The 130,953-nt window shown below is 44.5% G+C and overlaps 4 protein-coding genes across 8 annotated transcripts; 3 read left to right on the forward strand and 1 right to left on the reverse strand.

Annotated features, from left to right (window-relative positions):
* The first annotated feature begins 8,722 nt into the window (after positions 1–8,722).
* Positions 8,723–45,152, forward strand: LOC131925352 (sodium/potassium-transporting ATPase subunit alpha-4). The gene is made up of 23 exons (XM_059280649.1): positions 8,723–8,851; positions 9,137–9,315; positions 9,498–9,557; positions 12,003–12,206; positions 12,946–13,059; positions 15,340–15,474; positions 15,751–15,868; positions 20,405–20,673; positions 22,230–22,431; positions 22,691–22,800; positions 22,989–23,123; positions 26,427–26,616; positions 26,762–26,934; positions 30,940–31,076; positions 31,464–31,614; positions 31,905–32,073; positions 33,912–34,066; positions 34,191–34,314; positions 35,713–35,858; positions 40,300–40,430; positions 40,535–40,636; positions 44,457–44,548; positions 44,836–45,152. The coding sequence occupies exons 2-23, from the start codon at positions 9,163–9,165 to the stop codon at positions 44,862–44,864; spliced, it is 3,099 nt and encodes a 1,032-aa protein (XP_059136632.1). The 5' UTR covers positions 8,723–8,851; positions 9,137–9,162; the 3' UTR covers positions 44,865–45,152.
* A 1,529-nt stretch (positions 45,153–46,681) lies between these two features.
* On the forward strand, positions 46,682–59,341 carry Casq1 (calsequestrin 1). Its single transcript, XM_059280648.1, has 11 exons — positions 46,682–49,210; positions 50,994–51,078; positions 52,075–52,175; positions 52,837–52,948; positions 53,269–53,342; positions 53,690–53,820; positions 55,401–55,446; positions 55,824–55,878; positions 56,091–56,191; positions 57,173–57,247; positions 58,718–59,341. The coding sequence occupies exons 1-11, from the start codon at positions 48,932–48,934 to the stop codon at positions 58,883–58,885; spliced, it is 1,227 nt and encodes a 408-aa protein (XP_059136631.1). The 5' UTR covers positions 46,682–48,931; the 3' UTR covers positions 58,886–59,341.
* A 3,019-nt stretch (positions 59,342–62,360) lies between these two features.
* On the forward strand, positions 62,361–71,338 carry Pea15 (proliferation and apoptosis adaptor protein 15). Of its 2 annotated transcripts, none has more exons than XM_059280519.1 (4): positions 62,361–62,502; positions 68,333–68,440; positions 69,782–69,937; positions 70,098–71,338. In XM_059280519.1, the coding sequence occupies exons 2-4, from the start codon at positions 68,335–68,337 to the stop codon at positions 70,160–70,162; spliced, it is 327 nt and encodes a 108-aa protein (XP_059136502.1). In that variant the 5' UTR covers positions 62,361–62,502; positions 68,333–68,334; the 3' UTR covers positions 70,163–71,338. The 2 variants fall into 2 exon arrangements, with proteins under 2 accessions (XP_059136502.1, XP_059136501.1); XM_059280518.1 differs by having other exon boundaries at positions 62,364–62,502; positions 68,333–68,506.
* A 2,150-nt stretch (positions 71,339–73,488) lies between these two features.
* Positions 73,489–120,193, reverse strand: Dcaf8 (DDB1 and CUL4 associated factor 8). 4 transcript variants are annotated; one of them, XM_059280102.1, is made up of 14 exons: positions 119,929–120,153; positions 118,936–119,008; positions 104,061–104,137; positions 97,266–97,918; positions 96,177–96,317; positions 93,944–94,038; positions 89,164–89,274; positions 82,563–82,635; positions 82,021–82,078; positions 81,409–81,516; positions 79,987–80,117; positions 75,922–76,041; positions 75,172–75,288; positions 73,489–74,512 (listed from the first exon to the last, which is right to left on the reverse strand). In XM_059280102.1, exons 3-14 carry the CDS (start codon positions 104,107–104,109, stop codon positions 74,396–74,398), a joined length of 1,773 nt encoding a protein of 590 aa, XP_059136085.1. In that variant the 5' UTR covers positions 104,110–104,137; positions 118,936–119,008; positions 119,929–120,153; the 3' UTR covers positions 73,489–74,395. The 4 variants fall into 4 exon arrangements, with proteins under 4 accessions (XP_059136085.1, XP_059136087.1, XP_059136086.1 ...); XM_059280104.1 differs by lacking the exon at positions 118,936–119,008 and having other exon boundaries at positions 120,099–120,193; XM_059280103.1 differs by lacking the exon at positions 118,936–119,008 and having other exon boundaries at positions 119,929–120,154.
* Between the last annotated feature and the right edge of the window lie 10,760 nt (positions 120,194–130,953).

A 130,953-nucleotide genomic window follows, 5' to 3' on the forward strand; every position in this document is an offset into this window, starting at 1 on the left:
GTTACAGGAGGCAAGTTCAGTCAAACGCATCCTTAAATACCAGACACAGAGAACAGAGAGCGAAGGACTTGTTTTTGCAACAGAATCAAAACAAACGTGCTTGAGTCTTAGTGTGTAATTTAAAATCAGGATGACAAAAATAAAAATGTGAATGCATGGAGGACTAATTCTGGCAGCTGCTCAGGAAGACTGTAGGTATAAAGGTAAACAAGTTACTCTACAGGAGTCAATCCAATATCAACAAACGTCTTCACTGTATTTTTAAAAAATGCAACTCACTGTTCATGAAATTCAGCTGTAGTGGTAACCAGGCAAGAATCTGCATTTTTTTTTTTTTTTTTTTTTTTTTTTTTTGGTTTTTCAAGACAGGGTTTCTCTGTGTAGCTTTACGCCTTTCCTGGAACTCACTTGGTAGCCCAGGCTGGCCTCGAACTCACAGAGATCCGCCTGGCTCTGCCTCTCGAGTGCTGGGATTAAAGGCGTGCGCCACCACCGCCCGGCAAGAATCTGCATTTTTAAAGAGTAAATTAATAGGTAAGATTGATGCTTGACCTATTTAACCAAATAGGGTTTGTTGTTGTTGTTTGTTTGTTTTGTTTTGTTTTCTCGAGACAGGGTTTCTCTGTGTGGTTTTGGTTCTTGTCCTGGATCTTGCTCTGCAGACCAGGCTGGCCTTGAACTCACAGAGATCCGCCTGACTCTGCCTCCCAAGTGCTGGGATTAAAGGTGTGCACCACCACTGCCCGGCTAACCAAATAGGTTTTAAACACTTCAGACCTCAGTGACTTCATCAAAATCTTATAAAGATGGAATCTGAAACTCACTCTTCATTTGATTTCGATTAGGGAACCATTTGTGAACCAGCTGCTCTGTGCTGGGCATCACACCAGAGGCCGGATATACAGCCAATGAAGGTTGGTGGGGACTGGACAATTAGCAAGACAACAGATAATGGGCAGGGCAATCTCAGAGGGTAAAAGTGCAGTGAAGTGTTGGAGAGGCCTGGCCAGAGGCACTACTCTTCTCTGGGAAGGTAAGCTTTGGAGCTAAGGTCTGTGGATCAGAATGAGCTTTCCAAAAACAATTTGAATGAATTCTGTCCCCTCAGCTCTGCCTCTGGGAATCTCCCAGGTTCACATCTGAGTGCTTCACAGAGATGCTGCATACAAAGAAACTTTGGGATTTCAACTTCCGTTCCAACCTTGTTCTTTTCTTTCTTACTTTTTAAATTATCTTTGTAAGTGTTTGCCTGCATGTGTGAACATGCACTACCTGCATGCCTGGTGCTGATGCAGGCCAAAAGAGGGCACTGGATCTCCTGGAACCGGAATTACAGATGGCTATGAGCTGTCATGTGGGTGCTGGGAACTGAACTTGGATCCTCTGGAAGAGCAGTCAGCTCTTACCTGCTGAGAGGTCTCCCACCTCCTCTAACCTTAAGATTTTTGTGATCGACATTAAAGACAAGATCTCAATAGGAAAAGGAAATAGAATAGATATTTATGGATGGATGGGGGGCGCGGTTCTGGAATAGGAAGACCAAGTGAGAGGAGAGAGAGAGTTATGGGAGGGAATTTTAGCGAGAGACAGCTAAAATTAAGGGACATCTGCTGTGGGATGTTCTGTATGGCAAATGTGTTGCTAATTAGTCAATAAATAAAACACTGATTGGCCATTGGCTAGGCAGGAAGTGTAGGCAGGACAAAGAGGAGAATAAAGCTGGGAAGTGGAAGGCTGAGTCAGAGAGACACTGCCAGACGCCACCATGACAAGCCGCATGTGAAGATCCTGGTAAGCCACGAGCCATGTGGCAAGGTATAGATTTATGGAAATGAATTAATTTAAGCTGTGAGAACAGTTAGCAAGAAGCCTGCCACGGCCATACAGTTTGTAACCAATATAAGTCTCTGTGCTTACTTGGTTGGGTCTGAGCGGTTGTGGGACTGGCAGGGGAGAGAGATTTGTCCTGTGGGTCAGGCAGGAAAACTCTAGCTACAGACATCTGAGGGATAGCATGGAAACCTAATACAGAAGAAACTTCCTGAAATATATACATATATGAAGGTGATCTGAATGAAATTGCCAAATAATAGGTGAGACCGAGTCCCAGCTGACCATCTCTTGTCATCAAATGAAGCTTCCAGTACCAGGAATGGGTTACATCTAATTGAGTTGTTGGCCAAAGAAGATCTACAGGAACCCCCAGCAACCCAGGCTGTTGCCAAGACTGTAGGCGGTTCCCCATAAACGGCAGCAAAGCCCCACTGCTGAAGATAACACCTACATAACTCACTGAACATGAAGACGTCAGGCTTCACAAGTCTTCACCCTGTGTTCCAGGGTCTTTGGTACAGGCAGGTACTCTGCACGCTGTCAAAAGAGAAACGTAAATACCAAACCAGCCTCGAACCCTAGGTCTACAATGGTGTACTCCCTGCATGATATGCTAGGGCAATGGCGGCACAAAGCTTGTGGGAGTAACCAACCAATTACTGATCTGACTTTAGGCCCAGTCCATGAGATAGAACCCATATCCAACAGGGTAACCAAGAACCTGAGACTAGATAGCCCAGGACCTAGGGTAAAACCAAGTAAGACTGGTCTAAAAAATAAAATACACATGATGATAAAATGATTCCTAATAACATTCTGCTATACTCACAGGTAAATACTTTGTTCAGCCATGGTCAGAGAAGCTTCCTCCTGAAGCAGATGGGAACAGACATGTAGAACCACAGTCAGACATTACACAGAGAACAAGAGACCTTGGAACACTCAGCCCTAAATGGGATGCCTCCATCAGATTCTTCCCCTCAGAGCTCAGGGAATCTTGTGGAAGAGGAGGTAGGAAGAATGTAAGAGACAGGGCATGGAGAACACCAAGAATACAAAGCCCTCTAACTCAACATGATCAACGTCTGCATGAACTCACAGAGACTGAAGAAGCCTGCACAGGGCCTGCACCGGTCTGCACCAGGTCCTCTGTTTACATTTTGGCCTCCAGTTTAGTGTTTTTACGGGATTCCTGAGTGTGCGAACAAGTGGGTCTCTGATTACTCTGCCTTCTCTTGGGCCCTTTTCCCTCTGCTGGTTTGTCTTGTCCAACTTTGATCTGATTGTTTTATTGTTTATACTTTACTGGTTTTTTTTTTTTTTTTTAATGAATGAATAAATGAGCGAAAACCTAGCCACGAGGGTAAAGGTTAACAACTAAAACTATCATTTATACCCCCGGGAGAAGGAAAATCAGTTTTCTCCAGTGGAATGACACTGGGTATATCAACCACTCCAGGGAGAGGTCTAATGTTCAGTAGTAATTGACCAACAAATAATGGACTTCACTGTATTTTTGTGTGCTTTTATTTTGTTACAGTTTTTCGTTTGTTTTGCTTTTCTTTTTGAATATTGATGTGTTTTATATTCTAGGTTTTATTCTTATACTGGGGTTTTTTTTTTGAGAAAGAACTTAAAGTTGGGTGGGTAAGGAGGGGGAGAGGATCTGGAAGGAGTTGGGGGAGAGGAAGAATATGATCAAAATATATTTAAATTTCAAAATTGCTTTATATAATAAAATATAAAAACAAAAACTGAGAAAACATTTGCAGTGTAAATGGCAAAAGAGTCTTGACAACTCAATTAAAAAAAAAGAAAACATTATAGAATTGAGCAAATGATAGTATAATTCACAAAAAGGAAAATGTAATCCAGAAAACCCACCAACATATTGGAGAATCCTCACACAGTAATTCAAAAAAATTAAAACTCTGAGAAGTCAAGGTCACCCTGCGTGGAGGGTGGACTTCGTTACATCTTACTGCCAAGCTCCAGGGCAGTGCCCTTTTAATAGCAGTAGGCAGAATATTTTAAGATTTTAAATGAGCTTACCATATGATTCAGCAATGGAAATCGATTCTACAGAAATAGAGGCTAAAGCTACCTCCAACCAGTTTGCCACCATGGCAATGTTTTTCATGGTTAAGAAAACAGATGGAAAACGGCCTATCAACATCTCAGTTGTGGAAGTTACTGTCCAAGCCATGGTCAATACAGACGATGGAAAGCCCGCAGGAGCTGAAAGACAAGCCTCATGCACCTGCCAAGTTGATAAATGAAAGGGGAACTGGATGGTCATGGGAAGATTAAAAATACATCTCCTCTTGGGTATCTAGCTGAATAAACATAGGAAAAACTGGAAAGATGGGCAGCACGTTAATATCTGTTGTTTCAGACTTGGAAAGTTTGTGAGAAGAGAAAAAGGGACTTCTGGCTTTTATTTAATAAAGTATTTATTTAATATATTTACTATATTATATAAATATATTATATAATAAAATATTTAATTAAAAAAAACTTTGTAACTGTGTGTCACGACACTGGTGTGTGGGTTCATGTGAATCCGTGGAAGGAGACTCAGAGGCATCTTAAGAATGAATCTAACTTTTCATGGCTGCAGGGAGTGTCCAGCCTCGAAGGACTGGAGCACTTTCCCCTTGCCTAGGGCATTTTTATTTACTCTCTGTTTATAGTTTAGCCCGTTAATTTCTGTACCTTCTAAGCAACCTGCTAGGAACTCCCAGAGATAAAACGCCAAGTACAAATTACTTGATTTCTCAGGTACACGGTTTTCCAGTTTCCTGAACCAAGTTTTGCATAGGGCCATAAGAGAAACAAAAGGTAAGAGAAATAAAAGGTGTGGTTAAACAAAGGAAGGATTAGGGCTAGGTTAGGAGCTCAGCAGGAATGCAGCCACAATACTTTTGTTTTTTGTTGTTGGGTTGTTTTTGTTCTTGTTTGTTTTTGTTTTTTGTTTGTTTGTTTGTTTTTTGAGACAGGGTTTATCTGTGCAGTCCTGGCTGTCCTGGAACTCACTCTGTAGACCAGGCTGGTCTTGAACTCAGAGATCTGCCTGCCTCTGCCTCCTAGGATTAAAGGAGTTTGCCGCTACCACCCAGCCTATACTTTTTTAAATACAAGATCTCACTATGTAGCCCAGGCTGGTCTCAAATTCAAGGTTCTCTTGGTTCATCTCCTGAGTGTTGAGATTACTTTATTTTCTATATAGCAGAGGAGATGTATGTGTGTTGGTGTGTACATGGATGTGGAGGCCAGAGGTTGATACATCTGTTGCCCTCCACCATATTTTTTGAGGCAAAGTCTCTCTGAACCAGGAGCTCACTATTTCAGCTAGAGTGGCTAGCCAGCTACCCTCAGGGAATCTCTTGTCTCTGTCTCCCTAGCCCTGTGAGTACAGACACACATCACCACATCCAGCTTTTCACAGGGCGCTGGGGATCTAAACTGAGGTCCCCAGGCTTGCATGGCAAGCTCTTCATGAACTGAGCTGTGTCCACAACCCCATTTACTTTCTCCTTTTTACTAGAGGAGGAAGACAGTCTCTGAAGGAAAGAGACGAACCTCTGTTCAGGCTAGGAAGGGGAACCAGTGGGAAGAACCCCATCGGTATAATAGATGCTTAAGGTTCCACCACAGTCAAAACCACATGCAGTTAAACGAATATCAAAGAACAGAAACGTACATAATCTCATAACTGAAAAAATATAATTGATAGAAATACATAGCTGCTTCAGATCCTTTTGAATAAAGTGTTAATAATAATTAACACAATGCACTAACGATTAGCTGAAAAAAAAAAAGGCCATGAAGGAGAGTGGGAGGGGCATATGGGATGGTTTGAAGGGAGGAAAAGGAAGGGGAAAATGTTGTGATTATATTACAATCTAAAAAATTTAAAAATGATTAAAGCATAATTAGCACATAAAAGTCCAGGCACTTAGTAAGATCCTAGAGAAGGTAAACAGAAAAGACAAACATATAATTTAATTTTGTACATTTATTTTTTTGTGTGCAGTGGCATGACATGAATGTGTAGGTCAGAAGACAACTTGTGAAGTTGGTTCTCTCCTTCCACCATGTGGGTCCCGGGCATCAAACCTGGGTCATCAAGCTTGGCAACAAGTGCCTTTACCTTCTGAGCCATCTCGTTATCCAACGCATTTTAAAGTAAGAGAATACTGTATTTTTATACGGGACAGTTTTGTTTTCACTGAGAACTGCACACTTAGCTGCATGTAAAACCATGAACAGTGAATCCAAATAGTCATTGAACCCTCACAGTACACTGCCAGAAGGTATTCTTTGTATGGCGCAAGAAAGGCATCTTCCAGATGCAGAGATCCACAGCCAGGCACCAGACTGAGCTCTGGGAATCCAGTCAATGAGAGAGAGGAGGGATTCTGCAGGCAGGGAATGTCGAGATCATGATGGGAAGAAGTGCGGAGATGACCGGCCACACCATTGGAGGCCCACGAACTGTAGACTAATGGCTGTGAAGCCCCCACGGGACTGGACTAGGCCCTCTGGATACGGAAGACGGTTGTTTGGCTCGAACTGTTTGAAGAACACCCAGGCAGGGGGATCAGGATTCATCCCCGGTGCATGGGCGGGCTTCTGGAACCCGGTGCCTGTGGTGTGGTGTGGCGACTTGTGCAGCCTTGGTACAGTGGGAAGGGGCTTGGACCTCCCTAGACTCAGTGTGCCGGGCTCTGCTGACTCCCCATGGGAGACCTTGATTTGGGGGATGTGGGGATGTGGGGTGGCTTGGGAGGGAAGGCTGGGAGATGGGAGGAGGGAGGAGGTGGGATCTGTGGGTGGTATGTAGAGTGAGTAGAAAATTTCTTAATAAAGAAAATTTAAAAAAAAAAAGAAAGAAAAAGAAAGGCGTCCTCAAATGTCCCACTTATGACCCCTTTTCTCCCGAGAAATTGTTACACAAATTTGCACACTAATGACATGGATGTGCTCGTTTATTTTTACATAAAAAAGTAAATATTGGCTGAATATTTCCTATTGCCCAACCATATTTTTTTTAGAGTTGATCAATATTTTTATTTTATAATCAATCATCAACGCTGAGGACACCATTTCTCATACATATGTAGTACAAAACAGGAGAAGTCTATTTTCAGAAACTGTTTTCTGTCCTGTTTCTGTAAGAACAGAAATCTTTGTCTGTACAGTAAAGACACTGAGGGTGGAGGTGATGTTTCAGTGGTAAAGGAACTTGCTGCCCATGCCTGAGGGCCTGAGTGCCAGCCCCAGGACCCAAGTTGTCCTCTGACCTCCACACATGCACCGTGTCATGTGCATGCATGCAGCACACACACCATACACAATGTCTAACCGGGACACAGTATTTCCAGCCGCATTTGTTGCGCCCATGCAACAGTGTCAAATGTGCATGTTGTATGTTCAGAACCAAGGCTACGATGAAGTCGCATGACGTTACATGAGCGGCCACTGCCAGAAACACACTTAATTCAAAATTAATCTTTTGTTGTATAATCAGAAACTTTTTACTGTTGCCAATTTTTTTGCACACACACAGCCATTTAGTCACACCACCACATACTGGTATAGAGCGCCTCACTTTCATTCTTTTTTTTTTTTTTTTTTTTTTTTTTTATTTATTTTTATTTCATGTGCATTGGCATTTTGCCTGCATGTATGTCTATGTGAGGGTGTCAGACATTGGAGCTATAGACAGTTGTTAGCTGCCATGTGGGTGCTGGGAATTGAACCCGAGTCCTCTGGAAGAGCAGTACAGTGCTCTTAACCACTGAGCCACTTCTCCAGCCCCTCACTTTCATTCTTACGATTGCTGCTTTACGAGGTAGAAGGTATTTTTCTGAACAGAAAAGTACAGAAAGGGGAATTGATTTGTACAAAGTCACACAGCTGTTAGATGAGGACTCAGTATTCAAACACAGGACAAATTCCAAAGTCCAGAATTTATCTCCCTAGTTAATCTCCAAAACTAAGAAATTAAACTCAATATTGGTCAATGCCGGAGCCTCACTAGGACTGGAAATGGTGTCCCACACCACTGATCCCAACACTCAGGGATGCAGAGAAAGAGAAGGGGCACAAGTTCTAAGCCAGCCTAGTACAGAATAAGTTCTGAACCAGCAAGGGCTCCCTAGCCACTAACACACACACACACACACACACACACACACACACACACACACACACACACACACATGCTGTGGGATGGTCTGTATGTCAAATGTGTTGCTGATTGGTCAATGAATAAATCACTGATTGGCCAGTGGCCAGGCAGGAAGTATAGGTGGGACTAACAGGGAGGAAAATTGAGAGAACAGGAAGGCGGAAGAGAGTCACTGCCAGCTGCCTCCATGACAAGCAGCATGTGAAGATGCCGGTAAGCCACAAGCCACGTGGCAAGGTATAGGTTTATGGAAATGGATTAATTTAAGCTGTAAGAATAGTTAGCAAGAAGCCTGCCACGGCCATACAGTTTGTAAGCAATATAAGTCTCTGTGTTTACTTGGTTGGGTCTGAGCGGCTGTGGGACTGGCAGGAGACAGAGATTTGTCCTGACTGTGGGCAAGGCAGGAAAACTCTAGCTACACACACACATTACTGCCTTTAGTTTTTGAGCCACCTAACTGGAATATTCCTAGCCTCAGAAGTCACAAGACCGTACAAAGACTTTTTTCTAGTGTTTTGTCTAATCTAAATTCTCTCTGTGGCAGAACCCGCTCCAGGCATCCTCACCCAGAGACAGAGGCTTGCGTGCTCTAGAGACAGGGTTTCTCTGTCCGAGTGCTGGGATTAAAGGCGTGCGCCACCACCGCCCGGCTGCGTGCTCTTGATTAGATCTTTCATGAGCCCATTATGATGTCAGGCCCAGGCTGTTGCCATGGCACCCACAGGACTCAGGGCTGGGGGCACCTGGCCTGCCCAGAAGCCCACTCTTACCTCGGCTCCCACCACACTTCCCACCTGCTGAGGCCCCAGTCTTCATCATGTAGGTACCCAGGGACCCTCCACGCCCATCCCCCTCTCTGCAGCTCCACCCTCACCCTCAGAGTCTAGGTTCTCTTGGCCTGGCGCTGAACCATCCCTGCCGCTCAGACCTGCTCCCCGATCACCCTTCCTTTCTCACTTTGCACCGGAGACTCTCCTCTCCATCCTTCCCACCCAGTGACGGGCCTTGACTCTTCCCGCCACACCGGCCTCACCTCCAACGCCTTAGCCCTTCCTCCCACTCACTCCCACACCTTTACAAACCTCTTCGTGTTCTTCCCACCAGTTGAGTCGAGCCAGCCGTATCACACTATGGAGCCCGGAAAGGAAAAAGGGACAGCGGCCCCTTACCAGCAGAATCTAAGCCCAAGATCTAACATGAAGCCTGTAATGATGAATAAAAATCTGCATGTAGGGAGAAAAAAGAAGAAAGATTTAGAAGAGCTGAAGAAGGAAGTGACTATGGTGAGAAAACCCAGAGCAAATTGCCCTTGACACACCACCCCTCAGCCTTCACCCAGGCGGCCTTCCACAGCCAACCAGAGAACAAAGCGCTTAGCCGGGACTCTCCCTTCCCACCTCTCCCCTCCTCCCTGCACGTGACCTGAGGTCACCACCTCACCTTGACTACTCTTCTGTCCCCTCAGGATGATCACAAGCTAACGCTGGATGAGTTGAGTGCCAAGTACTCTGTGGACTTGACCAGGGTGAGTAAGAATGGCCTGAGTGAGGCAGAGGTTCCCACTGACTTGCAAGTGACCCCCCTCCCCCCAAACTTCAAACCCGACTTTTTACCTCTTACCCTCAGCCACGCCAAGTTCCACAAAGCTCTCCTTGGAAAAGATGGCCACAGTAACTACCCCAGAGAGAGGCTATAGGTAGATAGGATAGCTAGTACAGGTAGTTGGGGATATGCCTTTGTTTATTCTCTGGACCTGTTTATAGTCTTAGGATTTATCAAGGACTCCAAAGAGCTTTTGCTTAGGTAGAAATAACATTATCGGTATTTGCCATAGTTAAATTAAAACTGACCAATTATTTCCCAGTTCATTTACAAATAGAGTTGTTGCTGGGAATGTAGCTCAGTGGTAGAACATCTGCGGGGCCCTGAGTTTGATCCCCCAGAATTGTGAAAGAAAGAGAAGGAAAAAAGGAAGAGTTTATTATAAACTAGCAGCAATAATATTTTTGACCAAATAAGTATATTTTTTTTTAAAAAATTAGTAATCTTATAATTTACAAATCTCTTTAATGTCTATCTTCCTAATAGAAAGATCTGAATTCTCATATGTTTTGGTAGTACATCTGCTGGGATATATCACGAAGTCTTTGGAAACTGGAAGCGTTAGCTTTCCATCAGTATGAGAAAATACCTGAGTAGCTGGTGGTTTGAATGAGAAGCCCCATAGTCTCACAGGTTTGAACACTTTGTCCCCAGTTGGCGGAACACTTGGGAAGGACTAGACAGTGTGGCCTTGTTGGAGGAGATGTCTCACTGAGGCTTTGAAGTTTCAAAAGTCCCGCCACTCCCAGTTAACGCTCTGTCTTAGGCCTGTGGGTCAGGATGCAAGCTCTAGGCTACTGCCTGTCTGCTGCCATGCTCCCCACCGTGATGGTCGTGGACTCTGACCCTTTGCAACTGTGAACTCCAGGATACTCTTTCTTGTATAAGTTGCGTTGGTAATGGTGTCTCTTCACAGTAGTGGAAAAATAACAAGACAGAGACCAACAATGTAAAGGAGGAAAGACTCATTCCGACTCACAGCTCTGAGGGTTCAGGTCATGGCCTCTTATTACCACTATTTCTTTTTTATTTTATTTTGGTTTTTCGACACAGGGTTTCTCTGTGTGGCTCTAGCTATCCTGGAACTTGTTTTGTAGACCAGGCTGGCCTCGAACTCACAGAGATCCACCTACCTCTGCCTCTCGAGTGCTGGGATCAAAGGTGTGTGCCACCACCGCTCAGCAGCACCACTATTTCTGAGCCTGTGGGGAGGAAGGAAGGATTTGATGGAACAAAGCTGCCCACCTCAGGGCAGACAGGAAGATAGAGGAAGAATCTCAGCATACCTTTCAAGGGTACCTTCCCGTGGCCTACTGCCTCCACCTAACTTGTCTAATGTTCCTACCATCAGCTGGGAACCAGGTCATTTGGGGAACACTGAAGAGTCCAACCTTAACATCTACCATGCATAATTTTTTGTTGTTGTTGTTTTTGAGACAGTACCTCACTATGTAGAACAGGCTGTCCTGGAACTTGCTGGCCAACCATCCATTCTCAAGAATGAGTGAAGAAGACGATGATTTAGTATTGTTATTAAAAACTTTAGACCTTATGGATCCCTGGAGAGTGTTGGAGTGTTGGGTCTTTTTGAGGAGAGGCTAGGGAACAGCTGATAGGTTTTGGTAGATTCCATTGTCACTTAACATAGAGGAGAAAGCGCAGACGCGTGTGCGTAAGGCTAGAATAAAAATCTACGCACTTGTGTCTTTAGTTTGATTTTCCCTTGTTTCCAAACTGGAAAGCCAAAGTGTGAATGCCCGTATGTTACCACCGTCATGGATCATAGCCCCAGTTAGGCTGGTACACCATAACCATTGCTATACGCTTATCTCCCAACTTGAGCTCCCTGCGCGCATCCTTTAACTTCACTGATTGATGACTGATTGATTGTACCTATGTTGACGTGTGGGGGTGTAAATAGGCCACCGCATGCACACGGAGGTCAGAGGACAACTTGTGGGATTCGGTCCTCTCCGCCCTGTGAGTCTAAGAGTTGGACTCAGGTGGTCAGGCCTTGCTGCATCCACCCTTGCTCTGTAAGCCGTCCCACCAGACCCTTGGAGTGGAGACCACGCTTATTCATAGTGGTAGTCTCAGTTCCTATCACGCTACCAAGCTCCAAGGTAAAGTATTCAAGTTCAAAAGGCCTGCACACCAGTTCATAAACAAACGAACAAATTAAAAAGCTCTATATAAGCGTGCTAAATGACACCCCTTATACGATACAAATTCTGAAATCCTACCTTTTCGAGGAAGAACCTTGAGGAGGATGTTCAGAGGCCTGCCTTCGGGAGTAAGCCTATCCTTTGTTGTAACATCCTCCTTTATTGTAACTTGCTTTCTCTTCATCCCTTTCTTCTCCACACAGGGCCATAGCCTCAAAGATGCCCAGGACATTCTGTTTGTAAATGGACCGAATACACTAACGCCTCCCCCGACTACTCCAGAGTGGATCAAATTCTGTAAACAGCTGTTTGGTGGCTTCTCCCTCCTGCTGTGGACTGGTGCCTTTCTCTGCTTCCTGGCCTATGGCATACACCAACATTACGGCGAAAAAGTCAACAAAGATGACGTGAGTTTGCTCATCTTGTACCATTCAGTCTAGTCTGCGGCTAAGCTCCTGAAACTATTTTTTTTAAAGATTTATTTATTATGTATACAGTCTGCATGTATGCCTGAACGCCAGAAGAAGGCGTCAGATCTCATTACAGATGGTTGTGAGCCACCATGTAGTTGCTGGGAATTGAACTCAGGATCTCTGGAAGAACAGCCAGTGCCCTTAACCGCTGAGCCATCTCTCCAGCCCCAAGCCCCTGAAACCCTTATGTTCAGGAGCCTAAGATTCCCAAAGTCTTCTGGTTCAAATCCCCAATAGTTCAGAACTTTCTAGGGAAGTTCTTGGTCTATCTTGGTCCCCTGCGACCTCTTATCTAGAAAGCTTCTGGTTCAGCTCCCTAAGAGGCATCATCCCACCAGTCTCCCCACCCAGCTGCCCTCACAGCGTTTTGCAGCCCTTTTCTCTGACAAAGAACGTCAACCCTTTCATCTCTCACTTTCCGTGGCTCATTATCCACCACCCCACCCCCCTTTATAGGGAAAGGAAGATACACATTCTCTGCCTGGGATTTTTCTGACCACTCACCACAGTAGCTTAGGTCCCCATGACTAGGAAGGACTGTCCCTGATTCTTCTCAGCCCCTGTGCCCTGCAACTCAGTCCTATGCTTTCCTCCGTCCAGAGGAAGCTGTTCATCCTTAAGGATGAAGAAGGGGAAAGGATGTACTAATGACACTCTCTTCCCCTATCTCCAGCTGTACCTGGGGATTGTGCTCGCTGCCGTGGTCCTCATTACTGGCTGCTTCTCGTATTATCAGGAGGCCAAGAGCTCCAAGATCATGGAATCTTTTAAGAACCTGGTGCCTCAGGTAGGTAGGACTTGTGTAGGAGGACCTAGTGAGGGGAAGTGCAGACTGTGCCCAATTGTATAATCACTCAGTCCCCTGGAGACTGGAACCCACTGTGGGTACGCTGAGTGAGGCTGGTAATGAGGGGGCCTGGAAATTACCAGGAGAAAATGTAAAACTTAGGTGATACCACCAAAGAGTTGTCTAGTCTAAAGTGACAATCTGAAAAATGAAGAAAGACCCTCCACCACTCAAATAAGAACATTCTACTAAAAACAACAGGGAGAGGCCGGTGGATATGCTCACATTAAAGTCAATGAACCTGTGGAAATGTTCCAGTTTAAAAGAAGCTAAAAAAAAAATGGGGGTATGAATATCCTGGGAAAGATGTAGGTCCTGAGCCTGATGCTGTGTTGGGAGACAGTGCCTCAAAAGACATTTTGGGTCAAGTGACAAAAGCTGAAATGTAGAGAGTAGATGTGAGTACTGTTGTATCAATGTGAAAGCTGCTGAAACTAACCACTGAATTGTTGTGTAAGAGGATAATCTAGGGGCCAAGAGATGGCTCAGCAGTTAAGAGCCCTTGCTGCTTCCTTATCCTGGCTAAGTTTATGTCAACCCTGACACAAGCTAGAGTCATTTGGGAAGAGGGAACTCGGTTGAGAAAATGACCCCACCAGATTGGTCTGTGGGCAATCCTGTGGTATGTTTCCTTGATCATTTGATGTGGGAGGCCCCAGCTCACTGTAGACAGGGCCCCCACTGGGCTGATTGTCTTGAGTGCTGTAAGAAAGCAGGCTGAGCAAGCCATGGGGAGCAAGCCAGTAAGCAGCACTCCTCCATGGCCTCCGCATCAGTTCCTGCCTTGAGTTCCCGAGTTCCTTGGATGATGGATTGTGATGTGGAAAGTGTAAGTGCCATAAATCCTTTCCCCTCGAAGTTGCTTTTGACAGTGGTGTTTATCACAGCAATAGAAACCCCAAGACTTTGCTCTCTAGAGGACCTGGGTTCAGTCCCCATACCCTAACGGTGCCCTCAACCACCTGTGACTCCAGTTTCAAAGGACTTTTGTCTTCCTCCTCTTCTGGCCTCGTGGGCACCAGGCATGAATATGGTGCACATACATACATGCACATAAGTAAAATAAATCTTTTTTTTTGAGAGAGAGAGAAGATAAAATAATTCCTAAAAAGTGAACACTAACGTATTTAGGATAAATTGTCATGATGCATGTAACTTAGAGGCAGAAAAGGACAAAGCAAATGAGATGAAAAGTTAGTGGGTGAAGAGAGGTAAAAGGTTTGTTTTTGTTTTGTTTTGTTTTGTTTTTTTTGACAGGGTTTCTCTGTGTAGCTTTGCACCTTTCCTGGAACTCACTCTGTAGACCAGGCTGGCCTCGAACTCACAGAGATCTTCCTGCCTCTGCCTCCCACGTGCTGGGATTAAAGGCATGCTCCACCACCGCCCGGCTTGAAGTAAAAGTTTTATAAGTGTGTTTGTCACTATTTTCATTACTGAAATTTAAAAATTACTTCCAAGTTAAATTTTTGTAAGGTATCTGGAAATAGTTATGACAGCAGTTCGGAGTTCCTAAATACAGGCTTAGATGCTTTTAAAGAAAGTCTCCAAAATCATGCAACAATCTTATCATGTTCTAGCCTTGTAGCCTAAGATTTTCCTCCCCCTTTAACGTCAACATAATTGAAACTTTTCCTCCGGTGAGAGTTTTGACTAGGAACTTGGAGTTTATCAGGTAGCACTGGTTGCCTAATATGCCTCCCCAAACAGGGCTTTTGTCACAGTTCTGTGTCTGGGCTGCTGCTCTGATCTGGGCTGACTTTAGCCTGTGCTAGGTAGAAAAAATATAGGATAACCTTATTCACTCCTCTGGAACTTGAGTTGAAATGATTGGGTTGGTTGGGGATCTGGCTTGTTCATGGGAGCAGAGGGGTTCCCAGGAACCGCAGGGCAAACCTTAACATGAAAGAATTTTTTAAGCCTTTGTTTGTACCATATTTGCTAACATCTTCTGGGTGTGTGGGGGGGATTACATGGCCAATTCCACATTTAGGAACAAAGAAACAGATGCCACCTCTTAATGGAAAGGCCACCGAAGAAGTCACATTGCAAAGGTTCTGCAGACAGGAATGGTAGAAATATGCCATCGGCCAAGACCCTTTCAAGACTATCTTCTGTGGCTAACACAGAAGAAAGGAGATAGAAGTGGAAACGTCCAGGGTTGGAGCAGGTTAGGCAAGGCAGGAAGCTGCACAGCAATCCTACGACGTTATCTCCCTACAGCAAGCTCTGGTGATTCGCGACGGAGAGAAGATGCAAATCAATGTAAAAGAAGTGGTTTTGGGAGACCTAGTAGAAGTGAAAGGTGGAGACCAAGTGCCTGCTGATATCAGGGTTATCTCTGCACAAGGATGTAAGGTGAGGAGATACGGAAAGCTACAGGAGGGAGCCGAAGCCAACATGTGGTTCTAAGGTATGACGAGGACCTGGGCTAAGGTACAGGAAACATGATCTTATTATTCAGAACTTTGAGACTGTGATGAGGATGGCTTGGAAGTGAGACAATAAGGTGCTGGGAGAACATGTGTTCGTCTCTGTATGTTAGTGGCATGACAGTTAGGACAGGTAAGGTGATGCTGTCTTCATAAATGGATCTCTCCTGTGCCTTTTAACCTGTCCTCCCTCCCACCCCAGGTAGACAACTCCTCCTTGACTGGGGAGTCAGAACCCCAGTCGCGCTGCCCTGATTGCACCAATGAGAACCCTCTGGAGACCCGGAACATCATCTTCTTCTCCACCAACTGTGTGGAAGGTAAATAGTGTATCATACATGGTACAGACTCAAGAGCAGAGGTGGAAACAAAAGGCTTTTTTTTTTTTTTTTTTTTTTTTTGGTTTTTCGAGACAGGGTTTCTCTGTGTAGCTTTGCGCCTTTCCTGGAACTCACTCTGTAGACCAGGCTGGCCTCGAACTCACAGAGATCCGTCTGGCTCTGCCTCCCGAGTGCTGGGATTAAAGGCGTGTGTGCCACCACCGCCCGGTCAAAAGGCTTTTAAAGCCTTCTGTTTCTAAAGATTTGGGAGTAGGAAGACTTACCAAGTTGGTTTCTCCATCACTCAGGAGCTTGATGACCTTTGGCAAAAGGTCAACGCCACCATTTCCAATATTGCATGCTGATAATACTAAACATTGTAACCGATAGAGTGTGGACTATGTGACGTAACTATGGAATGCTTAGCTCACGGTCTAATACACTGTAAGTGCCCTACAGCTGTTGACCTTTGTTTTAGCTGGTGGAGGGACTAAATGATATGCTGAAAACAGCACAGAATGGAGGGAAGTTATCCATCCCTGCTAGAGCATTCTCTTAACTTGTTTTTACCTTCTGGAGAAAGATATCAACAAGTGTCCCTCTAACGTTACCATTCAAACGTTGGCTTTGTCCCTAGAATGACAGTAAGGCATCCCTGAACCCGGAGCTGGTTCTGACCAAAGTGGTAACAAAGGACTTAACATCATTACTCTCTCCTTTACCCTTTTCCCTTAAAGAAACCTAAATATGCCCTGGAATCCACTTGCAAACCATTACTAATGCTTAAGAATAAATGTTTTATTGTCTAAAGATAGTTGCTTTTTGCTGAATGCATAACTGCATATAGTTACAGTGTCAACCACTATAAACATTTTTTTTCTGATTCTCACAGTATCACACACAAAAACTCTAAAATTCAAGGAAATTACATGCTCACCATATTTAAGAGTATGACTCAACAGAAAAGAGGAAGATTAGCAATTCTAATGCAAGTCTGTCTCCAAAAGCCCATGTTCTTCCCTCCACTCTACCCAGCACTGAGACTGCTAATGACCTCTCTACATCAAATCATTTAACTTGAAAATACGTTAACAATCACTATAATGTTCAATGGACATTAAGGAAGAATCCAACCAGAAAAAAAATTGTATCACGTGATGTGTACACACTATATAAAATATATAAGTAGTTGAAGAACAGAAAAATGTAAATTAACAAGATTTCTCTAAAAATACTGGATTTCTGCTTTTACATTTTAGGAGGAAATTTGCTGAGATTTATCTTTCTGAAGTAGGTTTTCTTCATCAGCTAAGTATATGCTGCTGACAAGAGGTTTGGGGAAGCCTGGATGAGGGCATTCTAGTTGAGAAACGAGGCTCTTTCCGGCTGAAAGGGATTTAATAGGGGACAAACAGAACCCAATGTAGCCAAGAGGGTAGAACGAGCTAGGTTAAGCTAAGGAATTTTGTGTTTTGAAACGTCAGGCCTCATTATGTAGCTCTGGCTATTCTGGAACTTGCTCTGTAAATCGGGCTTGCCTTGAACTCATAGAGAGCCTCCTGCCTCAGCCTCCTGAGTGCTGAAGTTAAACAAGTGTGCTCCCATGTCCTCCAAACTAAGGGATTTTTGTGCAGCTTGCTCAGTAATTTTCTTTAGACCAGTTTCCCCTTTAACCTTTGCCCTAGACCAATTTACAAATTAGTTACATAAACACAGCTTAGCCTTGCCTCCTAGCTGTCATTGCTGTGGACCTCGATGGGCGATGGCACAAATGCCTCTCTGTGTTCCCATGCTGTTAGGGAGCCTAAGCTCTTTCTCTGATGATACATGGGAGGTGTATGAGAGAACAGTCTGGCCTAGGATTCAGGATACCTGTCAGTATCAGTCTTCCTTTTTCTTGTTTTGTTTTGTTTGGTTGGTTGGTTGGTTTTGGTTTTTCAAGACAGGGTTTCTCTGTATAGTTTTGGTGCCTGTCCTGGAACTCACTCTGTAGATCAGGCTGTTCTCAAACTCACAGAGATCTACTTCACAGAGATCTGCCTCCCGAGTACTGGGATTAAAGGCGTGTGGGCCACCACCTTCTGGCCCAGCTCAGAGCACTTCTGTTAACCAGTTCAAAGGTTTTCTGTAGGGTGCTTTACATTGTGACCTTTTCCAGAGTCTCCTTCCCCATAATACTGTTCTGATCCAGCTGAGAACTGTTCTCCTGGACTTTTTTTTTTAATAATTTATTTTATTTTATGAGCATTGGTGTGAAGGTGTCAGATCCTCTGGAACTTGAGTTATAGACAGTTGTGAGCCGCCATGTGGTTGCTGAGACTTGAACCTGGGTCCTCTGGGAGAACAGCCAGTGCTTTTAACCATTGAGCCAACTCTCCAGCCACCACCACCACCACCTGGACTCTTTTTTTTTTTTTTAATATTTTATTTTATTTTTATTTTTAGTGTGTGTGTGTGTGTGTGTGTGTGTGTGTGTGTGTGTGTGTGTGCCTGACTCTGTGTACATGTCCCAGTGTATTCAGGAGCCCAAGGAGATGAGAAGTGATCTCCTTGCACTGCAGTTATAGATGGTTATGAACCATCATGCAGGTCTGGGAACCAAGTCCAGGTTGTCTGCAAGAGCAGTAAATCTTTTTACGTACTGAGCCATCTCTCCAGCCCCGTGCTCCTAGACGGTTGCTGAAGGTGATCCTAGAACTAGAGACGCCCAGCTGCTCCCTGCCCCTGTGTGTATGGGAGCTGCTCCTATTGCGTCACACTTAATTTTATACTGGTTCTCAGAAAATCTTTTAGTCATCTGAATGGGAGAATAAAGCTGAGTGCCTACTACATACCCAACCTTGTCTTGTTCTAGGCTCTTTTGGACATATTTAATTTCATAGCTTTGTAAGTACTTTGCTCTTCTCTTCTTCTTCTTCTTCTTCTTCTTCTTCTTCTTCTTCTTCTTCTTCTTCCTCCTCCTCCTCCTCCTCCTCCTCCTTCTCCTCCTCCTCCTCCTCCTCCTCCCTCCTCCTCTCGCTTCTTTAGACCAAGTCTCACACTGTAGCCCACACTGGCCTTGAACTCAGGGCAATCCTCTAGCCTCAGCCTTTCAAATGCTGGATTTCTAAGTGTAACCTATAACATCTGAGATGTGCTTCATCCCATTTTGAGCATGAGGAAGCCTGAGTTTCAGAGAGCGTAGTACTTGGTCTCAGGGAAAAGAGATAGCTGTTTAGAGAGTTGACCTTTCTGTTTCTAAAAGAAAAGCTTTTTCTATGAGTGTCTTTCCTTGGTAATTCTGTGGTGGGAATGACAGGCACTGTGGTAAAGCGGGAAGAATGGTTTTAAACAGTCTTGTTCAAGCTTGTGGGTGAATGTCCTGTACCATGTGTGGGTAAAGTCAACCATGATGTCCAAGTTGCCCTTCGAGGTAGAGAGCAGAGCTGGTGGGGAGAATTGGCCCTGGAAAAGGCCAGGGCACAGCTGTTATGGCCTGGGCTACCCAGCAGAGGTCAGACTAGTTCTAGCCAGAAAAGCAGGGAGGGGGCTCCTCAGGCAGTGTCTCAACTACTGACTGACACAGAGGACTAGAGAGCTCTTTGTTGTGAGCGGAGAGGAGGGCTGAACTGTGCACTGTAGGATGCTTCACAAGCTTTGTCTTCCACCCTTACTTTTCCAGTCTGTGCAGAATCCTGTGTCCTACTGTAGGGATTCCCTGTCAGTTCCCCAAAACCCAGTCCAATTTTGACACTAACTGCCTCAAAATAGCATCAGATGAGGGCTCAATCTCATGGGACTCTTCCTATTTCAGACTCTAATCCAAGTAATAATAGGTTGTCATCCATACTTCTGACAGATTGACTGTGAACTGGGATTCCCAGGACTTCTTCCTTGGGGCTCACAGAACTCAGGGAAGTACTCGGCCTGCATTTCCCATCTATGACAGTTGATAGGATACCGGGAACACCCAGATGGGAGACATGCATAGGGAATGGTATGTGGGCTTCTGTATCTTCTCTGTGTGGAACTTTTGCATCCTCTCTGAGGGTGCCATCCTCCACACACCTCCATGTGTTGCCAGTCTGGAAGCTCTCCAAACCTGGTTGTCTTGGCTTCTTAAGAGGTGTTTTATTACACAGACATGAGCGGTTGTATCATTTGCCATTGGTTATCAACTCAGCCTTCAGGCTCGCTCCTCTTCTCAGAAGCTGGCCTGTAGATCTGAAAGTCCACCATGTAACCACATAGTTGGTTTCCCTGGCAACTCCCTCTTCCTGTGGCTAGCCAAGAACTCACCAAGAGTTGCCTCATTAAAACAAGAGGTTCTCTTACCACCTAGGGAATTCTATGGCATTTAGAAGCTCTATGCCAGATATTTCTATCATTCCAGAAATTATAAAGTGTTAGGAACCAACTATGATAAGGAAATAAGATTCTCCTAGCAATCCAATCTAAGGGTTTTAGGAGTTCTATGTCAATAACGGGGAGGGGGGGTTATAATACAGGCATTTTTTGACCACAGTATGGGATCACAGCTTCTTCCTTCCTTCATAGGAACAGCCCGGGGTGTTGTGATTGCTACCGGAGACGCCACAGTAATGGGCCGAATCGCTTCACTGACATCTGGCTTGGCAATGGGCCAGACCCCCATTGCTATCGAAATCGAACACTTCATCCATCTGATCACAGCTGTCGCTGTCTTCCTTGGCGTCACTTTTTTCTCACTCTCACTGATCTTGGGCTATACCTGGCTGGATGCTGTCATTTTCCTTATTGGCATCATCGTGGCCAACGTACCTGAAGGGCTGCTGGCCACTGTCACTGTGAGTAAACAAGGTGGGGGGTGGCCTCTGGGCAGACAAGTAGCCCGAGGGGAATGAAATCGCTAGTATTGAATTTGTGGTTGTTGAACATCTTAAGTGTGGGGTATGGATACAGGCATCAGAAGCAACTTAGTTCCCAACATTACACTGACTTCCTCTACCCGTGCCTCTTTCTCCTCAGTCAAAGGGGAAGCTAGACGCAACAGAGAAAAAGTGCATTCTGGTCTTGGGTGAACTGACTGTTAAACTTGGCCAAATCACTTTCGATCTTCGGGCCTCAAGTGTTCATTAGTTTTTAGAGAAAGATTAATTTGGAGTTACGGAATCCTACTGGAAAGGACTTCAAGGCCATTTCAAGTCAACCTTTGAGCCGTCACTGAATGTCCTCTATAAAAATCCATGAAAGATAATTGTGGGTTGTTTTTTTCTGAGAATGGAGACCATAGCACCTCCTCAGCTCAGCCTATTTTGCTCTTGGATCACTTAGTTAAATTTACTGCATTGAGCAGAAATAGGATTCCCTATGTCATCCTCCTTTTCCCAACCAAAAAAAGTTGATTCTCTGTCTCCTATGTTCTAGCTCCCCTTCCCCCTTTGATGCAGTCATCATGTCCCCTCAGATTCTCCAGGGAATCTTTTCCTTAACCATCCTTCCTATGACAAGATCTCAGCTCTTTGTCTCCCTGACAGCTTGTTTGGGGTACACTCTAGTTTTTCAATAGTCTTCTTAAAATAGAAACGAGAATAACACTTAGGGGTGTGTTTGGACCAGTTTTAAAACATCAGGGCTAGTGATTATAATTCCATAACTGGAATTCTATACTTACATATCCACAGCACAATAATTTGTTAGCTCTTAAAACAACCTTGCGTTCAATTTATGATTAACAAAAACTTTCTGGTTTAAATGATTTCTCAAGGCTTTTCGGTACTGTGACATTCTTTCTCGATGTCATCATTCCCTCCTGCCCAAACCTTTCTGAAATTACTGGCAAAATGCCTGGTCCATACACAGCACTGTATACTATAATAAAACATTACCTATCTATGTGGTCCCTTGAGGGACTGGAGCTGAGAAAGAGGAAGTGGCCCAGGATGGAAAGGAGGCTACTGAATAGAAAATCTAAACACCTCCTGGGGAAGGGGCTTGTGCTGTGACAGTCCTTCTGGTGAAGGAAGACACCAAAATCTTGCCATAAAGCACACATCGAAATAATTTCCTCAGTATTCTTTTTTTTGTTTTGCTTTTGTTTTGTTTTGTTTTTTCAAGACAGGGTTTCTCTGTGTAGCCCTGGCTGTCCTGGAACTCACTCTGTAGACCAGGCTGGCCTTGAAATCACAGAGATCTGCCTGCCTCTGCCTCCAGAGTGCTGGGATTAAAGGCGTGCGCCACCACCGCCCGGCTCCTCGATATTCTTTATGATGGTCACAGGTGGGATTTCTAAAGACTGGGCTAGGATAAAAGGGAAATAAAAAAAACGATCGAATCTCCAAAACAAAATAATGTGAGTAATCCTCCCCCCTTACTCCACTCTTTCCCCTTTTGGTGGCTTCAGGTGTGCCTGACTCTGACAGCCAAGCGCATGGCTCGGAAGAACTGCCTGGTGAAGAACCTGGAGGCGGTGGAGACGCTGGGCTCCACCTCCACCATCTGCTCGGACAAGACGGGCACCCTCACCCAGAACCGCATGACCGTGGCCCACCTGTGGTTTGATAAGACTGTGTATGAGGCTGACACCAGTGAGGATCACACTACCGGTGACTAGTGGCCCTGGTAACCAAGGGTAGAGGGATTTGGGGTGGGATCCTTAGCAGATCTAGGCAAGTAAGAGAGAGCCGGGATGGGGAATGGAAGGAGGAGGCAGTGCTTGTTTCGTGAAAGAGAATATGAACGACCTCCTGCTTCGACGTTTGCCTAGTTGAAGATGACCTTGAACCTCCTGATCCCTGACTCTCTCTCCAAGTGTAATCCCTCATATTTAGTTCTGTTTACAGTTCTCCCCTTCTTCTTCCCTAGGGAAAACATTTCCCAAGTCCTCAGACACCTGGTTTTACCTGGCTCGAATTGCTGGCCTCTGTAACCGGGCTGACTTTAAGCCTCATCAGGAGTCCATTCCCATAGCTAAGGTATCAAGTGGAAGAGGGTACCTCGGTGACTGGTGTATCACTGCCCCTCTCCCAGAAAACCTGCTTCTCCGCCCTCGGTGATTTTACATACCTGACCTCCCCTCCCCGTTCTGCCTCCTTGGGACCACAGGTAAATCCTATGCCCAGATGGTACACCCTTGGGGCTTACGCAAACCCCTTCCTTGCAGCGGGCAACAACGGGGGATGCTTCTGAGTCGGCCCTCCTCAAATTCATTGAACAGTCGTACAACCCTGTGAGTGAAATGAGACAGAAAAACCCCAAGGTGGCAGAGATTCCCTTTAATTCTACCAACAAGTACCAGGTACAGCATTGAGGAGGAGAAGGGCGGCGGGGGGTGTGGCTCGCCTGTGGGGAAGCTAGGCCTCTGCCTCCAGCTGTGCTTCTGAGCAGGGCAATAGCTCAGGACAGCCAGCATGCCGACTAGGAGGAAAGCTCACCGCAAGGGAAGCGATGGTGAAGAGAGAAGAAATAGGTGATAAAGGAATTCCTAGCGGAATTCGCACCCAGGCCACCTGTAATGAAAGCGTATCTTGAGGTGCTCGCTGAGACAGAAGTAGTCATCAAGGCTGGCTGGTGGGAGTCACATGGGAGTCACATAAAACCAGTAGTCTATACCAGTGTCTGCTGTGCCACTCTAGACAAAAGGCTGTGTCTGCAAGCCATTCTGTTTCCTTAGCCATCCAGTATCCCTTTCCCTCCATAAAGTTCTAGTGCACCCACCAGTGAGGCAGTTAGGGGTCACCAGCACATGTCATAGTTTTCATTTTCTAAAAGCAGCAATTTATTATCCAGGGAGGAAGCAGGTAGGAAAAGGAAAGGCTGAGAAATGGTGAGTGGTACAAACTGAGTACCTGTGCATGGGGGCTGATGCAGAAGGATTACCCTGAGTTTCAGGTAAGCTTGACTTATAGTATGAGACCCTGTCTAAAAAGAAGAAGAAGAAAAGTCAAAATAACCCATAGGAATAGCAAGAATCCAAGCCTAATTTGAAGAGAGGATTTCAATGGAACGTAGAGAACAGTAAGTGGCCTCCCGTGGCTGGAGGTTGACCAGGCCAGTTTGCTCAGGCAATGGCTCCTCCAATTCCTTGTATTTCCATGAAGACCAGACAGGTGAGTGTGTGAGCAGGGTTATGAAAAAAGACTCCTAAGTCAGTTTTGCCTTTCTGTCTTCAGACATAACAAAATAACACAGTCTATAGAGATTTTTTTTAAAAACTCAATTGCTTGTCATTTCTGATGGAACACTAAGAGATAGGTAGAGCCACACTTCCTGTCTAAACTTGTCTTACTTAGTCACTTTCATAAAATAGATCTCCCAGATCTGCAAAAAAGCTGCAAACTTTACTCCCACTTTTTTTTTTTCCTTTCCTGACACTTGGTGGCCTGGCTAACCAGACAGGAATTTCATGGCTTGGCAGAGTGTGAGTAAAGCCTTTGGATGAATTAGGTACCTCTCCCTCCATGTGGTTAAAAATAAAAATCAAACATATTCATGACATTGCTGGAATGTCCAACAAGTAACTATGTCCCCCAAAATTACTGTCTGAGTGCCTCAGAGCTACTGAATGTCATTCAAGTGGCAGAACTGGTCTCTGTGGTACACGGTGTGTGACAGACCGAGCCTGCTGGACTCGGCTCCAGCAGGCGCTAGCTCTGGCAGACTTTGAGTGAACTTCTATAATTAGCTTGCTCCAAGGGCAGAGACTCCAGTCTTTGAAAGGAATGTGTCTGACTTAGCCTGTCAGTCGCTTGCAGACCTTGGTCTCTGACCATCTCTGAAGTGGAAATCAAATAGATCTAGTCTGAGCATTTCTGATTTCTCTCTCCGTCTTCTTTATCAGTAATCGTAACCAAAATATATACATATGTTTTTCTTTTGACCAGGTATGGTGGTTATGCCTGTAATTACAGCACTCAGGAGCCGGAGGCATGAGGATCTCTGTGGGTTCAAGGCCAGCCTAGTCTACAGAATGAGACCTGCCAAACAAACAACACATTTCTTTTTGAACCTGTGTCTTTCTACATAGCCTAGAACTCACTCTGTAGCCCAGGCTGGCCCTGAACTCACAGAGATACACCTGTCTCTGCCTCCCGAGTGCTGGGATTAAAAGCATGGGCCACTGCACCCAGGCAAAACACTTGTTTCTTTGCAAGGTCTGTGTGTGTGTGTGTGTGTGTGTGTGTGTGTGTGTGTGTGTGTGTGTGTAATGGATTCCGTGGCCAGAGGACAACAATCTGTGGGATGTGGGAACTGGTCCACTCCTTCCCCTGTCAGTCCAGGGATCAAGTTCAGGTCTTCAGGTTTGGCCTCAAGCATCTTAATTTGTTGAGCCATCTTATGAACCCCTATCAGTAATCCTCTATCAAGGCTTTTATTCCCTGTGACCAAGTTAGTAGGTAAGAAGTGCTTGCGCTCACCTGGGCCTTTTATTCTTTCAACAAAGATTCACTGAGCACAGAGACAATTGAGCTTTGCTAATCTTACAGCTTCCTCCTTTAAACAAGGTTTTCCCTTTTAACCACTTAAGCGTATCTTGAACATGACTGATCATTCTCTAACCAATCAGTTGTAGCCACATTTTACACGCCAGTGGCTCACCCCACTAGACATCCGAGAAGTCCTCTCTGGCCTCCTTGGTGTTCCCACAGTTCCTTTCAATTTGCTGATTCTGTCTCCAACAGGGGCTGTAGCAGGCAGTTCTTATAAGCCAACAGAGGAACTCTACGGGTGCCTTTTCATAGATCAGAGATCCAAGGGAAAGGCTCAACCCAAGCCAGCTGACTGCTTCCTCTGGTTGTGTGGTCTCTGCAGATTTGTGTCATGAACCTTACCCTCCATCATCAGACATCCAGCCAGTAGGCAGTCTTCCTCGGTGGTGGCATCTCCTGCTTGTAGAAGAACAGTCACCGGGCTAAATTATTTCGTGTGTTCCAGTTTCCAAGTTCGGCTGTGTGTGTGTGTGGGGGGGGGGGGGTGTTGGTTGGTTTTTTGTTTGCTTTTGTTTTACAACTATCTCCTTAAAAACAAACAACAACAGAACAATAAAGGAGTCTGGAGGGATGGCTCTGGTTAACTCTGGCTGATCTTCCAGAGGACCCACATGACACCTCACAACTGTAATCCAGCTCCAAGTGATTTGACACCCTCACAACAGACACACACGCAGGCAAAACACCAATGCCCATAAAATAAAGATAAGTCATTAAAAACAAAACCTATAAAGTAGGCAAGGCAAGACATTTTCACCCTCTATGGAAGGAACTAAGGTTTTGCAGACTTGACTGAACTTAGCTGAGCTCACAAAGTAGCTAAGACACGATTCTGGCTCTAGAACACACTGGTCTTCGAGCTCACATGAGCCATCCTATCAGCAAGGAATCAGGGAGAAAGGAGAGTACCTGCTATGGGAGAATTTCTGAGAAGATACTGGATTGTGGTGCAAACTAAGGACTGGCTCTGCTTGAGTCTGGTTGAGGGTGGGAGGTGGGTAGGAAGCAGGCTGCCAGACTCTTAATCTTAAAAACCTTCCCTCCCGATTTTTGCTCCACATCTCCCCTTCCCGCTCCCCCTCGGGCTCTTTCACTACATGGCCTCTCCCTAGATGTCCATCCACCTTCTGGAAGATAACTCCCAAGCCCATGTGCTGCTGATGAAGGGTGCTCCTGAGAGGATCTTGGATTTTTGCACCAGTTTCCTGCTGAATGGGCAGGAGTACCCTATGGACGAGGAAATGAAAGCAGACTTCCAAAACGCCTACTTAGAACTGGGAGGTCTGGGAGAACGCATACTGGGTGAGGAGCTGGGGGGCGGGGGTGGGGCTTTGAGGGAATGCCATCAAAGTGACCACGTGTGGGCTGAAAAAAGCTTACGGTATTAGAGTGTGTGGCAGGAGTCACCGAGTGGGGAATGACTGCTGGGCCCTTCTTCTCTCTCTAGGGTTCTGCTTCTTGAACTTGCCTAGCAACTTCTCTAAGGGATTCCAATTTAATACAGATGAATTAAATTTTCCCATGGAAAATCTGTGCTTCGCGGGCCTCATATCCATGATTGACCCTCCTCGAACTGCTGTGCCTGATGCTGTGGGCAAGTGTCGAAGTGCAGGGATCAAGGTAAATTCCCGCCCTCCCCCAAAGCCCCTCATCTGTCACGAGTTGGAGCAGCCAGCAGAAAGCTCGACCCAGAGTAGGTGCCGAATAATCTTGGCTTCATTGACTTCTGCCAGCTTGAGCTTAGGAGATGTCTAACCGGGAGTTTCTTCCAGAAGCCTGCCTCACACTGATTGTTAGAATCGCCAGGGAAGCTTGAAAATTCTAAGCTAAACCCCAAACCCCAGGATGGCTCTCGGGTATCAATGCTTCAAAAGTTTTGGGAAATTCTAATGAGGATACCAGTTTGAAGCCACTGTCAAGCAGAGCTTCTCAGACCAGTGTGTGAATCTTCAATCTCTCTCTCTCTCTCTCCCTCTCTCCCCACCTCCCCTTCCCTTCCTTCCCCTCCCCTCCCCTCCCCTCCCTTCCTCTTATCTTGATTCAGTAGATCTAGGGCCCCTGGAGGTTGCACCTTTTGAACAAGCTCCTGTACCATGCTACTGCTGCCCTGGCGACTGTAGGAGGAGCTAATGTTGGGATGGGTGGTAACACTGTGAGGCTAAGGGGCCTGGTGGCTGGTGGCTGGAGCAGGTAATAGCGAGCATGAGCCATAGAGAGCTGGGGAGCTCTCTATGGGTCTGACTTGCAGTGAGCCTCTGCAATAACAGATAGAAACCTCTGATCCTCAGAGAGCAACTAGAAACTAAGAGTGAAACTCCACTATAAAGCAATCCCACAGTGCGAAATGTGGGATGAGGTGGAGCTTAGATTTCACAGGAAGGCAGCAATGGAATTTTTCCAATTCTGAGACTCTGTATTCATAGTTCTAGGTCAAAGGCTCATATCATTTTTTAGTGTTGATTGAATGAGTGGTTGTGTATGTATCTGTACATATGTGAGTGTGGGAACACACATGCCATGATGCACACACGTAGATCAGAGAAAAACGTTTGGGAGTCAATTCTTTCTTTCCACCTTGGGGGCTTCAGGATTTGAACTCAGGTTGTCAGGCTTGTACAGCAAGTGCTTGTACCCACTAAGCCATCTCACTGGGCCAAGACTCATATCTTAACAGATTAGATACTGGCACCTGCTGCTCATATCTTGTATTCTGGATCACTTGCATCCTCCAGACTTGGGAAGAGCTGGCTAGAGCAGAGGAGTAGGAGGCACTTTAGGGGATAGGTGCTCTCAGCTGGAGCTGCTCTTACATTAGATCTGTGACTGCTGACAGTTTGTCTATAAGAGTCGTCCTGAACAATGCTTAGTTAAATAATGGTTCACTGGAGTGGAAACTAAAGAAATGCTGTGGGAAATTATAATGCATCAGTTTTTTAATCACCACCTTGTAAAACCTCCAAGGCAGTAAGTTTTTGTGGAGATGGCATTATTACAGAACATCTCCATAGAATAACCAATGTTGATGTTTCCCCAAAGTGCCGTAAGCCAGCATCCCATATCATGGAAGAAGGCATTCATCTGAATTTTCTGAGCTTTGAGGTAGACTGTTAGAATGAGGAACAACAGTATGAATGTAGTCAGCAATTTATCTCACCTGGGGATTTGTGGATCTCTTTGGCAAGAAGAAAGCTACAGGTATGCCAACAGATGGGAGGCCCAACTAGAGAGCAAAGAAGTAACACAGGTCAAGATGTCCAACAGATCAGGATGTCACCACAGCCTGAGGTACAGCCAGCTCATTGTAGTTTGTGAGGACTCACAGCGCTAGCCATGAGCTAGGAGGCCTCAATGCTGTATGGCGAGCCCTTGTTTGGGGCCTGTTTATCGAACTTGCTATAGTCATGTACCTCTTTCTGGACTTTAACCCGGTGGGAAGTTGGCAGACTCAATGAGGAAACGTGAATCATTCTCTCTCCCAGAAGGGAAGTATAAGACAGAAGGATAGCATCATCTTTCAAAATGTATAAAATGTAACAGATATGTAGGAGCTTGTTCTGAAGTAAACCCTTCCAGAGCCACACCTCCCCCCACAAAGTGATGGTGATGCAGAACTGATGACTGCCACAGACTACTGAATAAAAGAAGTCATATAATTGTTGCATGACCCTAAAGCCTTTTACAGGGGAATGACGGAAGGACTAAGCAGGTAGCCGTACGCCCATCACATCTGAAATAAACGTGATTTTAAAAAATTAAAAAATACTTCCATTATATTAATCACTAAGACTTCAGTAGAATGAAGATACCTGGCACATTACAAGCCTGGTTTCCTTTACAAAGAAGTCAGGCTTTGAAAGCTGTCCCAAGGATATAGTTTCCCTACCAACATTTGAAAGTTTCTTTCAGATGGTCTGGTCTGGGGGAAGAGGGTAGACGGGAACACAGGGTAGCTGGTACAAAGGTGTGGGAACATCAGAAGTATAGGCAGCACCAACATGTTGGGAATTAAATTCTTCCAGAACTTGAATTCCAAAAGCAGTTGGATATCCTTTACTTCAAAAGGGAGCTATTCTCTGTGGAACTGCACTTTTATTATATGAGTGTATCTCATACACGGGTGTACGGGTATTTAGTCAAATTGTGTCCAAGGAACTCACTCTTTTTTTTTTTTTTTTTTTTTTTTTTTGGTTTTTTGAGACAGGGTTTCTCTGTGTAGCTTTGTGCCTTTCCTGGAACTCACTTGGTAGCCCAGGCTGGCCTCGAACTCACAGAGATCCGCCTGGCTCTGCCTCCCGAGTGCTGGGATTAAAGGCGTGCGCCACCACCACCACCACCCGGCGGAACTCACTCTTGAAATAGCATTGTATTTTTTATTTCTCTGACTTGGCAGGGAGGTGGTATGGCTGAAGCCTCTAGACAACAGTCCATAAAATGGTCAAACATGGTGGGATACTAGGAATGTATGAGGTTGACAGCCCACCTTGGGAAGCAGGTCCCAGGCGACTGTTGATGAACCACCCGGAAGCTTTCATTGCACTGTCACTAAGAGCTCAGTCTCAGCTATGTGTAGACAGTCCTCTCGTAGTCCCTTTGTAGATCCTCACCACCAGGCCGTGCACAGGCCAAGCTCCCGATGATCCGCTGTCCCATAACTAGGCTGAACAACCAACATCAGGGTTTGGCGAACGGACTCAGTGCAGTCTCACCAAGTCTTGGATAATCACAGCTTAGCTAGCACTTTGCTGTCTTCTTCCATCAAGTCAGGGGTGCTGGTGTTTCAGAATGATGGGGGTTCTTTAAGGAAAACCACTTCTGTGCACATTTCCATGCCTTGAAAGCAACTGGACCTCTGCTCCCAAAAGCAGTGATTTGTTTGTTCGTTCGTTTGTTTATTTTTGCTTTGTCAGGGTTTTACTTATCTCTCCCATCAGAGCTTGAAAAATTATATGGATGCCTAGAGGACAGCTGGGAACCTTGAGAAGGAGCTCCCGGGTAGCCAGCCCTTCAATCCTCATTCCGTAGCTATTAATGGCTTGTTAAGTGCAGGCCGTGGTAGTAGGGCAAAGTGCATAGGCACGTCACCCTCACAAAGCTCTCAGTCCGGTGGGGAAGAGATCACCACAGAGAGAAGCACTCAGTGGTAGCACATGGAAAGAACAGAACGCTGTGATGGCGTAGAACACAGGAACCTCGTCTTCGGGTAGGAATGGAATACCATGAGCTCCCAAGTGGAATGTGTAGGACAAGGCAAGGGTCTGTATGCACCGGGCCTTGGTGAAGTTTTGCTAGGCAACAGATTATTCCAGACATCCCTTCATATTGGGTATGTGTTTCTGTGTGGATGTTTAAAGTTGCAAACAGCTTCTGGAAAAATTGACCGAAATTCTGAATTTTGCCGTATTTCCAAATCACTGACTTCTTCCTGGGCAATACAGAACCTGAAGGATCTGTGCCACATCAGCTGACATCCCTGCCTCCCTCCAAGGATTGACACCACAGTAGCCCAGCTCTTGACCTGTGTGAATTGTGCTTGGAATTGAGCTACTAAATGGGCTATTACTTGAGGGGTAAAGGATCCAGATCTTATCCGAGACATTCTCCTTTTCCTTCCTCCTCCCAATCCAGGTAATCATGGTAACAGGGGATCATCCCATCACCGCCAAAGCTATCGCCAGAAGTGTAGGCATCATTTCAGAAGCCAACGAGACAGTAGAGGACAGGGCTGCTCGGCTTAATATCCCTGTCGATCAAGTCGATCTCAGGTGAGACCCCCCAAATAACTCAGACGTGACATTTCACCCTCCATCCTCAGCTCGTCCCATCAAAAACCACTTCCCCAAATTCCTGGAGTCTCCTTCAGCAAGCAGGATTGTGGGATGTACACTCTACTAAATAAAATATAACAGAGAAGTAACTTAAGTGATTAGGTCACTGAGTTTTCAGAAGAGACAGGAAAAGAAATGGAGCCTAAGGAAGGAGTAGTTGACAAAGGGGGACAAGTGGGAGAAGCCAATTTTAGGGCAGTTCACATGGAGGACCAGAAGACTGGGTGGGAAGGAAGCCAGAACTTACGGGTTTAGCAGAGAACGCTGGAACCTGGGATGAGTCCTCAGCACTCTGATCTAGCCTTTGGAAACTCCTTCCCTTAGGTCTATAAAAGCCATTGTAGTGCACGGCTCAGAACTAAAGGACATGAACTCAGAGCAGCTGAACCACATTCTCAAGTCCTACAAGGAGATAGTATTTGCTCGGACCTCTCCTCAGCAGAAACTCATCATTGTGGAGGGCTGTCAGAGACTGGTAAGGGAACCAAGGCGCCTTGGGCAACCTGGCAGAGGCTGGCCGCAAACCCAGCAGGTGAACAGGTGGGCTGGGTAGGGTCCTGGAGGGAATCCCATCCCACCTCAGTGATGGCCTTTAGTTTAGAGGCTCCCTCAAAGCTTAAAAAGCCCAGGGGAACAGAAGACAGGGCTGAGCATAGACAAATTAAACATGACTGCATTGAGAAATGAGATGCTGGAATCAAACTGATGTTTGGGACTGATCCTGGATCTAACACATACTTTTTTGCTCTTGTCTGGTTTCACCAGGGATCCATTGTGGCAGTTACTGGTGATGGAGTGAATGACTCCCCTGCTCTGAAGAAGGCTGACATCGGCATTGCCATGGGTATCACTGGCTCTGATGTCTCTAAACAGGCAGCTGACATGATCCTTCTGGATGACAACTTCGCCTCCATCGTGACAGGCGTGGAGGAGGGTGAGGAGGCAGGGTACCTAATGGTGGGACTTGATCCTTGGAATGGGGCTTAGTGTACATTATCTTCATTGCCTTTGGTCCCCATCCAACCTCCTAATCCTGTATGTACTGCAAAAAAATATCAAAAATCTTGAAAATTCCATTTAGCTTGGGCTGGGGAAACATGGCTCTATTGGTAGACTGCTTATCTAGCATGCATAAAGCCCAGCACCACATAAAATACCTATTACCCCAGCACAGGAAGGAGGATCATGAGTTGAAGGTCATCCTTGGCTACAGAGCAATTTTGAGGCCTGCCTGTGTGACATGAGAGAAACTATATTAAAAAAAAGATTCAGCCGGGCGGTGGTGGCGCACGCCTTTAATCCCAGCACTCAGGAGGCAGAGCCAGGCGGATCTCTGTGAGTTCGAGGCCAGCCTGGGCTACCAAGTGAGTTCCAGGAAAGGTGCAAAGCTACACAGAGAAACCCTGTCTCAAAAAAAAAAAAAAAAAAAAAAAAAAGAGATTCAGCTAATGCTTAAGGGTGTTCTTTTTAAAAAAGAAGTTGGAAGGCTTTCCAGGGAGACCCAGACTCTAGATAGCACTGTTTCTTCTTTGTGATCTCCCTGGGATTCAAGTGTGTCTACTGCAAGTTTTTCTGAGGTAGCCATACTGAGGGAATGTCAATGCTTCAGTCTGCAGCAGGGACCCATAGGAACTTGTTGCCTGAATTATGGGGACATGTTAAGACCAATTGGAGATTCTCTGCAAATTAACAGCATGAACTCAATTACCCTCTTTCCAGAGAATTCTAAAGAGAATGCCCATTGAAACAGAAGAACTCTATAGGGCTGCATGCTAGGCTCGCTCATTTCTGTCTGAAGCTATCTTACTAAAACACATCAATCTATTGTATTGAAATCTAGTATGACTCTGACAGTTTGCAAAGTTTTTTTTTAAAGGGGAAGACAAAGGATGAAGTTTTTAATTTTATTTATTTATGTATTTTTTTTTAGGTATGAATGCTCTGTCTACATGCATGCCAGAGAGAGCTTCAGATCCCATTGTAGATGATTGCGAGCCACCATGTGGTTGCTGGGAATTGAACTCAGGACCTTTGGAGAAAGAGCAGCCAGTGCTCTTAACCTCTGTTGCTCAGTATTTTAAATCTATTTAATTCAATACATTTTTCTGAGTACCATTTGCAAGACACTACCCCTTTCTGACAAAAGACAGAAATGTTTGCCCACATACAACTTGCTTTGTGTTGGTGAGAAGCAGACAACGAACGAGGCAAATTCCATAGTATGTTAAAGCAATGAGAAAAATAAAGCAGGGAGCTCAGAGGAGGATGACGGCCTTGGAAGGGTAGCCAAGGCGGGACTCGGCAATCTTGCAAAGCAGGAGGAGTAGCAATGAGAGACATAAGGGGAGAGCAAGGTCACAAGTTGAGTAAGGCAGGAAATCAGATTCAAACCCAAGCCTAAGCCAAGCTTGGGTTCTTTCCACTCAGCCGTAATCTTGCAAAGACTTTAATGCTGGCATTCTCAAACACCTCCAGGATTAACTCTGCCCAATGCTGCCTAATTTTCAGAGATCAGGTGACACTAACTAGCCATGCTGAATCCAAGAAAAAAAGAGTACAAAATCAGGCCATGGCTAATAAATCATGGCTTTTACTTGATAGTCACGGAATTTACAGACAAAACACAGACATACCCCTCCCCCGCAAGCTCTAGCAGGACTTGCCAACGTTTTCATGGACCACTCCTTTCTAGCAGTCTCTCTGACCAGGAGCTGGTTTACCGGATGTGTGTCCTCTGGTTACTTCTCACAGAAGTTTGGCCATCCTCTCCAGGTCGCCTCATCTTTGATAACCTGAAGAAGTCCATCGCGTACACCTTGACCAGCAACATCCCTGAGATCACCCCCTTTCTGCTGTTCATCATCTTAAGCATCCCCTTGCCTCTGGGTACCATTACCATTCTCTGCATTGACCTGGGCACTGACATGGTGAGTACCGGCTCTCACTCTGGGAATTCCTCAGATAGGTCAAGTGCAGGGGAAAATCTGTCACATCAGGGGACAGGGCTAGAGTGTCTCTGCGTACTGGTCACTCCCACCCTACATCCTCCAGGTCCCTGCCATCTCCTTGGCTTATGAGACACCCGAAAGTGACATCATGAAGAGACTTCCACGGAACCCCAAAGCTGACAATCTTGTGAACCACCGTCTTATTGGCATGGCCTATGGGCAGATTGGTAAGCCTAGAGACGTGAGGGCTGAAGGGAGGGGGACGGTTGCCTCAGCTGGCTATTTAGACACCTCTGTTTAGAAGTCAGGGAGAGAGTTTCTCAACAACAAACTGTGCTTGGCCCTGGGACCACAAAGAACTGTTGATCTCTGATCTGCCCTTAAAGACCAGTGATAAAGGAAAAACCTACATAAAATGATAGCATTATGCCTTTCCACATGCCAAGCAAGTACTAAAGACATGGCGTGCTACAGGGGCACAAAGCATGCTAGCTCACCAGTTTTGAAGATATAGAGCTTTTAGGGAGGAAACAAACTTAAAATTGAAGACAAGGTTTTGACTAGTAAGCAGGTAGGCAAGTATCCTGAGCCAGCAGAGAAAGGAAATTCACAAAGCATGGTTAGTAACGAGTACATTGTTTTGGTGGTGTTTAGTCTTGATAAGGAAGTAGTGGAAATAAGGCTGTAGACATTAGTATCAACATTGGGACCAACCTTGAAAACCGTCTAAGAACCATCTAAGGTCTCTGTCCTTAACCAGCTCAGTATGATGGAGTGTTTCAGAGAGTAAGGTAGGGATGGAGAGGGAAGAGACTGGAGACAGAAGAAATCATTCAGGGGAGGAAATTTGTCTAAACAGCAGTGACTTGGGAGCCAGACCTGTTTCGAATCTGCTTCACTGCTTACTGCCTCTGTGGCCCCGAAGACAACTGAGTCCTGTGTTTTGATTTTCCCACTTAGGACCCCAGTTCAGAACTGGAAGGAGCTGTGTTCACAAGAACCTACTCCGTGCAAAGCTCTGTAGCTAGTAGGCAAATGCTACTATTGTAGCTATTGCTGATGCTTAGCTATCACACAGTGGAAAGAATGAATTGGTACCAAAGTCCTTTTCAGTTTTAAAATTATTTGATTCAGGGGGCTGGAGAGACGGCTCAGTGGTCAAGGGCATATCTTGTCTTGCAGTGGACCCAAGTCCAATTTGCAGCTCCCATTACCTGTAACTCCAGCTCTGGGGGATCTGAAGCCCTCTTCTGACTTCTGTAAGCACCATGAATATTCCTGCCCCTGACACATACGCACAGTTCAAACTACATGTGATTCAAAGATGATCCTAGCTGGACCAAAGCAAGAGTGAAACCCAGCGGGGCAAACTCCAAACCCTGCAGCTCCGTGTTTGGTGTCAGAGGGGGCTTAAGATGGCTCTGCTCTTCTGACTTAGGGTTTAGAAACAAATGTCATGGTTTGGAACAGAGATGGCAAGGTCAGATCACTGACGACAAGAATCCTCCTCACTATGCAGATACACACTAACCCAGCTAGTAGCAAGGACCAGCCCATCTCCTCTGTGATGTGTTTTTGGGGCCATGCTCTGAACAGACTCTCCTGCCTATGGCTGTCACTCACAGGGATGATACAGGCTCTGGCTGGATTTTTCACCTATTTTGTGATCCTGGCAGAGAATGGTTTTAAGCCTCTTGATCTGCTGGGTATCCGTCTATACTGGGATGATAGAAACCTGAATGACCTAGAAGACAGCTACGGACAGCAGTGGGTAAGTAGGAAGGGCAGGGTCTGGGTAGTAGCTAATTAGACTGAGGAAGTCACCCAAGTGTGGTAGTGTAACCCCAGCACTTGGGAAGCTGAGATAGGAGGATTACCACAAATTGAAGGCCAGCCTAGGAACATAGTAAGTTCAAAGTTGGCCTAGGCTATATGCTATATGAGTCCTTGTCTCAAAAAATGTGAGATCAAATCTTAGTTGTTGAAAAGTTACCTCTTGCACACTTGTGGCTTCTGCCAGTTGAACCCCATGAGGCTATCAGAAGTCTACGGTCCCATGATCCAGTAGCCAGTGATACCCAAAGTTCTTACTATTCACCATACCAACATTGCCCCAACCCTCAACTCAAGCTCTTGTTAGTTTTACATTCTATACCTCTTCTCTGCAGCCAAGATGTGGCATGATACTTATAGACAACAGATTAAAGCTAGTTAAAAATAATTTCACATGACAAGAATTTCTCTTACACACTGAAGACCTGCGAAGGTGGCAAGTGGCAGGCAGCAGCTGAGAGCTCACGTCTCGAACCGCAAGCAGGAGACGGAGAGTGCACAGGGGACAGCAGGAGGCTTCTGAAACTTCACAGCCCACCCCCAGTAACACACCTTCTCCAGCAAGGCCACACCTTCTAATCCTTCCCAAAGAGTTCCATCAACTGAAGACCAAGTATTCAAACATACGGGTCTATGGGGGCCATTATCATTTCAACCACCATATTCCGATTCCTGGGCCGCATAGGTTCCTGGCCATATAATAATGCAAAATGCTTTCAGTCCACCTTCAGACGTCTCCAGTAGCCTTTCACAGTCTCAACACTCTTTTGAAGTCCAAAGTTTCTTCAAGCAATCTAACTATAAACCCCAATAAAAGCAAAAAGCAAATTACATACTCCCAACATAGAGTGGTATAGAATGTGCATTACTATTCCAAAGGGGATGAATGAGAACATAGTGAGGAAATACTGGATCAAAGTAAAACTGAAATCCAACAGGAAAAACTCCAGGTCGTGTAGCTCTGGGTCTGGTGTCAGAGGGCTTGCAGGATTCCCCCCTTCAGCATTGCCGCCTGCAACTCACTTCCCGTTCTTGGACGGCTCCACTCCCTGTCTGCAGCTCTCCTTGGCAGACATCTTAAGCTTTGGCATCTCCAGTGTCTTGGGGTCCAGTGCAATCCAGACTCCACTTTCATAGCTTCGTACCATGGCCTCTCAGGGCTTCATGGATTGCTTTGTGACATGCCTGACCTCAGTCTCATGCCCACAGAAGGATATTCCTTAACCTCTCTGTATCCTTCATGACTTTAAAGTCAGCATCATGAGGATGACAACTTGGGGTAAACCCTGTCCCCCTTGGAATTCATTTGAGTCAGCTTTGATTTGTTACTGCTTTTTAGGAGTAGAGAATTTCTTAGGCTGTTTCTTTTTACAGGTTGGATGCTTACCCAATGCTTACCTTGCACATGGGGTCTTACCTTAGGGCGCCCCTCCCTTTATCCCAACACAAATCAGGTCTCTCCTTAGTCTCCTTATTGCTTTCAGCACATTGGGGGCAACATTAAACTTCCTGATATTCTTTTTCTCCTCAAATACATTTTGTATTTCTTTTTTGCCACACATTGGTTTTTTTTTTTTTTATTGTTGACCTACATAATAGTGATTACTAATAACCATGTGATAGAGTCAATGTTAGGTTATCTTGAAATCTCCTCTGCCAAAGAAACTAGTCTGTTACTTTTAAATTTAGCCTGAGGTAAGTTCTAAGGATGAGGGCAGGAAACAGCCACATTCTTTGCCAAAATATCACAAGAACCATCTCTAGGCCCCTGGCTAACATTCTTCCCCTCTCAAACCTCTTGAGCTAGGTCTCCACAGTCCACATAGATCTTGCCTTACCACGGTCTTCCAAACTCCTACTAGATTGGCTTATTAAGCTCTGCTTACAGCTTTCAACCACTTTTCCAGACCAAAGTACCAAAGTCTTCCATATTCCTCCAAGAAAACCACATGGTCTGCCACAGCAATACCCTACTCCTGGTACCAATTTCTGATTTAGTGACATTTCTTTTCTTTTTCTATTTTTACATTTATTTTATTTTATTTGTATGTGTTGCTTATGTGTCCCATGGAGGTTAGAAGAGGCCACTGGATTCCTTGGAACTGGATTTAAGTGTGGTTGTGAACCATCATATGGGTGCTGGGAACCAAACCTGGTTCCTCTGCAAGAGCAACAACAGCTCTTAACCACTGAGCCATCTCTTTAGCCTCTTAGTTACTTTTCTGTTGCTGTGATAAAACTGTATGACCAAGGAAACTTATAGAAAAAAAAGAGTTTATTCTAGGCTTACGGTTCCAGAGGGTTAGAGTTCCTGATGGCCGAGCTGAAAGCTCTCCACCCAGAAAGCACACTACTTAGAGTTGAAGCAGTAGTTCCTTATCTTCTAAGAAACTTTCATTAATCCTACCTATCACAGCCTATACCAGAAACTGACCTAGGCCCTGGGGATATGATCATAAACTAAAATGATCAAGTCATGAGTCTCTTTCTATGTAGACCAAGATGGCCTCTAACACATCTACCTGCCTCTTGCTTCTGCCTCCCAAGTGATGGGATTAAAGGTATGCACTACAGCCAGCCTATAAGCCATGATTCTTATGGAGCTTACTCTAGTTATGGGAGGAAAAGACGCGTGTGTGTGTGTGTGTGTGTGTGTGTGTGTGTGTGTGTGTACATGCATAAAGCATATCAAGTTAACGGATTTTTTTAAGTAAGTCCAAGGGAGGCCAGGAAATATTGAAATTGATATACTAGAATGAGATGGAAGGATAAACAAGGAAGATAAAGATTCTTAAAATTTAAATTGCAGAAAAACCGTAGGTATTGGAAAGGATTTTTAGGATGTCTAAAGCTTAACTCTAAGAGCAAGCTGCCCACTTACAGTGTGGAAGACAACAGAATTAGAGGGGATAAAAAAACTGGGAAGCCATGGTGATGGAAGATTATTCATAAATATGAATATTTAAATCTCCAAAAACAATGAGGACAAGAGTGAAGTAGAGTAACAGTGAGTCAGATGCTAAACTCTCTAGGCGACAACAGGGTTGTCACAGACGGTGGTGCAGAGCGAGCTGGCACACAAATATGCTGGCTGCTCTGGGCTTATGTTCCATTTTTGGCTCATCAATGTTTTTGTTTGTTTGGATTTTTTTTTTTTGTTTGTTTGAGACAATGTTTCATTATGTAGACCAGGCTGGCTTTGAATATAGAGATCAGCCTGCCTCTACCTCCCAAATGCTGGGATTTAAGCTATGCACCACCACACCCACACAATTTTTTACCTTTGTTTTCAAATCATGTAAGGTTTATTATTTCTATTCAAGTACAACTTTAGGTACACCCCAAATGGTTTTGTGGTTGGTATCTTAATATTGTGCAAACCCGCCTATTATCTATATTTAGAAACATGTTGTTTTGTTTTTAAACATAGGCTCTTTTCTCCAGTTTTTCCCCCCAGTCTAATTTAGATACACCTCTTCTGTGTTCCTACAGTGCTCTTGGCTTCTTTGTTATAACTTAGCTATTGTATTGGCATTGTTAGTATTTTTATGCCTCCTACTAGATTCTATGTCCCTCATGTATGAAATACAAATGAAAGAACCATCTAATGACTATGATAGTGCCTCCTGTCTACCATCCTATGGGGCCTGAGCATGTTATGCAAGCACTCTACAACTGAGTGACAGCCCCAGCTCCTGTCTGCTACTCTTATGGGACATTCCTCCCTGCTCTGAATTCGTATTGCCCTTTGGATCTCTTCCCTTCTGACCTATGACCTCTGGATTCTGCTGACCTAAGTGCACCTTCTTTTAATCATATATTCCTAATTTAGTAAAGTTAGTACTTATATAACATTCAATAGGCAACATATGATGAAGGGACATAACTTTCAGTCATGTAGGAAAAGTACACAAATATTATATGCAGTATGAAAAGTGTTATGAAAACTATGTGCACAGTGCTAGAGCAATCCAGGGAAAGCAAAGCACAAGAAGCTTTTGGGTATATCTAAACTCCTTTCTTGTAGCATGAATCCTAATTGGTCTTAATAATAAAAACCAGAGCTAGATATCAGGATAAATGCTGGAAGATCAGTAAAGGAGCCAGCCACTAGAGAGACTTCTTATCTCTACCAAATCCTCAGCCTGAAAGGGCTGAGCTCCTGTCTCCACCCCACCTTATCACTTCCTCTCTCTGCCCAGCCATATCAGTTGCTGTTTCCTCCTCCCAAGTGCTGGGGATTAAAAGTGTGTGCCACCACTGCCTGGCCTCTAGATCCGCACTCTGACCTCCAGGCAAGCTTTATTTGTGAGAGCCCAAACAAAATACAACCACACTTTCTGACCCAGATGTCACCTTTTTGCTCACTCTACCCTCAGACCTATGAGCAGCGGAAGGTGGTGGAGTTCACATGCCAAACAGCCTTCTTTATCAGCATTGTGATTGTGCAGTGGTCTGACCTCATCATCTGCAAGACACGCCGAAATTCACTCTTCAAGCAGGGCATGAAGTGAGTGCCCACGAATAGCTACCAACCCTCCCCACACTCAAACGTGCCACATTTCCTTGCCTTTTCTTCCTATGTCTATTACACTCGTCAATCTTTCTTCCCAGAAACAAAATTCTATTATTTGGAATCCTTGAGGAGACTCTCCTGGCAGCTTTCCTGTCCTACACTCCAGGCATGGATGTGTCCCTGCGAATGTACCCACTCAAGTGAGTAAAGAAAAGGATGCCAACACAGGGAGATCCTTTGGGAGGAAGTGGGAGGAAATGTGTTTGAGTAGGACAATCACCAGGTATGGGACTGCCCAGACCAATGGAGCTGCTACACTCGGTGACTCAGAGATTCTTTCACACTCCAATCCATGGCCTTGATTTAGAGCAGTATTAGAGACTATGTCAAGTGAACACAAGCCATTGGACCTGCCAACACAGTAGACTTAGCGGTGTTGGATAGAGTGGAATTTTATGACGGCATCTAATGGAGCTGGAGGAGGGTTTACATTTCTTGGTCCTAATATAATCATGGCAATAGTCCAATTTGCCAGGTGGAGTGGCACATACCTGTAGTCCTAGGAGGTAGAATCAGGAACATCATAACCTCAAGGATATCTATGGTTACATAGTAAGTTTGAGGCCAACCTGGGATAGAAATCTTGTCTCAAAACAAAAAGCCAAATTTATGGATAGCTCAACTAATTATTTTGTTTTTATACAAGTCTGTTTTAATGTGAGAATGTTTTAATATATGAGATAATTACTATTAATAATATATTAATCTGTTAATATACAAGAATGATCATACTGAATTTTTTTTTTCAAGGCAGGGTTTCTCTGTGTAGCCCTAGCTGTCCTGAAACTCACTTTGTAGACTAGGCAGGCCTTGAACTCACAGAGACCCGCCTGCCTCTGCTTCCCAAGTGCTGGGATTAAAGGCGTGCTCTACCATGCCCGGCCATACTGAAATTCGTATTGTCTGGTTCCTTCTCTTATTCAGTTCTCAGGTTTTTCTTGTGTTTTGCTTGAACATCAATATCGCTGATGGATTTTCCAGACAGAGTCTCATGCTCATATACCCAGGCTGGCTTTGCACTTGCTTCACAGCAGAGAATGACCTTGAACTCCTGATCATCCCACCTCAGTCTCCCAGCGTTGGGATTATAGGTGTGTGCCACCATGCTTGGTTTTAGTTGGTAATCTTAAAATTTATGGAGAAACTGGGGGTGTAGCTCAGTGACAGTGTGCTTGTCTCGTATGTTCAAGGCCTTGGATTCTATCCCCAGCATTGAAATGATAAGTCTAAAATTTACCAAGAAAAAGGCAGAAGATCCTGCCCCCATGTCACCTGCCCCCATCACCACCACGTCACCTGCACAGGCAGCCTAGAAGAATCATTTAGTGTGCATTCTTACAATTCATTTCCGACGTTTTCTCATGCTTTGCTCTCCTACCTATCCCTTGCAGTGTTATACACACTGGTTCATTACAATATAGGTGCTCAATTAATAGTCAATGGTGGGACTAGCCTTAGACATTGACAATCCTAAGTTTGAAAGTCAACTCTGTCTATTTTGTGACTTTAAAGAAATGTGAAACTATTCTGAGCCTCAGCCATCAGTACACCTCTAGCAGGACTAGGTATGTGGTTTAGTGGCAGAGCACAGCCATAACATGTGAGACCCTAGAATTGTGCCCAGCACTGGGAGGGAAAAGAGACTGGCAGAGTGTTGAGAATTACAGGTAGAGCTTGGTTTTAAGCGCTGAGCATGCTTGGCTCACAGAGGGTGTTTTAACAGTAGCTTTGCTGTTGTTGCTGTTGATGTTGATAACAAATGGAAGTGAACTCTACTGTACTCTATGCACCTTGACCACAGCACTTAGCACCTAATGTTATTTTGTGGGCCCGTTCATCTCTTTTCTCTGACCTCTCTGAACTCCTCGAGCTAAAACACCATCGTGTAATCTTTTTTTTTTTTGTTTTCCCAATACCTTACACAGATTCAGAGTATACATATAAATGTTTTTCAATAAATGGAAAGGTGTTTGTATATTAATGTTTATATTTGTGACGTGTGTAGCAAATGAACCCTGACCTAACTCTGCACTGTCCAATGTGGTAGCCACTGTCCATACGTGACTGCTAAGCTCTTGACTATGACTAATGAGCATGAAAATATGTGTTTGTAATTTTAACTTGCTTAAAGTTACAAATTAAAGCAACATTAAATATGTCTATAAACACAATTTGGGCTGCATAGAGTGGCACTATAATCTACAGTCTCAGCAATGTAGGAGACTGAGGTGGGAGAATCATGAATTTGAGGCTACCCTGGCAACATAAGACCCCCTTTTTTTCTTTGTTTTGTTTTTTCGAGACAGGGTTTCTCTGTGTTGTTTTGGTGCCTGTCCTGGATCTCACTCTATAGACCAGGCTGGCCTCGAACTCACAGAGATTCACCTGGCTCTGCCTCCTGAGTGCTGGGTTTAAAGGCGTGCGCCACCACCACCCAGCCATAAGATCCTTTAAAAAAAATTAAAAAGGAAAGAAAAGAAAAGATAATTTTATTCTTTTGGACTGTATTTCCTTTTAGCCATTGAAAATTACATATCCCAAACCTGGACATGGTGTATGCCTGTGATCCTAGCACTTAAGAGATGGAGCCAGAAGGATTGGGAGTTTAGGGGTATGCTTGGCTACACAGCAAGTTCAAGGCCAGTCTGGGTGATGAGGCCCTGCAGAGAGGGGTAGCAGAGACGATGTAGTAGCTGAGTTAAGATAGGTGAGCAGGTATAGGATACCCACCAGATTTCCAAGACTTAGTATTAAAAGAAAAACGTAAATTCTCATTAGTAATGCTTATATTGATTGGCATGGGGGTGTATGTCTGTCTCTCGGCACTCAAAGGCTGAGGCAGGAGGATCCCAAGTTTGAAGGCTGCTTGAGTCATGTAGAAAGACTATCCCTTAAAACAAAACAGAACAAAATAATGTTTGTATTGATTACACACATGTTGAAATAGTATTTTGGATATATTGGGTTAAATAAAAGTATTAAAATTTCTTGTGTTTCACTTATCTTAATACGGGCACTAGAAAACTTTAAATTTCATAGGTGGTTTGCATTTTCTTTTTCTCTTTCTTTTCTCTGTGTGTGTGTGGCTGTGTGTGCATATGCCGTGTGTTCCTACATGAGTGCAGGCACACATGTGCCACAGTATACACGAGGAGGTCAGAGGACAACTTCCGGGGTCAGTCTTCACCTTCCACCTTGTTAGAGACGAGTCTCTCCGTTGTTCACTGCTGCATGCACTAGGCTAGCTGGTCTACCTGCTTCTGGAGATTCTCCTGCCTCAGCCTCCCATTCCCCACTAGGGGATTACAGAGGCTTGTGTTGCTGCGCCTGGGTTTTGCATGAGTTCTAGGGATCCGAACCCGGGTAACCAGGCTTGTGCAGCAAGCCCTTCGTCCGCTGAACCGTTATCTCCATCCACCACCTCCCCACCTTGCATTATAGCGCTGTTGAACAGTGTTGGTGATTTATGCCTGGTTCTCTGTCACTCAAGGGTATAAAACTCCTTGAGTCCATCTTCCTGGTCCCTAATTATAGAAAGTGCTCAAAAGGGGGAAAAAAAGAGTCTACTTGGCAATATGAGAGTACATATAAACACACATAAATAAGTGTATATACTCCCTTCCATAATTGCAAGAAAAAGCAGCAGGGGGAAAGGAGGGACTCTTCCATCAGCTCATGAAAGTCAGCTGACAATCTCTATAAATGCTGCATTTAACTCTGGACATGACATTTACCATATTGCCATTGGCATTTTAGGTTTGTCTTGTGTCTTTCCTCTCCACCCCCAATCCCTTAGCACTCAGGCTCTGACCTCCTCAAAGGGAGCACCTACTGTGTCTCAGTTCACCTCCTCATCTCCAGCACCCAGCTCAGTCTCTGGAGTTCCCATGCGCCATTGCTGCTTACCCTTCTCTGGCCCCTGTATCTTCAGCCACACTGACCAACGCTTGCTCTCTGCAGGATAAACTGGTGGTTCTGTGCCATTCCCTACAGTATTCTCATCTTCATCTATGACGAATTCAGAAAACTCATCATCCGTCGACGGCCTGGTGGTAAGGCTGCCCTGGATCTCACTCTTAAGTGGTCAATAACACTCTAGAGAGCTGTCCTATCCCATCTGGCTCCTCCAGACCCACTGGCTTTCTTTCCCTCACTGTCTATCCTTTGCTCTTCCTGGACCCTTGTCCTCTACTCCTGACTCCACATGGTCCTCCCAGTGCTCAAGGGCCCTGTTCCATGAGGCAGGCTTTCCACCTGCCCCTTATCTGCCCTTCTGCTGAGCTCTCCTGCACAACCTCTCCTGATGACCCCCTCGGTTCGCTTTGTCTCTTCTCCACAGGATGGCTGGAGAAGGAGACATACTACTAAATGCAGCAGAGGAAGCTCTTCACATGACACTGGTCTCATAAAAGCCGAGACTAAGTGTGACATGACATCTAAGATAAAGCTGAGCGGGGGGCAGAGACACTGGGTTGGATTTACTCTGGATGAGACAGATCAGCATTCCTGGGGCTGGACCAAGAGCATCTGGTAGGAGATGAGGTGGGGTGGGGAAAGCCCAGCCTGCTCTGCCTGGAGCCGGGCGAGGAGGTGCACAGTCTTGTTACATCCAACAGACAGTCTAGAGAGTAAATGTTTGGAACAGCCCTCACCTAACTCAGTGTGTAGAAGTCTGGTTTGGGGGGAACAGAGGGTGCTATAAAGCTCCCTTCCTACACCTACACTGTGACTGGGCAAGGGAGACCTCCAGGGACCTGAGAGGAGGCTGAGAAGGTACTAGAATGAAGCATCTGGGGCTGGATGTGGTGGCACATACCCTTAATACCAGTACTTGGAGGGTAGAGGCAGGTAGATTTCTGTGAATTTGAGGCCAACCTGTCTACATGACGAATTCCAGGCCAGGCAGGGCTACACAGTGAGATCCTGCCTTTAAAAACAGAAGATTAAGCATATTTGTTGCTAAAGAGTATTTCCCATTTTAAGATCAATCTCCGATGTCTTGTCAGTATAAGGGACAAGAGGATACCCCCAAAGTCTAGCTAGAACCAGCTAATGAAAAGGAGACAAGAGAAGACCAGCTGAGCTACATTTTTTTTTGAGCTACATCTTGTAGAGGTATCATAGCACCCATATCTGTACCCACATTGGGACTTATGGGGCCAAATAATCTAGACTCTGACTTGGATTTCCTGAGACCAGACTACAGGCCATACAGTCCTTGCTCTAAAAGAGACCTAACAATATCAGGTCCAGCAAGGTTCAATGACTTGGGAATGGTCACATTGGGGGGGGGGGTCCCTCCTCTAGGGTAGACTGGTGGTCCCTGCCCATTAGTCATCAGAACATCTCTATCCTATCCCATTCTTTAGCCTTTTCTGTCTGGTATAACCTTGAGACAGGCTATACGCATGCTGAGCAAATACTGTATCGCTGAGCTACACCCTGAGCCCTGGACCCGAGCTTTACTGGTATGATCTTAGTGAAAAGGTGCAAGGAGCCTCACTCCTACCCACCCACCCTCCTGCCTAGGTTCCTCCCCACCTTGTCTTCCCCTTCATGCACTCGTTTCTGCTCAGTGAGCACCTCTGCTTTGCAATATGACTCCCAGTTATTCTCAGGTCCCTTTTAGAGCTCCCTGCCCCAATGATACAGAGGAATGCTGAGGAACACTGAAAATCAGCAGCTGTTACCAAAATGCAACACATGTATGTGCAACCTGCACACCTCCTGGCATCTCGACAAGGACGGACCCACCATTAGTTCTCAGAACTCTATTCCCACCACTCCACTCTGTTTCGTAGAAGAACTAGAACCTCATTCAGGAACTTTTACCACTAACCACTTTTCCAACTAGTCTTACAGTGGTCACTGGGACCAAACACGGTTACAAGCAAAACAAAAAGTAAATGGGATAACGGTAGAGGAGTGTGGATCTAGAGCATGAGCTCTATTGCACGCTGGCAGAAAACAAAACGAAACCCTTTCCCATTGGAAGGTGTAGCCAGGCCCCTTTTCTCTGTATCTGGCCCCTTGCTCAGAGGTTTCTTTCCACTCCTTTCCTCTTCCAACACAAGGTCTCCTGGGGACAGAGCTATATCAGTCTGGGGTCCACCCTGGGTGCTGACAGGGCTGAAACAGACCCTGGAAGATGGAAGCAGAGGTGGGGAGGTATGTGAGTGAGATGGGGAGGGGGAGGCGGAGGGACCAGCTCCTCAAGTTTCAGTAGTGAGGAGCTTTGAGTGTCTGGTGGGTTAAAAATACTGACGCCCCAACTCAGGGTCATTTGATACGGCTGGCTGAGGCGTGTTAAATCCAGGGGCCTGCACACAGGGAGCCTGGAAGGAAGGGGGCTGAGTAGACAGTAGAGTGAAGCACAGAGAGAGGAGGCTTAGAGAAGTGACGTAGGAGCTGAAGAGGTGAAGGGTGGAAATGGAACCAGAAAGGGCCACCACCACTGGCGAGTGGTGACCACATAGGAGGAGCTGAAGGGGCCAGGGTCACCACGGAGTCCCGTCTCATTCCAAAAATCCAATTCATAATGGAAGAAATCTAGTTCTCCATTGTCTGCTCAGACATTTACCTCTCCCCAAGAACCCTGCAGAGACAAGACACCAAGGCTGGATCTCCTCATGAACAGGCCTGCCCATCCCTCCTGGGTGGCCTTTGCAGCCAGGGTCCTAAGCTCTGCCTGGCACATCAGGCACTCTCCTGGGAGATCAAGAGACAGGATTTTGGGATCTCCCCAACTCCAGTGCCATGCTTGGGCTGTCTCTGGCGTCTCCTGCTCCAGGGACAGCTGTCCCTCTTGTACCCATTCCTGCTATGTTCTTAAGAATGTTAAGTTAGCTGCATAAGGTCTGCCCCATGGCAACGGAAGAAGTTATTCAGCTAATGAAACTTCATGTTTCTACCTTAGATGCACAATAAACACTATCCTTCTAGAATGAGAAATATCATGCACAGGGGACAAGGAAGGCTGACTTTAATGTGATTTCTCCATGATATCCCTTGAGCCTCAGTTTACCTATATAGTATGAGCCCTAGAAGGCCATAAAAGGGGTCTTGCTGGACATTTAAAGCTAAATTCAACTCTTCACCTCCAAGCTAGGAGCCTGAAATTACAGCTTTCACACCTCCAGCTCTGCTTTGGGTCTCAGATTCACAGACTTAATCTACAGCCTTGGGTAAGGGCACAGGGCCCACCTCTTCCTGTTTACCTCATGTTGATTTTTCCCATGTGTATACCGGATCATCTGTGCCTTATCAAAGACATAGGAATAAATGGTAGCTATTAGCTCTCTTTAGAATCATGCAACCTGGGGAATCCTCTCAGCCCACCATGTCCTAGAAACGGAGTCCCACAGGATCAGGGCAGAGAACATTCAGAGGAAGCAGCCAAGCAGCAGTCCCTTCCTCAAAGTGGTCCTCACACGCAGAGAAAGCCCAGGTCCACATCCCTACAGGATGGAGTATGGGCCAGCCCTGTCCTTCCCCCTGCATTCCTGAGTTAGGACTGTTGAGTGAGGCAAAGGAAACAGACTGGAGCTGAGCCAGGTCTCTGGTCTTGGACTCCACTCCATCTTTTATTCAGAGAGTGATCTCATCCTTGGTCCACGTTCTTTAAAGGGAACTGCAGGGGGTTTCTTTCCTGGAGCCTGGAATGCACTTTTATGCCCCCCCCCCCTCCATAAGATCAAAGAAATAGACTTTACCTATAGACGATCGCCAGATTTTACGAGTCAGAAGAAATACCACGTTTCCCCCCACCCCCATTTCATCTTGTATTTTCAGTTTAGCCTCTGACCCAAACTCCTCTTCACCTACATTTCTTTCTGATTAGCCTTGTCCTACCCTGGGATCCCCGGTTACCCCTACACCTCCCCTCCTCCAGCCCCGGCTTCACTTACCCCTAACTCATCTGATCTTATTTTTAGATCCGGCATCTCTCCCTTTCTCTTTCTTAATATGGCGATGAGCTCTTAGGCCCGCGTGGGGCCAGGGGCTGAGGAGCCCTGGACACTGGGGGAGGGGGAAGGAAGGAGCTGTTGGGAGCCTAGGGAAGAGGTGTAGGAGGCGGGAGGATTCAGGCTCTCATGGAGCTGTCCTGGCCTCAGAAGGTTATCCATCTCTCCTGCCAACCACAGAGACATATTTAGACAGGACCAGGTGGGGACGGAGGGGTGCCAATTTCAAGGGGCAGCTCCGGTTCCCTGCCCGCCCCTGCCCCGTCCCTCCTCCTGACCCTTTTTCACTTGGCCCTATCGGCAGGCAGTTTCTCCGGGACCCAGCAGTGTCCTCTGTCCACTGCTCTGGCCCACTCCCTACCCCACCCCCACCTGGAGCCCCTAACTCAGGATTCTGTATCCAGGGGTACCTCCCTGTCTCAGCTAAACCTCCTCTGAACCAGGAGAGCAGACCCAGATCCCACTACCTTCATGAGAGCTACCGACAGGATGGGGGCCAGGGCAGTGGCCAAGCTGAGGCTGGCACTGCTGTTTGTACTGGTGCTAGGGACACCCAAGTCAGGGGTCCAGGGGGAGGAAGGGCTGGACTTCCCTGAATACGATGGTGTGGACCGTGTGATCAATGTGAATGCAAAGAACTACAAGAATGTGTTCAAGAAGTATGAGGTGCTGGCCCTCCTCTACCATGAGCCCCCTGAGGACGACAAGGCCTCCCAAAGACAGTTTGAGATGGAGGAGCTAATCCTGGAGGTGAGTAGAGCAGAGCAGGCCGGAAGAGCATGCCCAGTCCCCTCTGTGAGCCCCATGTCTGAGGGTGGCGGCTGGGGTAAGAGCATCACAGGGTCTTTGTCCTCACAGAGAGCATGCCTGGAATGTGGCCTTAGCCAAAAGAAAGAGACTCAGGGACCAAGGTCCTAGCCTTTTGGTACAAGAGCTGTAGGGGTCTGCCTGCTCTGTACTGTAGGAGGCAGGGTACTAGGTTTGGCTGGGATGGAGGGAGGAGGGCTGTGTGCAGTACTATGCATTGCGTTCCCATACCACCAGTATATATTCTCCTAGCCAAAATATGCTCCTCTCACACTCTTGGTGCTGTTCTCCAATACCCAAACAGCAGGAATGTAAACATGATTGACATTTTATTTACCTATAACTGACTACATAGTTAAATGACTACATAGTTAGGTGACTATATAGTTGAATATCTTCCAGAGGCCTCCCATGCCCCCCCCCCCCCCCAGTCCCTCTGCCTCCTCCAATTCCTCTTTTGTCCCTACTGGGTCAAACAGAAGTCCTCACTAGAAAATGCCTGTGGTTGAGGAAGGCTTCGGCATGCTTTCCCCATCTTTTCTTTCAGAGAAGAGATTTCTCCCCCCCCCCCCCGCCCCCAATCTGACTTTCCCCACAGTAGAGACGATTAATACAAAAAAACAGGAGGAAGGAAGCTTTGCAATTGGGATGCATGGCCACACACGTCCTTAAGGGGGCTGGGATATGTCTGTGTTTCCCTGTTTGAACTTCCCTGGCCCTGCTCTGGCTCGGTGATACAGAGAGGCCCCACTTTGTATAGAGCTTGGAATATTTCAGTATAAGACACCAGGCCCCAGGCCTGCATTTTTGTGAGCCTTGTCGGGCTCTGGAAACCGCTGTCTGATTAATGAGCCAAGTATTTTTATCCTGAGTGCTCAGTAGCCTCTGCCATCCACCTGCCACCCGCCCTTCCGTTCCCCTAAGAATCAGTGTGCTGCAGTGCTGGGTGGGGTCCTGCTGCAAAGTATGCCCATGGCAGAAAGAATCAGGGTGCAGTGCTGGGTGGGGAGGCTTGTGGGATGGTGACCAGCCTGTGTGACTGGCTAGATGCTACAGGAAGGAGATGGGTGCTGCTGAGTTTCCGCCAGTAGCTCTCCCTCCGGGGGTGATGCACGGTGACCTCTTGACTGTCTGGCCTTTCCCACCCCTCAACAGCATGGCCGGCTCCCCTCGCCCCCATCCTCCACTGTTCTCACTTTGGGAGTTACTTGAGGATCCCAAATTCCCCTATGCTGAGTTTGGCCTTTGATTAGGATGGAAGGCAGGGCCCACCCAGCCTTTCATGGAAGGTGAGACTCCTCAGCTTCCCTCAGGAACATTGCAATGAGCAGTAAACACGCTTGATCTTTTAAAAAGCTGAATCAAAGGGCTGGAGAGATGGCTCCGAGGTTAAGAGCACTGACCACTCTTCCAAAGGCTCCGGGTTCAATTCCCAGTACCCACATGGCAGCTCACAACTGTAACTCCAGATCCAAGGGACTCGACACCCTCACACAGACATACATGCAGGCAAAACACAAATGTTCATTAAAAAAAAAAAAAAAATTGAATCAAAGACAGGCTAAGATTATAGGGTGTCCGGGAATAGTCTGGATCTTAACAAATGATCAAGGTCAATGTTTGAGCTTCCTGTCTCTCAGTTGTCCTGATGATGGGAAAGCATTACATGGGGAAGGGGTTAATCAGAATGCTAGGGGCTAATTTTAATTCTGACTTCTTCTTCCAGTTAGCAGCCCAAGTCCTAGAAGACAAGGGTGTTGGCTTCGGCCTGGTGGACTCTGAGAAGGATGCAGCTGTGGCCAAGAAACTAGGTAAGGGGGGGGGGGGTAAGACCAGAGAGGCCTAGGTGGAGGGCTTGGGGGGACCTGAGGGGCTCAGGAGCTCTTCTACCGTATCTATTCTGAAGTGGGGAGTCTGAGATCAGGGGCTATTCTGTATAGAGACCTATGCATGCTCCAATCCCAGAATGAGATGGAGTGGGGTGGAGAGGTGGCCTTCTTTATGCTTATCTAGAAAATGGCAAAGGATGGGCATGAGGGTGGGCATGGTGGCTCCTTCTTGTCATACTTGGATGAGACAGCAGTATTGTGGGCTTAAAGCCTCCTGGGTTACATAGTGAAACAAAAGAATGCAGGTAGATACTTTGCTTTGTAAAGTAACCTAAATAATTCAAACACACACACACACACACACACACACACACACACACACACACACAACTGAGGGAAGAGAAGGAAACACAGCTAGTGTTGGAAGGAAAGGGGAAATCAAGGAATACAGGTATAGCAGAGAAACCTTCTACAAAGTCCTTTTTCAACTCCGCCCCACTTCCCTCCCCCTTCCCTCCTCCATTCCTCTCTCTCCCCCTCCCCCCTCTTAGCAGAGCCCAGATGTTACATCACCCGCCACCAGGCGGCAGCACAGGCTGGACACCGGATGTGGATGGGGGAAGGGTAGTAGCAACAAGTCATCGGGACGGCAGTAGTTAGAGAGGCTGCTGGCAGGAATATTCGTCCCTGTCTGTCTAGGCAGAGCAAGGAGCCGTGTTGCTAGAATCCGCATCTTTCCTGTTTCCTCCCCTCAAACCCCACCTGCTCCCTCCACCCACCTCCTTGCCCCAGCCTCTTAGCCTACTCAGCTGTGAGGCTAGCGAACGATGCAGGGTTTAAGGGATTGTTGAAGATGGGTGGGGGAGAGAAATGGAGAGGTGGAGGAGGATGAGTCCACTGGGTTATCAAGTGGGTTGTAACCAGAAGTTAGACTCAGGGAAGGCTGGGGTCATAGCTCACCTCCCATGCGTTCCTTAGGACTAACTGAAGAGGACAGTGTTTACGTGTTTAAAGGAGATGAAGTCATCGAGTATGATGGCGAATTTTCTGCGGACACTCTGGTGGAATTTCTGCTTGATGTAAGGGTTCCCTGAGCCTGAGAGCCTTGACATTTCCAAAGCCCCTTAGTCCCTATTAATCTACCCTACACCCTACACACACACTCCATAGACACTGCAAACCCGACACACATATACTGCATAGGCTGCACACATACCACATGCAACATACAATAGATATCACATACATATCACATAGATCAGACACAGTGCACACAAAAAAATACACATACCATACATAAGTGCTCAAACAACATATAACACACATCATCTATATGTACCACATATACCAAACACACAACATACATCCAATGCACTCATAGGTAGCACACAAGACATACAACACACATATATCACACATAACATGCAACATAGACAATTTATATCAGACATATACCATGCACATCAGACCCATAAATAAACCACACATATACATACAACAACATATCACGAACATATATCCCATGCCAAACAGAAGATACAGAATATACACATCACACACATTGCACAACACCTAGACCACACACACATATACCGTTAGCAGTGTACAACACACGGGCCACATACCCACCCTCTACCAACATCTGGCTCCTCTTCTAGTCTCCTATCTTTCCCCTCCATGCCTCTTTGGATCCTATCAGTGAGAACAGAAATGGTCTCCTCAATGGTCTTGTTCTTCCAGGTCTTGGAAGACCCTGTGGAATTGATTGAAGGTGAACGGGAGCTGCAGGCATTTGAGAATATCGAGGATGAGATCAAACTCATTGGCTACTTCAAGAGCAAAGACTCAGAGCGTGGGTAACAGCTCCACCGCTCCCCTCTCTGACCCTGCATGCCCTCCTGCCTTCTTTGGCTCTGAACTTCCTGTCCCTCTCTTCCCTTCTGATGGTCCGCTCCCTCATCTGTCCTATCTCCCTGTCCTCTGAGGCATTCTCAGACACCCCCCACCCCGCATTCCACCACTTCCTCTACAATTCTATTATTCTCAGAGAACTGGAGGTTAGAGGGGATGGGTCTCATTCTGTGACCCACATGTCAAGAAAGATCTGCAGAGAAGCCAAGGGGATGATTCTCTGGCAGATCCTGAGAATGACTATCCCTTCTTCCCCTTCAGATTACAAAGCCTACGAGGATGCAGCTGAAGAGTTTCATCCCTACATCCCTTTCTTCGCTACCTTCGACAGCAAGGTTCTCTTCCCTGTAGTCATATTGGGTCCCCCTACATTCTTAAGTTGCACCCCGGTTTCTCTCCCAAAATTGATGGGGTCTTGGTCCCATTCTACATGCTGGTACTCTCCACCCCAAACTCATCCCTTCCTTCTCCTATAGACTTGAAGGGAAGAGGGGCACTGGATTGTCTAACCCACCTTTGTCATGGTAAATTAACCCAGAGAAGACACTCCCCCAGAGCCACTGTGGTAGTGACACAGACCCACACTTTCTGACTCCTTTTCTGCAGCTTGCTCCTCCTTTATGCTGGTTCTTACCCTGACCCTGCATCTCCTACTCCACAACTCTTGTCTGCTTCCTCAAAGGTGGCAAAGAAGCTGACCCTGAAGATGAATGAGATTGATTTCTATGAGGCTTTCATGGACGAGCCTGTGACCATCCCAGACAAACCCAACAGTGAAGAGGAGATTGTCAACTTCGTGGAGGAGCACAGGAGGTGAGGACTGAGCAACCCTCTTAGTGAGGTGTCGCCTCCGCCTCGACCAGCAAGGACGACGCGACGCCAGGCTCTTCTCTAAGCAGTTTATTCAGGAACCTTGAACAATCTTCTGACCCCGGGGAAAGTCTTTTCTTCTTCTCTCTCTCTCTCTCTCACTCTCACTCTCTCCCTCTCTCCCTCTCTCCCTCTCTCTCTCTCTCTCTCACACACACACCCCTAAAGCCAGCCCACGCCCTTTTATAGCCACTGGGCAATCAACCCCGTGGTGCCACGTGGACAATGCCGCTAGGGTCAGACATACACAAGCAAGCCAGATTAGGTCCAGGTGTGCAGAAGCAAGCCAGATCCTAGCCTTAGCCAAATAAGGAGCATCTGCCATCGGGAAGGCAGAAGCCAGACGCTGCGCCATCTTTGAGGCACGGCCGTGCACGGCTCTCTACAGTGAGGCAGGTTCCTCCTGGGGCTAGAACACCAACCAGTCTGTGAGGTGGGCTGGGAAACTTAAGCCCACCTGGAAGACAGCCTCCACTGGAGATGAATACACTTCTGGGCATTGGTGCTCACTGATATACTAGTAGTTCTGCATTATATTTTGTACCCCAGAACTTAGCTCTGAGCCCTATACAGAGAAAGTCCTCTGGAAATGTGTATTGGACTGTGGGGCTGATTATGATTTAAGTAATTTGTCAACAAAGGAGTAGTGAGTGCCTGTGTTCTGACCAGGGGCTTATAAAGCACCTTCTCTCCATTGTTAAATTTAATTCTTTTACCATCCTCAGTGAAAGAGGCGTCAAGGGGAAGAAGAGTCAGAACTGGGATTTAAGCCTTAACTCAGTCCTATACCTTTGCTTATTTGCGACACTAGCAACTGTCAACAGAGGTAGAGGGGCAAGAATTTTGCCTCCCAGTGGCTGTTAGGCAATGTTTCCAGGACATTTTTGGCTGTGAGGAGTGTTGCTGGTATTCGGTAATTAGAAGTCAGAGATCCTACTAAGCGTCCTACAGCGGTGCTGAGCAATCCTGCCGTACACTCACACATCATTCTCTCCCTTCATGTGACTCCACAGCTAGAAGTACCCACTCATCAGTCTAAATACCACTTACTCTCTCCCACTAGATTCTGGCCTCTTTCACTGGGGCAAGATGTGTTTGCATAGTTTAACTCTAGCCAATACCTAACTCAGTACTTACAGAATATCTCAGCCCCTCCCCGCTCCCGGTACCAGGAAGTGAACCCAGGGGCTGGCACACATTAGGCATGTAATTCTATTGAGTCCAGGCTGACAATTTTATTGAATGAGTGAAAGAAAAAATAAAGGACTACCCTGATAGCCAGTTCTTACCTTTCCCCCACAAAGTCTCTCTTCCAGCCATTCCCTTCCCACTAACCATTGTTTAGCAGCCATGAAATGACCCAGGCCTGATGCCCAGAGCTTAGATTTGCTAGCTGGCTTTGTTCTGGGATACAAGCTGACTATGCCCTAGGCCTGACCCAGAGGTGGCTTCAGCTGTAGGGACATTTTGGAGGGAGATGTTCTTCTCACCCACTGAGTAGGGACCCTCTGTCTCTCTTCCAGATCGACTCTGAGGAAACTGAAGCCTGAGAGTATGTATGAGACCTGGGTGAGTACCTCTCCCAGGACCTGGTGCTTAGAAAGAACCAGGACCTTAGAAATGGCTCTCCCTGCTCTTCCTGTGCCTTCAGCTAGGGAAAAAGAAAAAGAAAAAAAAAAGAGAAAAGAGCAGTATCTCAGTCAAGGTTTTTGTACTGAAGAACGCATCTCAGATGACAGGCATAAGTGAATGAATATGACAAGGCTTTCAAACTCTGAGGGTAAAGGGATTCCCAGAGTTGAAAGGGTATCACTCAGAAAAGAGTCACCCCCATGAAAATACAAGCTGGCATTCCGTGATTTGGACTCAAGCACCAAGCGGCTGGCCAGGAGTAGAGTAAGGTCTGCCCCAGCTCTAACCCTGCTCCTCTCCTCATCCTCCAACAGGAGGATGATCTGGATGGAATCCACATTGTGGCCTTTGCAGAGGAAGCTGATCCTGGTGAGGAAGGAGCCCTGAGGTGGCCTGGGGGAAGCCAGGGGTGGGTGGTATGTTTCTTGCATCACAAGCCCCCAGGGAAGGCATTCCCGGGAGTTTGCAAGCAGCCTGAGGCTTGAAATGTGTTAGTGTAGGAAGAGAGGAAACAGGCCTGGATTCCTGTCTCCCTTTCCTCTCTGCTCCACCTCACTTTTCTTGCTTCTGCTCCTTCCAAGATGGTTACGAGTTCTTAGAGACTCTCAAGGCTGTGGCTCAAGACAACACCGAGAACCCTGACCTTAGTATCATCTGGATTGACCCTGATGACTTCCCACTGGTAAGAGGCCCTCCTCAAGCACTGAGATCCTAATGTGGGGACTTGGCCTGGGACGACTTTTTTGTTTCAGAATTCCTATCCCTACATCCTAGTTGGGGACCCAGAAAGTTATGCCTGCTGCATGATCATGAGTGATGTAGACACAGAGGGCATCCTGAGCAAGGGGAACAGGGATGAGAAGTGAATTGCATGGGACATAATATGTGATTCCCAGATGAGACGGGGACAGGTAATTAGGTACCAGAGCTGAAAAGCAGTACTCTGGTGAGCAGCTGGATATAGCACAACATGTGGGAACCCCCCAACATCTAACATTTATTGTTAAATGAGCAAGCAGGAATGTGACAGAATACTGATGATTGCCAGGAAAAAGTGCTTATGTTAAGACATGTAGGAACTGGGCTGGAGAGATGGCTCAGAGGTTAGAGCATGTGCTGCTCATCCAGAGGACCTGAGTTCAGTTCTCAGCACCCATGTATGGTGATTGTTCAGTTATAAGGGATCCATACCTCTTCTGAAGGTATGTACACACAAGGTAAACACTCACACAAACACGTATAAGTAAAAATAAGAAAAATAAATCTTAACAAAAGAGAGATGTAGGAACTAAGGGCTCTGCAGAGATAAGTGAGTTGCCCGAAGGTACACAGCCAATCATAAGCAGACCCAGGAACAAAGCAGCCAATCATAAGCAGACCCAGGAACAAAGCAGCCAATCATAAGCAGACCCAGGAACAAAGCAGGGTTTCTGTTCTACTTCTCCTCCCAAGGGAGAAACTGCCTTCCTCATCTTTCTGCTTGGAGGTTTCTACTCTTTCACTGATTAGCTTTCCCTACAAGCTTGTGGGTCCATGGTTAGGCTGCCCTTCATTCATTGCCAGTTCATCCTGCCTCCTTTTATCCCTGGCCCAACTCTCATCCTCGGATGGACTTGTGTACTCCTACCTTTTGTTAAGTTGATGTATTTGGTTCTCTCCACAGCTGGTTCCGTACTGGGAGAAGACGTTTGACATTGACTTGTCAGCTCCACAAATAGGAGTTGTCAATGTCACAGATGTGAGTTTCCTTTCCTCATCCCTGGCTATGCACCAGATCATCTTCCACCCAAGTACTGACCAGGCTCAACCTTGCTTCCATGATCAGATGAGACGGGGTGTGGTTAGGGTGGTATGGCCTTCCACAGAGCACCAGCGTCTCAGTATAGCTAGTTCTCTTCCACACTGCTGCTAACTAGGAAGCAAACACTGTCCAAGAGCGGGAGACATTCTGATCTAATGGCTGGACCTGTGGGGGTGGGAACACATGACCTGAGCATTTGAATCATCCACTTGCTGGAATCACGTGGTCATTCTTCCAAGTCCAGTTCAACTTCTTTGTCCTCTGTTAAGTTTCTCTCAGGAATTACTCCTTCTATGGCACCCTTGGAGCTCACTGGCATCGAGAACTTGCCTTTTAGCAGCCTATCTTTTCTAGCAGATACGTATTTGTTGAGCTGAATTGAGTAGGGCAGCCTCTGTTTTCATGGTATCCTCAGTCTGATGGAATGCGTATATTATCCCATTCATCGTGAGGCTAGCTCTGGAAAATTTTATAATACAAATAAAATGCTAGCAAGGCTGTGACTTCTGCTTGAGAGACCCAGAGTTGAGTTGAAGAGAAAGTAGCATTACAATGGAGATCGTGTAGTGTACAAGATTTCAATGAGGGGCCAATGCGAATCTCCAAACTGAGAGTAGAGAGTGCTCCCAGGACAAAAGCAAAGTCAGGCATGGTGGTACATGCCTGTAATCTAAGCACTGCAGAGGCAAAGGCTGGAGTCCTTACTTCAGTGAGTTCAAAGCCAGCCTGGGTCACACAGCAGACTATGGGGCCGGCCAGCTAAGGCTATACAGCAAGTATACTTTTTTTTTGGGGGGGGGGGGCATTTGAGACAGGGTTTTTTGTTTGTTTGTTTGTCTTTAATATATAGCCCTGGCTGTCCTGGCCAGGTCTGTCTTAAACTCAGAGATCGACCTGCCTCTGCCTCCCGAGTGCTGGGATTAAAGGTGTGCGCCATCAAGAGCATATCGTTATCATAAAAAAAAAAAGTAAAAAAATAACACCACTACCAACAAAAAGACAGCAAAAAGAGTGAATAACAGGTTTGAGTTTTAGAGTTTAAGATCACTGAAGCTATTACTAGACAATTCATTTTATGAAAATCCCAGAGTGTTGGCATCTGACTTGATTCCATTGGCCGTGAGCAGCCATCACGCTTTCACATCACAGACATGATAGAGATGTATGCCCGCAGCAGCTCAGGACGGCAACTGTAAAGGAGACAGACTGAAGGGAGGCCTTTAGCCCAACTCACCTTTCCTTTCCACTCCTACCCATCACTATTCTAACTCTGATCTTCACCAGGAGAGTTTCTCTGGCCACTGAAAGAGGCAAGGAAGGGATGTAGGGCGGATTACAGTGAGCGGGAGGGCAGGTCCAGAGCTGTACTAAATTGAGCTTCCATTCCATACCTGTGCCACCACCTAGGCGGACAGCATATGGATGGAGATGGACAATGAGGAGGACCTGCCTTCTGCTGAGGAGCTGGAGGACTGGCTGGAAGATGTGCTGGAGGGTGAAATCAACACAGAGGATGATGATGATGACGACGATGACGATGATGATGATGACGATGACGACGATGACGATGATTAGTTGCTGTGGCAACCACCTACCAGCCCCACTTGCTCTTTACATGTACCTTCCTACCATCCACGCACTTCCCTGAGCTCCTTGAGACACTAGGTCATTCTCTACTATAGGGCCAACTGTGGTCTATATACAGGGTGCTTGAGGTCCTGGTGTCCCTCGCTGACGAGAAAAGGAGCAGCTTTTCCTGAGATACCAGCTTTCATCTTTCTCACTTCTTATCCTATACCTTCTCTGATCTGTTTCTCTATTACTCCCCATACTTTCTGATTCTCTTGCCCTCTCTTCTCTGTCCCTCCTATCAACACAGTCTCCCACTTTTCAAATCTTAAACCTTTCTGACTGTCCTGACCCTGGCCAGGAGGAAGGAGGTACTGTGTTCAGGGATATATCTCACCTATCTTTTGTTAATGTATTTGGGTCAAACACAAGGCCTTAATAAAGAGATCTGGGGCAGAATGAGCAAGCGTCTGTTGTTGGAGTCTCACCCTCATGGCAGGAGGGAGGTGACCATTGGATGGGAGATTTAACTGTGAGTTCCTTGTTAGGAGTGAGCTGGGGGGCTGATCAGCAGGGGTGGGGGCTCTCTCCGGGCAGTTATTCCAGGGAAGGCTGGATATTTATCTGCCTCCAGTCAACGAGCCTTTTCTGAACACATGGTGTTTGTCCAGTGCTGTTGTTGGGCTCTGGAGGAACAGACAGTGCCAGGCCTGTCCCTGCTCTTGAGCTGACTGGCCTTGCTGAAAAGTCAAGACAAGCACCCTAAACAACTAAAGAATAACACAGCAATATGTAATTCATTATGTTGCTGCTGGACAGTGCCCTCCCAGAAGCTCTTTATTTGAACATCAACTGAGTCCATTGTCTTCCTCAGTAAGGTCTCTCCAGACCTTTGGTGGTCCAGCCATCTCCTTCCATGGTCCCTGTTGCCCTTTCTGTGTACACCTCCATTCTTGTACCTAATACCTTTGGTTACTGTTCTTCAGTTACACAACCACTAAGTTGAGTCTTGAAGGCAGGAACCCAGACTTCCTCTTCATTTCTATAGGGCCTTGTGCATAAAGAATTGTCCCCATGTTTTTTTTAGAGAAAGAATGAAAAAGCAAGGTAGGAGAGGGGGATAAAAGTGGACTCGGTGACTCCCACAAGAGAAGCAAACCTTTTCAAGACCTTCAACTGAAGAGTGGGGTTTGACTGGAGGCGAAGGAGTTGGGATAGGGACATTCCGGTCGATGGGAAAAAAAAAACGAAAGCATTAGCAGGGTGTGTTTGTCATTTTGGCAGCACCGGAGGTCAGAAAAGTGAGGAGGAACTCAAGTTGTGGCCATGGGATTGGGTTAGCATAATGGGTTTGGTTTGTACAAGTGTTTGAACTAAATCCTATGAACTTGGGTAGAAGGGCAAAATTTCAACTAGTAGCAAGAACCAGGATCGACTTGGGGAGGGGAGATGATGCAAAGGCAGAAGCAAGGAGCCCCACCCCTAATCAGACTGTATAATCAGTGAGTTGGGGAGAATCTGGACCCATGTGGTGGTCATGGTAATGAAGAGGCTTTGACTTTTGAACAAAGAGCATCCATCAGATTTAGACCTGTTGGAGTTTTGTGAAAAAGCCCCCCCGCCCCAGGATACGTTCAGTTGGGAGTAAGCACAGACAAGTTGGGAGCATGAAGAACCAAAATGCTGAATAAGCTTCTAAATAGACATTGTGGTGGTTTTTAGACAGGGTATCACTATGTAGCCCAAAATGGGAGCCCTCCTGCCTCAACACTCTGAATCTTGACATGATAGGTGTGTACCACCCTATTATGCATTGCACTAGTTTTTGTGAAGCCAATGGAATGTTAGTAGATGTCTATGTATGGAAAAATGAGCCCTGAGATTAGAGTTTTCACTCTCCACAGACAAATGCAGCCAGTGCTCGTAGAGAAAACGGCAGAAGTATACAGAACAGAAAGCAAACATTCATCAATCTGTCCACACCTAATGGATAACTAATAAGTAATGGGGTGTTAGGTTACATCATAAAAATATTATGGGGTTTGTTTAGTATAGGTCAGTGAAAGGTACCAGACCAAACAACTTTTTAAGCACCTATCTGGTACCAGTCCCTAAAGACTTAATATTTCTGATTCTCAGAAGAACCCTTTAGTGGCACTAACATCCTCATCTGGCTGGTGAGGACACTGAACTTTATGGACTTAATGTCTAAGGAAACAGTAAGCATGACGTCCACATTCTCTGTCTCATTGCCTGACTGATTTCGCTTCATTTAAATATGACATGTTGTACAGTTCCTCTGAGTCTCAAAGATGGGTCAACAAGATAGATTTTGGCCCTACAACACAGGGAGAATTAGAAACAAAGACAAATTCTGAGGGTATGTTATCTTCAGAGGAGCAACGGCCAGTCCCACTGGGGGAGAAGGGCCAAGAGAAGCATTGTGGAGACTTAAGGGGCAGGAACGTGACCTGCTTCTCCCAGAAGCGTGGCCCCCAAGAAGGGAAGGACTCATTGAGGCTTCTGGAAGGGGCCTAGATGGGGCATAGAGGCATGCAAACACTGGGAGATGTTCATACTTTGCAAGGCCAGACACTTCCAGAGTTGAGCTGAAATCCCTTATGCTTCAAATGGGGTGAAAATCAGATGCTTCTCCAATTCCTCCTTCCCTCTTTCAGTCTGGCTGAGAATCTGGGGGAGGAAAGTCCCCCGAGGTGGAGGGGAAGTGAGAATTATCACACTGGGCCTTGGCAGAGGGACAGAGCCAGGAGACAGCAAAGTGTGGCTTTGTTAGTTGTCTATATTTGCATGCTGAGCTCATGGCTTTTTTTCCCCAGAAAATAAAATTACATCATAGTGTGTGTGTGTGTGTGTGTGTGTGTGTGTGTGTGTGTGTGTGTCTGCGTAGGAAGTGTGTGTGGGGGGGTATATTTGGGAAAGGCAGCAGGAGCACAGAGGTCCAGCTGCTATTATCCAGAAGAGATCATGGCTCCAGGCCAAGTAAAAGAGATTATTACCCTGTTGCTCCTTGCCCCCCATCCTCATTCTATTCCTAGCGTGGATAAATTTGATCATTTTCTACTGATCCTCTGACCTATAAGGCTAGGAGGGAGGTTTTCCCACACACCAAAGCAAAGTAGCCAAGGGAACCCAGAGGCCACAGACTTTCCAAATCCCCCAATTCAAACTGCTTCCGCCTTCCAGGGGTCCTGGCCACCGTGATCATCCAAAGGCCAGGGGGCAGAAGAGCGACCCGCTGGGAAAACATAATCTGAGGATTGTTCCACAGTTTAAGTGAAAGAGGCAGAGTTCACACTCTAGCCCAGTACTGCCTGCATCCTCGGAGTCTTCCAGAACGGCGGTCCACAGTCCCTGTCCCCTCCTGCCTCCCCTCCCCCTTCTCTCGCCGCTCCCCGCCCCCCGCCCCTCCCCGGCTCTGACATCACCGGCCAGTCGGGTGGGGTGAGGCGGTGCTGGGCTCAGGCTCTGCTCCACGGGCGGAAGAGGCGGCGGCGGCAGGAGCGGCGGCAGCGGCGGCAGGAGCCAAGGAGCAGGCTCCAGACGCTGCTTAGGAACCGGGGACCCAGGAGTGCCCGCACCCTGAGCTCTCAGCTCCGGAGGCGGTGAGAGGGGACACCGGGGAGATGTGTCGTGGGGAGGGGGTAGATTGGGGGGTCTAGGTTTGGAGAGGTCACGATCCTGAACCCGGGGGACAAATAGGGGAGCTTGAGGATCCAGACAGGTCCACGGTGTCAGGCCTCGTGGGGTTCATGTCAGTGCATCCAGAGTCTGGATTGTGCTGCAGGCTGAGTGGCTTCGTCCGCCCATTCTGTGCTGAACAGCAGTTTGGGAGTCCGATGGGGCCTGGGGATTAGGATGTAGCCTGCTTCCCGCCCAGCCGGCCGGGCCAGGCCAGCTCCCGCCCCTCCCTCCTCGCTCTAGCTTCGGACTCGCCTCTGCAGGCGGTCTTCGGGCTCGGCTCAGCCCTGCCTCAGTTCCTCGGGCAGCTGGTACGTGTGCTCTCACACCCAGCCTACTGCGTCTGGGGAGAGTGGGATTGGTGGAGGCTTGCCCGGAGGAAAGGAGGAAGGAGCTGGGGGTGCAGAGGAATGATGTAGCCTACGTAAAGACCCTAATTAATTAAAAAAAAAAAAAATCCATGTCAAAACCGACAGGGACACAAACACGTTTAAGAAAAAAGCTAACCACACAGTGACACACACCCATGTGACTTACACACACATCCTCGCATACAAACCAAATCACAACATCCCTGCACTACGCATCCACCCACCCACCCACCCACCACAACCCACTGCCTCCCATGTGGAGTCTCCTTGACCGGCGGCTCTAAGACATCATCCTCAACAGGAATGTTGAGTAGTGGATGGAAGGGCCACTGACCACAAACACACCCAGATTTTTATGGACAGCTTTAGTAGACAATACCTCAAGGACTGGCGAGCCTATGTTCTTACCTGGGTGAGGGGCTTCTTGTGACCTTTCTTGCTGACTGCACGTTTAGAGCATGCGGTACCTGGGAGTGGCTAGATTCTAGGCATCAATGTGGCCAAAGGATGGAGGAGGGAGTAGAAGCAAGAGAGGGTGAAAAAAAATGAGTCAGCCCAGGATGGAACCCAAGTTGGGGGGGGGGGGGGATGTGTGAGAAGACAGACATGGAGAAAGGACAGAGATCCATAGAGGGAACCACGGAGAGAAAGGAGTGGCCAGAGGAACCAGAAGAATGCTGGGGTGTAGGTTAAAGAGGATCAGAACTTCGGGAGGGTGAAAAAGGCAGGGGTTTAGAAGGAACATGTGAACATGTGTGTCCTGTTTCTCTAGGTTATGTGTCTGGCCCCCAGGCTCTATGAGCGATTAGTGTTAATTGCTCTTCCCTTTGTGGTTAGATACTCCAGTGGGGAAGCTGCCAGCATGCCTTAGGCTGCCAGCTTCTCTGGTTGCCTACTATGTATGACACCTGTGCTCAGCAGATGTCATATACTTCACACGTCAGGTCACAGACTCACACTATACCTCGCACACAGATCTTCATGTACAATGTCAAGATAGCCGTCTTCACCAGCTAGTCAGTAGCCAACCAGTATATATTCCTTCCCGTCAAACTTTTTCTTAACTCTGGAGGGAAGCTCATCCCTTCCTTATGGTAGCTCTGGGTATTTAGGTGGGGACACCTGAGTCTCACAAAGTTCAAGTGTATCCATGGCTACCAGCAAATGCGATGAGTGACTAGGAAGAGATGGAAGGTATGAATGCCCACTGGAAAAGTAAAGGGGGTTGGGAATTTAGCCTAGCAAGCTCAAGGTGGGGTTAAAGGAGGGAGCTGGAAGAGGTAGAAAAAGAAACTGAAAATGACTAAGGAGGAAGGAGATGGATGAGGAAGGACAGCTAGTCTAGGGAGAGGCCCAGGGCCCATTCCCTGCTCACAGTCCTGCTCAATCCAGTGCCAGCTATCTGTGGCTTCCTCCATCTTGAGCATGGCCCTTTCCAGTCCCAGAGGCAACCTGTTTTTCTTCTTAGATGGACATTTTGGAGTCCTCCTCCCAGGCTGACCTTGGAACTGTAAAACCCTCTTTGTTACAGGATGAAAGAAGAGTGTGTGGTGAGATCTCCAAAGCTGGACCAAAAGGTTAGGGAAGAAGTCAGTTAAGATACTGAAAGAAAGGAACTGCTGTTCGGCTTGGATGTGGGGCCCCGACGTCACTTCAATCACAATAGTTACAACCCTCGGCCCTCCTTACCACCTGTTTCCGCTGATTACTTCCTCCAGCTCCCAGCTTCAGACAGGACTGACTTGAGTGCCTAGGAATCCCTCCTGCCCATTAGAGGGACCTTCAAGTCCTTGCATCTGTATAGGATGGCCCCTTCCCTCGGCCTCCAACAGCTGTAACAGATGTGGAGGGAGGGGTAAAATCTAATCCACAAGCTTCCTTTCTGGGTTTCCTATGTGGAACCCAATGCTGGGGACAGGAGATAATCTACCACAAATGTGTGTCCAAAGACTCCCATTGTTTTGGTGCTGCCACCTCCACCACAGGTGCTTATCCTGTGCCAGGCTTCTCCAGGCAGCCTCATGGCTTGCTTCTTGTCCAGTGCCGTCTCCCCAGTCCTTACCTAAAAGGCTCCTTCTTCCCCAGCATCCTCAGTGGTCAAGACTATGCCTAGAGCCAGCTTAGGAGAGGTAGGGAGGAAGGAAGGAAGGTGTGAGGAAGCAGTGAGCAGAATACAGAATGAGATGGCAGGGAAGGGAACTGACTTCCTGGCAGCCTCCGCTCCAGTTCCTGCCCTGGTATCCTGTCCCAGGAATGGCCTCCACCCGGTGGTGTTCCTGAGCTCTCTGTGCTGCTGCAGAGATGAGAACTTTTCAGAGCCAGGAAGGCAGACTTCTCGAGAGGCCCTTAGAAATTCTAAATCTTTGGTGAGGATGAACGAGGCAAGCTCTGCCAAGCCCCGCCATAACCAGACCGACTAGCCAGGGATAATAGCTGATTAGTGAAACCTGAAAGTCACGTAGCGGAGATCCCGCCTAGCTCTGCCCTAAAAAATGTCCCCTAACCACTCTGCCCTTGCTTCTGCCCCACCTGGCAAATGGTAACTTCAGCTTCTCCTTCACTCTTCCTCAAGAGCCCCTATTCCTATCTTTTCTGTCCCTCTCCATGCTCTTCCCATCGGTGCTGTCATTGTCCTGATGACTGGGGGGGGGGGGGGGGGGGGGGTGTGGTTTTGCCCTGAATTGAGGTTGCCATGGTAACAGCTGAGTGGAGGCTTCAGCCTTGTGGACTCCGTGCTTACCCCCCCCCCCCCCCCAGCCATACACACTGCATTCCTCATGTGCAGCCTTTCCTAAGGCTAGCTCTCTTCGGTCACATTGTGGGTTCCCCTCACCCCTCTGGATGTGAGTCTGTACTTACATTTTCCTGCATACTCTCAACTGGTTCAAACACAAACATACATCTCACGTAAGCTCACAGCTGGTGCTGAACATAGCTCCATTACCAGAACATCTAAACACACCTACTGTATCTTCCACATACCTGTTCTCACCCAGGAAAGCTCAGTGTGTGCATACACACATGTACATGCTCTCTCTCCCTAGCCACTTTATATATTACTACCCATATTCCTCTTAAGGGCCTCCTTGTAAGTTTTACTCTTGGAAAGCTCCTACCCACTGCCCCCAACCTTTGTGGGTGTGTGTTATACACATTAATCCCTTCCCGCCTACCTCCCCAGTAGATCTGTGTTTTAGATCAGAGCCCTAAATCTTAACTCCTCCTGAGATTTACACACAGCGCTACACACTTTCCTCCCACAACAGCTCTCATATTTACAAACTCTTCTTCCCTGTGAAATCAAGGCAGTCTGACCCCTTTTCCAGTGAGGCTTTGGTCCTAGTGCCTCATTTGGGGCAGGGTCTGTCTCCATCCTATGCTACTCTTCCAGCCCCCTCCAGCCCCTCCCCCACACCCCCTTTTCTGCCCTAGGATTATCAGTGGAGGCGGGGCTGGGCTCCAGCTTGCTGCTGTGTGACCTAGATTTCAAGGCAGAGATGGTTCCTGGTGCTGACAGTCAGAGAGCATTGTCCCTGGCCCTGCCTGGTAGGACCACCGCTGGGCCCTTCTGTCTGGTGGCACCTGGGTGTGCAAGTAAAAATGTTTCTGACCAGTCCTTCCCGGGGTCGTGCTGGTCCTGCTGTCTGGCTTTTGTGTCACAGTGCCTGTCACCGAGGGAGATTTGTTTCTTCTGGTCAGAGAAGGGGGCTGGGAATAGGGACTTCTGGGTCCACACTTACGCAACGCTCACAGCTCTGCCTCAGTTCCCCTACAGGAGAGATTAGAAACGAGGAAAACAGGTTTGTCAACCTGCCCCTTTGATCTGCCAGCTCCAGCTCAGTATTGGATGATGCATGGGCAGCTTTGGTCAGGTCCAAGGCCATTCAGTTTCTTGCCCACCTTTTGGTCTAACCACAGAATGTTTATGATGTAGTTCCTTTTTTAATGCTTGAATTTCCCGAATATAAAAAATACTCATTGCAGAAAACAGTTCCTTATTTGAAACAAGGTTTTGCTATCTAGTCCAGGCTAACCTTAAACTTGGAATTCTCCTGCCTTAGACTCCTGAATGTTGGAATTACAGGCATAGGTCACTATGCTCAGTTAGGTCACTGATTTTAGCTTACCACTGGAGTTTTACATTTTATCAAATCCACAAAGTTCATTCTAAGGTCTGCCTTTTTTTTTTTTTTTTAAATGTGCATTGGTGTTTTGCTTGCATCTATGTCTGTGTGAGGGTGTTGGATCCCCTGAAACAGGAGTTACAGTTAAGAGTTGCCATGTGGGTGCTGGGAATTGAACCTAGGTCCTCTAGAAGAGCAGCCAGTGTCCTTAACCACTAAGCCATCTCCCCAGCCTCAGGTCTGACCTTTCTATTTTAGCTATATTACCTATTTTAGTAAAGAGTGTCCTTGAATTCTCTTCCTGACCTGAGGATCATGAGAGGCATGGTATGAAGGCCTACGTAAAGTCTAGCCTTGCCTGTGGAAAGCCAGGTTGCAAGTAGTATCAGAGGATGTTGATAAAAGGTTAGCAGCCCCCTTCCTGCCAGATTTCTGAAAGCTCCATCCAGACTCCCCTCCCCCTATCACCCAGCCTGCCTGGGAACTGGGCAGGGGGCCAGAGCCAGCCGCTTGGTATTCTTGGGCGCGGGGGCTGCAGGCACAGCACAAAGGCTAGGAGAGAGGGCTGAGTTGGGGCCTAGTAAACTATCAAGGGAAAAAATGGGCTCCACAAAGCAGGGGGTGGCCCACTGCTTCTGCCACCCTAAGACCTAACACTCTAATGCAGGGGTAAGCATGGGGGGACAGGGATCCATCAGGCCAAGTAACTAGGCATCCATCCAAAATGAGTCATCAGTGGGGTGGTGGGAAGATGAAATGAGGGACCCCTCTGCTTCTGGGGAAGAATGGAAGATAGAATGCAAGGGCTTCAACCAGCCCCATTTAGCCTCTCACTTCTACGCAAGCCTGTGACAGGGGGAGGGGTTGTAGGTAGGTGGGGCAATTGGGGAGGGGGGGCTTGGAGACTGCAAGAAAGTCTGGAGAATGTTGCCATGGTAACCGCCTCCTCAGTCAGGGGAGCTGTTGCCAGGGTTACTGTTAAGGGAGGGAAAAAGAAGAAAAAGACTGTATGTGTATGGGGGGGGGGGGGTATGACTTGTCACTCTAGGCTCCTAGCTTTCCTAAGTTACTTCTTGCGTGTCAGAGGTTTTCCTTTTCTCCTTCCAGACTTACTCTCTCTACTAAACCTCCACATTTTAGGTACATACACCCTGGCAGGACAAAGTGTGCACTCATGTGTGCGTGTTGGGGGTGGGGGTAAGGCGCAGATCCCATACACTAAGCTCAGCTTCCTCTCCCTTTATTACCCTGACCTCCAGTCATGGCAGAGTACGGGACTCTCCTTCAGGACCTGACCAACAACATCACCCTCGAAGATCTGGAACAGCTCAAGTCAGCCTGCAAGGAGGACATCCCCAGCGAGAAGAGTGAGGAGATCACTACAGGCAGTGCCTGGTTTAGCTTCCTGGAAAGCCACAACAAGCTGGACAAAGGTTGTGGAGGGGGCTCTCTGTTCATTCAGCAAATAGAAACGAACACAAGCCTCTTACACAAAGTGACCCCCTGTGATGGGGCAGGGTAAATGATATGCGCTAAGAGACTACAGGGTTCTAGGGCAGTAATTGTTAGACATGCTTCATTTATGGCCCTTATTAGTACAAAATGTTTTTCAATACTTCCATGCTATCACTACATATATAACAGCACATGAAAACAATTTAAAGTGGTAAAACTTAAAACCATGTTTTCTTACCTACTTTTAGACTACTGCTTTTTAAAACTGGGGGGAGACACTGGCTTAGCGCAGTCACACGCAGCTGGGGCTTGCAGGGTGAAATGGTGTCTAGGACAGTCCCAGGGGCTGGCAGAAAAGCACGTAAAAGCACTTGCTATGCATGCCCACTGAGGGCCCAGGGCTCACAGTGAAAGAGGGGAACCAACTCCTCAAAGCTGTCCGCTGACCTCCACACGCATACCCACACTCACACACGATGATGATCATAGACTGCCCCCAAAAGAAAGTGGAATTCCTAAGGTAGAATCCAGAGAACCTGTTAAAGAAAGGAACGCAGTGCAGCTTGGCTGGATTAAAAAGACTGGGTCTGATTAGAGGTAGCTGAGAATGTAAATCTCGAGTTACACGTGTTTCAGAGTGAAGTGACCTCCGAGTCCCTTGTCTGGACTATTCTGGCTGTGGTACTTAGGTAGCAGGGAGGAAAACTGAAGGAGGACCTATCACAATGCAGACTATTGCCACAGTCGGGGCAGGAGGCCGATGACGGATGGTTATAGCCTTCTCAAACCACCCTGTCAGTCAGTCAGTGCTTACCCTCTCAAGTCACTTCTCTTACTGCGCTCAGAGCCTCTGACTGGCTCTAAATCTCACCCTCCTGTTCCACACGTGGTGTCTGGGAATTCTCCCTGACACTCATTTGGAAGGCAAGTAGAAAAAGGACAGGACAGGTATGATGAGGTCATTTGAAAGCAGCTTTTCTATTGTCCCTTCCCCTAAGGATGGACTTAATATCTAGCCCAGTCTTTTTATTTCCACTTATGCCCTAGAAAAATTTCGCTGGCCCCTGTCCTTCCTAGTCCTTGGAACTGTTTGGCTGCCTCAGACTTTCTTTTACTGGCTTGGCAGCCCCTTCTTTCACTGTAACCAACCAGTAACCAGCGTAAGCAACTCAGTGTTGGTTCAGGAATACCAGTTTGACAGGGTAGAAGTTGACCTCTATAGCCTAGCTCTGACTCAAGCTGCCTTCCTCCAGACAACCTATCCTACATTGAGCACATCTTTGAGATATCCCGCCGTCCTGATCTACTCACTATGGTGGTTGACTACAGAACCCGTGTGCTGAAGATCTCGGAGGAGGATGAGCTGGATACCAAGCTAACCCGAATCCCCAGTGCCAAGAAGTACAAAGGTAACAGACCATGCCTCTGGCATAGCTACTCTTCTACTTTTCCCTCTGACTATATTCTTAGAGTGGAGAATCATCCTGAATTTGGGGAGTGGAGATTGATGCTCAATGGGCCTGCCTGGCAACTTCCATCCCTGGACACACCCCGTCTTTGCTTTTCCAGACATTATCCGGCAGCCCTCTGAGGAAGAAATCATCAAATTGGCTCCCCCACCAAAGAAGGCCTGAGCAAAGGGGAGGAAGAGGAGGAAGGTTGGATCTTCATCAGACCACTCCCTTCCCCGTCCTCAATGGGAGGGGCTAGGGCAACCCCCCTGCCCCGTACCCACTTACTAACTTGGTCCTAACCCCCTTACTATGCGCGTGTGTGTGCGTGTTCACACGCTCTGGCTGTCTGTCTGTCTAGCTCATCTAGTTCCTCCTCCTCATGAGGGGACTGGAGTCAGGGGAGGGGGAGCTTAATTTCCCCACTATAGGGGAGGTGGAAGCTATTTCTATGTAAATAGAAATTGGCACATTCCTCCTCCTCCCCTTTCCTCCACTCTTCCCCCACATCTTTAAAGTATGGAAGCAGAAGGACCTGCATTTTCCTACACTGAGGAGCTAAGGTGAAGATGAGGTATGGGAGAGATGGTTAGAGCTACAGAAAACCAATGGGGAAGGAAGATAAGAGCTACTCAACCTCTACCTGGAAGGGGAAAGAAGAGCCAGAATTCAGTGTTTGTAAATCTGTGCTGGACTGGCTAGAACCCAGTTTCCGGCCATTCCTTAGGCTGAAGTTCTGAGTGCCAGCAGGCCCTCTTTTATGCCCTTGTCACAGGCCTGGGATAGATATGAGCCAGAAATCTTAATGAGAAGACCACTAGATCCTTTCCTGGCCCCAAAAATCAAACCCCATGGAGAAGCCAGCATTTGATGTCCTCAACTTCTACTCTGGAGAGACTATGCTGGGACCCATGCACTACTGAGCCTGAGATAGGGATGCAGACAGAGACAGGCCCACTTTCTATTTCATTCCTGAACACAGACTGTTGAATATACTGACCCTGAGCCTAGGGAGGTTGGGGAATGAGATCTGTAGGTTTTAACCTCAACCTGCCCAAACCTACAGGGTCCCGATAAGGCAACCTTCACACTCTCCAGTTTCGAATTCCCCAAGCAAGAAAGTTAATTACAGTGGTTTCCTCTGCACTGACACTGATTACCACCCCAATTCAATCCAGGAAGGGACTTGGTAACCTTTCTCATTTGGGTTTGTGGATGCCTCCAAGCCAAGTCACTAGAGTACAGTGAGTGAACCCAGCCTCCTACCTGTCCCAAGATGCCCTTCCCCATCTTGACCGTGCTAACTGTGTGTACATATATATTCTACATATATGTATATTAAACCCGCACTGCCATGTCTGCCCTTTTTGTGGTTTTGAGCATTAACTTATTGTCGAGGCTAGAGCAGGAGTGGGAGGGATGCCACAGTGAAGGGAGTGGCAGAGTCACACTGTTACATAGTCCAAACAGAAAAGAAAGCATTCAACCAACCACAGCCAACATTAACTTTACATGCAAGCTCAGAGACTATGTAGAGGAAGTTGAAGGTAGGAGCTTCTAGGATGTGGGAGCAAAGCTTCCCAGGGAGGGGAGGCCAGGCTGTCAGAAGAGGGAAGAAGCCAGACTGGCTAGAGCACCCTCAACTCCTAGCCCAGCCCAGTCTGCCCATCCCCTCTGGCCACTGCTGCAGACACCTGCCTTAATACACACACCTCGAAGACTCCAGTTTTGCCTTAAAGGTCCTTCCTAAGTCTCCCTAGTCCTGTCTGGCTTCTCCTTCAAGAAAAGAGATACTTGTACTACCGGGAGAAAGGAAATAAGCAAAACCCATCCTTCCATCTGGGGTGGTCTATGAGAGCAAAAGTGTGATGGAGTTTTCCTTATGGAAGAAACAGAAAGAGGGGGTGCTTTTCAGCAGTTTCTCTGTAAGGCAAAAAAACAAAACAAAAACAAAAAACGAAAACCAAACTTTAAATAGACTAACCTGCCCTAATAGACTGATACCCTGGCTCCCCCCCGCACCCCTCCCTTGCTGCCGTGAGGTTGCCCCTAGCCTGTGCTCTCTGTCTGCAGCGTGCACGGCCTTGTTCTAACCCTGGAATAAAGGTGACTGACTGTACTGTACCTGACTGATTCTAGAATTTCTGTGGGTCATTAAGAGTTGGAACCGGGCGGTGGTGGCACATGCCTTTAATCCCAGCACTCGGGAGGCAGAGCCAGGCGGATCTCTTGAGTTCGAGGCCAGCCTGATCTACAAAGCGAGTTCCAGGAAAGGCACAAAGCTACACAGAGAAACCCTGTCTCAAAAAACCAAACCAAACAAAACAAAAAACAAAACAAAACAAGAGTTGGGGAACCTCTGACTGGGAGGGGGGTGCATAACCATGTTTTCCCTATTATCATTCACTTTAGTATGAAACAAGGGCCTGGAAAACATCCCCAAATAGCACGCCCCACCCCCCACCCCATCTCTAAGTACCACTAACATAAACAGGCCAATCCCACTTACAACATTCTATAGCTCAAGCACTAGAAACAGGGATACCCCAGACTGAACTTTGGCAGAATCAAGCATTTATACTGGAAGGAACAAAAAAGTACACTGTAACAAATAAATAGACCACATACCACACAAAGCAACAGTCGGGGGGGAAAAGCTTTACTGAGAAAAAAATACAACAAATTCCAGAGTGCATGGTTTAAGCCCACCTCATAAACCTGCTAGCAGTGAGGACATAAGACTCCTTGCTTACTACAGTCCCTGCCTCAGGAAGGAAGTACGGTAGCTGGCATCTGGTCTGAGCTGCTAGGAAGGGGTCAGGAAGAAGGAGTGTGTAGGAATACCACCCTCTGCTCTTTCCCCCTTCTTCCTGGCCCAGTGTGGTCAAATCGAAACATCCCAGGATGCAGGATTCCTGATTGAGTCTTGTGAAAACTAGGGGCAAAAGAATAGCAGCAAAAGCATTTAGGGCAAGAATTCAACAGGGACTTTCGTATTCAGTGACCAATGTTTAAGACAGGTGTCTAAGCCCCAGTCACCAGAATAAATCTTCCAATTACTGGCTTGTCCCTCAATTCCCAGGAAGTTTTCCCCTTCATCCTTCCATTAGGAAGGGAGCTGGTGTGGAGTCGGATGGCTTAAAGAGTCAAGCAGCTAAAGGCCAGGGGTCAAGTGTGCTTTCTGTCATACACAGAACCAGAGTAAGTAAGGTCTGTAGCAGTGGTGCCCTTCTTCAAGTCACACTTCAGTCATGTTTTAAAGACAGGCCAGCCTCCAATGAGAGGAGCAATCCTGGCATGAGACTTAAGGGAATTACGAGACCTGAGGCAAAGTGGAGAGGAATTTCTTGTTTTTCCAAACCTTTGCACCAAGGCAGAGAAGGGCACAGCTAAATATCCTTCCATTTTTGAGCCTTGTAAAACCTAAAGGTCAGCCACAGGCTCTGAGTCCTATATAAACGGCAAGCTGACCCCACATGTCACCTCTACATCATCACTCTCGCTCAATCTTCCTTTAAGTCCCTTTATTGCATTGTATTCATAGAGAATATATAGGTATTTAAACTTTTGACAATAATTTTAACTTGATACGCCCAAGTTTAACTTGCTTTTTAATATATTTATAGATATAAAATTAGGCCTCTAACAGTGATAGGGACAGGGAAATTGCTGCCACCCAACAATTAAAAACAAAACAAAGAGGTAACTTCTTTCTGTTCTTCCATCTCTTGGCCCACCCCCACTTCTCCATGACCACCATCACAGACCCCCATTAGGAGGGGGATGGGATGAAGAGGAAAAAGTGGAAGATACATAATCAAGTGCAAAACACTGTGGTAAATACAGAGTAAGTGCAGTGGAAAGGGAAGAGAAAACTACTGGGATGGTTAGGGACTCGGAAGGAATTCCCAGAAAAAAACGGGGTCTTGGGATGTGGTTGCTCAGGGGCAAAAAACAATGGAACTGTCAGACTTCTTAAAAAACAAAGGGTGGGGGGGAAAGGTGAAAAACCTAAACCAAAGAGAGTGGCATTCCTACCCTCCTCTCTGGCCCCTCGGTACTGAACAGCCAGTCCTTCCCCACCCCCACAAAAGAAACAAGGGAGGTTAAAGAAAAATAAGCCCCACTTCCTATCCAAGCCAGTTAACAAAAGGCTTTGTTCCTCTCCCCAACAATGGGAGAGGCCCACTTCGGCTGAGTCCTTTACACCTTTCCATGGAAGCTCATACAGGCTGTCTCTCACTCCTAGGGGCTCTCTGCTGGTTCAATCTCCTGTGGTCTGTCCTTCTCGGATATCTTTATTTAAACAAAAAGTCCAAAGTGCATTTCTGATGAATGTAAGGGCCTGGATCCGAAAGAGTTGCCCAGGCAGGATCGGGTTGGCAGCCCCAGCCCATCCCTCCTAAGTTTGGGGCCTCAGGATGGCATGCACTGCACCCGGTCAGGGCCCTCCTCCTCGTCGGATGTGTCTGAGGAGCTGGGAGACTCATCAGAGTCCGCATCTGTAGCCCCAACCCCAGGTTCTCGCCAACGCTGTAGGATGGGAAATCCTTGTTAGTAACGTCCCTGGATCAAGGACAAGACGTTAGATCTATATTGGGTCAGGGATCAGCAGAACCCCCCCCCCCATTTTTTTTCTTTTAAATTAAATAACCCAGGGTGACCTGTTACTCCCCAGTAGCTAGCATTATAGGTGCCTACTACTGTGCCTGGCTCAGAATTTTTCTTAAAAGGCCAGACTGTAAATATTTGTGGGCATATGGTCTCTGTTAGAACTGTTTAACTCTGCCTCTGTACCATGAAAGCAGCTACAGATAAGACAGGGAACGAGTGTGGCTGCATTTTCAATAAAATTTGTTTGCTGACCCCGGCTCTCAATCCCTTTTAAAAAGCATGAAAGTTAACACAGGTCACCCAGAGCAATCATTATTTCTTTTCTACTCCTCCCCACCCCCTCCTGCCACTGAAACTGTAAAGATAACCCACTGTATATATAGTGACAGAGAACAAAATCATACAGGGCCTCTTTTATACTAGTTGCTCTAATAGGGATAAATAAAGGCCAGTGGATAAGACACCCAACCAAGACCACTCCATTCCTCTTTAAAGTAGTAAGGAAGTGTGCCGTGAAACTTTCTAGCCTTCTTTAAAGGCACATAGTCCTTAGGAACTCACTTCCAACTGAAGCTTACCCGATGATGGCGTCTCTGTCTCAGGTGATGCATAAGGAACCAAAGCATGTGACTATCAAACAGGTCAGTGTGATGCAAGCTATCTTCATCCCGTTCTCGCTTGTTCTTCTTAATCACCTGGAACCCAAAAGAGTTAGAAGTGATAGTAATCAACAGGAACCCTGGGCTTCATCAACAGGACTGGTGTTGCTGTCTGCATATGACTGTAACCCAGCACTGGAAGGTGGAGACAGGAGGATCACAAATTCAGGGCTAGCCTGAGCTACTTGTTAAAAGCTTATCTTTGAAAACCAAGAGCTAGCTAGATCGTAGCTTGGTAGTAGGCCATGTGCAAGGTCCTTGGCACAATCCCCAACACTGTGTGTTTGGGGGGGGGGGCGGGCAGGGGAGATAAGCAGACTGTGTCTTTCATCCCAATAAAACATTCCTTCAGAAACCATTAAGCTAATGATGTAGAGCTGGATTAGATTAGGAAAGGATGCTCAAGGTCAGTCAGTGAGAAGGTTGGATATTTTAACATAAAACAGCTTTTTCCTAAAGATGCTTCCTAACTACGAAATAGAAGCACTTCAGAGCTGCTCTGTGGCTCCAGACTGTCCCCACAGAGGCAGCAAGGGGAAAGTAGAGGAGGTGTCAGATCAATGCCTTTAAAGAACTGAGCAACAAGTTATTCCTTCTTATGACACTGAAGAATGGTAACAGTTACACGCATTGGTTTCTACAAATAAAGGCCTACAGCCAGTCACTTACATCCTTTAACCCCGTCAGCTCAGTGGAAGCTTCAGCTGTGGGTGCCCAGATCTTCACATCATGGTCCAGGCCACTGGTTGCCAAAACAGGTAGGTGAGGATGGGGCTCGAGACAATTTACCTGGTTTGGGAGGAATGAAAGCAGAGGCTCAGGAGTATATGGGAGTGGAGTTTAAAAACTATGGCTGCCTTGAGCCAACAGTTGCTCTTGATCTGGGCTGAAGCAGGACTACCTACCTGAGCCTAGACCAAATAGCTCTGGCAGTAGAGGAGATACAAAGTGGAAATAAAATCAGCCTACCTATCATTTCCAATATAAAGATGAGGGTAGGCTGCATCCCTAGACATAGCCCCAGGAGGTGAATGATAGGCCATGTGTATTGCAGCTTCATAAGATAATGACCTCATTCACTCCAGATTCTAAAGCTCCAATTTTTCCGAGGCTGGGAAAAAAGTCTTTCAGTGGCTTTCATCAGTGACAATTAAAAAAAAAAAAATTAGGAAAGCAGCAGCTGCCCCTGTACTTTCAGAGAAAATGGAGAACAATTATATCCACTTGGTGCTGCTTACTAACTGGAGGATGGGGAGGCTGAGAAGAGGATGAACTAAAGGGGTGGGGGGAAGGGAGGTTTGTGTCTTTGTGTTTAAGAACCCTTAGCACAGACAGCAACATCCTGCTATCTTCCCTAGGGGCATAGTAAACTCGGCTACAGGGAAGCACTAAGTAGTCATGCAGTTTCTCCACGGAATCAGTTTCAGTCACCCTCATTCACTCAATAGGAGAAAACCAGGGGCTGGCAGACATCTGGTCTCAGACAGTTTCCTTTTGTCTAAAAGCACCCATGCCCTCTGCTGTCTAACTCAAAAACATGAGCTTCCTTAACGGGGCAGGGCAGTTCCCATCCCCACCGGAAGAGCCAGTCCCAGATCTAGCTGCTAAAGCATTTTTAGACTTTTAGTCAGATGAGGAACAGAGGAAAAGCACCCCGCCTTGCTTCTGCTCTATAGTCCAAGAAAATAAATCCCTGGCAAAAAGCCTCTTCTAGTTCTCTCTGGACGAAGCTTGGCTGCTGGGCCTGCACACTCAGACCACAGCTAAGGAAGAGGAAAGGGAGGCCCAGAGACTAGAGACTTCATTTTCTTTAACTTTGAGTTTACAAAGAAGACAGGCTCAGAAGGCCAGCTCTAAGTCTGAGCCTAAGAGTGAAAGAGAAAGCCTGGTTCTCTTCTGTGCTGATCTCCCATAGCAGCTCACTGCAGTTTTTTAGGCTGTGTACTTGGGAGCCTGAGGAAGCACTAGAGAACAAACTCTAGTACAGATGTTACCAACAGATACCTGACAATGCACACACCTCATTCATCCATTTCCTCATGAAATCTTGCTAAAGACCTGTACTCTTGAGCTTCCAACAAGAGGATAAAATAAAATAAAAAAGCATAAAGGAACAATTCCTTGGAACTTAAGCCTAAGGACAAAGCCAATGGCAAGAGGACAAGAGAATAAATGACATATAATACCTGAGTTGGAACCTGCAGGGGAAGCCAACAGAGAGCTTCTGGGCCAGGGGACCTGGTCATCTCACCAGACCTGTCAATAATGCTTGAGCACAGAAAAGAACTCAGGCCTTAGAAGACTGGGCTGGGGGATGCAGGGAATGGGATAAAGCACCAAGTTGTTCCTTGACATCATCTCCCACTCTTGTCCCTGTAAAACCGAATGGGTCAGGAGACCTAGGCAAGGTGGGCAATAAACTCTAAGATCCCTCGGATGTTAACATTCTACTTTATTTCTTTTAATTTTTATTTATTTATTTTTTAAAGATTTATTTATTATGTATACAATGTTCTGTTTTCATGTATCCCTGCAGGCCAGAAGAGGGAGCCAGCTCTCATTACAGATGGTAGTGAGCCACCATTGGGAATTGAACTCAGGACCTCTGCAAGAACAGTTAGTGTTCTTAACCTCTGGGCCATCTCTCCAGCCCAACTAACATTCTACTTTATGATACAGAATGCTTTATCATCTATACCAAGCCTGGTGACCTCCACTGCTGAAAGGTTATAACAAAAAACAAAACTATCTTTTTTTTTTTTAAAGATTTATTTATTTATTATGTATGCGGAAGAGGGCGCCAGATCTCATTACGGATGGTTGTCAGCCACCATGTGGGTGCTGGGAATTGAACTCAGGACCTCTGGAAGAACACTCGGTGCTCTTAACCTCTGAGCCATCTCTCCAGCCCCAAAACTATCTTAGAAGGAATCAGGTAAGAACCACATGGATAATATATTCGGCTGACATAAAGGCAAGAACAAGTAAAGAAACTCTTCAGGGAGCAGCCACTCCATCTCTTAGAACCATGAAAACTCTGGCCTGGGACCCACCCATCCCAAGAAGATACTCTTTCCCCCTGAGCACTGGATTAATCAACAAACCCTGGTACTGGCTGAGCTGAAAGCAAACTGGCCAGCAGAATGCTTTTGGAGAAGAGACAAGTGTTGGTTGGAGAGAGGGCATTTTATCCCTGCATCTTTCTAGAACAGAATGCAAGATAATAGTTTATGACCAAGAAAGGACTTATGTGCCTATTGCAGAATTTTCATTAAGATTCCAACATTTGAACCTGTTAACTACAGGTGACAGGAGGGACCTTTGAAGGAAAGGAAATACAATCAGAGAAGAGGAAGACACACCTTGAACTTACAGATTCCTCTCCTCTTATATTCAGGCTACAGAAGCTTTATATGTATGTCCTAGGTTCAAAAGATTTATAAGAAACAAGAATAAAATACAAAATATCCTCATAAGTAGACCAAGAAAACTGCAAGAAGGAATGGGATCCTGATGCCATTTTACACTCTAAAATCGCTCTCTGGTAAGCCTTATCAAGTCATAGCGGAGCTTAGAAGAATGAAAAGGACGAGAACTTGGGTAATTAGTAAAGTGTAATCTTTCAAAATGTCTCTCCTTTCTTCAGTGGCTCAAAAACCTTCTTATAGAAAGCTATTTAGAGCCAGGTGATGGTGGCACACGCCTTTAATACCAGCACTCGGGAGGCAGAGCCAGGCAGATCTCTGAGAGTTCGAGGCCAGCCTGGTCTACAGAGTGAGATCCAGGATAGGGACCAAAACCGTACACAGAGAAACCCTGTCTTGAAACTCTTTCCTAATGCTGGATCTTAAAAAAGGAAAAAAATATATATATATATAAAATATATATATAAATATATATATATATATGATAAGCTAGATACATCATAAGAGCTGACCATTCTTTACTCTTTAACTCGATTTTTATGACTCTTTCTTGAGCCATTAACACAGAGGATGCTTGCAAAACTCAAAAGGACAGGCAGACAATGATATGACCACATTATCTAGTAGGCTGTTCAGCTGTTCTTTTCAAGAAAAATATGTATTTTATTACATTTGCTTTCCTTTCTACATATATACAGGTACATTATGTGTATTTATATCCATGACAATAGGCATGGCACTTTCTCCCTAAATACAGCATGCATCTGTTAAGTACAAGGATATTCTCCTAAACAGTACATCAAATAAATTAAATATTGAATACCATTTTGTAAGTTACAAACCATACTTACTTCTCTGAATGTGCAAAAAATGTTTCTTCTAAAAATAAATACAAGAAAAATAAATGTGCTTCTCTAGCTTTTCTCTGTTGATCCCGGAGTCAGCCAGGGTCGCTGCCTGGCTTACTTAGAGCCAAGGCAGGAGACATCTTGTTTTGACATTGTATAGGAGGGTTTGTCCTGAACTAATGTCTTCTTTTTTGGAAAAAGCCCATGTGTTTGTTCAGGCTATAAATTCTTCCTAAAACCCTTTCTTCTTCTCAATAAACTATGCCTTGTAAGGGCAGAAGGAAGGAATAGAAGAAAGTATTCCATCAAAAAGCTCTGCACCCACAAGGTGTAATACCTTTAATTTAGCTGTATGGAACTCTAAAACATGGTACCATGTAGTGAAAATCCAGTGGTCCACATAAGACCTACCTTTTTGACCTAAGAAACTAGGGCCAGCCAGTCCAGCACACCATACTTACCACACCTCCTTTGTCTCCCTCCATGAACTGAATGATCTGGCAAGAGGACTTCTCCCAGAGGAAGATGTGCCCGCAGTCACTACCGCTCACCACAAACTCACTCTTGGGGCCATAGAAATTGACGCCTTTTACTGAAAGGATAAATGGAGGAAGAGACCACATAAGGGTTGGCACTGGGCCTGTATTTACTTACTTCACTGAGAACTTAGTAATTTACAAACTGAGTCAGCTGAATGCCAAATAACTCTTTTCATTTCTACAAAATAAATCAAGAGAGTATGTGTGTGATAGATAATTATAGTAAGAATCACAATGTCCCAGAGACTATCTTCCAAAGAGATCTATCAGGAGTCTTCTGTCCCTGGGCAACAGTCTGCTTCAATGATACTTTATCAGGTATAGGCCTCAAACTAATGCCCTATCTGTCCCAACCTGATTCATTTCAGCTCTTCCCACTCTTAGGCCCTAGGATTATTCTTGGTATACCCAGTCAGTGTTTCTTAGGTCATCAGCTGATCTGAGATTAATGAAGGTACATGGCACAGTCACCTATAAGAAGCACCTGATTATGCTCACTATCAGACTTCAGTAAAAGGGCCCAAATCTTTAGAATTTGTAAAAGACAGGAGTCCAACTATTAGAACCAGCTCCACATACCCGCCACAATACTGACACTTTTCCTTTTGCTTGCCCGCATAATGAAATCCTAATACAGAACTCTGCCCCCTTTTCCTTCTTACCAGTCAAGAGAAAGTCAGAGTTACTCCTGTCTCCACATCAAATGCTGACAGACAGCTGGGAGGAGTGGTACCAACCAAGTGCAGTAACTGCCTACCTTCTCTACAGTAGAACCCGTCAGTACACTCAAAACTACAACGCTCCAGCTGAGCCCAGCACCAATTGAATCAAATGTGATGGGAGGGCGAGACAGGCATCAGTGCTCTCTTATTAAGAGACTGAGGGGAGTCCAGTGAGCCCAGTTTTTGGGAACCACAGACGAGAACTACAAAGCCACACTTCACTGGAAACTTAGGCTAGATACCACCACTGTTCCTCTCTACTTTGCTTTATTTAAAAGAATCATTCCCTTCTCTCCCTCTAAAGATACCATCTTACACAGTCTATGTAATTCAGCACTACAGCTTTCCCTGACTTTCTAAAAGGACCTCTGTGCCTACTCTATAGTAGGTGAAATCACAGAAAGTAAAGTCTAGCTTCATGCTTAACCAACTGGAGGCAACATCACTGCCCCGAATCACACTGGAAAAAAGAAAATTCCAGCCCAACTAGGCATAACCTCACACTGCCCAAGTTGACTCAGGCAGCCTACTCCTTAGGTAGTTCCCATCTACACAATGGGAATAAGATAACGTAGGTTTTCAATGTGACTTGAGTCATAGAAACAGAAAAAAGCAGACTCACCTGTAGCATTATTTCTATGACCTTTGTATCTCTTAATATACTGGGCCCCATCACTGTGAGAAGAGTTGAAAAGGTAAATGTCTTCATCATTGTAACTGGCCAGGAGCTCTGCCAAGAACAAGAACACAGCAGTGAAGGCAAAGGCTGAAAAATGCAGAGACCAGGAGATTTGCAGGGGAAAGGGGGGTTGTCTGAAATGGGGCTTCTTGCTGGTAGTGGGTCCTCTTAGCACCCATCTTACTTAGTTTGGAACGGCAGGCAGGTAAGGTTACATACATAGGGTCTACGATGAACGCATTACCAGCCCAGGGGTACCAGTAGAACACTCAGGAGATCACACCCTCTAACTTACTAAGGAATCAAAGGCATTAGAACCTGCTTAGGCTAGTAGCCTAGGCTTCAGGACAAGCCCGTGAAATGTCATCTGAAGCATTTCCAAGGGTCGTCTGCTGTATCCTCCCACTACATGCTCACCATCAGGAACTAGTCTCAGCGGTTCCACTTGGAGCTACAGCACAGTGATGAACACTGCAGAGCACATGCTTCACTAACTCAGCAGCTCCCTCGACAGAGGAGGCTTGCCAGCCTAGGAGCTGGGCCCTGCTCACGTACCTGTGCCGTCGTGGCTGTACACAAGACAGGTGATGTTTGCTTTGGACTCACTGTTCACCTGCAATAAGGAGCAGATACTGACTGATGCCCCCACCCCCACCCCATTGGTTTTATCAACCTCAGAAACAGGTTTTTCTAGAAACTCCCCTGTATTTTTTCCCAGAGATAGACAAACAGGAGATAAATAGAAAGAAGGAAGTGAGGGGTAAGAGAGAGTAAGAGTGAGGTACATAACTGAGGAAACATGTCCACCTCAAGGAGTCTTAGTGAGGCCCTGTCTTGGCTCTCTTCTGTGTGCTAGCCATTTCAGATGCATTATCTCATTAGGCCACCATGATAGTGCCAATCTCCATTTTGCTGTTAAGAACACTGAGGCTAAAATAGGTCAACTGGCTGCCTAAGATCAGAAAACTTGTAAGAAAACCAGAATTACAATCTGTTTGACTTCAAACTCCAAACTCTTCACATTATGCCAATAAGTTTGGGGGCAGCTCAGGATGAAGTCTAGGAAGCCAGGAGCCACTGGTCTTCATGGATCTTACCAAGTGATGAGGGCAGAATTTCTTTAGCACTCCATTATTCTCATTCTCATCAATTTTCCTCTGGTCATAAATCCTTTAATGAAAGAAGCAATGAAAGTGTCAAAACTTACACAGTCATCCCTGCGGAGCTGTAAGACAGAGGCTCTTTCCTAATCAAGCTTGCGTTTTCTTCTCTTCAGGAAATGTGTTCCCCTCTCTAATCCATTTCCAAACTTTGCCTTATCCAAGTATTTTTCAAAAAGCAGTAATCCTCAATTATATCCATTTGGAGTAGCTTGTCAAGTTTTACGTCATTAACTGTTTATTTTAGTGGCGGTATGTTTCATGTATGTGAAAGCCAGAGGACAACCTTGTGTGTCATCCTTTGGAACACCATCCACATCCTTTACAAAAGGGTTTCTCATTGTCCTGGAGCTCATCAATGATGCTAGACTGGCTGGTAAGCAAGCCCCAAGGATCCTCCTGGCTCTGCCTCTCCAGCACTGGGATTGCAAGTAAGCACCATCACATCCCACATTTTATAGACGAACTATCCATCACTCAAGCCCCATTTATGGTTTAATTTCACTGAAGCAATTAATAATCACACTTTTTATATGTATGTTACTTATTTCAAAGCATTTATTATTCATGAGCAAAGGCCATATTTTATGTAAGTGGGTCTTAAGTCCTTCGAAGTTTTTTTTATTTATGTGTATGAGTGTTTTGCCTGCATGTATGTATATGCATCACATGTATGAGTGCAGTGCTACAGAGGCCAGAATCGAGTGCCAGGCTCCAGAGAACTGGAGTTACAGATGGTTGTGAACTGCCATGGGGGTGGGAGAAACTGAACCCAGATCCTCTGAAAGAACAGCAAGTGTTCCTAACTGCTGAGCCATCTCTCCATCCCTCCTTCCTTGAACTTTTATTTGGCTAGTTCTCCCTCTCATAGGCCACAAAAACTACCCCCAAACCACCTGAATCTCCTGAAGTTACCTGTAGTCAACTAGTCAAAATGTTGAATGAAAAAGTCCAGAAAAAACAAACCAACTCATTAGTTTTAATAACTTCCACTACAGTATTTCTACAACATTCTACTTTACTATTAGTCATTGCTGCTAATCAATCACTATGCCTAATTTATAAACTATCACAGGTATAGATGAGAAACAAATCAAAACAAAAACTAGTACCTTTTGGGTTTATTACTATCCAGGGGTTCAAAGCTAACACCAGGGAATACATCCTTTATAGATATGGGGAAATTACTTCTGATGAGGAAATTCTATTAACATGCTTTAACTACCGCTAGCTCCCTACATCTGGAAACCTATTTTAAAGCCATGCCTCTTACTCTGAGTTCCAGACTTAACATCTATAACATCTACTTAACAACCACATATTATACTAAGTTGCCCAAGCAAACTCGTTTTCCTTCCAAAATTAAACTCTCTCTAAACCTATCCCTAACCCCTCAATCTGTTAATGACACTATCCTTAACACAAATGACCACATCAGATACCAGGTCTCTGTCTCGGTCTCATTTAAAACTTATTTTTATGTATTTGATGTGTTTTGTTTTTTATCGTATTCATCCCCTACTTCCCCAGGTCTTTTCTCTCTTGTATAAATAGTTTTCTTGTCAGTTCCTCCCCCCTGGGTATACTGTTTTGGTTCTATCTGCTTTTCCCACTTACTTCCATCTTATTTTGCTTACACTACTGTTGATATTCCTTTTGATTTTCCTGCTCATGTTGCCAACATAATTTTAAACAAAATGCAAAACTTTATGTAAGTTCCCTGTTTAAATCTCCTCAGTAATTTCTGAACACTTTACTGGAAACAAAAGCTCAAACATCTTAGAATGGTTACCTATAGCTTCCTCAAGACCCTACACATGACATCCAAACCTAACTATGACTTTCTCAAGATCCTATACATCACTCCCAAACAAACCAAAGGCAACAACAAACCTATGGTCAAGCTGGAGTGGTAGCCCACACTTGCTATCCTAGCATGTGGGAAACAAAGGCAGGAGTAAGAGTTTAAGGCCAGCCACAGCTACACAGAGTACAAGGCTAGCCTGGGAGATATATATATATATATATGTGTGTGTGTGTGTGTGTGTGTGTGTGTATATATATGTATATACATATATATATGAATGACACTGTCTCAAAAAAAGAAAGAAGGAAAGCCTTTTCCACGTTTCTTGCAATTACACTGACACAACTTATTATTACCATAGCTCTACCTATATTGTTCTTTTTACCTAAAATACTAATTACCCAATTGTCTTTAATTCTTTCTGTAGTTAGACTTGAGTTAAATATTACCTACTATTTACTCACTCAAATAATACTGGGTAAGTTACATGTACTTTACATATTTTCCTATACAATACATGCTAATAAATGAATCAATGTATCCCTGGCAATATCTAAACACTTGGCATAAAGAGAATACCCAGGAAATGTTTACTAAATGAAGCCACAAACACCAACACAGAAAAGTGGTTATATTACTCCTAAATAAATTTATCAACTGTCAATTTTTTTCTTTCAACTAAGTTTAAATCAAAACTCTTAAAAAAAAAAAAAAGTAAATTAACAGAGCTCAAATATCACTAACCCATTAAAAAATTCAGTAAATAGCCCGCCATGATTGCACATACTTTAATCCTAGTACTCAGGAGGCAAAGGCAGGCAGACAAATTACTCCAGCCAAGGCTACAGTGAGACCCTGTCTCAAACACACACACACCAAATTTAGTAAGTCAGCAAATTAGTAAAAAGTACTAAATACTCAAGGTCCATGGGATGCTGTATGGTAAATGGACTACTTTGGGTTCCTCAGCACCCAATATTCTTTGTCTTTTAAGAGATACTATATTTTTCTTTTCCTCCAATCATAAATAGGATGCCAGACCAGGAATTGGCAAAACCCCCCCCGCCCCCAGGGTTTCTCTGTGTAGTTTTGGTGCCTAACCAGGCTGGTCTCAAACTCACAGGGATCTACCTGCCTCTACCTCCCAAGTGTTGTGATTAAAGGCATTCACCACCACTGCCCCGTTTGGCAAACTCTTAAAGAGCAAGACAGAAAACCCTGGCAGGCTACCAAGTCTATCATAACTGAACTCTGCTACCTGAGCACTACCATGCTGATGGGCAATACAAAAATAAATAGTCATGGCTGTGTTCCAGTAAAACTTCTTAAAAAAAGATTTATCTTTAATTATGTGTATGTGTGTATGGCTAGAGTGGGTATGTGCATATAAATTCAGGTGTCTACAGACACAAGGGCACTGGATCTCCTAGAGCTAGAGTTACAGGCAGTTGTGAGCCACCCAGCATGGATGCTGGGACCTGAACTGTAGTCCTCTTGAAAAAATGGCATTTCACTCTTAACCACTAAGTGGTAAAACTTTACTTCAACAACAACCACCACCACCACCACCACCACCACCATGAATAAGAAGGCCAGCACAATTTACCAGGCCCTGTACAAGATAGTAGTATAAAAAATATGAGTACAAAGTTTTCTACTATTTTCTGGACCTGGGCTTGCCAATTCAGTTGGAATGAACAGATAGCAAGCGCCAGGTATCTGTCTGTCTCTCCTCTCCAGTGCTGGGATTACAGGTGTGCACCACAACATCCAGCTATTTTATGAATGCTGAGGATCTAAACTCAAGATCTAAACTTGCTTGTGTGGCAAGTACCTTAGCAACTAACTATCCCCCGGCACCCTTCTCAAAGCCTATACTGCACTCTCTCTGTAAGCTTCCTGGCAACCACTAACCTGCTACCCTAGACCTCTCTCCCCTATTAGACCTTAATCTGATGTTCTTCTAATGCGTTATTCTCAACCTAAGGACATGAGAACTATATATTAATTGTGCCTTATGAACCAGAGCCTAGCTCAAAATCTTAGAACAATAAGTTTACAAATCAACCAAGTAAACTATCAAATTTACCTCCAAACTCCCATACACTTTTCTTTACTAGGTAAGTACATTTTTTCTTTCTAATGCTGGGGATCCAATCCAGAGAATCAAATATGATAGACAAGTGCTCTGTCACTGCACTCCTCTAAACTCTTAAATCAATCTAAGTAGAATTTAATAGTAGGGACTCACACTCATATTGACTCCATTTGATAATTTCTTTTTTTACATTTGTTAACTTTTCTTCTTTGTTTTTGTTTCCTTTGGCTTTAGATCAAAAAGTATGTCTCCCTAAACCTTCCTTTAAATGTGTTTTCATAACCCTAAAATAAAATAATAATTATGTGAAGCCTTGAGGCTGAGTAGGCTATCTCTCTGTATTCTTTGCTTCTTTCTTGAAAGAAAATTGCAGTAGTAAAAGCAATGGTGTCATTACATATAGTATTTGGTACAAATCTTTTCAAACTTGTATCCGAAAATAAGTGATCTCAACATTCAGCTAGCCAAACTGAAAAAGTACCAGAGAAGTTGAGCTGAGTATAATATCAAAGAAGACCTAGGTGCTGACAGGACTCTCTACTCATGTAGAAATCAGTGTGGCTCAAAATCTGTATGTACTCCTGACAAGGAAGTAGGCTACCATCTGCTAAGAAACTGGAGCACACAAAGAGACTGAAAACACGGAAGCTGATAAAAGGAAAGATGAGTATTTTATTCCTCTGCTGAAATACTATAACAATTCTCAGCCCGGAGCTGGAGAGATGACTCAGTGGTTAAGAGCACTAACTGCTCTTTCAGAGGACCCAGGTTCAATTCCCAGCACCCACATGGTAGCTCAGAACTATCTGTCACTTCAGTTCCAGGGCACCGATAACCCTCACACAGAGGTGCATGCATGCAGGCAAAACACCAATCCACATAAAATAAAAACAATTCTCAGCCCAACTTTTGCCTTGGGAAATTATAAGCTGTGGAATAGGGCACTGGAACTTTACTAAGATCTTCGGAATAAGTCAATACATCCAACTCATCAATTTCTCTTTAAACCTCTTGGTCCTCGTGATTAAATTCTCCATAACAGAGACTTTTCAAGCAATCTATTTCTCCAAGAAAAAAGAACCCCAACTAGAAGTTAAACTTGGAGTTTAACCCAGAAAGCTCTGACAACAGCCTTTTTGATCAAAAGCATCTTATATAAAAATAATAGGGGGCTAGAGAGATGGGCCAGCAGCTAAGAGCACTAGCTGCTCTTGCAGAGGATACAGGTTTGATTCCCAGCACCCATATGGTGGCTCACAACCACCTACAACTCCACTTCTAAGGGACCCAAAGCCCTCTTCTAGCCTCTCCGGGCACCAGGCACACCATGATGTACACACAAAATAAATACACAAAATATTGCTATATATTTAAAGACTACTGACTGAAAGAAATAAATTTTGAAAGAGTAACAAATTATCCAGAACTCTTGAACAAAGTAGGTCATATATTTTCTGAAAACTTATCTCATCATTCTAATTAATACAAGCAACTTCAAAATAGTTTAAAAAAGTGTGCTTTCATTCCAAAAGAAGATGTCACTTTTCAACTACCAGCAGAACAGAAAAACAAAACATAATTTTTCTAATTATGCCGTCCCTCCTTTTTCAAACTGGCAATCCCAAAGAAATGTAGTTAAAATACAGCAGCTGGCTAGCTAGGGAATAAGGTCAGAAGGAAAACAACTGGTACAATGGGGATTGAAAGAATGATGTCTGTTTTCCCTTAGGATGTGTCTCAATAGACAGTATGAAAAACAGATGTTCACAGTAACAAAGATATTACTACAGATAAAGAAAAGTGGTTCAGGACAACAGAAACAAAAACCCTCAGTTACAGAGTGTTCCCAAGCCAATTTTTTACTAAATCTAACCAGTGCTCCAATTGCTAGTGAAGAGCTGTCAAGATGATTAACTGGGTAAACACACTTGCTGCTCAATGATGCAAGCCTCACAACCTGAGTTTGATTCCCCAACAAGTGTAAAGGACAAAGTGACTCCCAAGTTGTCCTGTGACTTCTACACGCATGCTGATGTGCACTATAGCACACACCCCTCATATATACATCATACTCACACAGATAATACTAAAATTAAATTTAAATTATTTGAAAAGACTGCTAGTACAATGTTAATTTATATAGGAAAATCGTGGAAAACACATATGGGTTTGTCTTAGTCACTATGTGGGACAAATTTATCAATCTTCTTTAAAATGTGATAATCCCAGGGCTGAAAAGAGGCATAGCAGTTAAAAGGACCAGGTTCAATTCTCAGCACCCAAACAGTGCCCAACAACCATCTCTAACTCCAATCCCAGAAGATCCAACACTTTCTTCTGGCTTCCTCGGGCACCATTCATGAACATGGTGCCCAGTTATATACAAGCAGACAAAATACAAATAAAATATACTAATTTTAAAAAACAATAATCCCCATAATATAAAATTCCTCAGGCTGTTGTCATAGGGATCAAAATGTCTCAGAAGGTGCTTAAGCATTTCCAAAAGGGTAAAAAGATCAACGTGGTAGTTAATGAATTCCTACAATTTGCCAACTTAGCACTGGGGAGTATCTGGCAATATACACCATGCCTGAGTCTCCAACTCCCAGACACAAACGAATGACACTCACCGTACAAACTGGTCTCGCCCGCCGACTGCGAACTGGTGGGTATTGGCAGGGTTCACATAGATTGTATACAGCCCCACCTTCTTCTCCTTCTCCTTCGTCACCACCAGTTTCCTTCAAAGAGTAAAAAAGGCATACAGTCAGACCCAGATGGAGCTCAGCACGGTAGCTCAGATCTATAATCCCAGCACTCAAGAGGCTGACTGCCTGAAGTCAATCAGCATGAGCTACAGTGACTTCCAGACCAATCAGGGTTAGTGAAAAATGCCCCTTTCCCCCAGCAAACCAACCCCCAAAACCTAAAAGACCCAAGATGGTCATGAAAAACGAAAAATCAGCAGAGCAAATGCAGACATGACTAATAAGAAATCAAATTCTAATCTGTACCAAAAAAAGTAGGTGGTGTTTTTTGTTTTGTTCTGAATAACAAAATAAAATGCACTATGCTATTTTGAAGACTGGGGGAAAACATAAAGTAATTTTCTAGTGTCGTCTGAGGAGAGCAAGCAGGATATCATCACGGTAAGTAATTAAACCAGTCATAAAGACAGACTGCATGCTTTTCTCCATGATGAAATAAGAGAAAAAGAAAACACAACAAGAACGAGAAAAGGCTGCCATCACGGCATGTCTGTAATCCCAGCACTTAGAAGGTAGAGGCAGAAAAATTTTGATTTCTCAGCCAATGCACAGCCATGACTTCAACCCTCAGCACCACATAATCTGGGTAGGTGGCACATGCCTGTAAATACCAGCACTCAGAAGATAGAGGTAAGATCAGGAGCTGAAGTTATCCTGGGCCATCTAAAGAATGAAAGGCGAGCCTAGGTCCCATGAGACCTTGTCTTTAAAAAAGGAAGAAATATGAGGAAGACTATGAGGGAAAGGAAGATGCTTTGGGGGTAAGAGAAGAATCTAGAGGTGACTTTGATTGAAGCACATTGTATGTACTTGATGTAATAATGTAATAATGAATCCATCATTTTGTATAATGTATATGAAATAATAAAAAATACAAGCTGGGGCAGAAGAGATGGCTCAGTGGTTAAGAGCACTGTCTGCCCTTCCAGAGGACCTGAGTTTGATTATCAACACCCACATAGTGGCCTACTACTGTCTGTAACTCCAGTTTTAGGGGATCCAATGTCCTTTCTGGCCTCTCCAGGCACTGCACATATGTAATAAACAGACATAGATGTAGGCAAAATACTCAAAGACATAAAATACTAAGTAAATTTTAAAAATTAAGTGTAAGCTAAAAGCATGTGAATGAGTGTGCTATGCCTTAGAGAACATGATACCAGGTACCTGGAGACACAAGGAGTGCTGGAAGAACCACAGCAACAGTGAGATCAACAGTCCTGGAGATCAAAGGCTAGCTCCCAATTTTTAGGGGGGAAAAAAAAAAAAAAAAAAAAGGGTCACCAAAAGCCTGGCTTTGGGTTTGGAGAGATGGATTCATTTGTGAAATGTCTGCCATACTGAGTTTGAGCCAGAGCTCCCACAAAGAAGGCAGATGTGAAGATGTGCACCTCTAACCCTAGTGCCGGGGAGGCAGACAAAGAGTGATCACCACCAAAGCTTGCTGGCCAGTTAGTCTTGCCAAACTGGTGAGCTCCAAATTCAGTGAGACCATATCAGAAAGATAAGATGGAAAGCTGGCAAATGGCTCAGCGGATAAGTGGGCTCACTGCCATGCTTGACAAACTGAGTTTGAGCCTCAGGTTCCACATGGAGGAAGGAGAAGAAACTCTCTCAAGATGTCCTCTGACTTTCATATGCACACCTTGGCACAAATGTGTATACACATAAATAAGTACGCAAACAAAGATAATTTAAAAAAAAAATACGCAAACAAAGATAATTTAAAAAAAAAAAAATGGGTGCCAGCAAGATGGCTCAGTGGGTAAGAGCATTTGCCACCAAGCCTGACAACCTGAGTCCGATCCTCAGGACCCATGTGGTGGAAGAAAAGAACCAACTCCCTCAAACTGATGTCTGACCTGTACATGTGCATTACGCATGCGTACACACAAATAAATGCAATTTCAAAATTAAACCAACACATACACATTTAAAAACTGAGCTATCGATTTCTAGAACATAAGTAATCCTAAAGAAAACAGCATCCTTTCCTCTTATCTGAAGCAAATTAGCAGAGAATGGATTTATGAAGATAAATATGTATAAACTAAAAAAGCACTTCAAAATTCCTCTGGTTGCAACTTAGAAGATCCTTCTGATAATCCTCATGTCACCGGGCCCTAAGAGAACCCCTTGGTTACAAGAATTTAGCTAACCAGCCATAAAATTTATCTCACATTAAGAGTAGTTCTTACAGAACTTTTCCTAGATCTAATTGTCAATTTACCAAATATGATATCATGCAGATTAATAAACTTACAGGAAAGACATCAAGAAACTATTAAGAGGAACCTGGATTGGAGAGATGGCTCAGAGGTTAAGAGCACTGGCTGCTCTTTCAAGGAACCTGGGTTTAGTTCCCAGCACCCACATGGCAGCTCACACCTGTCTGCAACTCGTTTCAGGGGATCTTGACACTGTCACAAAGACATGCAGGCAAAACACCAACGCACATAAAATAAAAATAAATAAATCATTAAAAAAAAAGGAACCCAACTTAGCTTTTTTTTTTTTTATTTTAAGCTTTTATTCATTTTGGAATAATGGAAATGGAAACAAGAAAAAGACAGCCGCCATAACAAATTTCTTTGTAAAGAAATAATTTTAGCATTCTCTCTGCCTGGTCAAAGTCACTCCGGCCTAGAACTGTTCTGGACAACGAGATTTTGATTTTAAAATCTATACAGCTTTCCATTAAAAGAATACAAATGCCAGGCATGGTGGTATACATCAGGTAAGATCATCAGGAATTCAAAGTCATCCTTGAATAAACTGTGAGTTCTAGGCCAGCCTGGGCTACAGGAGACTTTATCTTTACAAATAAATAAATAAATAAATAAATAAATAAATAAATAAATAAATAAATAAATAAATAAATAAATAAATGTATGTATAGAGATCATGGAAAAGCAGCTACTAGGAGGAAAAAGTCACACATACTCACACATAACCATATTCAAAACTGACTGGAAAGTATTCAAAATTACTAACAATGGTTATCATTAGCTAGAAAAAAATGGGAAAAGATACATAGGGAACATTTCTATTTTGTCTATGTATTTTTATTTTGGGTTTAAGATGTAATTATTGTAAAACCAACAAAAATGAAAACATAGACAACATATGTATCTATGTATGTATGTATGTATGATGCAATGTATGTATGTATCACAGGATTTCTAGAAAGGGGAGATATAACCAAAGACACTGAAATTCAGAAGATTACATAAAGTTATTTAACTAGTAATGACTAGATTGAGATTTGACTTGGTGTTTGTTTTTCAACCAGAGTGATGGCTCAGTGGGTAAAGGCACTTGATGTGTACGCCTGGTGACCCGAGTTCAATCCCTGGAATCCACAGAAAGGGAGAAAAAGGGAACCAACTCTACAAAGTTGTCCTCTGACCTCCATATACCATGGACATGCGTGCACGCGCGCACACACACACATACACACACACACACACACACACAGACACACACACACAGACACACACACACACACACATAAAATAATAGTAAAATAAAAATTACCAAAAAAAGTTGCTTTGTTTTTCTATGGCATTACACAGTTAAAAGGAAAAAAGGATTTCCATGTACAAATTGTCTATAGTATAACAAAACTCTATTACAGCATCGATCTTATTTTCAAGACTTACCCTTTATTTTTCTGTATGTAATTTAACTGAACATTTACAAGACTATACCTCTAAGCTAGACTGTGGAGTAATGTGCTTCTTCTGGTAAGCTAAATGGAGGTACTAAGTGAGTGGAGAACACAAGACTACCAAATTATTAAAATCTACCTAAAAAAGGGAGCTTTCTCTGAAAATTAAGGTAGGGTAGGCATTTCATGCTAAGGAACAGACACGGGGCTGGAGAGATGGGTCAGAGGTTAAGAGTACTAGCTGCTCTTCCCGAGATCTTGAGCTCAATTCCCAGCACAACTATCTATAATGAGATCTGGTGCCCTCTTCTGGCATGCAGGCATACATGCAGGCAGAACACTGTATACATAATAAATAAATCTTAAAAAAAGAAAGAAACACACAGAAGTAAGGACCTCTCCAAAACCTGAACCTATCTCCCATCAAACATAGGCTTAAAGGTACTATATTTTGGTAAACCTAAGAGTTCAACATTACTATGACATGTGGAACATTTTTAAGGCCAAGAAATAAGCATTCTGCAAAGAAAATGTGACTACCAGCTAGAAAGATGGCTCAGAGCTTAAGAGTACATACTGCTTTTGCAGAGGACCAGAGTTTGGCTCCCAGCATCCATGCTGGGTGGGTCATAACCACCTGCAACTCTAGCTTCTAGGGTATTGTCTAGAAGCCTCTGGCCTCTGTAAAAATCTGTACTCATATGTACATACCCCCACAGATACACCCATGTACAAAATGGGAAATAAAATAAATCATCACTTCTAGGCCTTTTGGCTAAGATCAAGTATAAAAATAAAACAAATCTGTGTAGCCCTGGCTGTCCTGGAACTTGATCTGTAAACCAGGCAGGCCTCGAACTCAGAGATCCACCTGTCCCTGCCTCCCGAGTGCTGAGATTAAAGGTGTGCCCTACTACCACCTGGTTAAAACTAAAACAAATCTTCAAAAACAGGTATTATGGCTAAACTTACGAAGCTGGCCGGTCTTGTCTCAGGTCAATGGTGAAGACAACAGCATCTTCACCAGCTGACAGGAACGTACAGGGAGAGTCTGGTTCTAGGGCCAACTGAAGGAGAAAAAGGGAAAGGGTGTGGTTTCTAAACATTAGAGGGAATCTAGTTCACTGACTTACCTTTCAGAAGGGAAGCAATTAAAATGTCTTAGCAGGCCAGGCATGATAAGTACACACCTTTAATCCCAATTTGGAAGGTTGAAGAAGGAAGATCTTTGTGAGCTCAAGGGCAGCCTGGTCTATATAGTGAAACCATGTCTCAAAAATAAAAAGTCCTAGCCAGGCAGTGGTGGTGCACACCTTTCATCCCAGCACTCAGGAGGCAGAGCCAGGTGGATCTCTGTGAGTTCGAGGCCAGCCTGGTCTATAGAGTGAGATCTAGGACAGACACCAAAGCTACACAGAGAAACCCTGTCTCAAAAAACCAAAAGAACAAAAGTCTTAGCAAGTGAAATGTGTACTTTTTTGTTTGTTTGTTTGTTTTTTATAAAAATCCTAAGATGGGAAGAAGGGGGCTGGAGAGAAGACTCAGCAGTTAAGAGCACTGGCTGCCCTTCCAGAGGTCCTGAGTTCAATTCCCAGCAAGCACATGGTGGCTCATAACCATCTATAACAAGATCTGGTGCCCTCTTCTGGTGTGCAGACACACACTCAGGTAGAACACTATACGTAATAAACCTTTAAAAAATCCTAAGGGAATTCAGGCTTCACTCACTCTTACTGTGTGAATTAATAGTACATTTATTCTATACAGGACATAGGACAGGTAATCTGTTATTTTAACCAAATCCCAAAAGCAAAGGAAAACAACTATTAAGAGAGATGGAGAGATGACTCAGCTGTTAAGAATACTAGCTGCTCTTCCAGAGAACCTGAGTTTGATTCCCACCCATCTATAGTGGGATCTGATACCCTCTTCTGGAATAAAGGTGTACATGCAGATAGAGCACTCGTGTACATAAAATAAATCAAATCTTAAAAAAAAAAAAAAGTTTAGTCTAAGCGAGGCATGGTAGCGCACACCTTTAATCCCAACACTCCCGACATAAGCAGGTGGATCTCTTTGAGTTCAAGGCCAGCCTGGTCAACATAGTAAGCTCCAGGACAGCCAGGGCTATACAGAGAACCCGTCTCAAAAAGCCAAAAAGGATTTCATTCTAAAATAAACTCTGCCAGGCGGCGGTGGTGGCACACGCCTTTAATCCCAGCACTCGGGAGGCAGAGGCAGGTGGATCTCTGTGAGTTTGAGGCCAGCCTGGTCTCCAAAGCGAGTTCCAGGAAAGGCGCAAAGCTACACAGAGAAACCCTGTCTCGAAAAACCAAAAAAAATAAAATTAAATAAAATAAATAAAATAAAATAAACTCCATTACATTCAGGCATGCAGACAAATAATATAGAAATGTCTTTCTTTTTTTCAGTCCCTGTATCTTAACTCTAAAAATTAGTTACCTAGTGGGTGGGAACTAGACTTAAAAATCAAAGAAGTGGGTATTTTTCTTGAGCCTTCTGGTCTCCTCCAGATTTTCTTGGATTTTTTTAAGAGTATCATCCTTTGCAAGGAAAAACATAAATCTATCCTGAGGCTAGGAAGCTCTTAGCCTCCCTGGCTACCACCATGACTATCCATTCTGTACTCACAGCTCTACATAAAGCTTCCTATAACATGGCTATTTATAGGCTACTACTGAGCAGAAAAATCAGAAATCTTCTTATCAGAGGAACCAACCACCAGCTCCTGGGAACCACTAAAATGATCTACAAACAATCAGAGTGAACTTCAGAGGTTTAAGAATGACACATGAACTCCAGGATCTCTGAATTAACCATTCTCAGCTTGGGGCTAGGTTTGTTTATTTTGGGGTTTTCAAGACAGTCTCACTCTGTAGCCTAGGCTAGCCCTGACTCACAGCAATGCTGCCTCAGCTTTCCAAATACTAGGGTTACAGCTGTAAGCCACCACACCCAGCCAGGGGCTAGGGATAATCAACCAAATTTTGTAAGCATATGAGCTGAAGGTCTTTGAAACACTTGTTTTTCAGGAACTCTAGGACAGTTGTTTTTGTTCCCCTCTTAACAAACCTAGGGGCTGCACGAAGTAAGGCGGTGAAGACAACAGAGGGGACACAAGAGAAAACCTGGCTGAGACCCAGAGGCTCTGGACCCACCATCCTGGGAACAAGGGCTTTCTTACCTTGTGGGATGCTCCCTTGTGCTGGGCCACACGCTTTGTGTTCTTGCAGCACTGTGTAGCAGATAGTTCCGCCACACGGACCTGCCCATCCCGGGCACACATAGCCAGGGTGGAATCACCACTGTTAGGAAGGAACTTGGCCTGAAGTATTAAGAATGAAAAAGGGACACAAAAGAAGTTAAAGAGGTAAACTTAAGAGAAAATGTGTTGATGACCCCTTGTCACTCTTTCCTCGTACAGCTGGATGTACCTTTCCTACTCTGTACAGACAGCTAAGCCCAAATCCTTCCAGAAGTAAAAGGAAGAGAAAGGAAGCCACTTCTGACATAAAAGTGCATTCTGGATGGCTCTAGAACGATGAACACTATGTGATTAAACACTGGTAAACTGCAACTACCCTTACAGGGGGAAAAAGCAAGGAACAAGGACAAATCTTCATCTACCAAACACAAATATGCCACAAGGGGAAAGGAACCTGGAAAGAAGAAAGAAAAAGGACATGCTTTTGGATGAGTGGCTAGTATATATGGACAATGGGACTAAGGTGTAGTATCTCCATAGAATAATCATTAGCCAAATTTTATCAAGTGCAACTAAATACCAGCCATGAATCAAAAGTGCTTAGCTCCCTTTGTTTTCTTTTTCCTGAGTACTGGAGAGTACTCAAGAGTCTTAGCACGTGCTCTGTTATTTAGTGCTGATAAGATGTGTTACAAGCCCTATTTCATAGATACATAAACTCAAAGTACAAAGTAAATAATTGTACAAACTTACATAGAGCTAGGATCTGAAAACTCAGCAGTTTGGTTCAGGAGCCTGTGCACTCTACTACACTGCCTTGTACTGACACACCTATAGGAGTTTCAAGTATCCTACCCATACTGGGACTTAACAATAGTCCTTATGTGCAAGGAAACAAAAGGCTGCCATAGGGCTCTCAGTCTATCACTATGGAGTCAAGGCTGGATCAAGTCCCTATATCTAATTCCAATCACAACTTGCTACTAGCTTCTGCTCTAGGCAGCAACTCAACTTTGTCTACCCTCATGCTTGATTTTATCAAGTTGCTATTACATCTTTTTGCCTTACCTGGAAGACATTACTCTTGTGGCCACTCTCAAAGTCCAGTACTGGCTGCCGCCGCACCCAATCCCACACCACCACCTTCAGGTCATCACTGCCACTGGCCAGCCAGGTCCCACGCTGGTTAAAGTGCAAGGTATTGACACAACCGGTGTGGCCCTCGAGCCCATGCTGCAGGCGGAAACGCTGGACAAAGACTCTTGCCCCACAAGCCTCATACACAAAGCGGGCACTTGAACCCAGCTCCCGCTCCCGAAGGGCAGGAAGGGCTTGCCAGCGAGGTCGGGGCAAAGCTGTTGTCTCTGAGGATACCCAGTCCTCCAGGGCTCGCTCATCATCGGATGAGTCCTGATCACGGCTGGCCCGTTTGCGCTGTACGCGGTGCCGAGGCTGTTCCTCTTCCTCTTCCTCTGAGTGGTCATGAACACGGTTTTCATCGTTGATGGAATAATGGCCAGTGTCCTCCATGCTATCAGAGTCCTTTTCTTCACCTGAGCTCTCTGTGTCTGTGCCTCGACTTTCTGTGCTGGTGCGGTTGGGGCCACCATCATCCCCAGTCAAGCTCAAACTCAAGTCTGAGGCCTCTACTTCAATACCTGAGGATGTTTCCCTTCCCTCTTCAGCTCCAGACATCTCTTCTGGACTGCTAGACAGGCTTCCTAGACATTAATGGATAGATGCAAAGAAAAAAAATGAGGACAATTAATTACGACAGTGATCAGAAAGACTTTCCAAGCTGGGCGGTGGTGGCGCACGCCTTTAATCCCAGCACTCGGGAGGCAGAACCAGGCGGATCTCTGTGAGTTCAAGGCCAGCCTGGGCTACCAAGTGAGTTCCATGAAAGGCGCAAAGCTACACAGAGAAACCCTGTCTTGAAAAACCAAAAAAAAAAAAAAAAAAAAAAAAAAGAAAGACTTTCCACCTTGGTCTAAGAAACTATTACCCCAAAGACCAAGAAACAAATTTTAGTAAATGTGTTTACTTTCCAAATGCTCATAAAGAATAATTGCATGCCTATAATTCAAAGTCATCTTCAGCAAGTTGGTTTTGTTTTTTGGTTTGTTTTTTTTTATAATTTATTTAACTTTATGTGCATTGGTGTGAAGGTGTCAGATCCCCTGGAACTGGAGTTAGACAGTTGTAAGCTGTCATGTGGGTTCTGGGAATCGAACCCAGGTCCTCTGAAAAACCAAACCAAAACAAAACAAAACAAAACAAAACAAAAAAAAAAACCTGCACAGGCACTGGTAATTCCCATACTCAGAAAACAGAGGCAGGAGGACTACCCCAAGTTCAAGGCCAGCCAGGGCTACACAAAAAGATCAAGTCTCACAAAACTGAAAACCAAAAAAGATGTTAAGTGCTGGAATGTGTAGACGAATTTCTAAACAGTCATATTAAATAAGAAACACAGAGCCAAATACAGGGCTAATAGCCAAAGAAATCAGAGAAAAAGAGTCACCAGCTAACCTTAGCTCACCTCGCCGCTGTAGCTTCCCAGGAGAACCAGCTTCTTCCTGTCTAACCTGCACCTTTATTGCCTTGCTGTTCTGCCTTCTCATTGGCTCTAAGCCCAGCCACCTCACTTCCTCATCACTGCCCATCTGTACAGACCTCCAGGTCTCTATGGTTAGTACTGGGATTAAAGGTGTATGTCACCATGCTTGGCTGCGTCCTTGAACACATAGAGACTCTGCCGGCCATGTGATCGGATTAAGGGTGTGTGCTACTACCACCTGACTTCTGTTTATGGCTGGCTCTCTATGTCCTCTGATCTCCAGGCAAATTTTATTTATTAACATACAAATAAACTATCACCACAGGAATGCTATATGAAAGTGTGCCTAGAGGTGACTTAGGTCCATAAAGACACACATCACATGTACTCTCTCTTGTGTGGATCCTAGCTTCAAAATTTTACATCTAGGTGTTTAGTTTGGAATAGCTATAGAAGTCAGAGGTAGGCGGATGTCTCTGAGTTCAAGGCCAGCCTGGTCTACAAAGTGAGTTCCAGGACAGCCAGGACTATTACACAGAGAAACCTTGTCTTGAAAAACTAAGGGAGGGCTGGAGAGATGGCTCAGAGGTTAAGAGCACTGGCTGTTCTTCCAGAGGTCCTGAGTTCAATTCCCAGCAACCACATGGTGGCTCACAACCATCCGTAATGAGATCTGGTGCCCTCTTCTGGCCTGCAGGTGTATATGCAGACAGAACACTGTATACATAATAAATAAATAAATCTTTAAAAAAAAAAAAAAAAAAAAAAAAAAGAAAAACTAAGGGAGCCGGGCGGTGGTGGCGCACGCCTTTAATCCCAGCACTCGGGAGGCAGAGCCAGGTGGATCACTGTGAGTTCGAGGCCAGCCTGGGCTACCAAGTGAGTTCCAGGAGAGGCACAAAGCTACACAGAGAAACCCTGTCTCGGAAAAACCAAAAAAAAAAAAAAAGAAAAAAAGAAAAACTAAGGGAAAAGGGGGAGTGGGGGGGCGGGCACGTTAGGAGCTAAAACACATGCTATATGAAAGTAGTGGGGATGAAAATACTGAGGATTAGAGGTCTGAGGAAGGATGGGGGCAGAGAGGAGGATGAGGGACTGGAAGGTGTGTTAACTAACACTAAAAATATATAAAGAGCCTTTTAGGAACCCACTATTTTATAAATTAATTAAATAAACACTTAAAAGAAAAAAATAAAATGTTTTGAATGGAGATGCCTTGCTTGGGTAAGGGTAAAAAAGCTTAAGACATAGATTATTAACACAAATCTCAACGCCAATTCTGGTGTTCCTCCCTGTAAGTTCGAAGTCACGGGATGACCCCCAAACAACACAGGCTATTGCTGTTGGCTGTCTACTAAAACTAGACGGTAAAAGCCTGTGGCTAAAGAAACCAGTTTCTTTGTAGGACATAAAAATATCAAACTGGAACCGACCTGGCTAGTTTTCTTAGAGCCAAAGGGAGAGCAAGTGCTGGAGAGAAAATATATCAATGGGCTGGAGAGATGGCTAATCAGTTAAGAGCACTGACTGCTCCTCCAGAGGACCTGGATTTGGTTCCCAGCATCTAACAATCATTTGTAACTCCAGTCCCAGAGGATCCAATATCCTTCTTTCCACTCAGGCACTGCATGTACATGGGACACCGACATACACTGAGGCAAAACATCCATATACATAAAATACAGTAACTACCCTCCCTCATTTTTAAAAATATACCAATGGCAAAAAAAAAAAGGTGTGTGTCTGATACTACCTTAGATTCTGCCCTCTGTTTGAGACAGGCTCTCCCAACATAACCCTGGCTAGCCTAGAATGCATTAGACCAGGCTGACCTCCGATTGTGGCAATCTTTTTTTACTTCCTGAGTGCTGAGATCACAGGCATACACCACCACACCTGGCTTTAGGCTGTGTTGTTTCACAGGCACCTACTGATTACAGCAAATAACTAAACTATCTATTAAAAAATCTCCAGCAGTAACAAGGCACTATTTCAATTGAAAAAAAAAAAAAAAATCAAAAGAAAAAGTATCTCAGCAAGATCTGACACGGCCATCTTCTCACCGGATGATGGTAACTGACAAAAAGCATCTGGCTATGCCATTTCCCAGGTCAGGAAGGCACCTACCTCCTGCTGCTTAACTGCTAACTTTCTCTCATAAACATTTTGTATTACTATGACAGTTATTTATGGGGGGGGGGGGGGCGTGCCACAGTGAAAAGGACAACTTGGATGAATGAGTTTCCTCCTTCCACCATGTGGGTTCCAGGATCAAATGCAGGCATCAACCAGGTGGCAAACAAGGTTATCCACTGAGCTCTAGTGCTAGATAATTTATAAGTTCTTAAAACCCAGGAATCATGGGGTTGAAGGATTTTAAGTTGGTCATTATGATCACTAACACAGGTTTTCACTTGCCCTTTTCTAGCAAATGTATTTTAATTTACTTCAACTAGTTAGCTTGTTTTTAGATATGGTGTTTTAGATATGTAGCCCACACTGGCCTCAAACTCACAAAGACTCTGTCTCAGCTTCTCAAGTGTTAGAATTCCAGGCATGAATCACTAAACATAGTTTAGTAAATAGTAATAACAATAATTTTTTTTTCTTTTCTTCCATGTTATCAGGGATTAAACTCAATGCCTTGTACTTGCTTGGCAAGAGGTCTACCCCTGAAACTATAAACCCAACTCTAGTTTAAAATTTGCAGTCTCTTTATTGAGAGATGAGAGAGTTTTATGGAGAAGCACTCATGAAGCTGATGGAAGCCCCGCTACTTTAAGTGGATCTTGAGAAGCTCAGCATATTGTAGCCTGCTATCTTGGCAGTGACATAACTGGTCACTTTCAGTGGGTACAATGAAATGTTGCACTCTTGTCTAGTAAAGAAATCATTGCAATGAAGACTTGAGCAATGTTCACAGTCAATACAATCACAATTTCCAACCTAAGGTCAAGGTATGGATACTGTTTACTTTGGTCTCCTCTCTGAAGATAGTACAAATTTTATCCTGCTACAAGTAAAATCATCAGAGAAAGGTAAACCAGTTGTATGACTCTAATATAAGCTATTTGAGTCCAATAATGTTTACTGATGTAAACCTGGAACACTTTATACTGCCTGCTTGTCTGGGTCGGAGCAGTGATTTGTAAGAATGCTGAAGAAATAAGACCTCCTTCCAATGAATTCTCAGGCAAAGGCCAACACAGAAAACAGATAAAAGTGTTTTGTTTGAAGTAACAAGAGAAGGTTGAACAACACAAAAGCACCCCACCAACAGCACAATAGTAGGAAAACTGGGCTAGGAGGCAGAAGAAAAATGGGGCGGGGATGGGGGGAACTCACAGAAATCTGAACTTAGGAAGCAGATTTGCTGAGAATTACATATGCTGAGAAAGTATACTAGATGTGTTTAAGTGCAATTGGGCTTAAGCTTGGGGTTGGTAAGAAGGAATAAAAACACACCTAGGGCAGGGTATACCCTAACGGTAAAGCACCTGTTTAGTGTGTACAAGGTTATGGGTTAGATACCTGGTATACTATACCCCTGCACACAACACCTGACAGAGCCCCAGATGCAAGGAAAAACAACCCAGCCCCAGACTCTGGGAATTTACTGTTAAATTATTATTAACAAGCACCAGCAAGATGGTCTAACAGGTAAAGGCACTTGTCACTAAGCCTGACAACACAAATTTTGATCTACCACAGGGTAGAAGGAGAACCTGATTCTACTACAGTATCATGGCACCCGTGAACACTAAATAAGTAAATGTAATATAAAATTTAAAAAGTTGTGATTAACAAATTCAGACTGTGACAGTGGTAGCACATTAAAATAAGAGACAGAGTATACCACAAGCTGGAAGAAGGGGCTTAGTAGTCATTGACCAAAATCTACCTTAGGCTCTCGCAATTTTTTTTTCCTGTACAGGCCCAAATGGTCAAAATGTTAAGTTATGTAAGACCATTTAAGACTGTCTTAACTACTGACCCTCACTTGCACAAAAGCAACTCATAGATACTACATAAATGGGCATGACTGTATTTTGGTGAACCCTTCTTTACGTGTGTGTGGTGTGTGCATGTGAGTATATGCTATGTTCCTGGGAGGAGGGGCACATACATGTGTGCAGAAGCCTAAGGTTAACATCAGGAGTCTTGCTCAATCACTTTCCACCTTACTGAAATAGAATCTGTCAAGTGAACCCAGAGCTTGTTGATACAGTTAATTTAGCTAGGTAGCTTGTTTCAGGAACTCTCTTGTCTCTACTTTCAGAGCACTAGAATTACATGTGGACCACTATGTCCACTTGGCATCTACACACACACACACACACACACACAGAGACACACACACACACACAGAGACAGAGACAGAGACAGACACTGAAATTTCTCTAGAATCCTGTCCCTTTTAATTAAGTGCAATGTAAAGGGAGGGAAGAAGACCTGATTCTGGATGCTTTGGTTTCATCTTTTCTATCACTGAGGCACACTCCCAGATCAGTAACTTCATTTCTTATCACTCTCTGAAACTATTACCTACCATATAAACAGACCTCTCAATTAAGTCTTCCCCGTAACTCCCTCCACCTTAATTTTCTTCTTAGTATTTCATTAAGTATGCCCTCCCTTTTGTAAACAGGCTTCCAAAAGTCCAAACCACTTCACCAAAAGGTCAATATATTTTTGGGGCCAGAGATGGCTTAGCAGTTAAGAGCACTGACTGTTATTTCAGAGGACCCAGGTTCAATTCCCAGCATCCACATGGTGACTCACAACTGTCTGTAACTCTTTATATTTTTGGGGTTTTTTGTTGTTGTTGTTTTTTGAGAAACAAAATAATTAATTTTAAATTTTTTAATTTTTTTGTTTTTTGTGTAACAGCCCTGGCTGTCCTGGAACTCGCTCTGTAGACCAGGCTGGCCTCGAATTCAGAGATCTGCCTGCCTCTGCCTCCTGAGTGCTAGGATTAAAGGTGTGCCCTCTTCTGGCCTCTGCAGGCACCAGGCACAAAAGTGGTGCATAGACATACATGCAGGCAAAATAATCATACACATAAAATAAAAATTAAAAAAGAAAGAAATATCTCTATATTGATCTTCTGGAAACAATCTGATAAAATTTGAAGGAGCAAAAGATTGAAGACAACCCGATGACTCCTGAGTGCTTTCCCGTACTCAGAGAGCAGACAAGGACTCCTCTGTTCCACGGAAATTCAGGTCTCCACTCTCCCTTAGGGAAGGGGCGAGACCTCAACTGATAGTAAAGAGAGTTTGACCTTTTTTTCAGTCCCTTACCATTAGCTAAATCTGTTCTGCCATCTGTGCTGCTCCCTTTGCTGGACATCTTGAAAATGGTATTTGCTGTATCCAGCCTGGATTTGGGAAGAAGGAAATAAAATAATTAGAAAAGCTTCTGGGAAAGACAATAAAAGAGACAAGGACATTCAACAATACATAGGTTTTACCATTTTCATAAGAATTAATCTTTTGTGTGGGTACACTTAATATTAACTACTCAGTTGCTAACCCCCACCCCCAGCTTCCCTGAATGTAAAGAGACATACTTGGGGGGGAGGTCAACTGCCAACTATTTACCTTCTTTCTTAAGTAGCTGATAGTGTGTTTTGGTTTGTTTGTTTATTTGTTTTTCCTACATGGGAAAGAAGGAACTGAGATAAAACTTGAAGCCGGAGGTGCATACCTACTAACAAACTGCTAGCTAAGAACCTCAACTTAACACAAGGCTACCTTCAGCACTGCCCTCTGAGCAAGATCTTCCCACTGTAAGTAACACATTTCCACAAACTCTGTGAAGCATTTGTTTTCACAAAACGAATACATGAGTCAAGATTCCGAATCTCATTTCATGCACAAATAGACAGAAATCAAGCTCTTGCAAAGCACCCTAGTCTTTGGTCACTCAGCTGCAGTGTCAAGCCTATTAAAAGCAAAGACACCTAAGATTATAAACAGAGCCACATGGTGGTGGTGCACACCTTTGATCCCACACTTGGGAGGCAGAGGCAGGCAGATCTCTGTGAGTGCCAGATTGGCTATACAAAGGTATGTAAAAGAGAATCCCCACTAAGCCATCTTAGCTCATTTTACATAGTGGCAAACATTACTTCAGCTAATTCTACTAATTTTCACCAGACTTACCTCTGTAGCAAAACCCTATCTAGAACTAGGGAATGTATCTTATTTCTTTAATGCTGCTGTAACACTCCCACCCCTCTCTAGGACCTTATCGCCACCTCCAGCAAATTCCAAAGAGCAAAGAATAATATTATTCAGGCTAGAGTTTTGTTTAGCCCTTTCAGTGTCTTGAACAAAAGGCAGTGGTAAAAGACAAAGTATGATTATGATCTAAGACCGAGTACCCAGGCACTGTCCTCCAATCTTTCAACAGCCCTTTCATTCCCCTAACAATTATCCTAGAAGCCATCCTTATCCTCACCCTCTGCTTCTCTCCTTTACAGAAGCTTGTACTGTTTCATAAAAACTGTCCTCTGCAGAGACAGTTGCCCAAAGAATGCTTGTAGCAGGCCACAGTGGAGTAGTTCTGACAAAAAACAAACAAAAACAACGGACCAAATCTGAGAAAACACCTGGAAGAGCATGATGAAAGAAGGTGCCAACAAGACGTCAACAGCCATGTATACAAGCTGCTTCCGGAGCAGACTACTTTCTTCCTCTCACTTTTTGTTTATTTGGTTTTGAGATAGGGTCTCACTCTGTACCTCAGGCTGGTCTCAAATTCATGGAGACCTTTCTGCCTCAGATTCCCCAGAGCTGGGATAACAGCTGTGAGCCACAACTGGCTTCTTTTCCCTCCTCTGATGTGTAATTTTAAACAAAGATTTATATATGAGGTTTTTTTGCCTGTATGTATGCATGTATGTATTTATGTGCAGCACATACGTGCCTGGTGCCTGAGTAGATCAGAAGATGGTGTTGGATCCCCTGGAGTTACAGATAGCTTGTGAGCCACCATGTAAGTGCTGAGAAATGAACCCGGGTCCTCTCCAAGTTGAGTAAGTGCTCTTAACCTCTGAGCCACCTCTCCCACCCCATTTGGATGTATTTTGCTAAAGCATTTCCTACACAGCACTTGGCTTTGTCTCTCAATAGTTACTATTTATATTCTTTAACATCTCAGTAATCTCCCCAACCCTGAATCTACAGGTTTAAAATTAATTATTGTAAAAGTCCTATAAAGAAAGTTATTTCATTACTAGTCATAAAGCAGACCATTGTATCATAGTAAATTAAGAGTAGCTGAGATATTCTATTTGTAGAATTAAACTGTCTACCATGTCACATGCCCACCCCACTATTATCCACTTCCAGAGGATAAAACAGCAGCTCTTGAAAACCTTTCTTGTAACTAAATAGCATCCTCTCTGGGAGGTTGGGAATGTGTGAACTTGTCATACTGCTCTAAAAAATGCTTGCCCAGCCTCTTAGAGTGGGGAAAAAGGAAGCCATGATGTTCATCTCATCCAGAGTTCACAGGACAGTCTTTTAAAGGAGAAACTGGCTTAAGGGTCTTTAAAAAATGGATCTTCTTTTTGAGATAAAATTGACAGACCTTATTACTAAATTCAGAAACATAAAACCCTGTAAATGCTTATGAAAAGCACTCACGCCGGGCGGTGGTGGCACATGCCTTTAATCCCAGTACTCAGGAGGCAGAGCCAGGTGGATCTCTGTCAGTCTGAGGCCAGCCTGGTCTACAAAGCAAGATCCAGGACAGGCACCAAAGCTACAGAGAGAAACCCTGTATCAAAAAAAAAAAAAAAAAAAAAAAAAAAAAAAAAAAAAAAAAAAAAAAAAAAAAAGAAAGAAAGAAAGAAAAAAAGGAAAAGAAAGAAAAGCATTCACACAGCAGATAGTTTCTAAAGATTACATTTTAGCAAAATCAGTCCCAGACTAGAAAGTAAAAGTTCAAGATCCCAGAGAATGAGTGAAGCCATTCATACACTGTACCCTGATGAGCCCATGATTCTTACTAGACTTTGCTTTTTTCATCTATAAAGTAACAGACAGAAAACTGGACATGGTAGCACATGCCTGTAATCCCAGCGCTTAAGAGGTAAAGGCAGAGTCAGGCAGACCTCTGTGAGTTCGAGGCCAGCCTGGTCTACAGAGTGAGTTCCAGGACAGTTAGGGCTGTTACACAGAGAAACCCTGTCTCAAGAAAAAAAAAAAAAAGAGGTGAAGGCAGGCCTATGAGTTCAAGGTTATCCTCAGACACACAGCAAGTTCAAAGTCAGTGTGGGCTACATGATACCCTGGCCTGAAAAAAACATAAAAGACTGAGTGTCCCTAATTTAAGTATCCAAATGACTCCAAATTGTGAAACTTTCTGAGAATTAACATGATCCTCAATTAGCTTCAAATTTTACAATATTTCAGATGTTCATATTATTTATATGCAAACATTCCCAAATCTGGGCTTAAAGTATAGTTTAATCATGGGGCCCTGGGCTCAATGCCCAATACTGGAACAATAAATACTAATCTGAAAAACTGAAATGTAAAATAATTCTGGTCTTGAACATTTTAGGGAAGGGACATTCAACCTGTAGCTATTCCAGAGGTGTTATACATTAGTAGAATTTTATGTTAAAACCTATGCAGGAAGGTTTTACTAGTGAACTTCAATGGAAATTTTGGGCATCTACCCCCAATATGCATGTATACACATACAATCAGATTATATTAAACTTAAGGTTAGCCCAACATGGAGGCACACATTGGTAATTCCAGCACCTGAGAGGCTGAGGCAGAACTGCCAAGAGTTAGAGGCCAACCTGGGTCACATGCAGAGTAACAGCCAGCCAAAACTACTTAATACGACCCTATCTCAAAAATACAAAATAGGGGTCTGGAGAGATGGCTCAGAGCTTAAGAGCATTGGCTGCTCGTTTGGAGGACCCAGGTTCAATTCCCCAGCACCCACATGGCAGCTCACAACTGCCTCTAACTCAAGTTCTAAGGAACAGGATGCCCCTCTTCTGGCCTCCACAGGCACCAAGCACACAAGTGGTGCACAGGCAGGAAAAACACCCATACACACAATAATAAAATAAAAATAATTTTTAAAAACATAAAATAGGGCTAGCAAGATAGCTCAGTAATGTATCTGACATGGCAGCCAGCCTGCAAATCTGAGTTTGACCCCTGGGACTCACATAGTAGAAGGAAAACAGACTCCAACAAATTGTCCTCAGACTTCCACACATGTACCATGGCACACACAAAAAATAAGAAAAATGTAATAATTTTTAAAATGTTTTTCTAGAATATAGGCCAAACAAATAATCAACATTCTTTTCTATACACCACTGGATCATCTTATATATCCTTTAATGAGATTATAAATTCTCATTTTGGGAATTATTTCTCTAGAAAACCAAGAAATTATGGGCTAAGGAGATGGTTTAGTGGATGGAGAAAGTGCTTGCCATGCAAGTGTTAAGGATGAGTTAAAATCTCAGGTGCCATAGAGAAAGCAAGATATGGTAAGTTCACAGCTGTCCCGTCAGTGCTCCTAAGAAAGAAGGGAGCTAGAGACAAGAGAATTCCCAGAAACTTGCAGTCTAGTTAGCCTGGTATATACAGGTATAAACAACAAAGACCCCACCACAAACAAGGTGGAAAGTGAGGACAGCCACCTGAGGTCGTCTCTGCCCCGACACGCATGCTATGGCATACTTGTACATGCAAGTATGTGCACGTATACATACTTACCCTCACACACACACACACACACACAATTATGACAAACACAACTACTCTTGAGAGAAGCTATAGTTCTAAGTTTCAGTCAAAATTAAATATAACCAATTCAACTCTAGTACAGAAACTATAGTAACCACCTGCTATGTATATATGGAAAGCATAACTTCCAATGTGATAGCATTTAGAGATAGTCTTTTGGATACAATCAGGTTTAGATGAGGTCATAAAAGTGGATAGCCTCATGACAGGATTGTTACCTTTGTGAGAGACAGAGTTCTTTATTTCTCCCTTTATCCCCAGCATGTGAGAGCAAAGTGAGGAGGCAGATCTCTATAAGGTGAAAGACATCCGTGACCAGACACCATCCATGTTACTGATACATTACTCTTAGACTGTACCCTCTAGAATAAGAAAATGAAGTTCTGTTTTTTAAGCCACCAGTCATTGGTATTTTGTTCTAGCAGCCTGAGCCATCTTAAGATACTTACTGTCCAGCCGGGCAGTGGTGGCGCACGCCTTTAATCCCAGCACTCGGGAGGCAGAGCCAGGCGGATCTCTTTGAGTTCGAGGCCAGCCTGGACTACCAAGTGAGTCCCAGGAAAGGCGCAAAGCTACACAGAGAAACCCTGTCTCGAAAAACCAAAAAAAAAAAAAAAAAAAAAAAAAGATACTTACTGTCCAAACTAAAGCAGGCAGCAACAATTTAACTGTACCCTACAACTTTAATACTACAGCCACTGTAGAATCTCTTCCACTCATCAACAAAATAAATACATTTTGATTCAAGCCCCAATCACCTTTTTTCAATGCATTACATACTCCAAAACTCCATTGTTTCCCCTCTGGTCAATTAACATGTAAAATATGGTCCAGAGCAAACCATGCTGAGCTGAAAGAGCTGATGGGGTCACTGTCTCAGGTAGCTGGAGGAGTTTAGTTTAGCTCTACTGCCTATACCCTAAAAATAACCATGACTCCTGCCAAACTGAAGGTTAAAGAGTAAACTATTTGAGGATGGTGGGGAGATCCAGGTGTTATTTCAAGTTCAGTAGTAAATCCCAGTGATCCAGTTTGTTTTTTCTGTTTTAGTAATAATAGGCCTTAAGTTTCTAGCTAACTATATGACAAACTATTAACTAAAAGTCAAGCAGAAAAGTAACCAAGAATCTTATTTAAAAATTGTTGGTGGCCAGATTTGGTGGCACATACGCCTTTAACCCAAGAACTTAGGAAGCAGAGGCACAAGATCTCTGAGTCTGAGGCCAGCCTGGTCTACATGTCTTATTCCAGGGCAGTCAGGGGTACATAAGAAACCCTGTCCCTAAAAACAAACAAATACAAATAAAAACTAAATAAAAAGTCAGGGCTTCCCTACTGATAAAAGATCTGTGTAACAAACACACGTGCTAGAACAATTGGCTATCACAACATAAACCACCTTCACTTCTAAACTGCACAATATCCTTAAGCTAAAAATGAGGTGTAGCATGGAGATGATGGGAGAGCACATGCTTAACACACAGAAAGTTAAGAGCACTGGCTACTCTTCCAGAGGTTCTGAGTTCAATTCCCAGCAACAACATGGTGGCTCACAACCATCTATAATGAGATCTGGTGCCCTCTTCTGGCATGTGTAGATGCACTAAAAACACTAAAAATAATTAAATGTTTTTCACCTGGGTCAGAGATAAACATACTGGAGTATGTCTACACAGTAAGACTACTAAGAAACACTGGGCGGTGGTGGTGCACTCTTTTAGTTCCAGCACTTGGGAGGCAGAGGCAGGCATAAGTTTGAGCCCAGCCTGGTCTACAGAGTAAGCTCCAAGACAGCCAGGGATACAAAGAGAAACTCTGTCTTGAAAACCAAAACAAAACGAAACAAAAGACTACTAAGAAACAATAAGCAGAAATGAGCTAATGTTACAAACAGCAATATGGATAGATCTCAGATACATCATGCTACTATGTGTAAGAAGCTGAACTCAAAATATCATTTGATATTGGGTTATCATAGGATTCCATCTGTGGTACTTTCTGTAAAAGATGAAATTATAAGGACAGAAAACAGATTAGTGTTTGACAAGGGCAGTGGAATGACAGTGGAATGCAACTGATCCCAAAGAGCATGAGAAAAGCTTTAGGTACGGTGATAATGTTCTGTTTTCAACTGCAGTGGTGTTACATGCCTGTGTTTGTCAAAACAGGAAACCTAAAAATGTAAATAAATACATTTTACTATATGTAAATTACACTTCAATAAATATTGTACATAAAAAAGAGTGAAGAAAAAAAACCATGGAAATTGCTACATAATACTCAACTATTAAGCACATTAAATTTGAAGTAAGATATCCTAGTGGTTTAGAGAACACATTGCTCTTGCTGAAGATCAGAGTGTGGTTCACAGAACCTACACTGCGTGGCTTACAACCACTTATAATTACTGTGGGAACCAATGCCTCTGGTCTCCATGGACACCTGCATTCCCCACATAGACACATACACATAATTTTTAAAAATATATATTTTTTTTTCTTTTGCTTTGGTTTGTTTTTTGAGATAGGGTTTCTCTATGTAGCCCCGGCTGTCCTGGAATCACTCTGTAGACCAGGCTGGCCTCGAACTCAAGAGATTTGCCTGCTGGGATTAAAGGTACTGGCCATCATTGCCTGGCTATAAACCGTTTTGTTTATTATTACTATTATTACTCTGGTGGTTTATTTGTTTGAGATAAGTTACTACCACATAGCCCAGGGAAGCCTAGAACTTACTATATAATATATAACCCAAGTTGTTTTCAGACTTGCTTCTGCTGACCAATACTGGGGTTACACACACATGAGCCACAATGGCTGGATAAAGTTATCATTATTAATATAAATTTATGAAAGTGGTCAATGTATCATAGCAAATGAGTAAAATGTCACATTTTCTAACCTAAAAGTGAAAGTGCTAAAAGGATTTGTGCCTCAGTTAAAGCACTTATTTATCAGCAACCAACATAAATGGCAAAATGAATCCAACATAACATCAAGAGCCTCTAACTTTACTGTTTTGGTGAATACTAAGAATATTCAGCTTAAAATAATTCAATGTATTGCTAGTAAGTGAGCTATTAATTTGAATCTTTACTGATGCTAGAGATGGAGCTCAGGGGCTTACACGGGCATTATAAACACACACTACCACTGTGCTACACCTCTATCACCTTTACATATATATTTCTTTAACTTCCCTTAGATTCAGCTTAAATCCTTTGGTGTCTAGGGCCTATAAAAACTGGTCTGATGACCCTACTTGACCTTGGGCCTGACAGAAACATTTAAGTAACATTATGATGGGTGCTGTCCTTGATCCTTTTATTAAGAACTTGGTTTCAGTCAGTTCTTATGACGTATTTTCCAAACATTCTCTCAGGCCAATCTGTATCTCATTCTGCTATGCAGTTAACAACTCTCCTATATAAATATCTATATATAAATGAGGTAAGGTATTAGAATTTTTTCTGAAACCGAAAGGTAATGCTCCAAAAGTTCAATTATTAGTAAGACAGATATTTGCAAGCCACATGGTTCTCAGTTCCCACTGAGAAGACAGATCTCCTATACAGCTTATAATTGAACAGCTGTTCAAGGCTAATCTCCACCCAAAGTATGAATTTGCTTTTCTAGAGCCTATCATCATCTGGAATTAATCCTCCTTTCCTTATTTTCAATTCTTGCTTTCAAACAGAAATGGCTCATTTAAAATTCATTTTCCTCCAGCTCTTATACTCTGCCCCCACCCCAGATGATCCCTCAGCCTTAGGCACACTAATTGTGTTGTAGATGTATCATCTGGAACTGGGCAACACATGGCCACCTGTTCTCTACTGTGAGATTACATCTAGAACCTTCAGAAGCTACACTCACGAAGTATCATCAGTGTGGCTGCCTAAACAAGACCTGAACAAGGACAACACCAATAAACACGCTACCATGGAACGGGAAACCTCACCAGGCCCCAGCCCTAGGCAAAGAACAGGAAACAAAGGAACAGAGGAGAAAAGGGCAGTGGGAGAAGAAATAGTCTTCCCCAGGGAAAAGCCCCCTAATTCATTATCCAATACCAAGTGATCAGACCTGAAATCATATACATACAAGTGATATGAAACAGACTCAACAGTTATATTTATATACTTAGAAGTGTGGTGTGTAAAACAATAATTAAAGAAAAAGAGGCCATGAATTTGAGGGGAAGAATACAGTGAAGGGTTGGAGAGAGAAAAGGAAAAGGAGAACATTATGTAATTATATTAATTTTAAAAAATACAGATACTAGCCAGGTGGTGGTGGGACATGCTTTTAATTCCAGCTCTCGGGAGGCAAAAACAGATGGATCTCTGAGTTTGAGACAAGCCTGGTCTACAGAGCTAGTTCCAGGACAGCCAGGGCTGACAGAGAAATCTTGTCTTGAAAAAATAAACAAAAAAAACAAAAAAAACAAAAAAGAAAAAAGAAAAAAAGAAAGAAAGTGAAGTGCTATTTTTACTTTTGGGAAGAAGGGAAAACAAGCTTTTAAGGCACTTGGAAGGCTGGATAAAATTTCAAAGAGGAGAAAGAAAAAGTCGAAAAAGAGGAAGATGACAATGATATTCTGACTGCCCAGAAGGAAAAATAAAATGAAAGTTAAAAACCCGATAAATTCAAGAAAAACATGTAAGTCAGCTTTAGCTAACGGTAAGAAGAGCTAGTCAAACAGGGAGGCTCAGTGGTATGGTACAGTGCTTGCTGAACATCTACTCAAGAAGAGCACAGTGTGTGCGTGTCATCAGGGAGGTTATTTTGTCAAAGATAATAAGACGGGCTGGAGAGATGGATCAGAGGTTAAGAGTACCGGCTGCTCTTCCAGAGGTCCTGAGTTCAATTCCCAGCACCACATGGTGGCTCACAACCATCTATAGTGGGATCTGATGCCCTCTTCTGGTATAAAGTCAATAGAGCACTCATATATATAAAGTAAATAAATAAATCTTTTTAAAAAGTAAGCAATCTGAAATAGAAAGAGAAATAAGTTTAAAGCTATTACAATTGCTAAGAGCCTATCTTAAGATTGGTGGCACATGGAAATAAAGGTAGGGGACATGAGAAACATTATAGGGTAGACAGTGTTTGGCTTCATAAACAGTTCTAAAACTAAAAGTTAAAGACACATTTTTTAACTTTTTTTTTTTTTTTTTTTTGGTTTTTCGAGACAGGGTTTCTCTGTGTAGCTTTGCGCCTTTCCTGGAACTCGCTTTGGAGACCAGGCTGACCTCGAACTCACAGAGATCCGCCTGCCTCTGCCTCCCGAGTGCTGGGATTAAAGGCGTGCGCCACCACCGCCCGGCTAAAGACAAATTTTGAGCAAAGAAATCAAATGCCACAAATGACAAGCTGGCACCTGGAAGACTAATTCTAGTATGTTTAAATCCAAGCTGACATGTTATGAAGGTAGTGAGAATCAATGCAGTGCATGTAGAACTTAGAGCCACACGGTAGAAGATAATCATCTCCTGCAAGTTGTCCCCGGGCTTCCATCATGGCAAATTACCCACACACATATTACCCACACACATACATACACCCACTCAAAATAAGTAAAAACAGACTTTAAATTTTTTTAAGAAAGAAATAAATTAGGGCTAGATATATAAACTTACAAATTATCTAAATAGAAATTTCAAAATCAGATACCTTGTAAACTAAACCTTACTAAGAACAAACCAAATCAGTACCTAAGAGTATCTATGTTCTAGGTATCTAAGAGGGGAAGTCCGGCCGGGCAGTGGTGGTGCACGCCTTTAATCTCAGCACTCCGGAGGCAGACACAGGCAGATCTTTGTGAGTTTGAGGCCAGCCTGGTCTACAGAGCGAGATCCAGGATAGGAACCAAAACTACACAGAGAAACCCTGTCTTGAAAAAACAAAAAACAAACAAAAAAGGATTCTTAGTCTTTTCCTTTGGGGGGAGGGGGACTTGGGGAGCACTCAAGTTGGCAACATTGGCCTTGAAGTCAAGATTCTCCTGCCACAGCCTTAAGAATATCTGGTATTATAGGCATATATACCTACTTTTACCTTATTGAAAATTTTCCTCTTTTCATTTAAAGGAAACATTTACAACTGCTCTTTGTAATTTGAGTTTGTAATTTGCACCAATATTCTTACATTTAGAGGCCATTTACTTGAACACAGACACTAATATAGCAGGAGTGGTTTGATAACAGGTAATAACTAAGAGATGGCTACTGAATACAACTTACAGTACCTGATTCATGTCCCAGGAAAGCTGGGATAGATTATAAGATTACATCTTGCTAAGCAGAAAAGCACACAATTTAAAACTCATGAACCATTTAATTCTGTACTTCGCCAATTAATATTTTTATTCCATGGTTGATCGAAAAAAAACAAACGAACTACAAAAACAGGTCTTACTGTGCACACAGTTACAAGACTTCCACGCCTGCTACTGACCTCACTCACTCAGGTCCTTGAGTTCTAAATAGGGAAGGTGAAAAACAGATTATCTCGGCTTACTGATAATCTAGTTAAGAAAAGAAAAAGGCAAATTCAATCCCAAAGACTTTTTTTTTTTTAAACAACAGGGTATGGCTGCATAGTTCTGTCCTGGAGTTCACTGGCTTCTAAACTCAGAGATCCGCCTACCTCTGCCTCCTGAGTGCTAAGATTAAGTGTGCCCCCCAACACCCAGCACTTTGGATCCTTGCTAGACATGTTTAGAGTAACTTTTATACAGCAAAAACAATACAGTAGTAAATCTACTGATAGTATAGTTTAGTCTTTTGATTTTAAAAGCCTCTAGTCTAGAGTCAGGCGTGGTCACGAATACCTATAATCTTAGCACTCAGGAAGTTGAGACAACAGTAGTAGTAGTGGTGGTGGTGGTGGTGGTGGTGGTGGTGGTGTAAGTTCAAGGCCAGTCTGAGGTACAAAGTAAGTTCAAGACGAGGCTCGGCTAGAGTGAGATCCTGTCTCAAACAAATACAACCAGGATGGTGGCACATGCTTATGTTGACATGAAGGCAGAGGCTACCTAAGACCGGAAGTTCAAGGTCATCCTCAGTTACATACTGAGTTTGAGGCCAGACGAGGCTACATGAGAGTCCATCTTTTGAAAAGAGAGAGAAAGAAAAACAAAAACAACAAAATCCTTGTTCTTTGGTAATACTTTGAACCCTGAAATATCCTTAGAAGGAGAAGAATTTTACAGCTGTGATAAGACTAAAAATATGATTCAATGCATACAAAGGCGTTACCTAGAAATCTTTCCTGCAGGTTTGGGGAGTGAATGGTGGAGGAGCATCCTTATCCAGGAAAACAGGCAGTAAGGGAGAGTCAAGTTATTATTCTTTCAATATATTTCCTTTTCTCCTCCACCCTCCTCAAGCAACAAAAACCTCCAGAACTCTTGACCACTGCCAAGAGTCTTGACATTACAATAGGAAATCTAGTCCCTGGGTGGTAGTGACAAAAGTTAATCACCCCCCCAAAAAAAAATCATTGGTCTGAATGAAGTTGTCTTTATACTGTGCTGTCATCAAAACTTCAACTTCTATGAACCTTGACTCTTCCAAAACAGATGTGGAAGAAAAACAAACCAAAAAAGTTTAAAAATTCTTCATTTGCACTGTCTTAAGATGGTATAGCTTCAGGATAAAAAGATCCCTGATTCACTTTAGAGAAAGTATTTCTTTGTCATATTCTTAATAATCTGCTGGTGAGACTCACCACAGGGCTCATCATCTTAGAGAAAACATTTCCCTTTTTGTAGCAAAAGTGAATCACACGGGGGATAGTTACAGCCCAGTGAACACTATAGCAGAAAGGGAAGGAATTGGAACATACTCTGACAAGGTATGCTGACAGACTAAGAGGAAGAAATTAAGAAACAAAGAAATTATTGGTGGCTGGGTGGTGGTGGCTCATGCCTTTAATCCCAGCACTCAGGAGGCAGAGGCAAGTAGATCTCTGTGAGTCTACAGCCTGGTCTACAGAGTGAGTTCCAGGACCGTTACACAGAGAAACCCTATCTAGAAAAACCAAAAAAAAAAAAAAAAAAAAAAAAAAAGAGAAGAAGAAAGAAATTATTGATACTTAGTTTAAGAATGCATTTAGAGCCTGCCTGGTGTACAGAACAAGTTCCAGGACAGCCAGGGCTACACAGAATAACCTGGGGGTGGGTGGGGGGTGGGGTGGAGGTGGGGAAGCTTTTAGAAAATACAATCTACAAACATTTCCTATCCCTATACTCAGAAATCAGATTAAAAAACACCCTACATGAGCATTTATAAAGCAAACATCTGGTATCAACAATTAAGACTGAATGTGAAGGGAGCAGAGATGGCTCAGCAATTAAATGCTTACTGCTCTTGCAGAGGACCCACACATAGTTCACAACAGGCTGCAGACCAGCTCCAAGGGATCTGGCGCCTTCTTTTGTTGTAGCCTCCACAGGCACTACCCTCACATGCATAAATTCCCACACAGACACAGATACATAAATCTTAAAAATGAATCTGGCCGGGCAGTGGTGGCGCACGCCTTTAATCCCAGCACTCGGGAGGCAGAGCCGGGCGGATCTCTGTGAGTTCGAGGCCAGCCTGGGCTACCAAGTGAGTTCCAGGAAAGGCGCAAAGCTACACAGAGAAACCCTGTCTCAAAAAACCAAAAAAAAAAAAAATTAAAAAAAAATAAAATAAAATAAAAATGAATCTGAGGGACTGAGGCTGTGTCTCAGTAACAGAGAGCTTGCTTAGTGTACCTGAGCCCTAGGCCCAGTTTTTGTTCTTTTTTTTTTTTTTTTTTTTTTGAGACAGGGTCTCACTTTGTAGCTCTGGCTGTCCTGGAATTCACTTTGTAGACTAGGCTGGCTTCAAACTCAGAGATCTGCCGCCTATCTCTGCTTCCAAGTGCTGGCATTAAAGGCATCCACTACCACCCCAATTCTTTAAAAAAAAAAAAAAAAAAAAAAAAAAATGGAAAAAAGATGAGTGCCAAAAAACGCACACATAAAGCTATTAACCTGTGTACTGTGCCTCACATCTGTCCACCAGGCACTTGGGGAGCTAGAGAAGTTTACAAGATGAACCTGATCTACACAGGGAATTCCAGGCCAGCCTGGGATAAAGTGAGACTCTGTCTCAAAAATCAAATAAATGGGCTGGAGAAATGGTTCAGTGGTTAAGAGCACTGGCTGTTCTTACAGAGGACCCAGATTTGATTCCCAGCACCCACATGGCAGCTCACAACCACCTATACCTCCAGTTCTGGGGTATCTGACACAGTCTTCTTCCTCCTCCTTTATCAGTCATGCAAGTGTTGAATAGATAGCCAGGTTGTAAAACACCCATACACATCAAACTAAAAGCTGTACTTTTATTCTTAGATCTTACATATACACATCAGCATTAAAATTTTTATTTTAGTTCATAATGAACATTTTCTAGTTTGGGCACTGTGTGGAATAAAACTTTAACACAGTCACGCTCCAATTTTTCCTACTACAAATCATAAAGATACTTTTGGTCAGACCATAAAGATAATTGGTCAGACCTACCTTACAGAGCCACTTAGCTTTTCTATTAAGTCTCAGTCTCAAACAGTTCTACTCTCTGCTACCAGAAACCTAAAAGCCTTACAAAAACTACATTTACAACTGGGTTCTGACTCCTTCTTTGGCTTGGCCCATGTTGATGAAAGCACGTGATGCTGCTTCTACTAATCAAAAATTCTGCAAGCTAGCTATAAAAGGAGATACTTTTTTTTAACCAAAAATTTCCCACTGCGTTTTGAAAAGTTGGACCTCCGAGGCTAACTGGGCTTAGACACCTACTAAATGGAGAATCAATCACTAATCACTCCTATGGCATGTAACTGTCTTTAATCCCAGCACTTGGGAGGCAGAGGCAGGCAAATCTCTGGGAGTCGGAAGCCAGCCTGATCTACAAAGCGAGTTTGAAGACAGCCAGGACTGTTACACAGAGAAACTCTGTCTTGAAAAACCAAAATTTAAAAAAAAAAAAAATGAGAAGAAAAAAGAATGGCTAAAAATAATTCAGGCAAACCAATTCTCAATTTTTAACAGTACAACACATGATCCATACAAAGACAAACACAATGTAAATGAATAAAGAAAACAAAAAACAGAGGCAGAGTGCCTAACTCAATCATTTGAAGACACACATTAATAGTTTAGGGCAGCAGGTCAAACACACAGCTAATTAAGTAATTTAGCCAAAGCTGGAATAAAGTTACGAACAATATCCAAACTTTCGGAAATGGTAGTAAAGTTGTTAAGAGTTTAGTGGTGTGCTCTTGAGCATCAGGAAAGAGACTGTCTTGAACTGAGGAATTAAAAGCCTTCTACTCCCACTCACCTTTCCTCCTTTTATCAATGATGTAAGGCCAGGCTGGTTCCTGAGAAAACTGGTCTGGAGGTTCACTGAAGAACTGAGAAAAGTTAAAGTTTACATGGCAAAGGTGTCTCTTCTTCTGAACGTAGTCAAAACATTTATGACCACACTTGACTATTTTTTCAGTCCTTCTCAGAACTATTTAAAACCAAAATAAATTACTAATTCATTTCTGACTACCGAACAAAACCCATACACGGAAAAGTAAATACAAAGAATTAACACAAGATTTAAACGCCAAGCAAGTTAGCTCCCAGCTCCACCAACACTAAAAAGTCGTTTATGAGGAAAACCTGCATCTTTTCAACTCGAAACCAAACCACCTCTCATCCGAAGCTCCAGAGCGCGGGGGAGGAGGGAAGGGGGAGAATCCGGGGGAGAATGTGATAGCGCTAGTGCCGGTTTGTTTACAGACTCTACCAACAATCATGAGTCAGAAATTCAAGCCACCAGATGCTTTCCAACTACTAAGGACCAAGTGGGGCCGTCCTAAGGCGTCCTAAACGATTTCGGGACAGGGGAAAGTACACTAAGAGAATTATATCACAAAGCGTCCAAGACCAGACCTCAAGTACACACTGCCGGTTTCTTGGACCTCGGCCTTCCGTACAAGGTGCTGGGCCCGAGAACTTGGGATGGGGGAGGGGGACACATTGCGCGGTAGCCCTGAAGTGACAGGGAGACGCACACAGAACCGGGTCCTCAAATTATAGAGAGAGAAATGAAAGCATACAAATGGGTCACCGGTCGAACCGAAAGTCCCTGAGAATTATGGGGGTAGCCCGAGGGGGCAGCCCCGGGACTGACCTGGGCAAAGGACAAGCAGTCCTCCCAGCACTGACTCGGGTGAGGGGAAGAAGATCTAAACCCTGGGAGCTTAGGAAAGGGATCGGGCCCATCCTGCGGGGAAGCGGTCAGGGAGAGGGGAAACAGGCCGAGCCGGAACGAGACACGGACCGGGTAGGTCAAGGGGAGGGCGTCCGGCTGGGACAGTTACAAGCACGGGAGCCGGCGAGGCTCGGCAGCCTGCTTCCCGTCTTGGGTCATCCTTCTGCCAGCGGATGCTCCGACTGTTCCAGGCCCAGCCGCCCCGTCCACTGCCGCCACCAACGCCGCCGCCATCTTACACTGGCCAGCGGCAGCCACCACCGCCGCCTCGGGCCTCTGCGCCTGCGCCTGCGCCGACACGCTTTCCGGCCGGGTTTGCGACGCTGCGCTGGAGGAGACTGAGCGAGAACGGTCGCGCGAGCTCTCGGCTCCCAACCCTCCCGGTGGCCGCACGAGGGGCGGGGCTTAGGGCCAACCGAAGCAGTGAGGGGCGCGTGCGCGTTGCGGAGGAGTCAAGCTGTTTTCGTAGTTTCAGAGTAATGGCTTGTCTCCTGGTATTCAAAACACGTGTGATTTAGGGGTTCCTTAGCGTTGTAACGGAAAATGGACCTGACTTCCAAGGGACTTGCATGCAAATCACTAGGCGTCCTCCAATCCTGAGGTTCTAACTCTTGCCACATTTCTTTTTTTTTTTTTTCCTCCGAGACAAGGTTTCTCTTTGTAGCCCTGGCTGTCCTGGGACTCGCTCTGTAGACCAGGCTGGTCTTGAACTCAGAGATCCGTCTGCCTCTGGCCCCCAAAGGCTAAGATTAAAGGTGTACGACACCACGTCTGGCAGAATTTCTTAAGTTAGCATGCAAACAGGTTTCAAGCTGGGCATAGTGGTGCACGCCTAGCACTTAGGAAGCTTGGGCAGGATATACACAAGTTGGAGGTCAACCTAAACTAATTCATCCCCAACACACACACACAACATATACACAGAAACAAAATAATAGGTTGCCTTGTGGTATTTTCATACATATGTGTCATACTTGCTGGTCCCCTTCCCCAATAACCTTCTTTCTCCTTGTTGGATACCTTCAATTAGTTACTCTTAGCTATCATGACAAGTGTATAATTCCATTCCTTTTGTTTGTTTTTCAGCACTGGCTGTCTTGGAACTCGATTTGTAGACCAGGCTGGCCTCGAACTCACAGAGATCTGCCTGTCTCTGATTAAAGGCGTATGCCACCACCTTCAGGCTCTTATCTCCTATTTTCCTTTTCTCCTAGTTTCCTTTTCTTGTCTCCTATTCCATTCCCTCTCTGTATCTGTCCCTTGCCTCTCAGGCTCCTTTCTACTTCCCTGTTAAATACAAATAAATATGTGTAATGTATACACACACGCACAAATTTAAATCCAGATTCTGCATATGAGAGAGAACATGTCATATTTGTCTTTCTGAATTTGGTTTATGTTGCTTACCATGATCCATTCTGCAAATACCATTTCATTCTTCATAGCTGAAAGACGCCATTGTGTATATATTCCATACTTTACCCATTCATTTGTGTATGGACATCTAGGTCTATTCTATAATTTAGCTGTTGTGAAACTGCAGCAAAAATATGGATATGCAAAGTAACTCGGCAGGTTGATGGCTTCAGGTGACTTTTGTATATTGTTCTGTGCTGACACCTAAAGAAAGCCTACACAGGGGCTGGAGAGATGGCTCAGAGGTTAGGAGCACTGGCTGCTCTTCTAGAGGTCCTGAGTTCAGTTCCCAGCAACCACATGATGGCTCACAACCATCTGTAATGAGATCTGGTGCCCTCTTCTGACCTGCAGGGATACATGCAGGCAGAACACTGTATACATAATAAATAAATCTTTAAAAAAGAAAAAAAAAAGCCTACACAGGATTCTAGATTAGTCCCAGCTAGGAGGCTGGGACACCTTTATTTGTTGCTAAAGATGTTGTTTTAGACAGAGTCTCCTGCATCTCAGGCTGCATTCCAACTCACTGCATAGCTGAGGATGACCTTCTATTACAAATTCTCCTGCCTCTACTCCAGAGTTGGGATTACTGGTGTACATCACCACTCCCAGTTTATGGAGCGCTAAAGTTTGAGCTGCAGGGCTCTGGACATGTTGAGACATGCTGAGAAAGTACTCTACCAAGTAAACTACATCTTCAGCCTCTTTTTCTTTTAACCAGAAGGTCAAGGTGCTAGGTTCAGACTCCTCAACGCTGACCCATACCAATACCATTCCCTCCCTCCCTTCCCCACTTCAGTTCTTTGTTTTTGAGACAGGTACTTAAGTAGCCTAGAATAGCTTTAAATTAACTTCTATAACTACTGTCTCCATCTCCTGAAGGCTGGGCATGCACCACCATGTCTGATTTTATTCATCGTTGGGAATCAAACAGGGCTTCATGCATACCAGGCAAGCACTCTACCAGCTGAGCTATGTTCCCAGCCACATTCTATTCCAAACTGTCTCTTGCTTAACTGCTTGCTGCAGTAGACATGTGATTAATACTGTTAACTTGACAAGATCCATAATTAGTTAGGAGACAAGCCTGTAGGCATGCCGGTGAGGGATTACCTAGATTAGGTTAATTGGGGTGGGAAGACCTACCTTAACTGTGGGTGGCATCACTCCATGGGCTTGGGGTTTGACTGAATAAAAAGGAGAAAGTGAACTGAGCACCAGTATTCATCACTCTGTTTCTTGACTGTGAACATAATGTGACCAGCAATCTCATACTCCAGCTGCCCTGCCGTCCCCATCATGATGAACTTCCCCTCAAACTATAACCTGAAATAAACCTTTGCTTAAGTTTCATAGTTCACATAATTTGCCCAGCAATTAGGAAAGTAAATAATACAGCTAGTTTGTCTATTCCCATTAGTGCTTTGATGCAATCAAACATAAAACAGCCAGAGTGTCTTTAAAATGTAAGTCAGGTCATAGTCTCCTACCCAAAACATCCAATACTTTACCATCCCATACTAAAAATCATAATTATTGGAACTGGAGAGATGGCTCAGCAGTTAGGAGCACTAACTACTCTTCCAGAGGATTCAGGTTCAAGTCCCAATACTCAACATGGTGGCTAACAAAATCCATTTCCAGGAGATGATGTCCTCTTCTGTCTCTGTAGGCATTTACACAAAAGTGGTACATAGGGCTGGAGAGAAGGCTCAGAAATTAAGAGCACTGGCTACTCTTCCAGAGGTCCTGAGTTCAATTCCCAGCAACCACATGGTGGCTCACAACCATCTATAATGAGATCTGGTGCCCTATTCTGGCATGCAGGCAGACTTGCAGGTAGAACACTATACATAATAAATAAATAAAATCTTTTTTTTTTTAAAGTGGTGCATAGACTTATATAAGTGCAGGGGTGGCACATGCCTTTAGTCCTAGCACTGGGGAAGCACAGGCAGGTGGATCTCTATGAGTTCGAGGCCAGCCTGGTCTACAAAGAGAGTTCCAGGACAGTCAGGGCTACATAGAGAAACTCTCTTGAAAAAAAAATTTTTTTAAACAAAATTATCACAGGTTCTGCATGATATGGTACCTGTCTTATTTCTGATTTTATCTCTTCCCTGGCTCCTTGGATCTGATCTAGCCTCATTACCCTTCTTGCTATCACAAAATTCACAGTATGTTCCAGCTCTAGCTTGGTGTTTTACTTGGAATATTCAGCTATAATATTAGACTGCATCTTTCCTCTTAAGTCAGGTCTCTATACAATTGGTACTTCTCAAGTGAGGCAGTTCTTGACTATTTGGAATAACATATCATTATCTATCTCTATCCCCATTCTGCACTATTTATTTATTTATTTATTTAGAGACAGGGTCTCACTCTGTAGTTCTGGCTGGCCTTGAACTCCTGAGTGCCTCTGCCTCCCGAGTGCTGAGATTAAAGGAAGCCACACCTGGCTCTGCTTTTATTTTTAAGAGAAGAGGTCTCACAGTTGAGTGTGGTGGCCCATACATGTAATCCCAGCACTTGAGAGGTGGAGGCAGGAGGATGAGCACTTTAAGGCCATCCTGGGTTATACAGGACCCTGTCTGAAAAACAAACAAGGGGAAAAGCAGGGAGTGGGCAGGCCTCCAGCTCTTGGGCTCAAGTGATCTTCCAGCCTCAGCCTCCACAGCTGGAGTACAGATGTACACTACTGCACCCAGTCTGCATTACTTTTTCATGTTTTACTTTGTAATACTTAACCTGTAAGTATATATTTAATTTAATGTGCATGGGTGGTTTGCCTGTATCTCGGTGCACCACTTGTGTGAGTGCAGTGCCTGTGGAAGCCAGAAGAGGGCAGCAGATCCTCTGGAACTGGAGTCACAGCTGCTCGTGAACCGCCATGTGAATGCTGGAAGTCAGACCTGGGTCCTCTGGGAGAGCAGCCAATGCTCTTAATCACTAGGCCATCTCTCTAGGCTCCAACTATATATTTTAAATCTAACTATGTTATTATAATGTAAGTTTCTGAGGACAGGAACTATCCCTCTTTCATCTTTGGAACCTTAACACCTAGAAGGCTAGTGAGCAAAGTAGTTAATGTCCTGTCATCCCACTTCATTCTTCCATCAGCCAGCAACTACTTACTGCATCCCTATTACACGGGAGGCCTTGATCTTGGCACTCCAGCAGTGAATAAAACAAACCAAGAGTCTTTTGTTTACACAACTTTTTAGTGCAGGGGTTGGGAGTACAGGGGGAGGAGAGATACACAGAAAATAATAAGAAGTTACAAAGCTTGTTGTCAAGTTAAACAAGGCAAAGGCAGGTTACCAGCTCACCAGGTTACCAGGATGGGTGTGCTCTTTTATCCTGGGAGTTTGGAGAAGGCCCCTTTGCTGAGGTGTGCTTTGAATACGGAGTTGAAGTGAGAAATTGAGCTATACACATCTGGGGGCAAGTGTCAGTCCAAACGAACAGCAAAGACCCTGATGGTCGAGTGTGTTTATGTAGGAAGCCAAGTGGTACAAGAGAAGGATATAAATAAATAAACAAATGTGACATGACTTGATTTACAACTGAAGTTCACCCTAGCTGATTCCCTTAACTGCCTCAGGGAGGCAGAACAGAAGCTGACAGACTCAGAAGCTGACAGACTCGTTCGGAAGGTACTGCAAAAGGCCTGCAGGACTAGTATTGCAGTACAGGTGGTGTGAAGCAGCTGCATAGAGGACATACCTCAAAGTGGCAAAGAGGTCAACTTGCCAACAGACTGAACTCTCAGATTCGAGAGAAGAGGAAAAATGCATGGATGTGTTGGCTTATCTTAATTAAACATACAGTAATGCCTTTCACTGAGGTACACGTTGGGGAACAGGAGCAGGTTTTGTGAGGGGAAACGTTTAGCTCTGTTTGTCAAATCCCAAAGCATGGAGCAAATTGCTACAGAATAACAATCATACTTCTTATTGGCAAAGACTACTGATTGTAATGGTTCCTAGTTTGGTTAATGTGTTTGAGCCTAGTTATAATGATTTAAAATTCACAATCCAAAACCACAATTCCTGTTGCATCTACCTAATAAGATGGACCACATTAGTACCTACCCAACCTTATGGCTGGGTTAGTGTGACAATAACCGGCTCTGAAATGGGGGAATCTGTTATAGCCACCTTTCTTTCTAAAGGGAAGAAAGGTTTATTTTGGCTTAGGATATCAGGATTCAGGCCATGGTTGCCTGGCTCCATGTGCTTGGGCAGATCATTATAGCAGGAGGTAGGGTGGAGGGTATTCTTGGCTTCTTGGTAAACACGAAGCAGAGAAATGGGATAATATGGGAAGAAGCCAAGCAGATCTACAGCCTCAAGGGAAGGTAGTGACCTACTTCCTCCAACTAGGCACCACCCTGTTCTACCTTTTACCACCTCTCAATAATGTCATCATATTATGAATACAGTAAGTGAAAACTCCGTTGATTACATTGGAATCCTCAGGATCTAACTGTTTCTGGAAAACCATGGTATTTCACTTACCCCTAAGGTATTTTCATTAACATTTTTTTTTAAATTCTTTTTTTTTTTAAAGATTTATTTATTTATTATGTCTACAGTGTTCTGTCTGCACATATCCCTGCAAGCCAGAAGAGGGCACCAGATCTCATTACAGATGGTTGTGAGCCACCATGTGGTTGCTGGGAATTGAACTCAGGACCTTTGGAAGAACAAGCAGTGCTCTTAACCTCTGAGCCATCTCTCCAGCCCTTCATTAACATTTTAAAAATATATTTTGATCATGTTTTCCCTTCCCTTAATTACTCCCAGATCCTTGCCACCTGCCTACGCACCCAACTTTATATCCCGCTCCCCACTCAAAAAAAACCCAAAGCACAAAAAGCCCCACAAAACCCACAAAAATGAAAATCAAAATAGTCTAAGGACCAGTAAGACATCCCCCCACACACACTGCAAAAAAAGCCAAAACAAAGCAAATCAAAACAAAATCTACAAAAATACCACTGGAGTGTGGTTGACATACCCAGAGTCACCTAATACTTTAGGCACTGAATTTCAACAGCATGTCAAGAGATGCTTTTCAAATGATAGCTTTGTTTTCTAAAGACACAGCCTCACTCCAAAATCATGAATGTTTAGATTCCATACAGATACCCCTAGTACCGTATTTTTAGGTCACATGCCCCACCCCCATGACTGGGACCTGCTACAAAACTTTGAATTCCTAAGTGCAGACTATGCTGTCTCCAAAACTGTGAAGGCTTACCATAATTGGCCTTTCACTTTAGAGGAAGGAGGCATGTTCCAGCATGCTTTAGATCACCATCTTCTAAAAGTTTCACAATGTGGCAGTTCCTGAAACTTTTGCAGGATGTATCTCCCGTCCTGTCTCACCAAAGAATGGAAAAGTAGCTGCACTGCTGAGCCATCATTTGGCTAACATATCCCTAAGATCTAATTAGCATAATCTTACTGAAACCAACAAATATGATATTCTGCAGAATGTCCAGGTCCCCTTGGATAGCCTAGAGTGAGAATGTACATGTTCAAGGTTAAGACTGTGATAGACTGTCACCTATCTTTTATGAATACAAACTACTTCTGATACTTTCCAATGGGAACTGAGAGCCTATGTTCACTAAACTGGGTTTGTGAGCTTCAGTTACTAAATATTTTAGGCTTTGCAAGTCATACTGTCACTATTCTATGTGGCCAAGGTATCACAAAAACATTCAAAGACAGTTTATAAATGATCAAGAATGTCAACAAACCTTTACAAAACCCAGGCAATTGGGCCTGTGATGGCTCACTATCAGTGGGTAGACATTAGCTAATAAGGGTGGAAGGAGAAAACTATCTCCATACAGTCGACTTCTGACTTCCACATGTTCATGGCCTCACCCCACCAACTACACACACACACACACACACACACACACACACACACACACACACACCCATTTTTTTAATTGGGGAACATTTGACTTGTAGGCTGTAATCTGTTGACCCCTATGTAGCTGTCACATAACCTGTATCAGATGTTGTGCTATTCTTTTCAATAAAGAAAACATTTGACACAGCAGTGCCTTGGGGATTATGACTAGCTTTAGCTTGCAAGCTGTCCACTGTAATCCACCAGCCAGTTTTTGCAAAAGCCAGAAAGACTAAACGAGGATCTGAGGTACCCTTTAAGGGTGATCTAATCCTTGCCGTTGCCCTCACAATATAGCATTATTTTTATCTTGACAGAGGTGGCGATGCAGTTCCAGGATTTTCTGCTTGGTCTTTCTGCTAAATGCTGGGCATCTTCATTGGCAGGTCAAAGAGATGCACATTTGGATATTGCCGAAATGATCAGAAGATAGAATCTGTAGATCTGTAGGGTAGGTTTAGTTCAGCATTCCACTTATTCTATAGCCTGTTATTTCCCTAAATGGGGAATGTCTGAAGAAGAGACATTGCTGTGGTGCTTTGAATCTATGGATATCAATGTTAACACAGAGCTGTCATCTGTATGTGATTTTTAATTTGTGTGTGTTATGAGTGTTATGCCTGTGTGTAAGTGGACCACATACATGAAATGCCCACAGAACCCAGAAAAGGGCATCAGATGCCCTGGAATTGGAGTTACACACAGTTGTCAGCCACCATGTGGGTCTTCTGCAAGAGCAGCAAGGACTCTTAACCATTGGGCTACCTCTTGATCACAGTGATGGTTTATCTTGATGTCTGTGAGGGCATTTTCGGTGAAGGACTGAGAGCGGAAGGCCCTCTGCCAACTGGGAAGCACCTCCTAGCTGAAAGCATTACTTGCCTGCCTGACTGCCTTGTTGTTTTTCGAAACAGGGCTTCTCTGTGTAGCCCTGGCTGTCCTACAACTGTCTCTGTAGACCAGGCTGGCTTTGAACTCAGAGATCCACCTGCCTCTGCCTGCCAAGTGCTGGGATTAAAGGCGTGTGCCACCACCGCCCAGCTTGCCTTGATTCTTAGAGGTATGTCTATCCCATTACTGTTGTTGCCATCAGAACTCAGCTCCTTTAGTGTCTCAATGTTTCCGCTCTCCAGAAACTTTCTAAGTAGGCCTTCAGCACCAGACTGGCACTATGGAGGCATCTAGACTCCTTAACTGAACAAGCTCCTAGTTCTCAACCTCTCCATCAGGTTAACAGCCACTGCCAGACTACTTCTTCCATGTCATGTAAAGCCACCTAGTAAGTTCCCTTTGAAACTTGTAATACATTCATTCTCTGGGTTCTGTTCCTCTAGAAACCCCAGATTAACACTGTATTCCACCTTTGTGTGTTCTGAGTGTGTTGGTAACTAAATGACCTTTCAATTGAGTTTGTAACTCTGATGCTGAGCAGAACTTAGAGCTTTTCTTCGACCTTGATTTTGAAGGTCTCGTTTCTATCTCTTGGTTGCCTGTCTGTCCTGCTCCTAAGACCACCTGGCTCTATTACCAATCTCCACTCAATGTTTCCCTGGTAGAAAAGCTGCCACCAGGCTTTTGACAGGTGCTGCCTTGACTTTCCAGAGGAACATGACTGTGAGTTCTTCAGTTCTACAGCAAGCACCGCGTGCCCACTTCCTGAATCCTGTTTTGTACATTTCTGTATTATCTGCCATGTCTACTTAATGTGGGACAGGGATGGAAGGAGGCTCAGTGGTTGAGAGCTGTCTGCTCTTTCAGAGAACCAGACTTCATTTCCCAGCATCCACATCTGGTGGCTCACACACACATACAGATTAATAATAAATCTTAAAAAGTTTTTTATGTCAGACGGTTAATTTTTTTTTTTTTTTAATGTGGGCCATTTTCTCCAAGCTCCCTGAGCTTTCTGACAGCCGAGTTCTAACCTGTGGGGCCTTGAGAGCATGTTCTAGGTTCATAGGAAAAGGACATTATCATACATTTTGTATGAATTTGATTCTTGTTTCAAGAAGCCATCTATCCAGTCACAAATTTGTTACCCGAACACACAGAATTTTGGAAGGGGAGTTCTTGTAAACTTTGAGTACAGCTTAAATACTTCACTAAAGTTATGCAATGGTTATTTTTAGTTTATCAAGAGAAGCAAACTAGAAAAAGTGCTAGATAACCATATTGTGACACAGTTTTTGCTTAAGACCAAGTCTCCACAGGTAACACATGGGGAAGGACTTCAAGTATGTAAGTATACATTTGCCTAGGACCTATAAAGAGACTAAGGAAAGTCCAGAACAGCATTATTACCATGGAGCTGTTTTGTTTGTTTTTCCTAGACAGGGTTTCTCTGTGTAACAGCCCTGGCTGTCTTGGAACTCACTCTGTAGACCAGGCTGTCCTCAAACTCACTGAGATCCACCTGCTTAAGCCTCCCAAGCACCACCCAGCTGAAGTGGTTTTGTTTTAATCACTGTATCAACTTGTGACATTAGGTACCAGAAATACAGTGTCTAAAACTTTAGTATTTGATATTGCTGTGAAATTCAATTATATGACCAGTGGGCTTAACCTGTTAATGGAGTCTAGATGATTTAGGTGTTTTCAAATTTGCATGGCAGGCTGTATACAGTTTCAGCTGAATACCTGTCACGGGCAACAGATCCAAATATTAATGCATGAGGACTACATGTTTAAAGGCAAAAATCTCTGGTCCTTTACCACACATAATTTGAGAAGGACTGCCCTAGGGCACCAGGTTTTATTCAGCTATAAGTTTCAGAGTAATTCAAGTAGTATTTAGGAAAAAAAACTAATTAATCCAAGGTCAACTGGCTCATATTCAAGCAAAATAAAAATGAAAGAAATGTCTTAGAAATAGCCATGGTGAACCATGGCATCACCACGAGAAGAATAAAGGACAGGCCGGGCGGTGGTGGCATACGCCTTTAATCCCAGCACTCGGGAGGCAGAGGCAGGCGGATCTCTGTGAGTTCGAGGCCAGCCTGGGCTACAGAGTGAGTTCCAGGACAGGCTCCAAAGCTACACAGAGAAACCTTGTCTCGAAAAACCAAAAAATAAAATAAAATAAAATAAAATAAAATAAATAAATAAAATAAAATAAAAAAATAAAGGACAGATGGCATGGCATTGGGCACAATTCCGAGGGCAGGCCATTCCTGTTCCTGTCTCCTCACCTATCCTGGTCAAGCTTTTGCAGAAGCGTCAACAATTGGCAATCCAGGCCCCATTCATCATCACAAATCAGCTTGTACTTTTTTCCTTTCTTAGTGCATGGAGGAGACTCAAATTCAGACCCTGAGTCTTCTGTCTGATGAGCTGTGGAGGCTGAATAGTCCCCACAGCCTGAGCTCAAGCTCATTTCCTTTCACAGAATGTGTGGGATCTTTTTTGGGGGAGAGGGGAGGTTTTGAGACAGGGTTTCTCTGTGTAACAGTCCTGGCTGTCCTGGAACTCACTTTGTACACCAGGCTGGCCTTGAACTCACTGAGATCCGCCTGCCTCTGCCTCCCAAATGCTGGGATTAAAGGCGTGCGCCACCACTACCCAGCTGATGTGTGGGATCTTTAAGAGTGATTTTAACCCAGGAGGGGGAAATGATGTGTCATGAGCTCAAAGTGACTCAAATGATAAATGTGAATTTGTTTCTGCAAAAGTTATTTTCCAGAGAAGTGGATATGATCAAAATACATTGATTGTATACATGTATAAAATTCTCAAAGAATAAATTAA

This window comes from Peromyscus eremicus, chromosome 15, assembly GCF_949786415.1.
Source record: "Peromyscus eremicus chromosome 15, PerEre_H2_v1, whole genome shotgun sequence".
Lineage (NCBI taxonomy): Eukaryota > Metazoa > Chordata > Mammalia > Rodentia > Cricetidae > Peromyscus > Peromyscus eremicus.

Excerpts from the sequence above, each read along its gene's own strand:
- LOC131925352 (XM_059280649.1), top strand. The coding sequence starts at position 9,163 with ATGGAGCCCGGAAAGGAAAAAGGGACAGCGGCCCCTTACCAGCAGAAT. Across the intron at positions 40,431-40,534 it reads CTCTTCAAGCAGGGCATGAA|AAACAAAATTCTATTATTTG; the intron begins GTGAGTGCCCAC and ends CTTTCTTCCCAG. Across the intron at positions 44,549-44,835 it reads CATCCGTCGACGGCCTGGTG|GATGGCTGGAGAAGGAGACA; the intron begins GTAAGGCTGCCC and ends TCTTCTCCACAG.
- Dcaf8 (XM_059280104.1), bottom strand. The coding sequence starts at position 104,109 with ATGTCCAGCAAAGGGAGCAGCACAGATGGCAGAACAGATTTAGCTAAT. Across the intron at positions 82,079-82,562 it reads AATTCTGCCCTCATCACTTG|GTGAACAGTGAGTCCAAAGC; the intron begins GTAAGATCCATG and ends TCCTTATTGCAG. Across the intron at positions 80,118-81,408 it reads TCATAGAAATAATGCTACAG|TAAAAGGCGTCAATTTCTAT; the intron begins GTGAGTCTGCTT and ends TTATCCTTTCAG.
- Pea15 (XM_059280518.1), top strand. The coding sequence starts at position 68,335 with ATGGCAGAGTACGGGACTCTCCTTCAGGACCTGACCAACAACATCACC. Across the intron at positions 68,507-69,781 it reads CCACAACAAGCTGGACAAAG|ACAACCTATCCTACATTGAG; the intron begins GTTGTGGAGGGG and ends GCCTTCCTCCAG. Across the intron at positions 69,938-70,097 it reads CAGTGCCAAGAAGTACAAAG|ACATTATCCGGCAGCCCTCT; the intron begins GTAACAGACCAT and ends TTGCTTTTCCAG.
- Casq1 (XM_059280648.1), top strand. The coding sequence starts at position 48,932 with ATGAGAGCTACCGACAGGATGGGGGCCAGGGCAGTGGCCAAGCTGAGG. Across the intron at positions 55,879-56,090 it reads TGCAGAGGAAGCTGATCCTG|ATGGTTACGAGTTCTTAGAG; the intron begins GTGAGGAAGGAG and ends GCTCCTTCCAAG. Across the intron at positions 57,248-58,717 it reads GAGTTGTCAATGTCACAGAT|GCGGACAGCATATGGATGGA; the intron begins GTGAGTTTCCTT and ends GCCACCACCTAG.